Source organism: Prinia subflava, chromosome 13 (assembly GCF_021018805.1).
Source record: "Prinia subflava isolate CZ2003 ecotype Zambia chromosome 13, Cam_Psub_1.2, whole genome shotgun sequence".
NCBI lineage: Eukaryota > Metazoa > Chordata > Aves > Passeriformes > Cisticolidae > Prinia > Prinia subflava.
Genome location: NC_086259.1, coordinates 5,474,052 through 5,585,594, shown reverse-complemented (window position 1 = coordinate 5,585,594; position 111,543 = coordinate 5,474,052). Strand labels below are relative to the sequence as shown.

Genomic DNA, 111,543 nt, shown 5'->3' with positions numbered 1-111,543 from the left:
CTTCATGTGAATGTAGAGCTAGAAAAGGAGTTTATGTGAAAATGCTTAGTTTCACTAACAGTTCTATTTTGTACACCTCTGTGCATAAATCTAGGAACAACCTAATAAAGTTACCTGTAAATAGAGGAGGAAGAGAAGTCCAAGAGTAAACAAAAGGTAAAATCTTCAAATGCCTACAACACCAAGCAAGGAAACCTGTAATAGACTCCCTGCTTGGACAAAAGCACTCAAAGAAAACAGCATTTTCAAGAGTTCTTTTACTTAGTTTTTTCTTTCCATCATTTGGCACAAATCCAAGGCACATCAGAAAATCAGATGAACTCATAAATTATTAGAAAAATAAACACATTACCCTCAAATCCAAATGTCATTTGACATTTTACCTCTTAGATTAAAAAGTTATCTGAAAAACCCACCACTCTTCCAGCTTTGTATTTTGCCAGGTAGAATACTAATACCACAGTTAAAAGAAAGAGAATTATCTACACAAATAGTTTATGAAATAAAATGCAAGCTGGATGTGATGAGCCAAGAATAAAAAAATACTGCACTGCAAAACCTGGCTTGTGCTATTTACACCTTCTCCTCCCATAACCGAACAGTAGAAAATGAAGTTCAAATCGAAGCAGCCACCTGGCAGTTCCCTGGGAGCTCTCAGTTCTTCAGCGGTCACCCCTGGGAAGGGGGCAGCCAGTGCTGCAGCCAGTGCTCACTGAGGTGAGCAGGACCTTTCACAAGGGGAACTGCACCTTTGCAGGGCAGGCTCTGAAGCAGGTTTGTCTGTGGATGTTGCCCAGGCTCAGAATCATGAATACCTGTGCATTTTTGCATTACTCACTTTAGAGGAAGGGAAAAGCAACTTAATTTTGTGTGCCCTTGCACCTTGTGCTTGCTTCTGCTTTTTCATTAGGGTCCAAAGTTGAGGTTTGTCAGGGGCTCTCTGCTTTTCCCCAGTATCTTGGCTCCTCTGTAAGACCTGATCTTGCAGCCCCAGTACAGGGGAGCATTGCTGAGAGATCAGCAAGGATTACATCCCTTCACATTAATAATGCAGATGTTATGGACTACTGTTTGCCCAGCTACTGAAATATACAGAAATAGATGCTATCATGGTTTGTAACATTACAATAAAAATAGAGACATTTCAATTACCTCTGGCAATAAATACCTTGTTATCCAATATATCTTTTTATATATATAAATATATTTAATTCTGAATGTAGTGATAAAAACTGAAAATGCAAAAATTATTCAAAAACTTTTAAAACGAAGTGGGTGGCTGAAGAATACAATACAGGGTTTCATTTGGTTTACTGTTACATAGAACTTTTTAATAAGTGCTGGATAGAATAGGAAAGTAATTTTGCTGTCTTCATCTCGTTAGTGAGGTCAGGAATGCTCTGGCTGTGTGGTCACCTCCAGCATGGACAGAGGAGTCAGAACATTCCCGCTGTGCTGCAGAGCCCGTGCCTGCTCTGAGCGGGGTGTGAATGTCACCCCCACCTGACACAGAGGGGCTACTGAGATTCACCCCAGCCTCCTCAGCCCGGCTCAGCTCCCGTCCCTGTCAGTGAGGAGACCCTGGGCCGGGGCAGTGCCGTGCCTGGGGCAGCCCCGGGGCTGCGCCGCTGTCGCTGCCGTCCTCTGGCAGCGGCACAGTGACCGTGTGTCTGCGCTGCAGCAGTTTACTCCTGAGGGGAGCTGCCGTGCCAGCACCTTCCACAAACTCACCCCTGCACCCCGTGCCAGTCCCCTGAGCTGCGCTCTGGTCCAGCATTCCAACAGACTTTAATTGGCTTTTGTCAAAGCTTTTAATGGCCATCTGTGAGGAGAGAGAAAGGGGACGTGAAAAGCATCATCTACTTTCTTCAGTAAGAAGGAAAATTAATATATTGTTCCTTGAACATTATTATCACATGAATTTCGTGACACTGAGAACACAGCCAAGAGTTAAAACAGCATACTTTTTAAGAGAATAATTATATTCGGGCTACATATGAGAAAAGAAGAGGCCAACCTGCCCCAAGCTACACACACATCAGTACCAGACCTGAAAACAGACATTCCAAAACATATTTTCACCTCATTATTCCAACATCATCCCAAACAAACTCTTCTAAATACCTTTTGTAATGCAAGTCTCAATGCACTTGAAATTACCAGCCATTTCTTTTACTGTTCAGAAAAGAGGAAGCAGTAACAGACAGGGTCACCCAGGTACTGCTGAAGGCAAAGTTTTCCCTGCTCCAGAGATCACCTGGCAGGGAAGAGACACCCATCCTCCCACCCCCTCCGTGCCTCTTTTTGGTCCCTCCAGCTATTCAGATCTCCCATTTCCACACCTGCTCCTGTTTCTCCTGTGCAGAGTGGGTGGCTGTCCTGGATCACTGGCCACTCTGCAAATGTTAAAATAACCAGGAGAAACAAAGAAAATCCAAGCATGCTAATGACAGATCTTCAAAGACAAGAACTGAAGGAGAAAGTAGCTTCTTTACTGAAATAATGGCAACAATCTTGAAAAGGTTGCCAACAGAGATTATGTACATTTAAATCCACTAATAATTCAGAGCTGTGTGGACTCATGAATTTGTTCAGCCACAGCTGTATGAACTCAACCACAGAACAGGGCTGGAGTGCTCTGTATCAGGGTCACATATTAGTTTTCTGACCCCTGTGTACTGAAATGACATACTGCCTTCAGTGATCACAGTTATAAAATCTAAATCCCAAGTTAAGTAGAGGAGTATTATCATTTAAAAAGAATTAATAAAATATTACAGCTTTATAGAATTAATTTAGTGTTCTCAAGGCTTTTGGCAAATACTCAGTCTTCTAAGGGCTGTTGGAAAAGGAAGAATATCCCATTTTCCAGAAGGACATGAGCAGCAGAGTCTGCATTTCCAAGGCTGTGTGAGTCTAATGATGAGCAGCTGCTGGACTAACCTGGTAAAAACTGTTTTGTTTTGGACAGGTCAATTTTCTCTTGATGCAGTGTTCTGAAATGGCTCAGCAGAAGATGCAATGAGAGTCAAAGCCAGTGTAAAGGAGGCAGAAGGAGCACAAGCTCTGCAGCATCCAGCAGTTGGTGTGGGTGTCACTGCACCCCAAGCAGGGGTGAATCTATTGCACACATTTGTGTCACAGCTGGCAGTGCAACATGCACTTGCAAACAGTCTCCTCTTAGAAGCACACTTAAAGCAAACCCTGATTTCAATCTACTGAAAAACGTTTCTCTTGCCAAAGCAAGCTACAGCTCCAAGCAGCTGCAGAGTTTTTCAGTTCTAGGTTTTGCTGGACAGGACACAAAACAAGACAGAGATGAGGGCTGCAGTAAGAGGCTTTAAGAGGTTTAAAAGTCAGAATGAAGTGTTTAAGAGGTGTCATAGAAGCACCACTGAAGTTTGAACAATGATGAAATGAGCAATTTGGCAAGCAGGTCAGAACTTTTATGATTCAACGACCACCACTAGTAAACTTCCTTTACATGTACCCAGAGTAAACATATTTGCTGTAATATAATAATCTGAGCAAGTATTTCCACTTACCTGGTGCAGTAAGTGATAGTCAAAATTAGGGACACTTTTATCTCTTGTCATTGTTCTCCGTAAGTGTTTTTCTCTGAAGAAGATTTAAAGAAATCAAAGAAATTAAATGTGTTTACATAAGCCTTTCATAAAAGCCGCTCTCTCAGAAGCTCCACAAGGTGGAACTGTCTGACCAGAGACAGGCAGCTCCCTGACAACATCTTCCTAGAACTGCAGCCTACTGGTATTCCCTGTATTTTACTATGGAATCTACATTAAGGCTTAAAAAGATAATGAGTAAAACACAAGCAATGAGTGAGCACCACTGCAGTATTTTTAAGCAGTCTGGCTCTGAAATGCTTAACCAATGGCACACCAAGTGTTGGTGCAATCCCAGTTTTGGATACATTTTCAAGCCCTCCCTCACCACCCCAGTGAGCTTGTCATGCCCAGAACATTTGCCTGGGGATGTGCCCGTGCCAGCCCTGCAGGATTAGCATCCCCTGTCACACCACCATGTCATGTGTAACCCCCCCTGACCCACTTTGGGGCTTCACTGGCACCTGCACTTCTCCTTTGCTTATAAGAACCCACAAACACACTCTGAGCAAGCTCCTCTGCTTACTTGTTAAATCTGTTAATTGACTGGACCAGCTGAAGTTGTCTGCTTCTGGGATCATCAGCTTCCTCACAGGGCTTAGGATGCACTGAGGCTTTAGAAGAACAGGCAGCTAAAATTACAACTCAGTCACACTTAGAATTTAAAAAACACAGTTCTGATTTTAAATTTAACATAAAACTGTAACAGTGCTAACTTGAATTAGAGTGGTGATTTATCTTTGGAAATTTTAATAACTTTTAAACTGCAGAAGTAAACATTCTTCCTCAGATTAGTACAATTGGCCAAGCTTCTGAAGAGACTGTAATTCTGCACTTTGAGGCCCTGAATTCCAGTTTTTATCAACCTGAATTAACACACACATGCTAAACCACCTCTTCATTAGTATTACTTACTCATATCTTCTGTTGCTCTTTAAGAACTATTCATAATATTTGAAAGCACTATTCTCAATTTTAGGTGTCGGCATGCTGTGGTTAATTGTAGTTTTCTATTAACCAGACGTTCACAATCTTTTTGAGGGAAGAAGGCAAGAGTAACTTTGAAAACTCATGGATGCTGAAATGGGCACTCCTGCTCCTCATCTTCCCTGATTCCTGCTTTGCAGCCAACCTGTTTTCTTTCTACAGTCCAGGTCCTTTGCTGAGCTGTCCAGCTCAGGGGGCACAGCTTTTCTTACATCCCCAGGGTAGCAAACTTGAAAATTCACCTGAAAAACTTCTGAACCACCTGCTGCCACTTGCTCAAAGTCCCCTGGAAACTGTGCTGGAAGGTTCACAGTCACCTCTGTACCTCTCATTTCTGTCCCAAAACATGAGTAACCAATAAAGAGTCACTCCTTGACCTGTTTTAGGGCAATAGAGATTACACCAAACAGTCATTTAAATCTGTTTGCACTGAAATGCCCAGCTCTTACATGGTTAATTACATCATCTCAAATGTGGTGTGTTTTTACCTTTATATGTTTTTGTAGATAAAATTCACAAATATACCCCAAAGCAGATGAAAACTAAGTTTGAAGCAATGTCATGAGTACAATACAAAGTCTGCTGCATTTAGTTACAGAATTTTAGGTGTTTAGGTGTTACCTATCATAAATATGCAAAATTATTGACTGTTCTATTATTATATGTAAAGCAATTACATAAAATATTTGATATAGTCACCCATGAATTCCTAAATCCCTTTTTATTCACACCAGTGGAAATATCTCAGGTACCTTTTTTCCTTATCTTGACAGTAACGTGCTGCTCACTCTCCTTCTCTCCCTCTGCTGATGTGATGCTGCTTGGTGCTGCTTCCAGCAACTTCATGATGTTTGAATTCTTCATTTTAAGAGTTTTCATTTTCATCATTGTTAAAGAAAAACAGTACAATTTAGTATTTTAGTATGTGCAGAGTGTATTAATTAATGCTTTAATGAATCAATACAACACACATAAAATAACTCATTAAAAAACAAACTTGAAATTGTGTAATTCTGAGTAGGAACAAAATCAGTGTTGCACAAATTACACTGTAATGCAGTGATGATGGAGTCCTGACCTCTTATTGTAAGCTGTATTACTTATAGTTAAGCCAATTTCAGTTTAAATGGTAACATACATACTAAAATTGATTCAGTACAGAATTTTGTGGTCATTAAGCCACATCTCAGAGGCCATTTAAGCACATTAAGATAGGGGCCATGTATCAAATCCTTTAAAGACTGAAATAATTTGGTGTCATTTAATATTCCATACAATGCTATTAATAAAAAGGAAGGTCAGAGTTATCCACTGGAAGATAAAAGGAATCAAAGGGCTTGAAGGGCAGGAGACGGTGGGTGGGATAAGGAATGTTCCTGCCAGTGCAACGCGTTCGTTTGCCTACATCCAACATTGCTTCTGCTCTCTCTGCCATTACAGAGATTTTCATGTTAATTTTACTTAGGCCTGTGCTTTCACTCCTCCTAGACTCATCCTGTTTATCCTAGGATAACTTATTCTGGAAGCACAACCAGTTTGCAGGCCACCGGAATCATTTTAGGCTGCCCGAGGATCGGGCATCTCAGTGCTGCCATCCCCCCGTGTCACTGTGGCTGCAGCTCAGCCCTGCAGTGCCGGCAGCCCTGCAGTGCAGTGCCAGCAGCAGTGCAGCGCCGGCAGCCCTGCAGTGCCAGCAGCCCTGCAGTGCCAGCAGCAGTGCAGCGCCGGCAGCCCTGCAGTGCCAGCAGCCCTGCAGTGCCAGCAGCAGTGCAGCGCCGGCAGCCCTGCAGTGCCGGCAGCCCTGCAGTGCCGGCAGCCCTGCAGTGCAGTGCCAGCAGCAGTGCAGTGCCAGCAGCAGTGCAGTGCCGGCAGCCCTGCAGCGCCAGCAGCAGTGCAGTGCCGGCAGCCCTGCAGCCCGCCCCCCGCCCCTGCAGTGCCAGCAGCCGTGCAGCGCCGGCAGCCCTGCAGTGCCGGCAGCCCTGCAGCCCGCCCCCCGCCCCTGCAGCACTCACGGGCTGGGCGCAGTCGGCGGCGGTGCAGCCGCGCTCGTTGCGCAGGTGCCGCAGGGCCCCGTGCTGCAGCAGCAGTGCCACCAGCGCCTCGCTCCCGCCCGCCACGGCCTCGTGCAGGGCTGTGCTGCCCTGGGCATTGCAGAGGTTCACGGAGGCTCCGCGCTGCAGCCAAGGAAAGCAGAGTTAGAAGGGCTGGAGAGGTGCAGCAGCTGCACCACCACAGCAACCAGGACCCACCCGGCTCGTCAGGGCCCATCTCAGAGCCACAGTTTCAGGGATCAGCTCGTTTCAGTTTTGCATATATCTATGATTTATTCCAAGCTTAAGAGATACTTAAGAAACCCCCAACCCTGTGTGACAGAATCCCAGGCAAGAAAACCTGCCACACAGAAGTTCCATAAAAACAGCTACCTGCACAACAGCAAGGTAATCTTTATATGCTTAAAATCTGTGAAGGGATGGGACTGAAAGGAGAAAGTTAACAAAAACTCATTTCTTTCCCCAAATATATTTGATAGAGAAATGCTTAACTAAAAATACTGATCCTGAGTACTAGGTAAGCACAGATATCATGTGAGAAATACCAGCAGAACACCCTGTCTTCAGTGATCTTACCTGCAACAACAGGGCAGCAGTCTCATAGTGACCATTCATGCAGGCATAAATTAAGGGAGTATTTCCATATATATCCTTTTTATTTTGTTTAGCATTGTAATCCATCAGACAATTTACTACCTATTGAAAGAAGTAACAGCTTTACTCTTACTGAATAAGAATAGCGACTTACTAAATATGAGACTAATTTTCATGTTTTAACACACACTTCTAAAAAAGAAAATTTAAGCAACTATAAGAAAGGTTAAAAAACAAAACTCTAAGTGTGTGAAAAACAAATATAACCAGTAACTTAGAAAGACATCAAAAGCCAACCACCACAGCAGCAGCAACCTTTTCCAAACTCATCACAACACTTGGAAGGAGTTCTTTATACTGTAATTATCCCATGAACTGATCTAAAATTATCCCATGAATTAACCTACAGCTCTGAGTTGTAGTCTTGGTTTTTCTTGCTTCCCCAGTGCTTCGTCTTCCCATCATTTTCAAAATTCTCTTTTTTCCCCTCCTGCAGTCTTCAGCTCCTGATTTTTAAAACCCTAATTTTCTGCTTTTCTGCATCTTTCCATTTGCCTGTCTGCCCCTGCTTGTTCATGTTTGCTATTTTCCCATCTCATTTAGTCTCCCTCCTGTATTGACACCCTCCCCACATGGGCTCATGCTTCTCCTTCCCTGCTTTTGCTTCCCTGACTTGAAGAGAGAGAGGAGTTATCTGCTGCCTCAAAGCTCCACTTGGCTCATGATCTAATTAAATGAGCTGAAACTACAGGAACTATTTAATACTGTGGCTCCACAAGGTGCCAAGACACAAACATAACCTAGAGAAGAAGGTACAGAGCAATGCACACAGAAGATTGAGCTGCACAAGGGATGCTTAAAGCATTCGAAGTTTGACAGAAGGTTTTTGCACCATTTGCATTAAACCAGCATTTTAAGTAATTTATAAAGAAAAGGTGTCTACTGAAACGATTTCAGCTCGAAGTTCCCCTTTCATTCTGGACATTTGTCTTGAGCTATGTAACCAAAAAAAAAAAAGTGTATCCCATTTCATCTGTAGAAAGCAGTTGGGGGAGGGTTTCTTTTTTCTTTATCTCTTGTAACTCCAGGATGGAGGAGGGTGGATGCCTTCTGATAACAGCCCAGCTGTTAAAACCAGGTGGGGCAATGTTTCTTATCTCTTTCATCAACTGTCCACCCTCTGGGGGATATCTTCTGTTAATGGGCCATTAAGGCTCACCAGTGCCATGACACATTACACCATCCCATTGTGGGGAGGAGACAACCATTCCCTACCCAGATAAAAATGGGGACACAGGGACCCCAGATCATCCTCTTTTCCACTGGATTCCCAGAGGATGACTGGACTCATCTCACCACCACTGAACCTGTCTACAGGATTATCTCTACTCCAACAGAACCACATCTGTCACTCCAGGAGGATTTATTTGGACTGCCTCCAACACCCTGGCCAGCAGGGTGTCAGGTCATAGTCCTGACTCCATTAGGGTTTTCTAGGACTTCTGTTTGTTTGCTGGTTTTTTTGTATTATTGCATTTGTATTTTTTAATATTCCTAGTAAACAACTGTTATTCCTATTCCCATATTTTTGTCTGGAAGATCCTAATTGCAAAGTTGTAATAATTTGGAAGGAGGGGGGTTTACATTCTCCATTCCAAGAGAAACTCCAGTTTTCCCTGGCAGATACCCATCTTTCCAAACCAAGACAATATTTAGACACTGAAACCCAAAACCAGACCCGCCAGACCCGTTCTCTCTGTCCTGGTTTGTCCTGGTTGCTGATTTCCCAGGGCAGCGTCCCTGGCGGGCAGGGTTACCTGGCAGTGTCCCCTCTGGCAGGCCAGGTGCAGGGGAGCCGCCAGCTGCGCGTTCCTGGCGCTGGTGCCGGCGCCGTGCCGCAGCAGCAGCCGCGCCAGCGCGCCGTGCCCGTGCAGGGCAGCCATGTGCAGCGGCGTGAAACCGTCCTGGTTGCAAACGTTCACCCCCAGCCCGTTGGCGCAGATCCGGGAAAACTTCTGTGGAGGGAAACACACAACAAAACCATTTAAAAATAGGCATGCTTCGATTAATGACATTGCCAAATACCTGCTAACTTTATATAAAACAGGCAGATGGGCATTACACGAAATTCTGCTAGAGCTTAACTTGAGGCCATCAGAAAAAGTCAGTAAAGCAGAGCAGATTGGTAGTATATTTCAACAGAAAATAACTTTTATTGTTATATCTTTTCTTCCAACACAGTAACTTCATGAAGAGCAATTCCAGGCAAAGTATTCATGATATCCAGTTCAGCTGTAAAGCTACAGGAAAATGCCTTTGACCCATTTTCATTTTTAAAAAGAGGCTAAAGCAACACAGGTCGAGACATAAGTGAAACTGGAAGTTTTTATACAGTTGTTAGGATGCTCATCCTGGATATGAAGCAGTGTTAATTAGTTACTTTCATTTAAACAGATATTTATGCTCTTTGAGACAGACAATAAACACCTCAATGTTGCATGAAGCTTGGGGTAATAAGGATACAAACTAAAATTAATTCAATTCATCTGGAAGCAAGAGTGGCCCGGAGAACAGACTCCTCTGGGGAGCCAGGATAAGGAAAGCACCTGGAGGACAGTTTACCCAGCAGCACAGAACATCCTCTTTCGCTCCTCTTGCAAACTGTGGCTGCCTGACATTTACAGTGGTGCACAACCTTTCATTCTCTGCTTTCAACACGTGCCTGCCTAACACAGGGGTTAGGATTAATGAACAAGTTCCTTCTTCTCCTCATTCAGCAGATAAATAAACTCCACAGCAGATGCCATTCCCCTCCCTGTCAGCAATAAATTGAGCTTTATGGACTGGAGCTCTGGCATCTTTAGCACATGATCTCTGTCCTGAGGGCACAGGGCCACCACCCCTTAGCAGAAAACAAAGCGTGGTGTGCTTTGTTCACTGCCCCCTTTCCCAAGACTCTCACCTCCTGTGACAGCCCAATCTTAAATGCTGTGAAGCATTAAAGAACAGCACAAAATAAGCGTGTGGTGGCAGTGGGGAATTTAGAAGTTAAGCCATCTCACTGTGCTGCTAACCCCAAAGTAGCCAATAAACTGAAAATTTGCACTTAGGTTTATTTTGCAATGACTTATCCAGTTATGTACACCTTCAGGCACCTCCTAGAAGCAAAGTTATGGAATTTCTATTTCCAAAAAGCTGGGATCATTCCTTATTTAAAAAAAACAACAAAACCAAACCAAAAACACATACATAAAAAAAATCCCCAAATCAAACCAATACCACCACACCCATAAAAAGAGTGTATTGTAAAGCCTTGGTCTATTCTAAAGTGTGGTAAATCAGGGGGATGGAAATCTTTGCAAGTGAAAAGAAATTTTTGTAATTATATCTAATCTCTGAAGAGGCTTTAGATATGGCTTGTAGACAAGATGCCATGCAATTAAAAAAAAGACTTTATCAGCATTACATGGATTCTGGGATTAGCAGGTATTCCTTGCTGAACTGATTACTAACAGGTAAGCAGATATGCTGTGCCAGTGCAGTGTAAACTACACAGCACCAGAGGCTTAGAAAAGAATATTTATTCAAAGTTGCCCAAATGTTCCTCACAGTGCTCCACATATCCTTAAAAAACCTATGAAGCTTTCTTAATCCTTTAAACATTGAGCAAGTACATGACCATGGTTCCTGTATTCAAAATTTTCAACAGTTTAATTGAAAAAAGAACAAATTCACACCATCAGATGAAGTGTGAAAATCTGTATATAGTTAATTTCTTAGACAGAGACAGAGGTGCTGGGCAGTATAAATGCTATTTCCCTGGAGCTAAAACTTACATTACAAGAATATACATGATTCTTTTTACAGAATGGATATTCCAACCTTTTGTGCTGGCCCACATTTTGAGCACTGGCATAATGGATGGCAGAATTCTGGTTTTGATGTACTGGCTGTGTCATCCTCATCTTCCAAGTCTTCTTCCACCCATTCCAGGAGATAACGGACCTGGCATAAAAAGCAAGTCCTTCTTTATAGAGTCCAGAATTTCCATTTTCTAACAGATCTGCATGTAGACAAGTCAGATTTGACAAACATACACTTGTGAGTATCTCAGGGAGAGCACACAGCCACCTCCTGCCACCAGCTGCCCACAGGCCAAATTAAAAAATCAAGTGTTATTGTTGACAAAGCAGCTAGGAAGTTCTCCAAGTACAGCAGGGAAGGGAATTATAAATGACTTCCTGCTGCATAATCACAACTTCAGTGTTCACCCACTCTCAAACATTCCAAATCCTTTTAGCTCCGATGATTTGTGCCAGCTCGTATCAATGTGAATTTTGTTTCATCTTTTGCTTTAAAGAGCATAAAGAATGACAACAATGACAATATTTAACTGATACCCAAAACTTTGCACAGGGGCACTGACTTTCCTTAGGTCTGTCCCTTCTCAGGAGTTGGACAGTGTCACTTCTTCCTCAATGTACAATCCCTCATTTTTGAGACAGACCCTTCAGTGAAGTCCTAGGGCTCAGGACATTCATGTGCAACCTGCAGTGATACTTAGGGCATGTAAATTTTACATTACATTTCACTGAACAACAACAAAAGCTGTTCAAGCAGAACATTTTTATCTTGACATTCATTAATCTACATTTCACTAAAGCCATTTTAGAATTAGCAGTGACTGTATTAAGTCTCCATTACTACTGGAGCAAGCCAAGAGCTCTACAGCTGCTAGTCCAAGGGAATGGGACAGTGGGATTTCTGAGACATTCCTCCCACTCTGTTTACTCTCACACTTGTCACAGGTTCTGCTCCTCATCTCTGAGCTCTGGGAAAACAACACATCCATGTCCTATCCACTTAAACACATGCAGCTACAACAAATCCTGGCACAGCCAGGAAGGGCCCTATACCTCATTCTGAATGATAATGTATTTGAACCTGAAAAGGGATGTTTTTCACAGAATACTGCTTTCCCTGCAAATTCCACATTGTTCTCTGAGTAAAAGGAATCTTCTCTCAAGCCTGCCTGTTTCTGAAGGCCAGCTCAGCAAAGCTTTACTGCTTGTTACATTTGTACATGTCTAAGAGAAGCAGAACTGTCACTTCACGTCCCCCTTTCCCTCAGACTCACCAAGACTCTCACAATCAGCTTCCCCCTCCTCCTGTGGCAGCCCAACACTGCTGCTCTCACTATCCAGTGCACAGCTCCCAACACATGGATACCAGTGCCTCCCAAAACCCTGAACACACTGCTCCTGTGCCCATCTCTTATAATGTGCAGCAGCCATTCTTCTTGGTTAAAAAGTATTTTTTGTCAAAGTATAAACTGTACTTCCAAGCAGACACACGCTGAACCACCTCAGGAGACTGTCCAGTCTCATGAGCTAGGTAACTTGTCACCTGAAATGTTCTTTACACTGCTGGGTTACTCTGGAATACCCAGCCGAGCACTCTGGCTCTCTGTACCCTCACTCCAACCTTCAGCTGCTCCTCAACACTTATTTCAGACAAGAGATTTGGTTTTTTTCTGTGCCAGATGTGCACATATCCTTTTCACTGGACAGGCTGGGTACAAGGAGAGCACCAAATCCAGTAGCTGTGCTGAGACAACACCAATCACATCATAATGTTTATTTTTTTTAACCTTCCAGTTTCTTGCACTTTGTTAATGCCTCCTCTTGCAAAGCTCAGCTGGCTGTCACAGCAAAAATCTACAGCAGCCCCAATGACCTGGTTGCTGTGGCTGTTCCTATGGAGACAGACCTCAGGCTGTCAGAATAAGGTCAGAGTTTTTAAATACCCATGGTTTTTTAAGAGATATACAATCTATAACCTTTGTCATCCACTTGGATGATTCTCCTTCTATGAACAGCTGCAACATGAACTTCAGTAGTGAGGAAAGTAAAGCCACAAAAGATAAGGTGATTCTGTCATCTGAATGCACAGACTGAATTTCTATATGCTTGTCATTGCTGGTATCTATTGAGTGCTAGATACTGATTTTCCAGCAAGTTATAGCACTATATTTCATTTTCTTGATGAAGTTTAGATTTTCACAAAGTGGGTGAAAAGTTAACTGTAATCCATGCACATTTACCACTGGCCAGGAAGACAGCAAATATCACCACTGTACATGTTCCTGCTTCTTGAAATGACTTCAGGGCTGGCTTGGAAGTAATTACTTATATTAAGTCACATTGTAACCTAGGATAATGATATGTACTCAACAACTGAACACTTCCTTATCAGCTGATAAAATTATTTCTATCATCTCAGTGGAATAAAACATAAGAGAAACAGTATTAACATGGCACATATTTTGTAACAAGGGTTTTCTGTTTTCTGATGACTCTATGAAGCTTCACTGGCATTTGTAACTCCTGGTACAAACCAAACCTAAACAGGTTTTTCAGAACAAGAACCCAGCAGAACCTGCATTCTCACACAGCTTTATGGGTTTGTTCTGTGAACAACAAGAAAATAAAGAAATCTACAGCCTTATACACATTTCCAAAAGCAAAACTCCTAAAGATTCCTGTGTCATCTTCAATTTTTCAGTAGAATGACATTGGAAGCATTTTATTTTTTAAGGAATAAAGGCAATCATAAATAAAAAAAACCCAGTCAAGACAGGTGGTACCACAAATTACAGAACATCACCTCTGAAACTGGTATTAGTATAGCCAGCAGCTGTCCATTTGAGGTGAAATCCTAACTACACACTGTGTGCCCCACAAAGAGCATCCCTGTGCTGACCAGTGACCCCTAAATGTCCTCTTTACATGAGATTAATACCCAAAACATTCTCTACTTGATACTCTTTACAAGTAACTTCCTCAATTTGAATGAGACAAAATGGAATTCAATAATATTCAATAGCCACATTAACACTCACCATTTCCAGATCTCCATCAGCAACTGCTCTCAGGAGTTTTTCCACCTATGTATGAAGAAAATAATTTATTTGCTTTGTTAATATTGGTATTAAGCAGAACACAGAAAATCCTGTGTCCTTTGCTAACCTCCTAAGCTCATGCAGTAGGATTACTGCTGGCCCATTTCATATTTATTGATAAAGTTTTAAAAGAAAAACCTTCTTCCTTTATGAAACAGACAATCTGTACAAGGCCTGTGGCCATTTGATGATCTCTGACTTGCTTAGTTAAACAGTACTTACCTAAATTGAGCCTGTGTGGCCCACCCATAAACAAAGCCATGTAAGCTGATATATTTTATTGTGCTGCTCCAGTAGCAGCTGCCCTGTGCATTTCTGTGTGAACTCAATGTTAAAAATCCCTGCTCCAGGCAAATTCCCACCCCAATGTCCACTGATACTGTCTGGACTCCTGCTGAGCTCCTCTGTGCTCCAGGAACATCAAGGATGGCAGGTTTCATGGTGCTATGGAGGTACAACAGCTTAAGATGAAAAAGATGCTCTCCAACTGTTACCTTTACATCTGCAGATAACTGGTTTAATCCTGTGCTAAAACCCAAACATTCACAAATCTAACTTCACTTTAGGTATGGAATTTGTTTTCTTACTTAAAATCTGGAAAGATATAAATATCAAAAGTGTGCAATAGGACAAGCACAGCATGAGCCCATGCAAGTGGAAGGTCAAGCCTGCACTGCTGGCTGAAGGTGCTCGCCTGTCCATGAGCTCTGCAGGGGAAAAGAGACATGTGAGGGAAGAAGAAGAGCACTGCTGCCATTCCCCTGAGCCCTCAGGTTGCTGGAGCAAGCAGAAGGAGATTAACTTCTCTCTTCACTTCTCTAGCTCTCTGCTCTCACATGAATGAGTCGAGATCCAACCCGATAGGAATGGGAAAGGTGCCAGCAAAAGGGCAGGGACAGTCCATCAGTCCTCTCACATTTCCCCTGGCTCTGCAGAGTGCCAGAAACCATTTAAGCTGCTTTGTGAAAGTCTGTTTCAGCCTTATAGCAAATTATTCCAGCACTGTGCTGGAATCCCACGATGCTGCTGTGTAAGCACACTAGTTACAGTGGTAAGGAACCTTGCAAGCTGAAGATGCCATGGAGTGACAGCTTCAGTCACAGTTCAATCTTCACATGGAATTAGCACCTTGCTGAGGATGACCCGTGTTTGGCAAGGCAAACAAGGAAGAACGAGACTGAAGTTTGTGCTCTATTACTCTGATCTCTTTCTTCAGGGTTTTAGATGAAAAACAGGACACAAATAGCTGGAAGATCAGAGGCCAGATCAAATCTCTCAATTTTTATCTCTTCTTAGGAATATTGCTGAGTTTGGTTTTATTACTACCTTTCTAATACAGGATGAAGAGCCTTGAAGTCATGCACTGGTCACTCCAGACAGAATCCATGACTCTTTGATTTTTTTCCTTAACTTTGCATGTCTAAAAGTCAGCTGTCTAAATCTCAGGCAGGCATTTAAACTCCCTCTCTGGTAACTACAGAATGCAGTCAACAAATAGCAACTGAATGCAACTCAGGTCAAACTAAGCATGCCTGAGATTAACTCCTCTTTGGAGTTAGCTTCCCTCCACTAAGGAGGGGAAAGAGATGTCTGAAGTGAGGACAACTGTCTTCCAGAAGCTGGGTGAGCTGAATCCCAATCTCTCCACATACACAGCTAAAATGGACTGTACACACCAGGGAGGTCTGTGCCTCCCCTGAACTTCCCCTAATCATACAGAATAATGTCACTGGAGAACATGAAGGTGTTAAGGATTTTTCAGGAGTCATCTTGTGTCATACAAGATGCCTAACAATAACAGCAGTGACCCACAAGCTCTGATAATTTCTTTCCAAAAATAACAACTTTCTTAAAGTACTAAAAGCTGCCTCAGGCCCCAGCAGTGGTACAACATTTGTTATGCAGCTTATAGATAATTTATTAAGAGTACTCAGAGCAAAATGTCTGCTACATGCATTTCCCCATCTTTCCAGTTTGTTTTCTCACTCTTCCATAGAAGAGAACCTTCCTTTAAATGTAAAAATAGAAGGAACAACTCTACTACAATTCACCTGCATGGCCAGTTTTTCAGCTGCTGAAGAGAAACTGTGCATGGAGGTTTTAGCTCCAACAGAGCAAGTCCCAAATTTGCAACCTTGGCTCCTTCACTCTCTTTTTTCTACGTCATAATAAACAAGCCACTGTGACTGGGTCATTTAAGGGTTTAATTCAGTATTGATTAATAAAGGTCTGACAGGATCCCCTTAATCCAAGGTGCAAACCTTAAAATCCAGAAAACTGACCATATCATTTTCCAATTATTTCCAGTGGTATTCCCTTCATGGAGCTCTCTCAGCATCAGGCTCTTGCCTCTTTGAGCAGGGAGCCCAGGTGGAACTTGGCAAACAGAAATGAACTAAAGCTGGATTACAGGGAAGGTCATTCACCCCAAGGACCTCAGGTGTAAGCACTCTAATCTTTTTCCCTGGTCTGAACTACAGTCTTAGCACTTGGGTGTGATAAATTTGTTCCTTCAAAGAAAAATAAATCCTCAGTCTATGAGGAGAACTTACTTAGAGTGCTTGACTCTGTACAAACAGGGAGGTAGAGCCCTGCACTGAGTCCCTCCTAGAGCAACTCAAGTGTGAAATCACATTGTCCAGTCAAAATTTGCACCTTTGTGTTTCTTCAGTATTTTTAGAAAACTGAAACTTCTGGCATGAGAAGAACCTTTTAATAGCAGGAAAAGGAAGAATTTCAATGTAGAGGTGATACTGAGAGAAACAAACATACTTAGGTGGTCAATTTGGGAAAAAAATGAATAGGCAGACTAGGAAAAATAAAAAGAAGCATTAGAATGAGTGGTGGTATGACAGTCTTGGGAAGGGGTAACAAAGTGTGGATCTGAGATCCACAGGCAAAAATTCAGAGGATGCCATCTGGTGTGGACAGAGCAAAATCACCAAACACATAGATGCAAGATATTTAATAAATAGTCTGGACTTCTTCACTTGTTAAAAAATTGATTCCCAGGCCTACTTTAAAAGCATGTCCTAACATTCCAGTTTCCTGTTTGCCAGCATGCCTGTACCAGTCTCTTTTCCCTGACAGATTTTGTAAGCCAACAGTGGCACTCAATTCCTGGATGGGACAGCCCCAGATGGGGCACTGACTGCCTCTGTACTTTGGTAAACCTCAACAAATTCCCAAATTACGTAGTTAACTTCAATAAATATGAACAACTACTTCAGAGATGGTGTCAATTTTCCCCCAGAAATAACCAACAGAGCAGTTGACCCACACAAAAATAAGTGCTCAGGGGCAGAGATGACAGCAGTTAGCATTTTCCAAACCAGACTGAAGGCTACTCCTGAAGAAGCAGTTTGAAACACTGTGGCAAATTATCACTCTTAGCTTCTTTCACATTGCTTACTGTCAAACCACCAGTCTTACCTCTTTATAACTGTTCTTTGCTTCTTCTTGCCTTATATCAGTTGATGCTGATGACAGGCTTGAGACAGATGAGCCTCTGCTGAAAGTTTCTGTTGAGTGCTGAGGAGACCTAAGCGGTGACTTACAGTTGGGAAAAGACATATAAAAATTAATCAATCAAACAAACAAACAACCAGGAAAGGTTAAATATCAAACTAAGGAAGTTTAGCATAGGCAAGGAACAGTTTAGCAAAGGGCTGTTACCTCAGAAGCACTCTGTCCTCTTTCAAATGTTAGATAATTTAATTCCATCAACGACAAAATCTGCACAAAAATATTAAAGAGAACCAGTGTAACTCCACTTACAGAGGAATCTACTGACTGAAACACAAATTAACTGACAACCTAATAATTAGTAACAGATTATGACTGAGCAGATTAAAAGTACCCATTTACAAGTTCATGTTCTATCCCACAGAGTATTCCTGATGCTGGGGTATAAATGGGACCTTTCTTCCTTGGGGTGAAACAAAGCTCTTCTCTTTAACAGTGCAACCCTGTTAGCAGTGAACATCTGCACCTCTGTGGTGTTGCACCAGAAAGAACTCAGGCTGGAAGACAAACAGGAATACCTTGGAATTCAGTGCACACTGCAGGGAAGTCTCCTTCATGCGGTTCTGAATTTCTGGGTTTGCCCCATTTTGCAGGAGCACTTCGATGATGCCCTGATAGCCCCAGCGAGCAGCGATGTGGAGAGGAGTGTCTCCCTTCTCATTGCCAATATCCAGTCTGCAGGAATGCACATCATAGTACACTAAAGCCTTGACACACTGCGAAGAAAAGGAAAGCTATCAATAAATTATAGTGTTGTCTCTCAGCTCAGACAACAGGCACAATCCTAAAAGGTTTGTTTTTATTGCTGCTCGTGTAACCCATTACCTAAAGTGCAGGCTTTAGTGGTTCAGTGCTACTAAATAAAGAGTTAAATAACTACATTTGCAAAGCACTGCTATCTTTAATGTGTACTCACATTAAAAATTGCTACGAACTACCAAATAAAGTCCTCATTTAGAGCATTAAACAATTTAGCCAGCAAATATTTTTATTTACTTTTTAAAATACGTAAGTTTAGTGCTAATTTGCATCAGTTTAATTCCATTCCATTAGAATGCCCATTTGGTTTGTTACAAAACAATTACTTACATCCTCATGACCATAAGTGCAGGCTAAATGAAGTGGAGTATTTCCATTATTGTCCTGAACATCAGTACTTGCCTTGTAGTGCAATAAGAGCAGCTTAAAAGAAAAACAAAAGTAGACATTTAAGTAACTAAAAAATTAATGTACAAACAATTATTGCCCTGCAGATTCCTTTAGGGTTCTGGCATGATGAAGCACTTGAGGAGACACTAGCTCTGCCTCCTGTTTCAGACACCACCCTCTTGGCACTGCAGCACTGTTTGTGCCCTACTCTGAGAATCAAAAGTCTCTTCTTACAAATTCAGAATTTTAATTGAAAAAAATGAATTCTCTACTGCAGCAAACCCTGCAATATATTCACTACATCATCTACCTCGCATTTCAAGAGCCTATGCAAGTGAAGACAGCTTAATTTCAACAAAGCTAATTGAAGAATATCACATATATTAAATTCAAATAGACAATAATTCCTGCAGTTACACAGTCTATCCTAAACACAGTGTGAAGCATTTAACTCAGCCCAATGACTGCAATGGTTGTTCTGTCTCAAACATGAGCAGTGATGCTCTCCATTTGTATTATGTATTGGACATTTGTGGTAATAAAATGGATGAATTATCAGGTATGCAGAGCTGCCAGCTGGTTATTACCAATGGCTGACAGCCTTGCAGTAGAATTAAAAATAAAATATCTTGCAAGCTACGATGATGAAAGATCCTCCATTCTGACAGCTTGCACAGTTCTGGTAGAAGCTCCCCAGAAGATCTGAATGACAGTATCAGTAGAAGAGCTTAGTGAGAGTCCTGTATTTGTTATTTGGGTTAGGGGTTGTGCTTACTGTAACATTCTGATATCCCTTCTGGCAGGCGAGGTGCAGGGGAGTTGAACCGTGGTAATCTGTGGCATTGACAATGGCTCCTTTGGCTACCAGCAAATCCACTAATGAAGTCTGACCTTGGAAAATAAGCATTCAAAGAAAGGAGTTTGCATAGGGACACTGACACTTTTCAAATTCAAACAGTGACTGTAAACCAAGAAACCCTGAATTTCTGCAGACTCTGTTTCCATATACTGCATATTCACTGCCTTGGTATTTGGGGCTTTTTGTGGTAAATTATTCAAGGTCAAAGCCCCATAAATGAACCTGCAGCTAAAAGCAAGCTATGTTTGTACTCTACAAGTAACAAAAGGAAATATTTGGGTACAATATAATAACAAAAAAGGAAATTATAAATAAGAAACCACCCACTAAGAAGATAATACAATAATACAATACAATAAAAAGCTTCTAATAAAAAGAAGACCCATTACATAATGAACATTACAATACAGGTGTTACAGATCTACAATGCATAGCCTGCAGGAAAGAGAAAAGTTGTCTCTCAATCTGCCAGTCCTTTAAAACAAGACTGGTTTCTGAGGACACATTTTTACTTTTTTCAAAGCTGAACAAAGCTTTGTGGTGATCACTATGGCAAAAGTAACAAGCCAGCAAACAAAGAATAACTCAGACATAGGAAACGGAATTTAAAAGAATATACAACAACTGCAGTCTGTGTTCAGATAGAAACAGCAAAGTTTCAACAGTAAAGAACCAAAAAAGGGCACTCACCACAAATAGCAGCTATGTGGAGAGGAGTGTAGCCCCGGTCATCTCGGGAAAAGGGGGTGATAATGGAAGGGTCGTTCAGTTTCCTTGAAAACACAATGGTTTGAAAGCAGCTTAATTATCCTGGTGGTGGTAGGAGGGAGGAGAGAAAGGGAAAGGCTGCCAAGGATGACAAAAAACTGATTTTGGAACTCTTTATCTTTTTACATCAACAAATGATTCCATACAGAACTTTACATTTTGTTAAGAGAAGTGGGTTAGTCCCAGATCTGTAAATTTGATTCAAGAGAAGAAATACCATGTTCACCAAGGGACACACAGGCTCCACCACAGAATGGGTGGGCTCCAAAGGATTCTGTATGCTCCCAATATTTCTTCTGTTTTTTCAAACCACACACACACAGAGCTCTCTACTACATCCCAAAGTGCTACCAAATTCCTCTGTAACCAAAAGCAGCATGCTTCCTGAAGCAAAGCTAGCGAAAGGCTTCTGCACAGCTTTCCTGCATTAGTGGGGTGAAGGGTGCTCACCCAGAAACCAGCTTCTCGCACTTGTCACAGTAACACAGCGGGTGACACATTTTCTGTACAGTGTCCTTATCACTGTCACCTTGGCTCAGCAGCCGCTCCACTTCCTCCTGATCACCCGAAGCAATATGCTACAAAAAACCAAGAGAAGAGAGGATGAGAAACCAATATAAAAGGCCTCCTTTTAAGAAAAAAAGCCCAGAGTAATTTACTGAAGCACAAAATGAAAGGAACCGATTATGAAAGACGTATTCAAACATTAGAAAGCAGAAATGAACAATGTCACTGCACAAAGCCCCCTAATGGGTATTCAGTATTAAAAAGAAACTGTTCTTGGCTTACTTCACTTTCTATAAAAAAATTAAAACAATTCCTATTGTCCTCTTTAGACTCAATCATGAAATTGAGCTCCCTCTGTGCAAAAACATGTCTATAAAATTACTAAGTCTCCAGCCATAAGCTGTGAACACATATAATTAGAAGCTCTGCTTTGTGTCCTTGTATAGGCAAAATCCTTTTAGAATGACACTGTGAAATTAACAGATAATATGAAGTAGCTGTCAGGTGACTACATTTAAATTATTTCAGAAAACTCTTCCTATTTCAAGCACTAAAAGCTGTTAGACACAACCAATATCACATCTGTGCATTAAATGGGCCACACAATATCAACAGCAGTAGCATTTCATCCTCATTTGCTTCTGTATTTCATATAACATGTGCTGACATCTTTTAGATTGTATTATGTTAGGAAGGCTTTGGCACAGAAATGTACTCGATCCAAAAGACAATTCTAGCATCCACTAAAACAAGTTTCACAGTACTAATGTAATTAACCCTTCACTGCATTCCAGAAAATTACAGAAAGGGAGGGATATAAACATGGAACATGCAAATACATACATATTCTGCCACAAAAGTTATTAACCTTAAACAAGCAGTCTATTGGTGCAGCAGACATCTGGGACAACAAGTTCATCCTTTGTCTTAAGAGCAGCTTGTCACACAGACTCTCAGATTCCTGAAAATAAAATAGATCAAGTGATTATCTATACAAACATTTACAGGCTAAAGTGCAGAACCTTAACAGCGGAATTAACTTTTAAAAATATTAGCTGCTTATTCACTATATATGCATTATCAGACACATGTGAAATCTGAATCACTTTTAAGATTTTGAGACATAAAAGAGTGGCATCCATAGAAATACTAAGTAGATGTTTACCACAATATTCCTTTACTGAAATTCACTGTGAATCAATATTAATAAAATCATGGCTGCACCATCTAAAAAAGAACACAGCAAAACTAAAAAATACATATCAAAGACAACATGAACTGTAAGAGGTACAACACAGCTTTCTCAAGAGGAGAAATTAAGACAAATTCACAAAAAGCATGTCTACTGATAGCTACTAAAAAAAATGATACAACTGACTCAAAGAATTCTAAACTCTCTGCTGCTGGCTGAAAAATAAAAGATTGCACCAGGCAAAGCCTTGCTCTGCAGCAGATCCATCTGTGTTGTATTTCCTACTTGGTTTGAGCTACAGATACAGCTGCAACCCTTGCATCAGTACTTATTCTCTGAGACAGCTAAAGATACACTTCAGGATGCACTAAAGAATATAAAGGCCTCCAAAAGCAGGTGAAAAATATAGAGTGAAGTTGGATTTTGAGACAGCAGCACTGGCCCTGCCATGAAATAAAACAACAACCTAAGGAAAACCCTTTCCAAGAACGCAGATGGAAACTTTTGCACGTGGTTGGTTCTGATCCACAGCTGCTTGTGGTTGGCAGTGGTGCTGCTTAGGATAAGGGCTCTAGAAATGGAAAGACTTCAGCCTCCATAAACCAGAAAACCACTGCATTTAAGACACACACCCATGCATCAGGCAAACTTCAGCCATTTAGGACCTGGGTATGGCTTCTGCAATTTAAATCTGTTGAGACCAGATGTGAATGAATAAAACCAGTATGACTCCACTCTTACATTAGTAAGTCAGCATGAAATTTGAGCCTCATAAACTGCAAATAAACAAGATCAGTTGAGTTCAGACTTTCTAGAAATTAGACTATTCATATTTCAAAATCAACACAGATGCCTCTCATAAAGCTGTACAAAAAAAACCCTTTAGAGTTCTGCAAATAACATAATTAAAAACATGTTTGTGAGATTTGGAGATGAAAGTTTTTCTCTGTACTTCACAGGAAGTTGTTTGTATTCAGATACATGAAGGTGACAAATATTCACCAATCTTTTCAAATATCAGTACTTTGGCTAAGGATATCCAAGCATATCTTCTCAGAATTACAAGGCATAAACCACTAGCCTCCTTGGATAGATTCTTGACTACAAACAAGATAACTTCGCTAAGAAATATCTGATCAAACATTTAACTGCTGGTACAAGTTCCTAATGTCTAATCAGAATTTCTACTGTGGATGCTCCCAGACAGCTTTATACTTTCACTGTGGAGAATCTAAGTAACCATTGGCAAGAACTGCTGTAGTTTTAGTACTGCTTCTTCCACTGTGTGGTGTCTTCAAGAGAAGTGTTCCCCAAGAGGAATGATTAATTTAAGAGAGTCACATGAGCCAGCAACCATAATGTAGCAGTACTGTATATTTATTATATAAATTAGAATAAAAAGAGTCCAGGTGAAACCACCTATCTTCAATAGGGAAATATGGAATGACAAGAGAATCAGATATTCATTGAAGGATTAAGCAAATTTGGGCCTTCAAAGTCAGAACTCACTTGTACCAACTTTACTTACAACCAAGAATTTGTATTTCTTTTAAAAAGAGATTGCTTTGAGTGGGACTTTCAGATATTTTAAGTGTATGTTGTCTAGAAAATACACACCCAAACATTAATGACTTTTACTATCTAATACTGCAATGTGTAGAAAAAGGAAGTTATTGTACCTATGAGAGAGTGTTTTCAACTGATGACTTGGAGGAAATACACATGCCAGAAGCCAGGAGAGGAACTCTTGAACACAAACTAAGGCTAATAAAGTGTTTGGTGGGGAGGAGAAGTAGGGATCATTTCCCCACCTCAAGCTCTTCCCATACATGAAACAAAATGCTGCTTATTCCCTCATGGCTGGTTCTCACTCCGTTTTTTACACCTCACTTGAACCCTCTGAACTACAGCATCTTCTTACACAAGCTGTGCATGGGAAGGAGCTAATATCCAGTACTTATTAACAGGAATTCTAATTGACTAATGTTGACAATTCAGCAAATAAAACTGACTCTCATGCTTTACAGCCTCCTGTCCTCCACAACCAAAGTGTCTCACAAACACTTGCATGACCTTGGGTGAAGGGATTTGGCAAGAAGTCCTGAGTGCTGTTCACTTACTGACAGGAGGGTGAGAACGTGCCCATTATCCCTCAGGGTACATTAGTTCCCTGCTGAGTTTCTTTCTGGAGGAAGCTTCATTAGGGATTGGACAGCAGCAGTACCCAGCTGCCAGCAGCTCCATCTGAAGCCAGCTATAAAATTAAGCATAACCACATGAGGGGCTGTAATGAAGCCCCAGGGCACAGCAATGCTCCTGCTCACTTCAAGCCCACACCCCCTCCCAGCACAATCTGGAGAAGGAAATCATAGGGCAAGCAAGATGACAGCTGCTGCTGCTTCAAAGTTCACCTCCTTTACCAGAGATTAAAGGAAATATCTCAACTGGTAACTGTGAAGGGAGAGCAATGCTCCTCCACATCCTCACTATTCTTCTTCCATTTCTGCCTCAGTCTCTATTTATTGTGTGCCACCTTCTCCCACCCTGGAGAAAAGGGTGGTCTGGCTCTTTCCTTTCCAGCTCTGTGAAAGGCAATTTCATCCCCAGGGTTCTGCTGCCTTCCAGGCAGGCTGGCTCCAAGGAAAGGCAATGCAAGAGGACTTTGTGTTGCACATTCACCCTAAAGTGATAAAGTTCTCTGGGCAGAAACACTTATTGCTTGCTCTTCTCATGGTGCAGACACTGAGGTCCTCATTTAGACTTCTCTAATACACAGTTTAGCTTTCAAGAAAGGTGCCTCCCAAAGAAATGCAGCACCTTAATGGAAGTGGCACTTAAGTTACAACACTCGAATGCAATCCCAGTATAAAAGCTGCTATCCTTAGCTACACACCAAGAGGGACAGGATCAGGCATCTAATAGGAAACAGTTTTTATTCTAGAAATTTCAGAGCAGTATATTCTATCTTAGCTTGCTGGTGTTGTTGTGGAAGACAATTCTGCTTTGGTTTCACTCTTCTTTCAGAGCACCAGCTTTGCTCTTTGTACATTGATTGTGAATGACAGCCAAGTGACTGCAGGAAGCAAAATCATATAGCAGGTCGTTTCTTTTAAACTAACATTTTTATTTTTTTTGAATATAATTCAATTACAGACAAGAAAACCACTCTCTTTAACACAATACAAAAGTGTTGTTTTTTAGTTGTGGTTTCTTTTTGGGTTTTTTTTTTTGAGTGTACAAAACAAACTTGCACAAGTTCATGGAAAATCCCAGGAAAGAACAATACCAAAAATAGCAAGAGGCTGAAATGTTACATTAAGTGCTCTTAAGACTGTGCCCCGGGCTGTCCCATTCCAAGCCCTGCACACTGAACCATTACTCTGGCCCCTGCAGTTAAGATTCCAGTGCTTTGCAGTTGGGCAGGCTGAGACACATTGAATTCACTCTGGTTCCAAGTTCACTCCTTTTGATTTCCACATCAGCCCAGGAAAACCTAGTTTTACAACAGTAAAAAATTTTACAGGAGTGGTAAGACTGGATTCCTTGACTAAATAATCTACAAGTTCTTAAATGACAGAAGCTTCTAAAGTCCCATCAGCATCACCCTTGACTGGCCTGCAGGGATGTGCCCAGATTGGCAGCAGGTCTAGTTGCCCAGTAGGAAATCCCTCATGCATCCACAAATTTCCCTGCCAGGTTAGAGATGGCAAGAGGCAAATTTGACCTTCAAACAGCACCTTATCACAGCCCTGCACCCCCCAAGCCATAATCCCAGTGCAGCACTGTAACCTGCACTGCAAACATGGAATTCCTCCACTATGAAGATCTACTGAGTAATTCTCAATTACACTGCTATCCCCATTCTGCTAGCACAGCTAAGCTTTTTTAAATTACACAAAAAATTAAGCTGTGCCTGCTCCCAAGTACTGCACTGCTTTCACAATCATGGTAGAATACAAACAGGAGATAAACATACTGGAGACTCATTTGCAGAAAGCAGTGCTGTCATTTTTCCTCTAACTATATGAAGAGGCAGACTTGACATTTAAGTACCTCCTCAAGAAGTATACAATGAACAAATACTGGTACATAGTTACGACTTTGTTATAATCATTTAGGTAAATTTAGCATTTGCTTAGGGAGTCACCTCTACTCATTTTTTTAAGCCAAAAAGAGATTAATTATTTGTATCCTCTGGCTGGATTTACACCCACAACAGCACACAGAACTACAAGTTATTTGATATAAGCTATTTGGCATTTGGCATAAGGCATTTGACAGGCTTTAAAAGTAGCTTACTGTTGATCTGTCAGAGAGGTTGCCTTGTCGTATGTATTCTATGGCAGCCTCAATGGAGGTCAGGCAGTATCCCAGCTCATCCTTCACCGAACTGCAAAGCCTGAAGTTCTTGATGTAACTCAAGTTGGCCATCCTGAAAACAAAACAAAAGTTAAAGCTGTGAACCACAAACTATGACATTAACATGGCACATTGCAGCTTATCTTAGGCAATCCAGGCAGACAATAGGTGTGAGTTGGGAAAAAGCTTCTAAAAAGCTTGTTAGGCCAGCAGTATGGCTGTTCTGAGCTTGGAGAGTAATCAGAACTCTACCTATCTCTTAAATATTCAGTGAAAAGTTATTAACTGGATAGAAGGAATATTAAGGATGAGATAAGGGCAATAGTGGGAGATTAACATCTTTGAAGTGAGTGAAGCAATGTTTCGAGCATCATAAGCACCACAGTGACAGCTACAAGTTAAAGGTCAAATGCTGATCTCAGATCCAGGATGTAACAGCACTGAGAATCAGTTCAGGCACAGCTGGGAGGTTCAGACAGACCTTTACTGAAAATGAGGAGACATGGTGCAGGCTAGCAGGAAGAAATTAAACATTCACATCTAGCTTCTCTGGAAGAAATGCACCAAATCCTGAAAGGCATAAAGGTGTCACAGCTCCCAGCACAGAGCAGAGAGAACCACTCTGTGAAGGCTGTCCTGACACACAGATTTGGTCCAGAGATGGCCTCCCACTACAACTTCTTTCTAAGCTGAGAATCGAGACAAAGGCACATTCCTGACAGCTCCTTAGTTTACTTACAAGGATAACATCTTTACTATTTGTCCTCTAAAACATTTTCTGCATTTCAACAGGACCTCATTCAGTAAATTATTACTGTATGTTCAGAAACATTTGTTCCTACAGCAGCACTACACAAGATGGTAGGAAGGAGTTCTACATAGCCAAAAGAGTTACATACCAGTTTGGGATTTCTGTTTTAACAAGCAAATACAGCAAGACAGAGAGAAGATCATCTGCACACATGGTTTCCACGTTAACTAAAAAAAGAATTCACATCTGGTATTAGTCATGTCACAGTTCAAATCAAGAGCAGTAACTCTAGAGTTCTGCCTCTTAAGACTAAGGGCCAGCTCTACCAGTAGAGAATGCATGGAGAGCCAGGGCAGGCCTCCAAATGTTCTTAATCTCTCACTGAAATAGTCTGCCAGGAGCCACCACACAGATGCAGTTTGTGCAGCACACACTGCAATATTTGACTAGCATCCCTCCCACACCAACAGCCAGAGCAATAGCTCAAGATTTCTGAAATTCTTGAAGGCAAAGACTACGCTCAAAGTTGATACATTTCCCATAACCCAGCAGTCTTCCTAAAGAAGAGATGAAGTAGGGGAAGCACAAGTTCACTGTGCTACTCTGTTTGCTTTGCAGAAGTATCTTCTCTTTTCAAGCCAGATAAAGTAAATTCCAGGTTAAGAAGACTGTACTTCTGTATCACAGAATCATTTCTGTAATCCACAGCAGCACATTTGTTTGGCCCCAACAGCGCATTTTGCAAAAGATGCATCTCAAGAGCATCAGCTTCAAGATGTCAAGGGGAGCATGGACAAATACACAAGAATGATCTAGCAGCAATCCCCAGTGTTTAAAATGGATCACCCTCAGTCCTGGCAGATGTGAGCTTCCTGCATGTCCAAGCTAAACACAAGCTAGCCCAGTACCCCTCCTCAGCCCACAGGAACCAGTGCTGGCACATCTACCTCACTTCCCTTCCCTTTGGCTCTGCTCAGAGACCTTAGAGACTCCAACTCATCTGTGTTTGATCCCCAAGTGCTATCCAAACAGTTGTTTATATATTGAAGGGTTTTGTGTGTGCTGGTTAAGTTTAAAATTATGGAATTGACTAATTACTGACCTCTTTGGCTTGGAGACTGCATGATAATTTGTACAACTTTACGCAGACAAAGCAGCTTCTGTTGAGGGGAAGTGCATTTGTTCAACTGACCCAGTTCTCGCTTTGCACGGGGTATATTAAAACTACAAAATAATTAGAAAGGAATGATTAGCATACAGAGTTCCTCTGCAGGATGTCCAAAGCCCAAGTTTTAACTTATTCAGAGGTGAATTGAAGAATAGTCCCAAAAAATTCCCACTTCTACTCCAAGTGCACCTGCATTTCTGTATCCTGTAGATGTCTTAAAAACATAAAAGTAAAGGAGACAACCATCAATGCAAAGATTGTCCTCATATGACACTTGCAAAGCTTTGATTTTACATCTCACATGAAAATATAAAATAACTTGCTGTGTCTGAAGGAAGATACTTTTGGTTGGTATGATCCTATTTAAGGCAGGATCTCAGTGACTCTTGAAAGAATCCAGTGTTACCTCTCTCACCTGAACTCAGGCTTCACTCCAATGTCTTTTTGCTGCAGGTCTTGAAGGCTCCTCGTGATTTTATTAAAATCAGCATCCTAATCAATAGAAAGGCAACAGGTTTTTTAAATGCCTTAGATGAACATCACTAGTATGCAGCAATCAAAGAAACTTACCTCACTGGCCTCAATCGTCCCCACATATTTGAAGACTAGATCATAAATAGCATGATGGATATACATCTGTAGAAAAAAACCAGTATTTTAGGCACAAAAAGGAGAATTAAAAACAGCTTGCTAATTATTTTCCTTCATTTCAGATGCTTACTTCAACTGCTTGTTTGATCAGATTCATCTGCTCTTCTTGCTTTGCAAGCATCTTCTAGAAAAGCAAAGCCATAAACAGCAAGAGAAAGTCAGATAATTTATTGCTTAAGTAACACTGTACTATGTATTTAGGGGAGTAAGTCTTTACCAAGTGTGAGTCTCTCAAAAGATGCTGCAGACATTTGGTATAAAGTGCATTGACAGAATCCTAGGAGAGAGAAAAGATAAAAGCCATCAGATTCAGGTTAATGGGACTTGAAGGAGCAAAGCCTAAATAAGTAAAGTGAGTCTTCCCTGTCTCAGAAGTACAGTATGGTGAGAGCTTTAGCAGTAATAACTGCATTTACTAAACACATAGTGAAATCCTTAAATGTGAATTACCACTCCTCCCTCCTCCCCTTTCACAACACTAGGCTCCTCTGACACAGAAAAGCTCAATAAGGCAAAGAGGAGAGCAGCAGTGAAGTGAGTTATATTTAGCAAATTAGACATCAGGAAGGAAAATACTGACTATGTAGTGGCGAAGGCTTTTCCTTTCATGTTCTTTAAATGTTCTATAGAAAGATCCTATGTATTTATCAAATCTCTCACAGTGCCTTCCCAAGAACTCTCTAACATCTTCAATGTTTTTAAGAGAATAGGAGTTTGATGAAGCTGTAGATTCACCTAAAATAAAAGCCAAGAATTAACACATAGGCTTAATATACATGCATGATAAAATACATTTTGTCCCTACATCTACAGCCAGCTTGTGTGCACTGAAACATGAACTCAGTTCACTGCACCTTGAACTAGAGGTACTGCCTTTATTTAAAAGAATTTAATGTGTCACATTTGAGCAGGCTCCCCTGCTTTTTATGTCAAGTATTTATTTGGAATAGCTAAAATAGCTTTCACTTGTTTTTTACACTGGGATCATTTATTACCACATGCACTCAGCTTATGAGTTGTGTAAGTCAAGCTTGAAAGTAGAAGAAAAGCACATTACAGTGTTGACAGAGTGCCCATGCAGGAAGTCAGGGTGCTTTAAGTGAGCTGCAAAAATCCCATCTTGGACTTTTACATAAGCTATTCTTTATTTAGACATGCTTTATCTGAATGGAGAGCAAAGTTACATGAAGCAACATTAAAGCAAATCCACTTCTCTTCTGAGTAAGACATATGAATCCCTCACTTAGAATTCAAAATTTTTTTCTAGGCAAATCTTTCATCTGAGTCAAAGGCAGCCAGCTTGTAAGAGGCTTAAATCATTCTTTTCAAATTAGTTTTGAAATTAGAAACTCCTTCATCCTTTTGTCTAAAAGTGTGCAACACAACTATATTAAGTTATGGCTATAAAGCATATGACCAGAATAATTTTTGAGATATACATTAACACTTATAGAATTTAAGGCTACATGAATGGTAGCTGGGTTGTTTTGGTTTTTTTCAGAAAGCCTTCCATACTTCCCTCACAGTACTAGTCTCACACTACCCTAGTACTTCTCTCTGCATTCACTTGTTTCAAATATTCTTATTTATTTAGGGAGACTAATGTCTTTATTTCAGAAAAAGCTGAAGCTTCTAAGCTTCGTAAGGAGCTTCTGTTCTTAATTAGTAAACACAGATTATTATACAGGATCCCAAGGACATGCTCTGAACATTCCCAGTATTGACAGCAGTCTTGAAAATAGTGTTACAGCCTTAAGGAGTGCTTTCAGCGCAGGATAAAAAATGAGACATTCAACTTCAGAAGTTGGGTCACCACCAGGAGGTTGCTACCTGACTCTGCCACACAACCTCCATCCCCCTACAAAGCCAGCATGAAAGAATTCACCTCTCCAGTTTTTTGTGCACCCACCTTGCATCTCAAGATGCACATGGCCACATTTAGGATTAAATCTCTTTTTAAGCACTCAGCACTAAACTGAGAATGGCCAAGAAAAATCATGCTGTATTAAATATTCCACAGATGATTCTTAATTCTACAGAATTTATGCCCCAGTCTCAGCACTGGTTTTGCTGGAAGCAACTTGATGTTTCTCTGCAGCAGCACACCAACATCTGGCCCAGCAAGCCCATAAATGCCAGGGGCTTTTAACCAAGCCAACGCTTCCCAGAATTAACACATTTATTAAGCACATCAAACATTCATTTGCTCACTGTGCAAAGGCACCAATCAAATTGACACCAATACATACTTGAGGTTTCTGTTTTTTCCAGTGGATGAGCTATACACAATATACTAAAGCTTTCTTCTTTTTCATTGTAAAAGGTTTCCTCAAAGAGAACAGGTACTGAGAGAGTGTAATTAAAACCAGCTCCTAGAATGATGAGGTTTCCTTGTATGAAGATCTCCTGAAACAAAACAAGGAGCAGATCAAGTGTGAAACTCTGACAGAAAAAAGTTACTCTTTGGCTTCTGCCTTGCATAGCTACATTTCCAAGGGGGAGAAGAGAAACTTGCAAGGCGAAAAAGCTCCAAATTGGAAAAATTTCACATTTTCATGCTGTGTTGACACTGAAACAAAGGCTCCTTCATTATGCAATGGCTGGCTGAACCTTGCCTGCAGCCACTTCTTTTACAAGTCTACTGCTAGAGGAGGTTTCAGACAATCACCAAGGCCTTGTTTACAGATTTTATAGCACTTTCTGTAGAAAGGAAATTAAAAAACCCTAACAGTTTAAGATCTTAAGTTTAAGGACTTAAACCCAGCCTCAGAAAAACACTATACACCTTGTCGGTATTTCTCACACTTGGCTATCTCTTCCCAGCAACTCCAGTGAGGACATCTGGAATAAGAAGATCCAGATGGCAGCATGCAAACTGTCTCTAGTGCAAGCTGTATGTCCAAGTTCTCAGACTGTAGTGCAAAATTACAAATGAAAAACCTGGGGTGCTATGCAGTGCCAGCCCTGCTTGCCTCTTCTGTAACCATTAGTTCACACAGCCAGCCAGCAGCAGTGAATCACTTACTGCAGTGTCCCCAAGCTACATTCACATATAAAACAGAAATACCTTTCCATTTAAGGTTTGAAAGTTTTCTTCCAGGGGCTTTAGAACATAAGATTCAAACTGGCAGGCGGAGAGACTGTTGCTGGAAAGGCTTCCTTTGCATGGAACTAGCACCTAAAAAAAGTTAAATAGCTTAAGAGAGAAATGCCATGTATTGCCAGTTATATATCAATACCTTTGTCCTGAAGAGGCAAGCAATTAAATCAGGCTCATAAATATTTACAGCCAACATACAGGAACTATAGGTGCTTTTATTTAAATAAAAAGGAAAGGTTAACACTAGACACACAGTCTGATAATTAACCCAGAATTTTCACTTAGTAACTTAACTGAAAAATGCTGACAGATGCAACTGAAGCAAACAATATTAAGAGAAGTTAATTAAATCTTTAGTTACTTAGCACCAGTCACAAATTACTTAAAATGACAACAAATTACTTAAAATTAAGCAGCAAATAAAAAAGTGAAGTATATTTTCAAACTCAAATGAAAATCCATCAGAAAGAAAAAGATCTAAGATAAACATCTTGGGTTTAGACCAATAGATTGACAATTTGGGACAAATTCTTAATTAGAAAGAAACAAATTTTATCATCAGGTAACAGTAACCTCCATGTTTAATGGAGTCTCTACACAATTGTGAATGAAAATTAATTGCAAAATGCTCAAATTAGTAAATATTAGAGACTGGAGTTTTTATTCCAGGTCAGTTTAATAGCTTTATTTTGCTATGTAAAATGCTGTCAAATGAGTAACTGCTTGTACACCAGGCATTTCAAAAGGTCAGGCCCATTTCAGTTATAAACTTGTGAGAGAATATGTAACTTCAGTTCATAGAAAAGAAAGTAAGTTTCCTGCAGAGTGCAGAAACAACACCAACCTCAGCTTTTTACTACCCTGCAATATATCAAGAGGTCCATATTAGTAAATAATGTGCAACTTAAAATTGTTCTGCTTCATTTCCAGGTTCTGTAAGCTTGAACTAATTCTTACATGTTTCATACCAGACATATGGTTTGAAATTCAAATAGCTACTATTCAGTAAGCAGCTTTTAAATATACTCTTTCATACTCACAATACCATGGAGTTCTGCAACTTTGCTGCATAGATCAGGACGTCGCTTCTGAATGGCCAAATAAAAGGGATTTTTCAAGATATCTTCATCATACATAGCCATATGGACTTCAGATATTCCAAGGAGATGTTCTAAAATACATATGGAGAATGGTTGATATATCATACATGGTATCTGTTAAAACATAATATTTGGGAGTACCTAGGGGCAGTTTGATTCTCCTTTCCAAAAGGAAAAGCAGTTTCAGGTCTTGATGTAAGCAGCCAATGGCATTGCTTAACTACAAATTACAGTTACTTATGAGTTATTCAGACAGTATTTTTCATGGCTATACATGTCCAATCACACAGTTATCCTCAGTGTCTCCTTAGGCCTTCCAGGTGTTGGAGTCTAACTGTTAATATTGAGGAGAAGTAAAGATCAAAATTACAACCACTTTGATATACAAATGAACTTCTCCTAATGAGTTCTAAAGCCAAGAGACAAAGTTACAGCTTTTTCACAGCAGATTCTACTGCACCACAGGACATTGATGCTGTTGCACTGTGCTCATGTAAGTCTTAAAAGTCACTTGTATAAGGATTATTCACACACCAATGAGACACCCAGACAGTGTAACAAAAACCCTCGTGTAAGGCAAGCCTCAACTTTCCAGGGAAAGTTAGAGGCACACCAAGGAGATATCAATAACCATGTCATGATTAAAAAGCCACCGTGAAATTTATCATAATTTGTGGTCATCTCTACTCCCATGAAAAGGGTCTCAGTGATTAGAGGTCAGGCTGGTAAGTAACAATTTGGCTAAAAACAGAGCAAAAGAACAACTAGAGAGTGAAAATCCAACCTGTAAACATTGGAAATGCTGTCACCAGGTGTCACAGTGCCCTGGAGAAGATGATCCCTAAGGAATCAGACCTTCACCTGCTCGCTTCCTCAATTCCAATTCTCTGTAACACATCATACACAAGGGCAGGAAAAACGCTAACAGCTCCCTCCTGGAATAACTTCAGAATTCCTTTTTTTAAACAGGAATTGAGATTAACAGGCATATAAATGCTTAAATAACAGGCTTGCTCTATCTTTCCTCTCAGGCAGGTTCCCTTAATAATCAACAGAAGTTGCACGATTTCCTCAGGCAATTTCAGCTGTATATAGTAAGAAAGGGCGAGCACAGCTAGAGACTTTAATTTGAGCACACCACCCTTACACAATCAGTATCCCCTTGTTTCCTCCAATGCAGAATTACTCCTAGCACATTACCTGCTCAGTGTGAGCTCACTGTATGGCAGTTCTAGGGAGTGGAAAAACATACACCTAATTCCCATGGATTCCAGATAGCCTTTGAGTTTCAGCCATGCTATCAGCTGATCTGGTAACTGAGCTGGGCTCTGGTTCCTCCTTCTGATCAGCCACAAGCACAGTTCCCTTAGAGAGCTAAACACAAACACGACCAGTTAAAGCTACCAGATACTTCCACTCTGAAGGTGTCACCAGTTACTCACAGCTCGGCAAGCCCAGCCTAAACCACTCAAGTCTGGCAGTGGCAGGTAAGTGCCTCAAGCAGTTCTTCTGCACAATTCCAGACAAAATGGTCCATCCACTTTCAAAGCTTACAGTAATACCAAGGGTTTCTAGGAAAGACTGCTTATCCAGTGCTCCCAGCACAGCCGTGCAGTTTGCTAACACAATAGGGAAGGAAATGTTTGCTCATTGACACCTTCAGAACACCAACCAAGCCGAGTAATTAAAGACTGTGAACCTAGAAAAAATCCAGCTTAACATAGGCTCAACATGAGCCAGCAATCTGCATTTGAAGCCCCCAACCCCACCCTGTCCTGGGCTCACCCCCTGCATGGGCAGCAGGTCAAGGGAGGGGGACCTGTCCCTCTGCCCCGCTCAGGTGAGACCCCTCCTGCAGGGCTGCTCCAGGCCTGGGGCCCCAGCACAAGGACAGGGAGCTGCTGCAGCAAGTCCAGAGGAGGGGGACAAAGATGCTCCAAGGGCTGGAGCCCCTCTGCTCTGGAGACAGGCTGGGAGAGCTGGGGGGTTCAGCCTGGAGAAGAAAAGGCTCCAGGGTGACCTTATTGCACCCTTCCAGTACCTAAATGGGCCGGAGAGAGACTTCAGATGAAAGAAAGAGCTTCCCACTAAAAGACGGTGGATTTGTATTAAAAGTACAGAGGAAATTCCTCCCTGTGAGGGTGCTGAGGCCCTGGCACAGAAGCTGTGGCTGCCCCATCCCTAGAAGCGTCCAAGGCCAGGCTGGACAGCTCTGGTAGAAGGTGTCTGTGTCAACTGACTGTCCATGTTTGTAACCAAGAAACTGCATGAAGAGGTAAGGATTTTAGTTTTTTTCTACAGGTCAGATCAGGAACACCTTCCAGAAGGGAAGTTAAGCACATGGTTTAGATTGCTTGGTAAAGCTATCAAGGCTTATGTTGTAAATCTCCAAGGATGTGTCAGACTCGAGGTGATAGTGGACACAGCAAAGCTGGGAGGGTGGATTATGTGGTCTTTTGAGACACTTTCCAAACCAAGCTTTCATTAATGCAGTTGTCCCACTGAGCCAGTTTCATCTGCCTTTAGTTTGGTGAATTAATGTGTCTGTCCAAGCAGCAGAAGATGAGACTGCTGTGATCCTCCCCAAGACAGCAATGGAGAAGCTGTTAACACCACATTCGGAAAAAACATATTGACACAAGGAGGCAAGCAGCATCAGACTGCAGTGCTAAAATTGCAGTGCACAAATGTCTCCAACAGCTTTATTGCTGGTCTTTCAGCCAAACAAATCTTCAAGTCCAAAGACTTCTTCCCACAACAGGAGGGTAAGAGCACGTATCATAAATCCTCCTCATCTAAAAACCTCCACCTCACCATCAAAAAATCTGCAATTGATAAGCTTTGTCCAGAAAGAAATTTAAAGTAACACTTCATTTCCTGGCAAAAAAGGTGTAAAATTTATGTGAGGAGGAGAAGCTCACACAGAAAGCCTGAAGCTTGTTGTTTGTCTGACTGACCTCTTAAAACACTGCCTGCACCTGCACAAAAGAAAATGAGCAACTGGAGTACTTTAAGAATCATTACTGATAGACCATCATAGGAAGAGCTTGAAATTATCATCTTCAACTGCCAGTTCATGAGTTACACACCACAAATAACTAGAGCTAAACACTTGGTTACAGCCACAGATTCTTTTACTACGAAACTACTGACAGAGCAGAATCACACTTGGAGCTCCAGCAAGTGGGAAAAGAAACTGCACACAAACATTGAATTCTGGTATTTCAGTTACTGTAATGCACCTAAGGTGCCATTGATGTGCTCCACCCCAGGAAGGAAGGTGAAACTTTAGTTCACACCGGTGTTTGTCACCCTCCTTGAGCAGAGCAGATGGGAACCCTGCACTGCTCCCTGCACAGCAGGAAACAACCCCCACTGGCTGCATTAGTACTGTTTTGAGATCAGAACTCTCAATTTCCTTCCCTTTTCTCTCTCCCTTACCCCTGCAGCTGTTCACTGTCTCATTAGAGGATAGCTATATCTGATTAAAATGTGGGTATGAAAAACAATAGAGGGAATACTCATTACCTAAAACAGTTTAGTTACTGTATTCACTTGGCCCTCCATCACCTTCCCACAACATTCTTCAGAGAGACAGAGTGTGATGTAGAAACAATTTAAGTCATAAAAAAAAAAAAAAACAAAACCAAAAAAACCCCAAACAAACAAACAAACAAAACAAAACAAAAAAACCCACCAGACCAAAGGAATTTAGTCTACAGATTGAAGAGAGTCCACTGAAACTTCCCCAAAGCTCAGGCATTTTTGAAATTAAGTCAATTTCTTTCCACCCTGAAAGCTAAATGCATCTGAAAATACTGGCTAATGCATTGCTGTAATTCTAGGAACACATTAGAATTCTCCATTAAGAGTTTGTTGGCAGAACACAACATCCATCTTCAACCTAATTTAACTTGGGGGTGACACAGACTTACTCTTCTAGCTGCAACTTGGACAGCTTCAGCTTTACAGTGAAAACAGAAAATGCACAAAGCTTTATATACATTACCAGAACTGACTAATGCTTAACAGAAAGCTCATTAAAAACTACCATCAGCTCTATTCACCATGAAGTTTACCAAATTCTATCATGCTGAGCAGTAAAGCAATACTCCAGCACTAATGTTATATAAAAGGTTTAAATGGAATCACTTCAGTGTATGGCTTCATGCCTGTAAACACAGAAATAGCTCAAATTGCTGGAAGAACAGAAGCTAGCTGGATCAGACAATCTAATAAGCATTATGTTACAGTTTAAAAAAAAACCTATAATCATAATCTTACAACAGACTAATCCCTTCTAGATCAAAAGCAGAATGATAGTTCTAACAATATAAATATGGTACAAAGGACTGCTCAAGTGAAAAACATGGAATCTAAGCATGTCACTTTTCCCTAAAACACAGGAAATGAAGCCTAATTACCTTTGGTACTGAAAACAGTGAATAGGAATAAATTCTGACAGTTCCTTTTCTCATTGGTGTTTTCCTTTAGAGATGGACAAGTGAGGATCCTTTGCTAGAGCTTGCAGGTTTCGGTTCCTTTTAAGAAGTACTTTGAAATTTAGACAGCCACGAAAGTGGATGATGTCATTGTATTTGCATGGTTACTCAGCAGTTACCTCCTGTCCACATTCAACTGGTACAAGTTTCACATGACAGCATCACCTTAGCTCACAAAGCTACAAAAGGAAAAACCTACTAAGAGGCTTACTAATCCAGTAACTTGATATTTGCTGAAGTGCTCAAAATAATGAGTAAATGAGGAGCAACTCACTACTCAACTAAAAGATTTTTATCTCAGAGTAGCAGATAAATACACATACAAACTTTATCAGAAATGTATAATTCTAGCAAACTGCACAGCTCCACAAAAAAAAAGTAAAAGGAAGCAATTGTTCCCTAGTTCTAAGTTAGGGTTTTTTTAACAGAAGTGCTTCCCCCACACACCTCAAGAGCCACTTGTTAGAAGGAACAGCATAAGGTAAGCATATCTTAGAGCTCTTTACAAGCAAACAGGAACCTAACAGTGGGATTTAAATAGACACAGTCCAAAAACTCAAGCTACCACTCCAGTTCCTGTTTTACCATCACTGTTACTCCTCAGTTACTCTGGCTCTTGGCAAAAGTTACAATCTGAAGTTGAGCCCTACACCAGCATCCACCTCAAAATAAAAGCAGAAGATCATTTCTTCTTCTGAGCATTTAAAAATTCAAAAGGATGAGTGTTGAGCATCCTGTGAAAAACTCCTGACACATTCCAGTAGACTTTGCTCACCACAAGGGAATAAGTAAATCTATTCCTATCCCTTTTAGATTCAGGTTCAGCTTATACTGATTTCTGTGAAATGGAAGTATGCAAGAGTAGCACCTTTGAATTATCAGATTATAGAGTGGTGAATTCACATCAGTCAGCCAAGGCTTACTAGTACCAGTGAAAAACTAAGTTTTATCATCCCAGAACAGCCTGACAGCAATGGAACAGAGTCTGGAAAGGAGGGGTCATGAGCACTCCAGGAAGATGCTAATTTCTCTCAGCATCTCCCTTCCAGGCACACATTTTTCCACTGAAGGGTTAAACAGGATCTCATTAGCCAAGTATCAGGAACAAGCTGCATTCCCTTTTCAAAACAGGGTAGACACTAGATTCCAAATTCTCACACGTTTAGAAAGCACCACAGTGGCTGCAAAGAAGTTCCATTCTTTGGTTTGCCACTACTGAAGCTGCATTACATTCTCCAATGGGCAGCCCTGAGCCACTCAAAGCAAGCCCTAGAACAAAGTGCAAGTTCTGTTCTGTGAACCATCAACATGTACAAGGAACACTTGAGGGAGAACATTAACTAATACAAAGCTCCCACAACAGCTTCTCAAACAAGGATGCTTCCTTCAAACACTACTGAGCTGTATTTAAGGTCACCTCCTCAGTCTCTCTGAGGTTTCTGCACTTTGGTACTTCACTCCCCTTCTTTGGGGTGGGGGAGGGAGGGGGGGACAAATTCTTCTGGAGTTGAAATACACAGAGGTTTACTTAAGCCAAATATTTTCATTTATTTAGGTACCAGTGCAAGGGTAAGAAGGCTGGAAAGCAATTCAGCAGGTAAGCTCTAACTAGCAAAATAAATTACTTTAACCACTACCAGTGTTATAAATGCTGCACAATGCAACACATAACAGCCAAAGCTAATTAAGAGCTTCGTGAAAGTAAACATCATGATACAGAAGTATCAGTCTAACATTCCCCCACAAAATAAATTAAGATTCTTCCTCTGGATCAAATCCTCTCACCACTACAAGCAAAAAGCAAATCACAGAACTCAAGGAAGTACACAATTTATCAGTGATCAGGGAGAGGGAAGGGGTTGATGTCACATTTCATCTTCACTGCATTTCATCCTTATTTTCGTTCTTTATCACATAGTGGCTTCAAACTTTCCCAAGCCATAGCTGTCTACAGACCAAACTTAGTACATGAGCTTACTCTAAAAGCAAGTCCCTCAGACAAGGCTTACCAACCATTTAAGGAAAACAAACCTGCACTTAACTAAACTTCTACTTAAGAGTATTAAAATGAGGCTATAACATTTAATTAGCGATGTTCAAGATGCATCACAGAATATTCTGCAAACAGTTTTACAAGTACTGCACAGGAAGAACACGGTCATTAACATCTATTGCAAGAAAGCCTTGCCACAGAACCAGGAAACACATTTTTCTACTACTCATTATCCTGCTTCCTAAGTCAGTCAGTTCTAAGGATTTTTACCTCCATCCTAATAGTTTTCCCAGGACAGTATTTTGGCTAGTCAGCATCTTGTGTGGAAGCAGTATCAAGATCTGGATTTTCAGAACATCGTGCCTGACAGACAAACAACTGAATTTTAAGAGTTCCCACAATCTAAGCAAGTTGTATAACTACATGCAGCTGAACTTAAATTAGACCTGATCTAAATAACAGGCTCTTCCTACATGACACTAAAGATGGACTTAGGCATTACCTGATACAGACCATGACTGCTGCTACCTCCAGGTTTAAACAGTCCCATGTTTCTGAACCAATACTCCCTCCCTCCCCTTCTCAGGAACACTCACAGAAGTGGCTTCCAGAGTCTCACATAACTTCAGTGCTCTGTGGCAGACTTTATACATAGCTAAAACAGACACACAAATATGCACAATTTAATCAGCAATAAGCCTAACACTTATGTCACATAAGACTCCTGATTCAAACCCAGAGCTAATCCTTTTTCCACCTGACAATGATAAGGCAATTACAAGACTTCACTTACAATCAGGTCAAAATCATCCTGCTTTTCTTTACTCCTACAAAGAAACATGCATGACTGATTCACTTCTTCTAAGCTATCAACATGCAAATTGGCAGAGCTACTCAGTTTAGTTGGCAGTAATCTGATAATCTACACAAAGTTAAGAGACCATTTCTTCGGTAGTACACTTCTTACAGGTAGTAAGTAACCTGCAGCAGAAGCTACACAGGTTTTGGAACTAGGGCCAAAATTAAACCAAGATAAAACACAAACAAAAAACTCCAATCAGTGGAGTCCAAGCTAACAAAGTCCAGAAAGAGGAACATATGCTAGGCAAGACTTGAAGCGGGCCTCTGCGGCAGAAAGCCAATCTGCCTGGACTCTGTTCCTCATAGCAAATTATCTTGCTCATAACACCCTGCAAGGCTAGTGATAAAAGATAAGGGAATGGGTCATGCTCCCCTTCTTGGGGGACTCTTGTGGCTTCACAGCATTTTCAGGTTGCTGTAGCATCACAAAACCACTCGGGTACCCACAAACACTGGGGCATATGTGATAGCACATGTTGTGACAGGCAAGCTCTCCAGAAGGCCACTTCAACAAACACACCAGGCGCTAGAGACAACAGCGCTCAGTTCACCGGGAGGCACTGCACATCGCCTCCACCCCGCTGGATGCGCACCCCAGCACGGCCCAGTGCCCATCAGCGCTGACCGCGCTGTGCCAAGGGCCGCTGCGGAGCATCGCTTCTGACAGCGAGAACTGGCGTGTCTCCTGCACTTCCTCGTGTGCCATTGCTCGACTTGAGCTCGCTGCAGGTGCCCCGGATCACACGCCGGCCCTTCCTGTGGGTGACAACAGCAGCGAGCCCCTTCCCCAGCCGGGTCTGCGACACACGGGACTCCCGGAGAGCCGGACGGGACCGACCTCCAAGCACAGCGGGGCTCAGCACGGCGAGGGCCGACCCTGCCGCGGCGGTCACCGAGCAGGGCCGTGTGTCCACACGGCCCGACCCCGCCGCGCTCCGGCCCGGGCAAAGGCCGAGCGGCCACGGCCCCGCCGCCGCCCAGGCCGCGGCCGAGCGGCTCCCGGGGCACGGCACGGCCGGGAGCGCTCCCCGCTCCCACCCGGCGGGACGGTCCCGGCGGGAGCCGCAGGCTGCCCGGGCCGGGAGCGCTACTCACACCGACACCATCGCCTCCCCGCTCCCCGGCCGCAGCGCCGCCGCACCGCCTCCCCCGCCGCTCCGCGCCCCGGCCGAGCCCTACCGGGGTCCAGGGCGGGCCCGGCGCGGCCGCACGAAGCCAATGGCTGGGCAGAGGCGGGAGGGAGCGGGCTCGGGGCTGGGAGCACCGCGGGATCGCTGCCTGCGGAGGCGGAGCCTGCGAGGGCTTATAGGGCCGGCCCGGGCGCTCCCCGCCATGTGACCGCGCGGGCGCCCAGCTGGGGCGAGTTAAGTGGCGGCGGCGGGGTCCGCCGCCTGCCCGCCTGCCGCTCCCCAGAGCTTTAGCCTTGGCTTTTTTGATTTCCTATTTTTTCCTCCTCCATCCTCGGCGCTTGGCACTTTTCAAACAGCAGCGCCCCGCTGAGCGCGGCGCGGACCGAGCCGCCCCGGAGGCGCTGCAGGCGGCGGTGGCGCGGGGGGCGATGCTGCCTGCCCGCCGGGGCTCCCCGCTGCCCGCCCGGGCTCCTGGAGGCGCCGGCGCCGCCTGACCAGCGGCTGAGGCGGTGCTGGATGCAGGCGCGACCTGGGGGCAGCACTTGCCATGTGTGCTGGTAGCGCCCGGCTGCGGCAGCGCCCGGGGCCCGGCTCCGGGTAAGTCGGGGCGGCAGCGGGCGGGCACCGGGCACGGCCCCCGCCGCCACCATGGTGAAGGAGGAGTGCAAGGCGCTGCTGGACGCGCTCAACAAGGTGACCGCCTGCTACCGGCACATGGTGCTGACCATCGGCGGCACCTCGGACTCCCAGAACCTGCGGGAGGAGCTCAAGAAAACCCGGCAGAAAGCTCAGGAGCTGGCGGTGGCCAACAGGAACAAGCTCACCACGGTCCTGAAGGACAAAACCGTGAGTAAGGAAGATAAAGCCGAGTTCGAGAGGCTATGGGTGATTTTCTCCACGTGCCTAGAGATCCTGGAGATCGACATGAGGAGAGCCCTGGAGCTGGGCCACGAGTTCCCGCTGAACGTCCCCAAAAAACACCTGATCCAGACGGGCATGAGCGGGGGAACCTCCGGCGTGGCCGCCCGCGCCATGAGCGTCCAGAACATGAAATACGAGGCTGAGCACAACATAGACGTGGTGGATTTGAAAGACCTCGAGAACGAGATCAACCAGGTAGGAGAGATGATGTACGAGATGGAGATGAAGGTCAATGTCCCCCAGTGGACAGTAGAGGCTAAGCAAGACCCAGGGGCTGAACTGAAATCCACCATCAGCGTGGGCGCTTCCTCTATTGGCATGATCTCTATGGAGGAAAATAAATCCTTCTGCGATATCAGCAAGGTTCTAGCTGGGATTATTTTCACTGCTGTGCTCATTATCGCTATTGTCCTGGCCGTGTGTGTGGTAAAACTGTCTTAGGGTGGTGCAAGCTCTGACACAAGCGACCCCTCTCCAGCATCTCTGGAGTGTTTCATGCCTCACCTTTACTTCCGAAGCGTGTTACTTGGATGAGCTGAGAATTGGAAACGGGCACTTGAAAGAACAAAGCAGAACTTTTGCCTCTGGATATCCTAAAATGCACTATTTGTTTCTTCGCGCTTTTTGAAGAAAAGGGATGCAAATCAGCCTGCAGAACAGAACGTCTTCATTTACTGGACTGGGAACAGTTAAGCGAAGTATCAGGGTATTATCACTACTGGCTGTAACAGGGATTTGCCTGCTATTAATAGGTCACTATTCTCAGAAGCCTGTGGTTTTTGTTCTTCACTAGGCTCTGGTGTTTGCTGCTGGTCACTGTTTACAGTATTAGAGGGTAACATAAATTTGATGGCTAACACGGGTGTTTTGTCTGACCAAGTGAATAGAATACTTCTTTTTTTTTTTCCATCAAATACAAAAAGTATTTCTTGAGTGGAGGAAAGGGGTAAGGATGAAAACCTAATAAAAGAATGTAACCAACTTCTATTTTAAAGTAAGTTCATGCTTGGGGAAGGGAGAGAAAACGGAATGATGTTTGATACCAAGTACGGTTTGTTGATTTAGACTGGATTGTACTGAACCCAGTTGCATGAATTGGCACAGCATATGTGAATGACTAATCGCTTTCCAAATCCAGATAGAAAAAAGGGAGAATTGCATATTCAGAAAAATACTAGCAAGCCTCATGGTTTTCATTCACATTTATCACGATTTTGTCTTTCCCTGCAGAAAGACTGATTCTTGCTGCTGGTTCTAATTTTTCTTTCCGAAGCAGCAATTTGCACTCCACGATTAACTATGAAAACAGAAATAATGAATCTACCCATAGCAGATGAGTAACATGGGAAAATAGATTTTAGCAAACAAAAATGGTTTTAAGTTAAAGCCGACCTTCCCAGTGGGATTCCCTCTCCTGTTGACAGGCAGGGACTGACGCTTGGATGTGTACAGCCACTTTTCTGCAAGCTCCCAAATCGCAGAAATCCAGACAAAACTAAAAATGTGTCTCAGTTTCGTATCTCAGTCGTGTCTGATTAATCATCTGGGAAACAGGAAGCCTGTAGGATTGGTCCCATTTGATAACAATACAACTCTGGAAGGGCAATGCAACATCATAAAACTTTCCAGTGCTTCCCTGTGGAACTGTCAACATCTAAATGTAAAACTATGGGAACAGACACTTACTTAGCAGAGAAGCTTTACAGTATTTTGTATAAAGGATTTACGTGTCATGGTATTTATTACTTACTTCTGGAAATACCTTCTAGTGCTGTGAACACACACTGTCTGTTCAGGAATGCTTGGTTCATATGCTACAGTGCCATGGGTGTATGGGGCACTCCACAGCCAAATATAAAGACCCTAAAATACTGGAGGTTTAAGAAGTCATTTTTCTTCATTGATTATTATAGACATATTATTGAAAAGTAATAATCAGATATGTTTTGTGAACAGTCTTCATGTTTGTTAAATAAAATTGACAACACACATAAATACCTAATATTTTTAATATTTTTGAGCTAAGAACTAAACATACATCAAAAAAATTCAGTGAACAGTTTATTCTTTAAAATTTAAAAGAACTGGATTTACTGGGGGGGAAAGTGTATTTGACTCTGGTTACTTGTAGGTGATGAAAAAATAGTAAGCAGAGGCCTGAATTCAAAGCTATAACTATCCTTATGTTGAAGGCTAATGTGAGCTCTGCACATCAGTCCAATCTAACTCCATTCTCTCAGGAATTCTGAGTGTTACAACTCCACATTCCTTTCTGTTGTGTTTCACCCATTCCATAGAATGTGTTTTATAGGTAGTTAATCTATGTCTGTAGAGATCCCTGACAGCTTCCTAACAAAGCCAGGTCTGTATTTATCGGTGCTACAGTTCCAGCCTGCCTAGACAAGGTGTAATTGCTGAGTGTTCATTTAAATTGGATCGTCTCCTTCACAATCACAATAAGTAAACATATTTAAGGAAAATACACCAAAAGGTGCAGGAGAATGTACCTATTTGGATTGCCACCGCTTGGCATTAAGGACCTGTGGATGTTTTCACTTTTTGCACTCTCACTTTGTTCACAGGAAGGTAGAGAAGCCATTGGGCTCTATTCTTTGCTTCCTGAAAACTCCATATACCTTGTGAAATCAGACTGCTTAACCACATGTTCTCAAACCCCAAGTCATGAATGCAAGTCTGTTTTCTTGTGGATAAGTAAATGGTAACAATGACAACATTCATTATCTTTTATCTTGGTATCTTCCACACATCTAACCATAGATAAACAGTTTATCCATGCTTAGTTGTGTGGAAGAATTTTTAGGGATAGATCATCTTCAAAAGCAAGCCTCAGTGGGTTGGTAAACTGTAAGTTTTCTGTCCATTGCAGTTTTGTTTTTTTTATTTGGATTTTTTAATACAGGACTCGAATTAATATAAATAGCCTCTAAGTATGGATGAATATGCACACAATTACTATTTAAAGGATTGTACTTGGAAAAAGAATTTTCAAATCTTATGACAAAGCTGGCTGCAAATTAATGCATCATTAGTATGTTCCTAAAAATCTGTATCATCTTATATTTAGGCTATCCGAAATTAATAGATTAAGTAGAATTCTAACAGAGGATTGGCACTGTCTACATGGATAAAGTGCTGCCATTCATCTCCTACGTGTGTCTGTTCCACATGACAGAGTTTGGCACAACTGCACAAAACCAAAACTAAATGAAACCCCCATTGCCCAAAAGTACGGAGGCTTCTTTAAATTAAAAAAAGAGATATATAGATTTGCAGCCTGAATTTTTTTCCCCATACTGAAATACAGCTGGAAAGAGACTGGAAATGCTACTTTGTAAGTGAAAAGTGGGAATTTATACTTCAAAATACTCTATATTGGAACAGCATGATGAAAAAGCACATACTCTCATGTTGATGTGAGAATGTAATTATAGTACAAAAGAAGATGGTCATTGCTTAATTAATATCAGTGTTAATCTACTTCAGTTCTTTTGTCTTTATTCACAGAACACACACATTAAATTTGCTGGATACTAAAATCTTACTCCTGACTTGAATTACACTGGTTTTGCCTGTGCATGGGTGGTATTTTCTACACTTTGAATAATGCAAACCTGTTACTGTCACTATTTATTTAACTTAAAATAAAGTACTTCCTTGTAACTTACTGATTTGCTTGCATCAGTAATTCAAACCGAACAAAATCTGTCAGAGCAAGTCCAGAGGAGGACACAAAGTTGATCAGAGGAATAAAACACCTCTGCTGTGAGGAAAGGCTGGGAGAATTGGGATTGTTCAGCCTGCAGAAGAGAAACTTTGGGGTTACCTAATTGTGCCCTTTCAGTGCCTGAAGGGAGCCTGCAAGAAAGATGGAGAAAGCCTATTTACAAGGGATGGAGTCACAGGGGGGAATGGCTTCACACTGACAAGGGGTTCAGCTGAGACACCAGGGAGGAATTGCTCCCTGGGAGGGTGCTGAGGGTGCCCAGAGCAGCTATGGCTGCCCCATCCCTGGAAACGCTCAAGGCCAGGATGGACAGGGCTTGGCACAGTCTGGGCTGGAAGGTGTCCCTGCCCAGGGCAAGGGTTGAAACCAGATGATCTTTAAGGTCTCTTCCAACTCAAACCATTCTCTGACTCTTTGAAAAGCTGGTATGTTAATATACCTTATCTACAGTAGACTCTTCTAAACTAAAGTCCCTGTTTCAACCACAGTAATAAAAGTAACATGCTAAGCCCTGTCATTAGTTTTGTTAACATAACCACAGCTTTCTCAAGCTCCCTAAGCTGAACAGTGATGTAGCTTAACTTATGCTGCCAGGGAATCAGCAGGCTGAAAAGCCAGGAAATCCCTGCCTCAGGAAACAGCTACAAGAACATTCAGGCCAACAGATGATGCTGCCTTCAGCGCTGGTTGTCCAGTGGTAAGTACAGAACCATTGGCTTGGACAACCTGAAAACCAGACTAGACTGGACTAACAATTGGATTCTCCTTGTGTTGGGATCCAAATGCTGTCTCTCTCTCAGCCAGCAAAGCTGGCATTTACTTTAGCAAAAGATATACCTGAGCTAAGGAGTGTGAAACTTGGTCCTGTGCTATTGGTAGCAACAGTGATCAACAGTTGTATCAAACCATCAGAACTGATTCTGTTAATGGCAGTAATTTGTAAACTCATTCCAGGATATCCAGTCTATCACCATAAAAACCCATTACACTGTTTTCTAGTTTAGTAACAACACAGGACCATAATTAAAGTGATGTTCCTGATGTTGCAAACATTGTAACATCAAACTTCAGCATTATGAATATAAAATAAAATTAGTTTCAAACTTCTTCATGTAAATATGAAGATACTTTTTACAGTAATGCAATTATTTAAAACTGGACTAAATGACTGATGTAATTAGCTTTCAGATTAAAAATTAAACATGCTTATTGTTCATAGAGAGGATCGGTTACAGGTTTGCTTTTCCTTCTCTGGAAGGTTTGTGTTGTTTATGTTTGCTTTCCAGAAATACCTTCTATTTAAGTGCTAATGGAACTCCTGGTCAACATATTTACCCTTCACAGATTTTCATTATGTAAAAAGTCATTCAGTAAGACCAGTGGATTACAGATCTCTAAGTGCTTTCTCTCAATACGATTATGTAAGTCTTTTAATGCAGGAAGAGGTCTGGACAAAATAGTTCACACGTGAGCAGCATTTACTACAGTAAGTGTACAATAAAAGTGGGATTAGAAAAGAATGTCATATAAAATTATCCACATGTGTTTGGGGAAGAACAAAAAAAGGAAAGGAGATGGATGTATGTAGTAAATACCATAGTTTGCTTTTTGTTATATGCAACAGTATCCCAATGTTAAACTACAGCTTCTTTATACAAAAAGGAGTATCTTATGCCAAATGGGACAGAGGATATAAATTATCCCTGAATGGAACTGACTCCATTCTCTTATTAACTTGTACAGAATAAGAGTAAAATTATTTTGATTTGCTGCATGTTTTTATCTGTTTTGCAAAAGGCAATCCTTATCTCCTCGGTTTCACACTACAAATGCCTCTCTCCTGGCAGAAGGCAGCCCCCCATGGCTGGTTCCATCACCCATCCTTCCAGCCTGCTGCCGTGGTGCTGGCTGCAGGTGGGATGCAGCTCTGGCAGCTGCCCCTGTGGGAAGGTGAAAAGTCACATGGCATTAAACCAGTGTGAGGGCTCCGCTGGATCCTCTCAGCAGCCAAGCACGAGCGCTTCGTGCTGGAAGCAATGTGACTGCAAGCCCTGTAGGCAAACAAATCCAATCACAACCTCTGGATCTGTCACCCACAGAGGCCACTTACCAAATGCAATTATGTTTATTGCTCACTTCCAGTAATTTGTGAGAATATCTACTGTGATTTACCAGAGTGACAGAAACTGATTTCTCAACCCTCCACAGGCTCGGGTGGGATTTTGTTTTGTTCTTTTTCCTTGACTTGTTTTATTTACACTGCAATGCATGACATTATTTATCATCTACTTATATCTCCACCAAATTAAACAAACTCACAATTCCTCTCAAAGCTAGGTATAATTCAGCTGCACAGAAATGGAAGTCACAGTTGTGGTTTAAATCAGGTCTGTTCTTTTGATCATTTCCACTGTGCATGAAATCATCACTGGAGTCTCTGATCAGTCAAGTCTGTTTCACACACAAATGTCCAAGTAACACACACACTTGAACTCATTGATGTGTCTCAGCATTAAGAAACCACACAGCCAAAAAAGTGACTTTAAAAATCATGGGGCTTTTGAAAGAATAGTAAACTCATATCTTACAGTTATCTATAATTGTCTTGGGAAAAAAAATTCAAATGCAATTCCTTTTTGTGATCCAGAAAAATCTATACAAAAATAGCATAAACCTGGGAAAAAAAAAAAACCACAAAAACAAGAAAGGGGAAATAAGAAAAAAAAAGACAAAAGAAAATACTTAACTATTTATACCATATAAAATGACTGAGGGCTGCCAGAGACAGCAAACATGATACTCCTGTAGCAACTTAATCTGCTATGCTAATTGCAAGTGTAACTTAAGATACACAGATTTGAATTCTGGGTCCTGGAAGGTGTGCTCCAAATGATTCCTCAAACAAGCAACCAGTATTCAGTCTGGCAAGAAATTATATGTGTTAAAACTAGTCACATAACTAACAGCTGCAGAATTAGAACCATAATTTCCATTTCCATAAAATGAGTAATCCATTATGCATCTGTTGGAAGTAGAACAGTTCCAGTTGTTAGTACTATCTGTAACCTAGATTTTTCATCTGCCTAATTTGTTGGAATATCATTTTGTATGAAGTTAGCTGGTTTTCTATTTTTCTTTTTAGTCAATCTATATAATGATGTTATAATCATAAACTTGCATTTCCTAGGTGTGACATGTATTCACAATTTGGAAACAATACTTGAAAACCTATACAGTGAATAATCTATTTAAATTTTATATTAATTATTAAGTCTGCCTATTTGTTGATATTATGTGAGCTAAACAATCTAAAAGCTTTAGCATGTCATTTGGAAGTGGCCTGGAGGTATTTGAAATACCACTTGAAATAGCTGGAGGCAAAGTCTGTAAACTAAACTAAGTGATGAAATATTGGTGGACCTTGTTTTTCATCGGAAATTAATTATTACTCTGGTGAGATCTGAACTGACCTGTCTGGGCAAAATAATTTATGCAATGATGTAACAGAAGGAGTGAAGTAATTCTATTGCTAAGTAGCCTAATCACATAGAAAAAACGGCCCAGAAAATTAATTTGACCATAATTTCTATATACCCAGTGACCTAAACCCTTTCTCTTTTTTAACTTATGCTTTTTCTTGTAAGCAGTAACTAAATGTTAGAGAAAAATGTTGAAGTGATCTCTGCATTGCTGAAATATGATGCCACAAAGTATTATTATCAGTGCAATAATCTTAGAGATGTATTTTTTGCATCACTCAGGAGGGTTTATTTTTCAATACAACACAATCTGGTTTTGAAAACATCCTGAAATACAAAAGTATTTGGGGTCCATTAAGTAAACAATTGTATGTTCTGGCACACAAGAAGCATGAAAGCTGAATTCTTAACTTTCTAGCAAAACCACGGTTTTTTCTTTTTTTAATCATTTAATTTCGAGGGGACCTCTGACTCTTCAGCCTTCTGATACATCTGACTGAGTGTCACATGTGTATGTATCTAATTCTTGCTATGAGGAGACTTCTCTCCACACTGAAGTGCCCTGTATTCCCAGCCTACAACTGGCCCTTGAAGCATTATGTCCTTGTACTGGAATCCTTCCACACAGTAATGCAATAAACTGCTGTGCTGGTTTAGGATTACTGATAGATTTTCCCTTTTTTTCTGAAATCACTCATAAAGCTATAGAATATTTAAGTACAAGTGAGATAAGCTCTGCATTCTAGTAGAATATATTGAAGAAAAAAATCACCCAATTTGGAGATGAAGAAACATGCTCTATAGATAACCTTACATCTTATTTGTTTTTAACACTTGTTCTATATTCAAGTGAGCTACCTCCAGCAGGTCAGCTATAACTTTGAGGGGGCAGATACATCCTCAAAGAGATGATCTTTTGTCTTTCCTAGCAGGAAACTGGAAGGGGGCAAAACATCCCTTTGCATCCTTTATCTTTGCTCACAGAGTTTCTGAGTGTTCATTCTCAGAACCTCCTGCAACCTCCAGTCCTGATAACTGGGTCAGTTAAAGACTCACATGCTCCTGCAATTTCACATGAGATGACTTCACCTTTGCAGAGAATGGATATTGAACTACTCTTCCTAAGACAATTCTGAAAGGAAATAAAGATCTGCCAGTAACAGGGTGAATCTGCTGACCCTCAGGTAAGGAAAGGCACCTTCTTAACAGGTGACTTACATACTCCAGAACTGTGTGGAAAAATGCAGCAAATGGAGTAGGGTAGAAAGTTTACCTTAGCTTGCACTTGGCTGTCTTTGGGCCCAAAAACTACTGTGGATGCTGAGCTCAGTCCTGAACAGAGCTGTAACTCCAGCCCTGGCATTCTCTGGAGTCTGAGCACAGCACTGTGCCAGCCACATCCATTGCCACTCCTCTGGAAGAATGCCTACAGATCCAGACCCGTGAGGTTTAACACCAGTGGGTGCCAATAAACCAGAGGAGGCCACCAGGCTGATCAGGGGGATAAAGCACCTCTGCTATGAGGAAAGGCTGAGAGAATTGGGATTGTTCAGCCTGGAGAAGAGAAACTTCGGGGTGACCCAATTGTGCCCTTCCAGTGGCTGAAAGGAACCTGCAAAAAGATGAAGAGAAACAATTTACAATGGCCTGGAGTGACAAGGGGGAATGGCTTCACACTGACAGAGCACAGGTTTTGACGGGATATTGGGGAGAAATCGTTCCCTGTGAGGGTGATGAGGCCCTGGCACAGGTTGTCCAGAGAAGCTGTGGCTGCCCCTGGATCCCTGGAAGTGCTCCAGGCCAGGTTGGATGGGGCTTGGCACAATCTGGGTAGTGGAAGTGTCCCTGCCCATGGCAGAGTGGGAAGCCAGGTGATCTTCAAGGTCTCTTCCAACCCAGACCTTTCTATGATCCTATGCTTTGTTTGCCAGGGTATCCCTGTTTTACATGCTAGCACTTGTGAACCTTTAGACTGTCCAAGACTAAAAAACACAAACAAACATTCCAGTTAGAAACTTAAGATAACACTACAATCATTGCTATTCTCTGGTATCGGATTTCCCTAGGCATGTTCTGAAACTATGTTCCAGAGCTATCAGACATCACTTTTTTTTCCATAGTAAGACAAGTTTGTATATGTGTTGGTATTACATCTGATTTCAAAGTGATACCATTCGTTATTGGTATGCTGAAATGATCTGACATAATGGACCCTAAATCTTTTTCATCAGCCATCAAGCTCATTGGATGTCAAATCTTGAAAAACCTCAGTAGTTTATTAATATTTCACTAGTTTAGGAATGTGCTTTGCCTAAAAGCAGCTTTTAGGCAAAGCACATTCCTAACAAGATGTATGCTTAACGCAGTGCAATAGTTAACTACAAAACCAGTGCAAGAGGCAAACAAATATCAAGATGAATGTTGTGATTTTAGATTCAAAGTGCTTTCGTAGAAAACAACAAATTAATGAGCCTTGTGCTTCCACTGCCTAAGATAGTAATTACTGATGAGCAAAAAGGATTAAATTAGTGAGAAAAAGGGCTCAGGTAACAAGATATCACTGTTTTGGTTTGTGTATTCGGTGACAAGCAAGGGAAGGAGAGGAAGACAGGCGTGTCTGTTGTCTGGCCATTCATTTTAGCAGCATCAGCTGGCTTGGCTGACCTGCTCTGCCCACTGCAGCCAAACACCAGCGTGAGCTTACAACCCAGCTGTGTCTGGGCACACCTCAGGGTCACTTTTGGATTTCTCAATTGACACGATCCAGCATCCCACCGCTTCAGTCACTTCTAAAGTTGATTTCAGTTCCAGTGACACACATCTCATAGGCATCAAGTACAAGCTCAAATATAAAATCAAATTGAGAGGTTGTCAGAAGCATGGACAGGTACGTGGGTATTTGACAAATGCAATCTGGCAAGAGAAGGATTACGGATGGGAGAAGGATTTTCCCTGTTACATGCAAATACCATACTTGCAAAGCTTCTCAACCTGTGTCATCAGGTTTTTTCCTGCTTAAATTTCTTACAAATTAAAGAACACTGAGGAATAAAAATCAATTTACAAAATAAAATTTTTCCTCAACGTTCAAAGAACCTTTCAAGGTTTTGCTACCTTGCTGAATATTTTTTTTTCAGGTAACAAGGTACTTAAAAACTTCAAAACAGAAGAGCTGTGTAATAATTAACTAAAACTCTACATACTCTTCCAGTTTGTACCAGAAGAAATTCAAACAACTTGGCAAAATATCACGTTTAACTACAGACCTAAAATTACTTTTGCTGTCAGCATGGCTTGCAGTGGAATTGAGATAAGGAGATTTCCGTGAGGCCAGCTGGCGGGTCAGCAGCAGTATTACGAACACAAATCCGAGTGCTTGGCTCCTGACCCCGCGCTGACTCCCGGGCTGGAACTACAGACCCCTCACCTGTGCTCAGGGAGGTTCTGGGCTCGGAGGAAGCTCCTCCACACTTACACCTCGTAGTAAACACACTCCGAGCTGCGAACCCCCAGGCAGCGCGGGCTGCCCCAGCCCACAGCTTCCCAAGCCACTTGAAGCCATCGCCTCGTTCCTCCCGGCCCTCGCTGCCTTAAACCCTCTGCATTTCCTCAAGCTCTCGCCCCGGAGGACAGCCGCTACTTACCGGCTTAGGGCTGAGGGGGGCAGAGGCATGCCGGCGCCGTCCCGCCTCCTGCGGCCCTCCCCCGGCGCTGTCCCGCCCCGCGGCTGCAGTGGCTCCTCCGGGGGCGCAGGCGGCGGTGCCGCCCGGCCGTGCCCGGAGCGCGGCGGTGCCGGCGCCCTCCGCCTCGCCAAGATGAACCCGCGGCTGCGGCACTGGAGGGAGGCGGCCACGCTGCTGCTGGCGGCGGGCACGCCGGGCCGGCCGCCGCGCACGCCGCTCGGCCCCTTCGACTACGAGCTGCTGCTGCTGCGCCGGAGCTCCCGCAGCGGCTTCATGCCCGGCGCCCACGTGTTCCCGGGCGGGCTGGCGGAACCGGCGGATTTCTCCGCCGAGTGGCTGGGGCTGCTGCCCGCCTCGCCGCACTGCGGGCTGGGCGCCGTGAAGCCGCCGCCGCCCGGCGGCAGCCGCGCTCCGCTCTTCGCCACCGACCGTGAGCGCCTGGGCTCGCAGCTGCCGGGGGAAGTCGCCTTCCGCATCTGCGCTCTCAGGGAGACCTTCGAGGAGGCGGGGATCCTGCTGCTGGTGCCGGGGCGCGGGCCGGCCCCGCCGCTGCCCGCCGAGCGCCTGCCGCCCGCCGCCGAGCTCGGGGAGTGGCGGCGCCGGGTGCGGGAGGACGCGTCCTGCTTCCTGCGGCTGTGCCGCCACCTGGGCTGCGCGCCCAACATCTGGGCGCTGCACGAGTGGAGCAACTGGCTGACGCCCGTGGGCAGGGCCGGCCGCGGCGGCCGCCGCTACGACACGGCTTTCTACCTGTGCTGCCTGCAGGAGCGGCCGCCCCACGTCTCGCAGGACGACCAGGAGGTGACAGAAGTCCTGGTAAGAGGGGCTGGGGGTGCCCGGGATGCAGCACAGCCCGGCCGGGTGGGTGTTGAGGGTGGGTGAGAGGCCGCTCCTGCCCGAGCCCTTCTCCCGCGGCCCCTGGCTCCGCCGAGACTGTGCACTTACACATCCAACAGGCGTCGAATCATGGAACGGTAGGGGTTGGAATGGACCTTAAAGATCATCGTGTCCCACCCCCGCCAAGGGCAGGACACCTTCCACCAGACCAGGTTGTTCCAAGTCCCGTCCAACCTGGCCTTTCACACTTCCAGGGATCCAGGGGCATCCTCAGCTTCTCTGGGCAACCTGTGCCAGGGTCCCACCACCCTTACAGTAAAAATGTTGCCTTCTAATATCTAATCTAAAAGTCCCCTCTTTCGATTTGTACCCATTGTACGCCTTGTTCTGTCACTACAGTTCCTGACAAAGAGACCCTTTCCAGCTTCCCTGCAGTCCCTTCAGATACTGGAAGGGCTGAGGTCTCACACAAGTCTCTTCTCGAGGTGAATCAAAGCCCCCCTGATAAAGCTCCTTGAGACGTAAGGAGAGGGAAGGGAGTTTTTACCTGCACGGTGCCCCTCTCCCCTGGACACCTGGAGCTGCCACCGTCACCAGAGGTCACCTCTTCTGTCGGGAGAGAGTTTTCTGTGAGGTCGTTGTACATGATCCGTGTCACATCAGATCCCTTTCACTGTGAATTACTGTCTCTTTCAAAGGCGGTTGACAAATATCCATTTTTTTACATTCATTCCTGCAGTATAGTGCAGGGTTGTCACATCTCCTCAGCATGCTGGGAGAGATCCATGTAGTGTATCCAGGTATGTTCCAGGACTGCATGGGATGCTAGTAAATTTTGTCTTTTGGAGTTAATTTGGATATTTTAAGTAACATGCAAACTTGTTGAAATAGCCTAGTAAAAATTTTGAAGTTTTGAATGTTTACCTTTTTTTTTTTTTTTTTTAATTGAGGTGTAAAAGTAACAAACTTCACGAATCTCTAAGAGAGTTCAAAGTAGGTACATTAAGGTCCTTAAGTTTTTCTAGATTCTGAAAAGTTTGATTACAAGTTAGAAGTAGATGAGAACTTTGGTATTCTTTATGTTGCTATATTTATTTGTTTAAACAAATTTTGCTACAGAAATTTAAAAGTACCCGAAACCTTACTTACAAAAGTTTATATTGTAGTTTTAATAACAGCATAAATCTACTGCAAACGATTATGCACATATTACTAAATTCACCATGTGAGGTTAAATCAAGATTACCAATAGTTAAACATGCAGAATTAGCATGAATAGCGGGGTGTTCATGCTCTGAAAACAATGCTTCCAAGAAGCAGATGTTTACAGGTACTTCTAATTCTCAAAGCATCAATGGCAGCCTCTGGTAATAGTGAATTTAATGTTTTCTGTTGCTTTCAGTCTTTTAGTCATGCACCTAAAACAAATGTCACTTTTTAATCCTGGCATGTCTGTGTGTAAAACAAAAATTTATTGGGAAGAAAGGAGTAACATTTATAGATTCCTTATGTTTTTCAGTTTAAAGAATGTCTTTGCTGTTTCTTTAGTATAGTTTATACGTGGCTTTTATTGTGTTCAGAAGATATGGTCTGGTGCAAGCTCCTTTGCTGCACAGACTTCCTTGCTAAGTGACTTTTCAGTTTATTCAGACTTTCTGTCTGCTGCTGAAACAACTATTTCAAGACTTGTTTTCATCTTCCAGTGGTCATCGCCTCCAGAAGCTATCGAACGCTTTAAGTCCCAAGAGATCTGGTTTCCTCCACCCCAGTTTTATGAATTCTGCAGGCTGTGCAACTTCCCTTCCCTCGGGGAGCTGCAGAAGTTCGGCTCTGGCCGCGCTCTGGAGGGCTGTGAGCGCTGGATGCCGGTGATGCTGAGTGCTGCAGATGGATTCATCCAGCTGCTGCCGGGTAAGGACACGCTGCAGGGTTCTAAACATACTTCATCTCCTGAATGCCATGTGCTGAAGCCACATGGCATAAACCAGCCTAACTGTAAGGAAAATACTCTGCTAATTCAAGTTACTGCACGCTGTTCTGCCTTGTTTGCTACAGTCGTGACAGTGGCTGCAGTCAGAGACAAGCCAGGGGATCAGACAGCACAGTTACTTCTTAGTTATCCACAATCTTATTGTCTCACCATTGTAATCATGTGTATTTGTGAAGAAATTCCAGCATTTCAGCTCTGTGTAACCTGAAGGATGTATTACAACCCCTTCTGTTCAGTCCTTCTCAGTGGGAACTCTCTTTTACCTCAGTTACCATTTTGTAAGAAGGGAATCAAGCACAGCTGCAGTGCCACACCTCGCAGCTGCAGTGATAAGGCACTGGACTAAAACACAGTCAATTATCTTCCTCCTGCCCTTTCTCCTGCTTAAGTCACTCTCATTTCATAATCATGCAGTGTTAACAAAAGCTGCATTTATTATTTTCTGCTTTTCTTAATTTGTTTTTCATAATGCTTTCCTTTTTTTTTTTCTTTTTTGGCACAATTGACCTCTGGGATTTCTGTATTTGGGGTATATTATCAGTCTTGTACAAGAGTATAATGCCTTGGGATGGCAAAACATTTATTTCCTTTCCTTAGACACATGAAGAATTGCTTGTCCAGTTCTCCACCTGGTATATACACTCCTATCTGCCCAGGCTGTCGTTACAGCATATTAATAGTGTATTATCAGGAGCTCTGGAACATTCAGTGTTCCACTGCAGTGGAACAACAGCAACTCCAACTGCAGTGCCACTGACATGCTTCAGAAATTTATGGCTCTGTCTTTAAATCTGAAGATGTTTTTAGAGGCAATTTAGTTTTGCATTGCGAAATGCATTTCTACTGATCTACATGTCCTGATAAATCCTAAAAAATTGCCAGTGTCACTCAATGAAAAGGCTGAAAATAAAGGTTGGCAATCTATAACTAAATCTTTTTTTTCTGTCCCCAGGAGATGAGTTATATCCAGAAGATCCAGATTATACTGGGGAAAAGAAAATGATTATGTCAACAGATAAGAAGGTTGACGACCTCATGAAAGAGGGTGGGATATTTCACAGGATAGTAATAAAAAACATCAACAATCTTGCTGTTTATGTTAATATTCAAGCAAAATATAAGCATATAAATCCACTGATGATAAATTGTGAAAATTCAGATTACAATAGCAAATTATAATATGTTTTTAGTTGAAATCTAGAGTATTTTTAATATGCTCACCATGGTTTTGGTGCTTTTTAACTGTTGCCAAATAGTCATGAAAATATTCCTCTGTTCTGCCAAAGCATTATGTCTGTATTTGTGTGTGATGTCACATCTATGTGTATCTAATCTCTTGAGTCTTGAAAAAAACCAGAATGGTTGTGCCACTGCTGGGTCACAAAGGTCCTCTTCTCATTGAAAATTTAAGTATGTATTATGTTCAGAACAAGCAGACAAGAATTGAAGGATTCTTTTACTATGCTTCTAGGTAACTGCAGTGTGTGTCTAGAATGAATGAAGTCTCCCATTCCGTATTTGTTGACATTTCCAACTCTATTCTCTCTTTCATTTTGGGGAAAAGCAATGTATGTACAGATATACAGATACATATATAAAAATTAACTAAAATGCACTTTTAAAAATAATATTATAAAGTTAATTTTTATATTTGATATACTTAAATTCTTTCTACTAATGGTAATAATTCAAAACTACAGTTTTCAAAGATAGACCTAATTTAAATAAAGTCATCTATGGAATTGAGTGCATTATTTTTATCAATATATTTTTTTACCTTCAAGTAGTAAGCAATTTTAAAAAATTAAAAAGTGTGATTTTTTTTTGCTCCAAAAGATATCAACAACTTAAGGGAATAATATTCCTCCTTGAAATACCCACTTCCTTATTCTAACTTCCCTCTTTTTGCTTCTTAACTACTTTACTAATATAATTGAGATTTAAGAACCTCAGAGTGCAGATTGCTGCTTAATTTTTGGTTTGGATTTTTGTTTGGTTGGGTTTGTCTTTTGTGCAATAAGTGGAGTCAATGGAGCAGTTTTGTAAATTCTCTTTCTGGGAAGAGAATGAATGATGACTTCAGATTACTCAGTAAAGTTGTTCAGAAAGCATTTTTCCAGCTTTTGTTCTGTGTTTCAATTAAAACTTTCTGCAATAATTCCATTAAGTTGGTTTGTAGCATTCATTTGGATTAAAAAAATAGTGAAAAAACAGGTGTGTTTTTCTCTTCTCTCCCAGAACATGCCCAGGCTGTTGCTGGTTTTGCAGACCTTGTTGAGGTTTGTAAACCTGTGCTGAACAATGACCACGTGAAGCAGAACACTGTATTGTGCAGGACAACACCTTCTGAATATTCTGGCTGGGTGTGATATTCCCTTTTCTCCAGTCACTGGAGACTTTATTTGCTTGCCATGACTTTTGAAATGCAATGGAGAGTGCCCTAGGACCCCACTTGCTAGTTCCCTCAGAACCCTGGGCTGCATCTCATCAAGGACTTGTCTATGTTCAGATTTCTCAGATAGTCTTGACCTTGGTTCTCTGCTGCAAAGGAAAGTACTTTGTGTACTCACCTTGAAGTTCAGGGACATGGGAAATGGGGGAAGCATGACTGCAGCAAAAACTGAGCCAAAGAAAAAGTCAAATGTCAAAGAAACCCTGTCAGCCCTCCCCATGTGGATTATCACTGAAGTATGGGAGGGTGGGGGTGTACATTTTTTTAAGTTCTCCTTTTCTAATCAATATACCTCTGGGAGCTTTTTTTTTTTTCTTTCTCTCCAGATCTGTTGCCACATTCAGCTCCAGCTCTACCTTAGCTCTCCTGATCCCATTCCTATACCCCAAGCACTAAGCCTATATTCTCCCCTATGGATAAAGATTTTTGATTCCAGTGCCCATGCCTTTCTTTCTTGTACTTCAGTCAGACCAGAAGGGTCTTACCAGCTTCACTGGTCTCCTGGCCTGCCTCGTCTGATTTCTTACACGTGAGAATCAGGAGCTTTTGTGCTTCAAGGAAAAGATGCTTGAAGAGCTGCCAGCTCTCTTCTCTCCTGCTCCTTTATCCCTGAGGGCACTTTCCAGGAGTTCACATCCAGTAGTTCCTTAAACAAGTGAGAGTGTGCTCTCCTAGAACCTTCACTTCATTTGTCTGGACCATATCCCTCCAGATCATGAATTCAAATACAAAAAAGATTACTGTTCTATCCCTTATAGTTGTTCTACCAGTTTACTTTTCTGGTAGAACTCAGGTATTATGAGACAATATTTTTGATAAATTATTTAGCGCCCAGGGCACAGCAGGACTGTGGATATGGGAATGTGGGAAGGGGAAAGGTGCAGGGGTGATGCCAAGCGTGTGGAAAAAGACAGAGTTTTGCCACCTGTGTTAGGTGAGGGTTTTCTCCCTCTCTGGTTGGGGTTATATCCTCCTGCAGAGCTACTAAGGACTTACACTAAGTTATTTCACCACTTCCACAGGGGCGGATCCCTATGAACTCTTTCCACTTGTCCGTTTACTTCTTGCTGTTATAGATGACGGGAGATAATTCGTGGTTTTTTGTTATATGTTGTTGAGAATATAGGTGTAAGATACAGTTAACTTATAAGCAAGGGTTTTGCCCTGAACCGGGCAAGCCCGGGCTTGTAAAGTTACTTTTCAGAAAGGACAGAGGTGTAGATAGGTGGAGAGATGACGCTAATCACCGCCATTAAGGAAGCAGCCACCTCTTTGTCTGGCGACAAGGACTGCTGAGGGTTCACTCACTGGATGCTTACACTAACCTCAGACACCACATCGGAGGAAAACACGAACCTCAGACACCACATCGGAGGAAAACACATCGCCCAGACAACAGATCGAAGGAATATATAAGGGGACTTGAAGCGGGCGGGATTTGTGAACAGAGGGGGGTCACACTGAGACTGACAGGTGTTCACCCAATACTGATCCCGGCTCTATCAGCATTGTCCTTTTGATTGCTGGTATGTTTAAAATTTTATTCTATATTTCTTAAAATAATAAAAATTATTTTATTAATTTGAAAACTGGCTGAGCATTTATAACAGTGCTACAGCTGTTTTGGTGTTGTTTTTTTTTTCTTCTTTTCCGGCGGTTGTTGTGCCTGCATTCGTTAAGAACTACCAGTATTTCCAAAGAACTACCACTATTTCATTAGTGCCTCTCCTACAGAGACTTTAAGCCTGAAATAAATTCCAAACCCCAAAGACTTATTGCAATAATCTCCCTAAGTCCTGGGAGAATATTCTTGATTTCAAGTTGTTTGCAGTAACGAAGACTTTCATTCTTTCCCAATGAGTTTGGTTTGCATTTTAATACAAAAAGCAAGCCGATGGACCTCCCTGCCCTTTGTGAGATTTCCCGCAGCGTTCCAGGTGTTTTTTATGCCTAGGGATAGTTGGCGATCCCGTTGGCAACAGCAGGCCCCTGAGGGGCCGGGAACGGGCCAGCCTGGGCTGGGAGCCCGCCCCGGGGCGGCTCTGCGGCGGCAGCGCGCCAGGGCTCTGAGGGAGCGGCGGGAGCGCGCCAGGGCTCTGAGGGAGCGGCGGGAGCGCGCCGGGGCTCTGAGGGAGCGGCGGGAGCGCGCCAGGGCTCTGAGGGAGCGGCGGGAGCGCGCCGGGGCTCTGAGGGAGCGGCGGGAGCGCGCCAGGGCTCTGAGGGAGCGGCGGGAGCGCGCCAGGGCTCTGAGGGAGCGGCGGGAGCGCGCCAGGGCTCTGAGGGAGCGGCGGGAGGCGCCCTCTGCAAGGTTCAGTGGGAAGCGCCCTCTGCAAGGTTCAGTGGGAAGCGCTTTCTGCAAGGTTCAGTGGGAAGCGCCCTCTGGAAGGTTCAGTGGGAAGCGCCCTCTGGAAGGTTCAGTGGGAAGCGCCCTCTGGAAGGTTCAGTGGGAAGCGCCCTCGGGAAGGTTCAGTGGGAAGCGCCCTCGGGAAGGTTCAGTGGGAAGCGCCCTCTGGAAGGTTCCACGGGAGGCGCCTTCTGGAAGGTTCGGCGGGGGAGGCGGCAGCGCGGCGTGTGGAGCCCGCCAGCGCCGGCTAGCGAGGTCGGTGGGTTTGTTCCTAGGGGGAACAGCGTGGAGCTGTGGCAGGATAGGGGGAAGTGGGGATTGGGAGGAGGGGGTAAAGCGGAGAAAATGGCTGTTAAAGCCCCTGTGGTCGTGCCGCTGTTGCCTCGCTCTGCGCCTCCTGGGTGAACAGGGTTTAGATGGAGCACGGCTGGCCAGAGGGATAGCGAGCTGCAGAGGCTCCTATACTTTCTGTAGGTCTCTGCTAATGCAACAAATTGGGGTGAGGGTTTCAGTGACTTACCGCATTTTTACAGGTTAAATACTGTCTAGTAGTAGGTGTGGGATTTGAGCAAGCGTTTGTTTTCCTACTCCGTTCTTAACAAACCAGGAATGTTACTCGGAGTACATTGGGAAAGCTGGCCTTTTCTGTGGGTGTGCTTCATCCCTGCCACGTCGATGGGCCATTTAGTGGGTTTGCACTAATTAACCTGAGACTTCGGCTGAAGCTACTTGTGCTCCTCACGTGTTACTGCTGAAAGAAAAGTCTTTATTGTGTGAGGCAGCACTGCGTGTCTCTTGGGGTGTATTACAGGGCAGCGTTAGAAACAGGTACCTCGGGAGCTTTGCTTGTATTAAATGGTCTTGGGTAAAGCTGCTGCAGTCGATTCAGATGTTCCATTGTCATGTTAAACTGGGAATGATCAGTGCTGTCCTTTAAGGTATGTCGCTGTCTGTCACCTCAGGGTAGCTGTGTTGCTGCTTAATTCTGGCTTGTTCAGCAGTAGCTTTGGAAGTGGAAGGACAATGTCTTGATTTTCCTTTTCTGAAACATTTCATTAGGCACCTACTCTCAGTGTTAATTCTTTTAAGTTGTAAGCTAGACGCTGCGGTGATGACAGCACGATGTGATTTCCTTTTGGTTTGTGCCAAAATGGAATGCCAGTTACTTGCTGGAAGTTTCATTATTCTGTTGTAACTCCTAGATCTGGTATGTACCATTGCAGACAGATGTAGTTTGAAATACTAATAAAAGTCTGTGAGTTTAAACTTGTTTGCTAAGTTCGGGATTCCTTTTTTGTATCAGGCTGCGGGATTTTTTTCAAGTTGTAAGTATTTTCTAGTGTTTCCTTCCTTTGGTCATATAGATAGGTTGTAGTAGGCTTTGTGATCAGCCTTTTTCTGCTGGCCTTTGAATGGAAAAGATGCAGCATGGATGGCAAATACGAACTAGGTTTTAACCTAGTCCTTCATTAAGAAAGTTTGAACCCTTTGAAAGATATAAATCAGTTGCTTAGACTAGTCCTCCTGACATGAGTAGTAAAAATTGGTAGGCTTACTTCAGGTGTATGCTCTTCAAATATGCTTCGATAAAAATGGTTCATCAAATGTTTTTCTTTTACAGTAGTGATAAGGGAGACACAGGAGACAAACATGGAAGTTGTGGTATTAAAGGTATGCTGCTTTTTTTAAAAATCTGTAGGATTGGTGTCTTATTTCCATGTGACTTTCTGGAGGTAACATTTACAAGCAAGATACTGGCTGTGTATTTCCATTCACCAGAATTTCTTTGCACTTGTGGAGTTATATTTGGGTTATATATGTTTTGTCACTTGTTTTAGGTTTTTCTTGTCTTTGTTGTAAAATAGGTGAGTAGGTGTGTGAATTAACACAGGCAGGCAGCCAGAACAACCCCAAAACTACAGCTGAAATATAGGGAGTAAATTTATTGTGTTGCCTGGCTAACTGGAGGACCTGGGGCACACCCAGGTGCCCCTCTAGCAGGCTCAGCCCATCCCAGCAGGATTCATCAAGACCCCTGTGAGCTCCCCGTGCTTTTTGTGACCTCTGAGCTTTGATCTTGCTCCCAGCGTGGAGCTCAGCATGTCCATGAGAGTGCCTCCAAGCGTCTCCAAACGCCTGTATTATCTCAACACAGAAATTCTGCTTCCCAAAACAGAGGATCAACATTTGACATAATAGATGGGGTTTCCCACACTGATACTCTCCAGGCCTCATCATTCCCAGCTGAAAGGTCACTTGAGCTGTTGCACCACCTTCCTCACCATTTTTACCCTTGTAATAATCCCTTCCTCCTAGCAGTAGGGATGCAGCTAAAATCTAAAATGGAGGATGTGCAACAGCGTTAAATAATGTGTAGTATAGGAGTAGATTGTACTGAATTTCACAGGAGATTGTGGAAAATGCAGCATAGAGCCAGGACAGCTGGCTGAGGGGATATTCCCTACTATGTGATGCCATGCTGAGCAGTAAGAGCTGCAGGTATGTGTGTGCTTGTCAGATTGCCTGCCCAGGTCAGCAGCATTGTGTGATGAAGCTCTGTGTTCTGGAAATGGCTGAGCAATTGCCAGTGGGAGACAGTGACTGCACTCCTTGTGTTGCTGTGGTTGTGTGTGCACTCTTGCTTTGGCTGGTCAGCTGTTCTAGTAGCAGCCCGTGAGTTTCCTCACTCTGTCCTTGGATTGTGTGGCCACCCTGCAGGGATGTGAGGGAGGGGGCGGCTGCGTGGGGTGGAGTTGCCTCCTGGGACTAAGCCTCCACAGCTGGGCACCCGGATCAGCTGGAGCACTGGAATGTGACAGTGTACAAAAGTTCAACAGAAAGCTGTCACACTGTTCTGAGGAAACTGGCTGTCATGCAGACCCTCTGAGCACAAAGAAAAGCGCCTTGGGTGAGGTTAGTCATGTTTTCCGGGTTTATTTATGTGCTTATTGAGGACTTCATACGAAACTAAAAAGCTTTGTCTTTGCACTTTGCCCACTGTTTGGTTTCATCAACTTTTTAGATAATGCTGCTCCCTTGTAGAACCCACATGGTGTTTGTTGCAGTGCTAAAAAATCTTGGACCCTGAGACGCCATTTCATGAACTAACGCTGTGAAGGTGAAAGATGTTTCACTTGTTAACATTCTGTACGTCAGTGTCCGTCACCATAATTTTGAAGGTGCTCCATAAAAATCAAGTCTTATTTTTACATCTGCTGTTCAGATACTCTTAAAAGTCAGTAGTATTTGTTCTCTACTTCTTGCTCCAGGCTGAAGATCCAAGTTGCTTTTGGATTGCTGTGAAAGAATGTGTGCCTGGCCACATTGCACTGGCCACTGCCATAGTCAGTGAAACGGTGTATGAAAACCTGAATGCTGAAATGAAACAGTTTTACAACAGTCATAAAGATGCAGATAAAATAAAACAAGAGGAGATAGAAAAAGGCCAGGTAAGATCATTGCTCTACATAGAAACAATCTGTTTTTGAATTGGTTCAGGGCTGAAGTATCAAATATATGTATTTTTATTACTATTTTTACACAGAAAGATAGATAGCATCTCTGTGGGTTGTGTTTTCTCATCTGTAAGCTGTAAGGCCTGCACTTTGCAAAGAGGATGGAAGGCTGTCTAATAAGTACTGCATCCTTGCCTTTGAAAGACCTGTGAGTGTGACTGGGGTCATTTGAAGGAACCTGCTGTCGTGTTCTTTGTCTCTTCCTCAGGTTTACGTGGTTTTCAGTGAGGAGCTCCAGTGCTGGTGTAGGGCACTGGTGGAGTCAGTCTGGTGCCAGGCAGATGGTTTCCAGCTCGGATGTTTCCTTGTGGATTATGCCAAGTACTGCTCTGTTGCAGCAGAGAAGTAAGTGTTCAGAGGTTTTGTCACTGTGATGTATTGGTTAATAGATATAGATCCTATTAATATTTATTTAGTGGATGCTTTGATTTAATTGAGGTGTAGATTGTGCCCACAAGAAGCTGCTAACCAGATTATACCCTTGAAAGAGCCTAAGTACAAACCACTCCTTCTTTTGTGATACTTTACTTTCCATTTTAGGTTTTGTTTTTTTTAAAGATTTAGAATAGAAATAATGTCAGTCTGTTGTGATTGAAATATGTGATTGCCAGTTAAAACTTCTCTTTATGTTCTTTTCCTCTTTAATAATTAGGTATATACTAAAAAAAATAAAAATTATGGCAAATGAAGTTCAGGCACAAAAACTATCTATAGAGGCAAGGTTTCACTTGCTGCAACAGGTTTTGAGGTCTAAAAAGAAATATGTAGGGTTTTCCCACTCCAGTTGACCAACTTGTTTACTGAGAGCTGACAGTTTGTCTTGTCAAGGTGCCAAAAAAAGATGAGGTTTTGATTAAATGAGTGTAAAACCTTGTGTTTCTAAAATCTTGAAACATGTGTTCTTATGTTCTGGAGCAACCTAGTCCAGCTCTTAAAGTTTGTTTCTCTATTAAAATAAGCAACTTGGAGCACAAGAAACTTCACCAAGTTGGTTTTGGTAGTATTCCACAAAATTCGAACTTAAAAGTATTTTAAAATAAATAATATATTGAAGTTAACTGTTGCTTTGTTGGAAAACAACTCGACAGTGGATTAAATATAAATACCATGAAGATACTAAGAAGATGAATAGCAAGAAGATTTTAAGTTGCAGTGGCAAAGGATCAGAAATATTCCAAGTAACCAGGATGTGTATTGATCCTAAATAAATAGAAGAGCAGTTCTCTCCTGATGGCACCTCTTAGAGTAAGACAGGGGTTTCAGGGTGGGAGCCAGTGGGATCCAAACTCTTGGAAGAACTGTACTGTCACATTCAGGATAACAGAAAGTGGTTTGTGAGACCAGTGACTTCTGGAGAAGAAATTCTGCCCTATAAAATGAGGTAATTTCCACTTTGTTTTGCAGCATTCGAGTTTTAGCAGGAGCATTTGCAAAGATCCCACATAGAGCAAAGAAGTGTCGGCTGCACTGCACAAAGCCACTGACACTGCATATTGACTACTGTGAGAACACTGCCAAAATAGGGTAAGGAGAGTTTAGTAAATCTGTTCTATTCATGCATTTCTAAAGTGTGAGAGTTCAGGGCAGAATTTTTTAGAAAGGATTATAGTTCAAGAAGAAACTTGTAGTATTCTCACAGTAAACTCAGAACACGGAGCTGTACCTGTGAACTGTACGCAGCTACTAAGAGGAAAGGACTCTTCCAGCTGAGAGGACAAAGCTCCCCAGGGAGGTGGTGGAGTCACCATGCCTGGAGGGATTTTAAAAAATAGTGGATGTGGCACTAAGGGACATAGTTGAGTGGTGGCCTTGGCACTGCTGAATTAGGAGTTGGACTCAGTGATCTTGGGATTTTTATTCCAACATAAATGATTCTGTGATTTCTTCATATTTTATGTTGGGTGCAAGCCATGATACCTTGATAAAACAGTATCTTCTAATTTTAATCAGTTCATGATACTGGTGAGCTCAAACAATATTACCAAGACTGAAGTAATGTGCTGAATAATCAGATTCTGCCGATTTCTCCAGTTCTGTGCCTTGTAAGAATTTGCATGATTTAGAGCTTTGTGTTGTATAGAATGTTTTTTTTAATTACTGTTTTTGTGTTTCATGATGTGGGATAACTGGTTGTGTTTATTTTCCTAGACCAGCCAACAGATGGGATACTGCTGCTATCCAGCATTTTCGGAAACTTCTTGAAGGCAAATAGCTCTTCTGTTTTTCAGAAAAATCAACTGTTAGAGAAATGTAGTACTTGTGTACAGGTTCATTATACTTGTGTATAATTGATTAAATTTATGAATGCTGTTTGTTAAAATACAGAGAAAGGAGCTGCCTAAGTATGGAGTGACTAAGGCACAAATATTAGTGGAGCTGCATTTGGAGTACTTTGGGCTTCTATGCTACCTAAATTTTGGTGGTTATAAGTAGATTGTGTTTGGGCTAACTGAGGAAGCATTCATGTCACGTTTGTTTTGAACATTGGAAGTATTCTGTGTGTTCAGCATGAGACTGAATCAGTGTCACAGCTGTCCTGCATCAGCGTGTGCAGAGGTGCTTCAGGATTTGGGAACAGACTTACTGCCTGTGTTTGCTCAAATGAAAAGTGTAACAAAGCTGGACAAAACTTCTTTCAAGAAAAGGAAATGTCACACTTGCCCAGACTGTCAGAGTCTAAGAGATAAACCCAGACTTTTAGTGTACAACTGAAAGTGGTTTGTTTCAATAAGTCATTAATCTGTTTCAACTCTCAGTCTCCTTCAAAGGCTAGGGAAAAATTCCTTTTTGATACTTTCATATTTTTATTGTTAACTTCCATGTTTGACTTAGGTGAAATAACAAGCATTACACATTTTTAGTTGTGATTTCTGTTTGTCTGTCTCACAAAGGGCAAGTGAAGAATACTGGTATTGTGATAAGGATTTAATCTTTTTTCTTGTGTTTATTACTATGTTTAGAGGCTACCGAGGTTAAAGCCACAATACAGGCAGAAGAAGATAAAGTGTTAGAGGTGTTTCTTTTTGTGACTATAAGAGATGAAAAGGTAAGATACTTCTGTATTTCTATCTCTATTGATGTATTGTGCTATTAGTTTAAGACTGGAAAGCATGACTTGTGAGTTTTGTAATTTTGATGAGATACAGTAGAGGCTAAATCATTAACTTATTAGAGGTTTTTCTTGCAGTTGTGTTCATTGTAAACCTCTGGAGAGGTTTACAGGTCTGATAGACAGAACTGTGTTTTTCTCTATATGAACTTCTTTTGGAAATTATTACTCACAAGCAAGTGAAGTCCAGCCAGTATTTAAGTGGACAACTAATATGAATCATTTGGTGACTTCTTGTGGTAAACATTTGAAGATGTTTCAGTAAGGCAGCTGCATAATACTGGAGAAGTTAAGTTCACACTCTTGCATACAGCTGAGTCCTCAAGGAGCTGGAAAAATCATCCAGTCTGGTTCTGCTTGCCAAAACGTGTAACTTGTGTCACATCCCTGCTGTAGCTGCTGCCAGACTGAAGCAGATAACATGGTAGATAGCAGAAGTTTTAGGCCTAGTACCACTTTTTTTTCCCTGCCAGATAAGAAATAAACAGGCTTGACTGAATTAGAGGGTTCTTTTAGATGTGTAGGGCTCATAGAAACAGTTAATTCAGTACAGAAGTTTGGCCAGAAACATAATACCCACTAATTAACACCTGTTGAACATACAGGTAGATAGGACTTTCCTTTTTTTACAATTAGTATTTGACACAAAGCATTCACTGGTACTTCATATGTCTGGAAGTTTGTTTGGTTGGATTTTGTTTGGGGTTTTTTATCATTTATAAAACCACTGCTTTTGGTTAAGGCTTCACATAAATTTTAAAGAGGTGTTCTGGCGTAGCTTACTGCTTGTTGACACTGATCAAAAAAGATCTTGTTTGGGTTTTGTGTAGATCTGTGTTAATGATGATCTGGTTGCAAAGCACTTTGCACACTACAAGGAAGCTGAAGGGACTTCAGAGAATTCTTCAGATGATTCTGGTAGTGAAGTGTCGTTGAAGGCTGACTGTGTTCCAGTGGAGTTTGTTGGTCCTACGTTTCTTGCCAGGCCAAAACTGCCCTTTGGGGAGGAGATGTCACCACATCCTGGGCCAGGTGGGACCACAAGTGTGGGAGACAGTCCTGCATGCAGTACTGGGTGTGTGGAATGGGAACCTCCTGTCCCAGTTTGGATCCCAGTGACTGGGACACCAGTCCACCAGTGGTGTCCATCTCTGGCTTTTTGTGTGTTCAGATCATCAGAAATGGGTATCTCTGTTTTGTTTATGTTTTTAGGTCTTGCTTCTTGTAATTCTGTTCTTCAAAAGACATCCCAAACGTCAAGCACCAGTCTAAATGACAATACCGTGCCTGTAAGTATTACATTTTATATTAAACTGTGAAATACAAATTAAAGTAAACATACATAGGCCAGGTTAAGAGTGCTGTAGTCATCCAGCTTGTTATTCTTAGTTTTCTGAAGTTTATTTCATCAAAATTGTTAGTCAAAGGAACTTCAAGTTTGTAAAACAATACTGCAAAATATTTGGAGAATCCCACAGTTTGGTAAGAAAACCACTTTCAACTTTGTGTTTTAAAATTGCTTTTGATCATGATTTTAGTGCTTAAAATGTGGATTTTTTAGGTGGTCAGCATGGTGCCAGATTTGCCTTCCAAGGAAGATAAAGCAGTTCAAACAGAGAGGTATGGTGCAGCGTGTTAAATACTCAGAATGATTCTGTACTCAGACAACTGGGAGCTGTAGTTTGTTTGCAATTACTGTTCTTGGGCCTCTGAAGGGCAGAGGGAAATGAAGGTACAAACACATACTTTGGGGAATCTGCTCATAGTTACCCAGACTAGAAAAATACCAGTTCTTCCTAACCAGTAGCTTGACAATAGGGGTGTGGTGGGGAGATGTTTTTGTGCAAAGTAAATGTGTTAATTTGCTTTATTTTATTTTTAGTGTGATGTATAGTTTTTAGATTTAATGGAGTAAGACTGAGTCAATTTGTGCAATGCTTTCACTGTGCTGCAGGTCAGTTGATGCATATGTGATAAACCTCAGGAGTATTTGTTCCTTCTGTTTCTAGTTGATGCAAAGATGAGTTGTTTAATGTTTTGGAACTTCAAGAAGCCTTTTTTCCTACAGTCTAGTCTATTTTTCTCTAATGTCAGGGAACTTATCAATTAACTTTGAAAAAGATTTTGAAGGATTGTTTTCACTAAGTTTTACTTTCCAGATGGTGGGGTTTGATTTCTCCTTTTATACTGTGGGTTTTTCTTATGGGTATAGCTATGTTGGAAATACTTGGAGTGAATTACTTCATGACACCTGGGAAATACTGGTGATACTTATAAATGACATTTTTCTTTTGCATTTATGTTGGATTTAATGTCTTTCTCAGGCTTTCACAGTTCTTAAACTCCAATTCCCTCCAGACACACACAGGTGAAGATGACCAACAGGTATTTCAAGCATTAACTTTCATTTACCTTCTCTTGTGCAAACATTTTGGTTTTGGTAGCGTTGGGTCTCTGTGGAAGGCGATCAGGGGCTGACTGCACCTGCATTGGCCTCTGCAGGCTAAAGCTGAGCCAGCCAGCCAAGTTGGGGATGTGTCTCTGAATTTAAGAAAGGGCAAAAACACAGAGAAGGGGAAAAAATAGTGAGAAACAGGCAATGCCAGGGTTAGAGGAGTAGAAGGAGCCCCTTGCAGATGTTTCTGAAGGGGCTGCAGTCTGTAGAGGACCCACACTGGGGCAGAGAAGAGAGAAGGAGCCTTGGGGAGAAATTGCCATGTGCATTGTGACTGCAGTCCCTGCCTCCTGCTGCTCATTGTGGGACTGAGTGCCAGCTGTACACACAGCATCCACTGCATCTCCGGGGGGTTTGAGACAGGTAAGACCATCCTTGGAAATCTTCCTTCAAGAATAGCAATAACGAGTTTTTATCTCACCCTTGCTCTGTGTAACCTATCAGTAGGTGTGAATCATATTTAAAGTGAATTTAGAATTTGATTCATTTACATCAAAATGCCATTTTTAAATGCAGTGAGTGCTTCTGAGTTTTCTGTAAGCTAAACCCCTTTTGTTAAGTGTTGCCATTGTCATCTATTTGTCTCATGGTTTCAGAGTTTTCAAAATGTTGGGGAAGAAAAAAACTTTGTGTTCCTGAGCAAGAAAATTGAACCATCATCAGTTTTGGAAACAGCACCACTTTTTGATGGTCTGAAAAAGGTAGAGGTGATGATAGTACATTGATTATATTTTTAAGACAAGTTTCATACCTCAAATCACCATAGTAAATATTACAGTAATACCTGAGTTTGGTTGAGGAATATGTGCGAGATTGTTAAGGTTGTGGAATAAATTTTGCTTTGGAGAAACACTAAGAATTTTGCACATTTTTCTGGTATATTCACCACTGCTACAAGTGGATTTGAATTTTAATACAGTAAATTAACAGCTCAGCCCAGAAGATGGTTTTTCATATTACCTGTTAAGGACATTTGTTACCTAGTGGGTCAAAATCTTTTAAATCACTCGTTGATATGCTTTGGCTTGTTTTGTTGGTGCTCAAGTACACGGATTTAATGGGAAACTCTTAATTTTTCTTTTTGTAGGAGCTTGCTTGGAACAAGTTTTTTGTAGGAGCTTGCTTGGAACTTACCTTCACTGAGTCCTACTGTTGGCCACCAGTAGCCAGGGGATGTGATGTTGTTGCCATCTCCCATCAGGGAAATGATCCCTTATTATACATTCCACCAGTTCTTACACTTCTGCAGTTGAAAAGTGACTACCAAACCTTGCCAAACATGAGTGGAGTATGTATATATTAGACCAGAGAACCTGTTACTGCTCTGAATGTTTGGAATGTGTATTAATTAATGTGTATTAATGTCATCTTGGTGTATCTTCATAATGCCTGCCCGTTTCTGTAAGGCCTCTGCTTGGAGGACTTGGATGGGGGGAGTCCCACACTTTTAAAGCAATCCCTAAGTGGTGCATGGCCTGACACTTAGATACACGATGGAGCTTTGTTTCTGCATGAGTAGTGTGTACTCATTAAGTTATGGTATTAGCTGTTTTAAACACTATATTGCATTTTCTAGTTTGTATTAAATCACAGAAACAGAATTACTGAGGTTGTAAGGGACCTCTGAAAATGGCCCAGTACAACCCAAGTAAGACAGGATTCTTAAGGTTCTGTACTTCTGTCTAATACTGTGTTGTCATTTTTTGTATCTGTATATGTAGCCACTAGCACTGATTTTATGTCCTGGATGGAAGAAGGCACAACTTGTTTTTGACTTGCTGAAAACATACAGGAAAGGCTGCAGACACCTTCGTGCAATGCTCATAATCCTCGGGGAGAACAAGGGAGCGGCCAGCCAGGTGGACACCCGAGGCTGTAAGAATAATTCCTGTCATCTTAGCTATGCTTGGAGGCAGTGTGCGCTGCCTTAATTGCAGGAGCATGTGAAAGAGCAGTTTCTGCTTCTCAGGTTCTTGGTTTATAAAGTGAAGTTGGGGGTTTTCTTTGTTTAAATGGTGGTTTACAACGTGCTGTTGCAATAAATGCTCAGTACTTTGTGCATTTATCTCAGTAGCATGCAGAGGGTGCTCCACAGAGAAGCAGCATAGAAGTAATAAAAAAGCTGTTGGGAGACTTGCCCTGCTTATATGTATGTACTTAAAACATTAAGGTGTGTAGTGATTTGATACCTTTGTTAAGCCTTGGTTGATACCTGCATTTTCAGAAGTGGCTTTTGTTGTGCCAAGGGAATAAAAACTATGGAGATAAAACTATGAAAAATTGTGTAAAACCCCATTTCAGCATCATTCATCCGTTGTTCAAGTTTGAGGCTGGTGGATGAATCCAGACCTTCTAGCAGCAGAGCTGTTGGTGTATTTGCACCAGTGAAGATTGGTGTGGTTTTATTTCCTGTAGAAAGATACACATGTACACACGTGTATTTAAATTCCTAAGCTACAATGTGTGCTTTATTCTGCTGTTGAAACTGAACTCTCCTGAAATTGCTCTTGCATGTATTTATAAATATTTCTCTTCTATTTCAGAAGGGAATTTCAGAAGCTATTTGCTTCTGAAGTTCTTACCTCTGCTTCCAGAACCTTACTGGCAAATGAGATCACATCCTGCTTTGTAAACTTGTTAACCTTCAGATATTTCACTGGATTTCAAAATACCAGAGCCTCACCCATTCATGTCTTGGAAAACTTGCAGGAGTAGAAAAATAACAACCTCCTCAGCTTCAAGATAATGAATCTAAAATACAAATGTGACCCTTTTTAATAAAGCTGCCTTGTCCTTTGGTGTCACAGCAATATTCTTCCAAGTTGTAAGTTAATGGTAACAGTCTTTCCTTCCAACTTAGGTGAAGTAGTAGTGACTACACCACACAACCTCCTGAGGCTGCTGGAATGGAACACTGGGTTCTTGCGCAGGCTTTGCCACCTGGTTCTCGATGAGGTCCATGTGCTGCTCTCTGGCACTACTGAACAGGTAAAGGCTGTCACAGTCACTTGGCAGAGTGCTGCTCAAGTCCTGCATGTGGCTGAAACAGTGGCACACACTGAGGAAAAAAACACTGGAAGTGGATTTATGGTGAACTCCTTCTTTTTTTCTTTCTTTCATTTTTGTATTTACAAATTAGTATGTTGGCAGGTTGGGCTTATCTTCTAGTTACCACCTAGTTTTTGCTGAATGCCTACCCTCAGATCTGCTTTGTCTAGGCTTTTTCTATTGCAGATTTGAACAGATCCTTTTCCTGAGATACCTGTCTTCTCTGGACAGAATCCTGTATTACAGTTATGTGCACAGGCATATACTGTTGCTGCATGCTGTCACTTTCTTTTGCTTCAGAAGTCATTCAAAGAACAAGATAAAAATGTACATACCAAACAGTTCTTTTGAGGTGTGAAGCTTGCCGTTTGCTGTGCTAGTGGCTTTGTGACTAGAAAAACAGTGTTCTCAAACAGTGTATTTTTCTGGGCTGTCCTGTGCTTGCTGGAATATGATGAGAGAAAAAAACCTCTTTTCTTCCTAGGTGTTTACTATACTGGAGTGTTACAAGAAAGCCACTGCTCAGGCACAAGGGAAACTACCACATCAGATCATTGCTGTGGGAACTCAGTGGAATAAACACATGACACCCTTGATAAAAGAGTTCATGAATGATCCTTACATTGTGATAACAGTTATCGAAGAAGCTGCCATCTTTGGAAATGTGCAACAGGTAAAACTCTGGGAACTGTCACTGCTTGGATACGTGGCTGCTCATGGTTTATTGGAAGCAGGTGGTGCTGCAGTGCTGCCTCCCAGTGTGAGCTAAAGTAGCTGTTAGAAATCATGTGCTACTGATGTGCACTGAATGAGCTGGAAGTCTCTTGTTTTATAGGACTGAGATGAAGACAGTCCCTTGAATATTTCATGATTAGTGCCAGTGACTCTAAATTTGCTGAGATGTATTTGCAAACAGTACAGTTTTTGACCAGAATGTTTTTGCACTTTATACCTATGACTGGTGGGTAACTGCAAGGTAAGCAGTGCCAAGGCAGATCTAGTAAAGCACTTGGCTTGCTGCTTTCACACAATACCAAACTTTTGACCTCAAATTTCTAGGCCTGTTACATATTCTTAGGTATCTTTTCACTTAGTTTCCAGTCAGTGTGGTATAGCCCTTAAGAATAACACAAAATGGTCTGTTTGGTTGAATTACTCTGTGTCTCAGAATGGAGTAGTTTTGGATTTTAAATTTGGGAAATCTCCAAAAGTAGACATTCTGAGTATGTCAAGGAGCTGAAAACCACGAGTTTTTATGAGAAGTCTTAATGATTGAGTGTGGATGCATTAGGGCTAGGATTGGGAAGAACTACATAGTAAAATATGTATGTGTTATAAAAATTACCAACTGTCTGTTTTGTATTTGCTGTTAGGTAGTGCAGCCCTGCATGAACAGCAACAGAACTGCTGAGTTACTCAAAACCCTGGATTTTACCCAGAGGAATCTTCAGAAAGTGCTGGTATTCACTGACTCAGTAACTGATGTAGAGATGATTCATAAGGTAAGAAAGCATTTAAACTTGGGTAGATAAGCAGGGTTTTTTAAAGTCATGACAAACTAAAATATCTTGGCTTCCGAGAATAAAGGAGGACTGTGAATTTGCTAGTTAATCATTCCTGCTAAAGATAACCCCAAACTGACTGCCAGCAAATAGCTGGGATAGATCGTATGATACTTAAAGGTTTCTTTTCTGATATAAATGTTAGTCTATCTGGAATATTTATTCTTTAATGGTTGTTAACAGAAGCAAATCTGGTTTGGGACTGTGACTTTCTAACACGTTTCCCCTGAATATTTGAGTGTTCAAGCATATCAAAACCAAGCCTGCCACCACTTTAAAAAGTGTTTGTTGATGTTAAAGTAGGATTGAGCCTGTTCATAGTAATTCTTGTACACCAACTTCAAATATTTTACCTGACCTAAGAAAATACTTGAAGGGTTTGCATAATGAAGAGTGCTTGTTATGAGAGAATGAAACATGAATCTGCTTGTTAGATCATGGAGTCAGATTAGAGACAACACATTAATGAGGGGAAAAGCTTGACATTTTTACTTTCTTAAATGTCTGTCCAATGTATTAATACATGGGTACGTGAGCTTGTAGTTTTCTTTTTATACAGGAAATTAATGAACCTTATATCCATTCATACAGGGTTTTTTCATATAAGCAACCTAAATTTCTTTAGCTTTTTTCTTGTATCTCTACACTACGGTGTGCTAAATTCTAGTAAGAGATTCTGCTTATTAGAGTTGATTGGAGCAAGTACTGCAGCTTTGCAGGAATGTCTAACTTTTGACTTTGCCATGCAGGCACTGAAGAGCAACTCAGTAGTTTCCTTGAAAAAGCATAAGGAGAGCAAGTGTAATGCTGGGTGTGTCTTGGAGAAGTGGAGAAAAATGCACAGTTCTGGCACTCCTTCTGTGTTGGGTGAGGATTCTCTGTCTGGTTGGGGTTGTATCTTAATGCAGAGATAAGATCTGCACCAGGTACTTAACACTGGGTTACCTCACCACTTCCACAGGGGCAGATCCCTATGAACTCTTTCTGGTTCCCTGTTGCCCTGTTCACTTCTTCATGCTACAGCTCTTGGGTTTTTTGGGTTTTTTTTCCTTTTCTCCTGTTGTTATTTTCCCTGCTTAGTTAAAAGAACTACCAATATTTTCAAAGATTTTCCATGATTTCATAGTTGTCTCTGCTACAGAGGAGATAAGTCTGAAACAATTTTGAAACTCCAAAGATTTATTATAATCATTTTTTGTAAGTTCCATTGGGGTTTTTTTTCAATTTTTTGTAACAAAGGCCTTTATCCATTTTCAAACTCAATTTGTTTTTCATGGTATACTAAAACAAGAAGATGAATTTCCCCTCTGCTTTTGAGATTCATACAGAGCTATGAGAATTCCTGCACTATTTCAGCTGTCTTCCTGTCTTAATCCTGTGAATTACTGGCAGTGCTCAATTCTCTGTATTCTGTGATGCTGACAGGAAATAGAGAATTCTATGAGATTGGCATGAAATGCTGCGTCTGCCATATGCTGATGGGATTTATTGCCTGGAGAAATAAAAAACTATATAGGAAAGTATTGGGGAAAAATCAATCTTCCAGCCAGTGGGTGGGGAGAAGGAAACCAGCCATGGTGCATGTTACATGCTGCTTCCCATGTTTGAACTGTTGCAGTTAAATATCTGTGTGAAACGTGTGCTTAGTTTTAACAGATGACTGCCTGCAGTCCTTGGGAATCACAGATGCAACCTGTGTGATCCATTTCAGTTTCCCATCTCCAGCAGTCCTTGGGCAGCGCCTGCAAAGCCTGAGTGACAACTTCTGCACTGGGAGAAAGGTTTGGGTGAACCTTGACTGGGTAATGCCACTCTGGATTATTTCTGGTGGATACATAAACAAATATTTCCAAACTATTTCTGATTACTTGTAGGATTCTGCTGGAGATCAGGAACATGTGAAGGCCAAGTCAGTCATTCTGCTGACAGAGAGCAGTTCCTGTCATGCACCTGGGATTCTCCGCTATTTAAAGCATGCAGAAGCTGAAATTCCAGAAGAACTCTATGATTTGACTGCCAGGGTGCTGGAATCTGAGGAAGAGGAGAAATTTTCAAGGCCCCTCTGTGCTTCTCTTAAAACATTGGGGATTTGTAGGTAAGGAAATGTCAGGGTTTTGTGCCCTGACTGATGATTGCTGCTGATTCCTTGATGAATTTTCCTGTTGGATGCTTTTATCTAAAATGGGTTTTGCTCATGACTTTTTTTTTCTGTTGCAAGTCACTGAACAGCAGTTTATAACTGAAAGCAACAAGCTTTTTCTTAAACCTGTTTTGTTTTTCTTTAATGTAGGAACAGAACAGAGTGTCCAGATCGTCACCAAATTAATTTAGCAATAGACACGGCCCAGAATATGGCAGCTGAAATGATAGAAACACCTGAACGTGTGGCAGTAAGTTACAATTTTCCTTGGGCTTGGGTCCTACACAGCTGCTTAGCATGTTACTTCATTTTTTGTATTCCAGTAATCCTACTGCAATATGGATATCATTTGACATGGCTATTTGTTATTCTCTAGCTTTTTGCCCCTCTCCCTTGCATTAGTCAGTGTGCCAGATGTTCCTTGTGTCCTTAGCATGAACTGGAACTGTTTTGCAGGTCATTCTGAGGTTTTTTTCTGCTTTGAAGATACACATTTTGTGACTTGTGTCCTGTATATTCATTCCCTTTATAATTTGAGACCATATATCAAAATTAACAAAGATGGAGGTTTATAGAAACTTACATTTCTTGTAGGGGAAACAAAGTAATCTGTGGGAGTGAAGAGAAGTTGAAGGACTTTTTTTTAGCTGACATGTTTGTGCAAACTTGCTGAAAACTGAGCATTTTCTGGTCTTGGGGTTAGAGAATGTTTTTTCATTTAGAGTATGCCCAAGAAATAGGCAGCTCCTTTCTTGTAGGTAGAATATTTGAGTTATTTCCTTCAAAAATATCAGTGCCTTGCAAGACTCTTTTGCTACAGAGTGTTTTAGCTGTTTTAGTTAGACTTCTTTTTTACTAGTTCCACATTGATGAAACCTTCATGGCTATAAGGTTGACTTTGCTGTGGTGATTCTTCACATCCCAGTAAGAGTTTGTGTCTCCAGGTTCCTTTGAGACTTGGGCTTTATCTGAGGTGCACTCACAGCAGCATTTTACACATTGGTGTGCACAGCTGTATGTTGGTAGTCTTTTATTGAAGTAATTTTGGTGGCAAAAAAAGCATTCAGTTCTTGTAAAACTCCCTGTAAGGCTGGAGAGTGTTCAGAGTAGAGCTGGAGGGTGCAGGATGTGTGAGTGGTGAGCAGATAATTGGCAGAACTCACTGAGGTGGAATATCATCACCTGACACCCAACAGTTCTTGCTCCATACATTGCTGTCCACTGCTGACTGAACTATGAGCAGTGAGGATTGAGAATATTAACAACAACTCACTGTTTCCTGAAATGTGTGTGTACAGCAACGTCTGTCACCTTCTGGGGTTGGGAAGAGGTATGTGATCTATTATAACGACTTAAATTTCACTGGTTTGAGAATCATCCACCCCTCCTTTCTGCTGTGTATTTGATTCTTTCAGATCCTGCCTCTCCTCATTGTACATGCAACAAATTACTTTGGTCGAATAGTCAAGAAACAAAAGGACCAATACACAGTTCTTGCTAAAGAAATGACTGATTATTTCAAGGTCCCAGGACACAGGATTTCTGTTAACACTGTGGAGAAGTCAGTGTTTTATGGGTTATGTGAGGGAGCCGTTTGCCACAGGTAAAGTTTTGTTGTTTTTTTACTTTATTCATGTGCATGTATCTGTACAAAGCTTTTTAAAAACTTGACTGTTGGGTAAAGAAGAAAATCAGCCCATCCTCAAAAGCAGCAAAAATCACTGCTATGACAATAATGCTTTTAAAAGCTCTTGCCTACTCTGAGCTTCTGAAAGGCAAACAAGATGATTCCACACACATGCACTCGGTTACAGAGTGTGCTGTGAAAATAACACCTTGAAAATGAGAGCAGGTTTAAAAAATACTCTGCATAACTGGTTACATGAATAATAATTCTGTTTCTTTTCCTACTATATGAAGGGTTCAGGTGATAGAGACTCCAGCAAAAGATGAAGAAAATGTCTGTAAGGTCACAATTAAATATATAGATGAAGGCAGGACGAGTCAAGTGAAGAGTGATCAGCTGCTTCACTTACCTGCAAAGTTCCAGAATCTGCCACCTCAGGCTGTGGAAATTATAGTTTGTAGAGTAAAACCCATAGATAATGAAGTTGAATGGAATCCAAAGGTAATAAGCAGCTTTTTCATGGTATTTCCTTTGTGCCCTTTACTTTCTCTCTCTGTTTTCTACAAGAAAACAGTAACAAACTGTAAATTTGGGTACCAAATTGCATTGTTTAGTAGTATTGACACTAAGTAGCTGCTATTGGGGCAGATTCTAAGAAGGTCAATTTTCTTTTTTGGTTTTTCTAGAAAATAATACAGTGACGTTCATAGGATTTTTTTTTTTCTGATTTAAATGCCTTTCTTTTAGATCATGTTCTCACTGCTTTGGATTCTGAGGGATGAACAGGGGAAGCATAGCCTCTCTAAATTGACCTCTGTTTGAGTGATCTTTCATTAAGGAAACTCCTTCCTTGAAGGCTAATACTGTTCTAATTTAGAGTTAAGATAAAGTGTTCCGCTGGTTTACTCAAAACTGTATTTATTTATTGAATATCCTTTTTATTGTTAAGCTCAGAAGGTGTTGTTTCATTGTAGTTAAAGTGACTGTAAAGCTGTGGTGGTATCCTTACATTTCAAGTGCAGTGACAACTTGTTTTTCCTAGGTGACTGATTACATTAATCACAAAATTAAAGGAAAACTTCATCACGCAAAAGTGGTGCAGACCTTGGGAAAGACAGTTTGGGTAGACCCAATGGTAGGTATAGAATGGCAGCACTGGGAAGTCTCAGTTTATCTGCACATGGTCCAAGGCTGTTCCACAGTTAGTAATAAAAGTCTGTTTGGGAGGTACTAGTGTGCAGTAGTTTGTCTTACGAAATCAGTTCTGCAGTTTGTCATATTCCTGTGGAAGAATGCAACTTGGATCCTCCAAAGATGGTTTGCTGATATCCAGCAGCTCTTGAATAGATTTAATTTATTCTGTTTATAGTTCTAAGTCTTCTCTTACAGCTCTTACACTAGTTTGCAGTTGGTTTTAATGTAATTTTTTCTGCAAATTAAGAAACTGTGAAGCTTTTCTCTTTTATTTGGTTGATTAGAACAGGAAAAATGGGTGCTCTTGTTTTTACATTTTTCTTGTTCTACAGTTTCACATCTGTTAACATCCGGCAGACTTTTCAGTTGTGTGGAGTGAGTCAAGTGAAAAGTGGATTGGAAAGAGAAAATGATCTGGAAGTCATTCTTTTCAGTAGTTTCTTTTCCTATATGGTATAGCTCAACCTTTCACCAGTTTCTAGGCTTTGGGGTTTTTTAATTTGTCCCCCACCCCCTCAGCTGTTCTTGGGTTGTTTGGGACTCAGTTCTTCACTGCATGAGGTGTATTATGGCTGTCCCTTACATGATCAGGGCTGGCACTGTTGACTTAATTGCCATTCTGGTTCTGTTAGGGCAAACAGCCAGTTGGCCATTATCACAATGCAAATGATGGAGATACGTGGAAAACAATTAAACATGGGGAGGTTCCTGTCTGAAAATCAGGAATACCAAATTGCCTGCAGGCATAAGTCAGTAGGGCTATGTTTGAAGTTTGACTAAAAGAGCAGCTTTGAGTTGGAGAGGGAGCACTGAAGAGCTGTGCTTTCCCTTTATTGTGTTGTGTAATTGCAGGTTGGGGTTACCTATCTTCCCACGATGAAGATGTGGATCAACGAGTACAACATTCGATCTGAGATTCTGTCCATGGCTTTGGGAACCGACAATCCTGAACATGTAGGAGAAATTCAGAAGCTGTGCACACAGATACCAGTTTTGGATTGTGCAGAGAAGTTGGAGCATTTGTAAGTGTTTGCAAGGGTTTTTTTAGCATATGCTTTATTAAGAGAAAAATTCTATTTAACTGAGTATGGTTAATATTACTGACAGTGACTTTCCTTTAAATGCAGAAACAGTTGTGTTTGTAATGTGTCGATTCCCATTAGTTATTCTTTAGCCCCATAACCACAAGGAAAAGAAAATTTTAATTCTAGAAAATGTTGGCCTAGAATTTGATGCAGACAGGCAAGTCAGTAATAAAAGCATGGAGTCTGAATTCAGATTCTGTTAAAATTTACAATCCTTAGTAGCTGGTTTGGATGCTTACCAGTCAGTAATCATCTGGTATCTCAGGCACAACCTGTTTGCATTTATTCCTTTTTCCTGGGACAGGAAGGTTGAGAACCTCCATGTCATCACCAAAGCATGTAATGCTAGAGACCAGACAACTTTCTTGTGAGGCTGTGCTGAAATGTGTGTAATGCAACTGCTTGGATCATTTTTTTACAGACCTGCTAAGCCTGAGACTGCTGTTGAAAAATCTGGAACCTCAGTAAAGGCTTTGTTAGTAAGGTACAGGTTAAAGTAGAGGGAGGCAAAGCAGGGTGAACCTGACTGTCACTTGTGGGTTTTCTTTTAAAACTCCCTTGTCCTGTATTTAGAAGCACAGAAGAGGACACAGCTGGTCTAGAGGAGGCATCAAGTCCACAGGATACATCGATACAGGAAAATTCTGCTGAAAGCTGTAACAGTTCTGTGACTCCTCCAAGCAGTAAGCCTTCCATCATTTCCAGAGGTTTTCAAACTTGAATTCAAGTTGGATGCTTGATACCAACCTTAACAGTCATCCTGGCAGCTGCAGACTGCTCTGGGTGTACAGAGCAGCACCATGTGGGTGATGTTTGCAGTCAGCCAGAGCTGCCTTTCAGTGAGCACGCAGGAGATGTGTGAGTGACTTCTGCTGCTGTAACTGTGTGGCTGTTTGGGGAATGCTCTGTCCTTCAGACACCTGGAATTCCTCAGCTCTAAGTGGAACATATAAGCAGGAAGTCTCTGCTGTAGAGAGGACAAAGCTCTGCTCTCCAAGGCCACAGGGTTTAAGGGAGTTGAAATCTGTTGAAATACGAGCGTGAATAATCTGTTTTCTTGAGAGGTTAATATTTTTCCCAAGATTCAGGATGGCAGAAAATGGTGCCCCCCCCCCCCCACCCCTCATTTCTTTTTAATCTAAAGGATGTGCCTACTTCTGTCAGGAGAGGCTTAGAAGTGCTCAGGCATAGCAGGGGGGGACAGGATTACCTGTGAGCAGCTGACACATGAGTTCGGAGCAGTGGAAGATGAAGTGGTAGCAGATAAAAAGGCTGGAGTGTTTATTGTAGAAGGCTTTATTCCCTGGTAATAGTCACACTAATGCCATGTTTCAGGCTGTGATGTTGACACTGGTATTAGTCATTTCATCCCTGAAACTTTACACTAATTCCCAAAATGATGTTTCAGGTGTCACATAAATGATGTTTTGAAACTGGAGAAAGCCTTTACCTGACCTGGAAAACAGCATGTTTGGTTAGGTTTTTTTAATCTTCTTACACCAATTACAGTATTCTTGATAATTAAAAATTTTACCTGTATTATTAACTCTGTGAAATCTTTTGGGATAGGAAGTATGCAATATGAAGGACAAAGACAGTAATTTGATTGCTAGCGAGTTATTTTTATGATGGTATGGGGGAATTCTGGAAATACCTGGTTTCTGTAGTATAGGGAAATACAAGAGATGATTGTGGATGTCTTATTTTTAGATGATGCAGTTCAAACAAAAGAAGCAGAAGACTCTACTGTGCATCAGCAGAAAGGGTAAGAAAATAGTGATTTTTTTCCCATCTTGCTTTTATGTGAACTGCCAGACAGGATTGTTCTGTGTCTGTGGTCAGCTGGCAAGTTCCTTTTGTCTGTCAGAGGTTGGTTTTGCTGTTAGCTTTTCCTCTGGCATTTCCAGGGCATTGAAGTGGCATCCTGAAAGGAGGCAGTAAGTGTGATTCCTGTGGATATCAAAGTCAGTGGAGCATGTCTGCCCATGGAACTTGTTGATGTGCTCCTCCAAAGACTTGGAATGTGCTTTTGTAGGAAGCTTGACAGGTCACCCATCACCCTCCCTGGCACTGCTGCTGGTGTCAGGTCTGCACAGTCCAGGCTCCTTGGCTGAGTTGTGACTTCCTGGGCAAATTCTGGCTCTGTGTGAGACAACTTGGCTAAACTTCAGTGGTTTTCTGCTTTGGAAAATACCTATTAAGTGAACTTTCTTTCAGCTGTCATCCACCAATCAAGTGGTTTCAAGATAATATGACTGTGACACTGAAGGTACAAATACTGAATGCAACTGACAGTAAATGTGAGTTCTCAAGAGAGAAGGTGGCTTTCAGGTAGGTTTAAGAAACTTCAGTATAATCAGCAAAGTGTCTTTGTTTGGATTGAATGTTTTTAAACTTCTTGTGTATTGCAGTGCTTATTCAGAAGGCAAACTGTATGTGGCTGACCTGGAGCTGTGTCAGTCAGTAATTGCAGAGAAGTCCACATGTGTGATTAAGGATACAGAGGCTGTGATTTTACTGGTAAAAGAGAGAAAAGGAGCATGGTGCAAATTACTGAAGAACAAGGTGAAGTGAAAATTAATTGGAGAGTTATTGAATGTTCTGAACACATTTGCTGTGCATCACAGTAGGAATTTCAAACAATGTTTTTGTCAACAGAACATTCACGTGTCCTTAGATTTTGAACACTGGGAAGAGTCTGAAGATGAAAGGCCTTTTACAGTTGGTAAGGATAGAATGAGTCTGTGTTTATAATACATAAAAAGACAAGCATTCCTCTTTTTGCATTGGCTTTATCTGAAATACTCATTTATTCTAGCAGGTTGCTCAAGTTCTCTGAAAAGAGCTGAGAGGACTAGAGGAAATTAGAGGCAGCAGGGCACTTCCCTACCATCTTAGCACAGATTAAGGGCAGATAGAGGTGGTTCTGAGTGTTCTGGTCTAGTCTGTAGTCAAAAGCGTTGGAGCTTGCTGGGTTGGGTCATTTAATAGTACCATGTATTTGTTCTGAGGCTCATTTTTACCTGGTTTATAAATATTATACTTTGTTAATCACTTCCAGGTTCTGCAAAACGGAGCTACCCTCCTGCAGGATCTGAGGAGCGGTTTGAGTCCTCAGAAGACAGTGATACAGAAAGTGATTAATAAGTGGGAGGAGAAATTCTTTCCCCTCAGATAAGAATTGTGTTATTGTTACTTAAACAGTTAATAATTGTTGTAATTGTTGAGTTTGATATTTGATTGTTGTAATTGTTGAGTTTGATATTTGATGTAATTGTTGCTTGTTCATGTAATTGTTAATTTAAAACATTAGTGCCCTTAGAACCTGGCTGTAACTGCTTAATTATAACCTTCACCTGAGAACAGGTACTGGCAAAGCTGCACCTGGTGTAAGAACACTTAAGAGCTGATGCAATCTGTGTTTTGGTCTTGCTCTGCATCCTGATGACAACAGGAATTACCTGCTTGAAAAACCCAGCTGCAGAGCAGATATTTCCCTTTGCTTTCTCTGTTCTTCTTTGACTTGTTTAATACCTAAATATAATGTGGTTATCGTTGTTGGGGTTTTTTTCTGTGTTGTTTTGTTTTGGCTGGTAGATTAGTCTCTAGTGGGTTATTTATTTAAGAGGTGTAGGTTCCCTCTAGTTTTTGTTTAAAAACAAGGCCTCTTATATGAAGTAGAAGAAAAAGGGGGTTTAGCGATGAATTCTCAGCAGCAGAAAGCACCAGTTTAATAAAGAACAGTGTAAAAAATACCAGCACTATGTCCGAGAATATTCTTCTGGCCTCAATCAGGGTTTAATGAGGAAAAGCTTTCCTGGGCACTTGCATAAGTGCAGTTGCATTTTGGAACATATGAGAGCTTTTAACATTCTCTTGCACTAAGGAGTTCAGTGAAATCATTTTCCTGTGTTTGGAAGCCTTCTGTAATGAGGGCACCCCAATGTCAGTGGGAGGGAATGAGAGGATGGAGGAGCAGGTGAGAGGAGAGGAAGGGGTGTCAGGCAGAGTCTGTCAAAAAAGGGAGGTTGTATGCCTGACAGTTCAGAGGAAGGAGAGGCGTAAAAATACAAGTTTCTCATTTTTATATATAACAACTATATTTAAATTGATTTCAAAATAATCCCCCACAAACATTATTATATATGTGAGTTTAAAACAGTCAACGCTCTCAGGTGTGAAAATGCAGATACAACTTCCGTACATATATTCATTAACCACTAAACTGCTTGAAACTGCAATGACAGAAGGTCTCTCTATGATAATTAAATTAAGTTCGCTGCGGTTTTTGAGTTTTTTCGGAGTTTCCTATGGCCTAAGTGTCGATGTACCAGAGGCGCTGCTGCCGCCCTGTGGTGCTGTCCGGTGCTGCGGCCGGGCCGGGCCGGACGGAGCTGCGGGACCCCCGGGCGGGGCCCGCGCGGCTCCGGGCCTGGGGCACGGTCCGGTTCGGGGCTCCGGGCCTGGGGCACGGCACGCTTCGGGGCTCCGGGCCCTGAGGCATGGCACGCTTCGGGGCTCCGGGCCTGGGGCACGGCACGCTTCGGGGCTCCGGGCCCTGAGGCATGGCACGCTTCGGGGCTCCGGGCCCTGAGGCACGGCCCGGTTCGAGGCTGCCGGCCTTGGGGCACGGCACGCTTCGGGGCTCCGGGCCCCCTGCGCGGCTCCGGGCACCGCGCAGCCTCGGGCGGGGCGGGGACCTCAGTCATCCCCCGGGGCTGGTGCTCCCTCAGCTTCCCCTACTTCAGCCCCAGTCCTTAGCCGCCCCGGCCGTGTCGCGACAGCGGCATGACCGTCCTCGCGTTGCCCGGGCTCCGCAGGAGAACGCGGTGTCCCTTCTCCCGGCGGTGCCCTCATGGCCCCGCTCGGAGGGCTCCGCCTGGAGCTTGCGGGGGTCATCTCCGCCCAGCACAGCGCTGCCGAGTGCCTCCGCCTGTCCTCCACGTTCGACTCTGCACCCCCAGGACTGTTTATACAGCCTGACAAACCTGTGGCAGAGAGCAGCCACCAGCACCCCACTTGCACAGTTGCTCACACTTGCATGTCGCTGATAGCACACACCTTTCCTAATGTCTTTACACATAATTTGACAGGTGGAAGGTATGGGTGTTAACGTCTTTGAAATGGGTCTTAATGACTTTGGGCAGCAGGTGTGTTACCAGTTTGGCTCCTGATATAGACAAGGGGCCTGATGTTTTGAGCTTTGGGGTAAAACAGTAGGTTCAAGGGGGGATATGTGGTAGGTGGTTCAGAAAGGCTGTTCCTTCCTAGCACCTCGGCCAACGGGGAAAGGAAGGGGGCAACCTGCGACCGGGAGTTCGAGATAAAAGAAGGCGGTGCCCTCCGAAACAGAGAGAGTAAACATTGGAGAGTAAACGTGCCCCGATAGACTCCCTTATTCAAAAAAAGTTGGAAGGACTCCTCTGTCTCCTTTTTGGACATAAACCTGCAGCGTTTGTGGATTTTCCTGACATCACCAAGCCCCAAGCTTTTCAAGGTCCTTTCTCTAAGTGCTGTCCACATCCCCCACAGCTGTCTCTGTGCTTCGCACTAAGCCGAGACAGGCATGGCGATGGTCCCTTGTCAGCACAGCCAGGCCTCCTGTCCCCAACGGGGGCATTGTGTGCACACAGACGGGCAGTGACGATGTCACAGCAGCCACTGTGACACCGAGCCCCGAGGCAGTGTTAAAAGGGTGCTGGGTGGCCGTGTGGCCTGCAGAGGTGGCAGGGGCTGCCGAGAAAGGAGTTGCCCAGGGCTGCTGAGGGAGGAGGGCGCTGCAGAGGACGCGTGTCCTGCTGTCCCCTCTGGGCTGGCACGGGCTCGCCAAGCGCTCGCCACCACCCTGGCCCGCTCGGCAATGGTGCGGCAGGACCCTGCCCTCGGGGGCTCCCCCTGCACCCCGGCCATGCAGAGGCAGAGCCGCTCCCACTTCGGGCCCATCCGGACCCGGCACCTCCTGCGGCAGGAACGGCGGGAGAAGAAGCCCTACAGCCGGCCAGAAACCCGCCCCAGGACCAGCCGTGTGCCGGCCCCAAGGCTGGGCCCCTCTCACCCAGCGCAATAAAGTCCTCTGGTGTGCCCGCGGTGATCCCACTCTCGTTTGTCAGTCATCCTCCTCTGCCTTTCTCGAGGGCATGGGACCAGGGGCTTCTCCCCTGGGACTGACAGTGCCTTCCCTGTCCCGGCTGGGCTGGGATCCCGTGTGGAGGCCATGGCACAGCCCCGGCCCGCTGGGCAGTGCTGCTGGCTGTGGGCGCGTCCCGGCCTGGAGGAGGTGCCTGGTTCAGCGGTGTCTTCGGTGGTTCTCCCTGGACGTGCAGGACTGTTACTGGGTTTGAGATGTGTCCCTGGGCTTGGGGGTGTTTATGGGTTTGGGGATTGCCAGCGGGTTTTGGGGATGCACCTGGGTGTGGTGGTTGCTGCCAATTAGGGGAGAAGCTTCAGGGTTTGGAGGTGTTTCTGTGTGTGTCAGTGCATGCTGCTGGGTTTGGGGGCTGCTGCCAGGTGTGGGGTGCATCTGGTTTTGGGGTTTGTTCCTGGATCTGGGTGATTCAGCCAAGGCCTAAGGGTTATTTCTGGTTAGGGGTGCTGCTGGGTTGAAAGCTGTTAAAAGCAGGCTGTGCTGCAGTAGAAGCAAAGGCTGTCCCTGCAGGAGCACCAGCCAGTGCATCCCGTGAGGTGCTGGGCACGCTGTGCTCTCTGGATGGTTTCAGCAGCTCAGCTCCCCAGCCATCCCTGAGCAGACCTGGGCTGCTTCCCCCGGGGTTCTGAGGTGAAATTCTGTCTTTCAATCCTGGAGTACCTTGGGGAAGTGCCCACCTCCCTGTCTGCTCTGCCTTGGCAGATAATGGGGCCTTTCTGACCAGAGTTCCATGCCCTTAGACCCTCTTTGGAGTCACTGTTGATCTCTCAGAGCCACTGCCCTGACCCTCCATCCTGCTGCTGCTTTGCTTTTCCAAGTGCAGCTGAAGCTCAGGAGGTTTTCTGCTGTGGAGTTCCTGTAGCATCAGGCAAGGTCTCAGACATTTCCTGGCTTCACCTCAGTTCACCTTTCACTGTCAGCTAGCACTGAACTGGCACAGCCTGCATTCTTGGATCCTCTTGTAGCTTGTTTGTTATTTTTTTCAGCACTTTAGACACTTTGGAAATCCTCCTGGAGAAGGTATCTCATACATGGTAGAATTGGTATGAGCCTGTGGATCCTGAGGACTAGAAGCAGTCTGGCAGCACCCTGTCTCTGCCCTTTGTATTTCAATTCTTTAAGAAATCATTTTCCTCCATTTTGATTTTCAAAATCCCTTTTGCAGGTGCCCAGCCTACAATGCAGAATGCTTTGCTTTATGACACATTTCTCTTTGAAGATAGTAGTTTACACTACATATGAAAATACTCTGGGGAAAAAAACATACAACTTCATTTACAAACCCACCAAATAATAAGGAAATTACAACAGAGAAATGTCATAATATTTATTTCATATTGTCAGAATTTCTTCCTCTCAAAACCCCTAATTCACTAAGGGTTACCAATTAATACAACCAGACTTAAGACTTCTACAAATTTTCATGTAACCATTTAGAAGAGCTGTCAGCATTTATCTGAGACCATTTTCTGCTTGCCATCTGCTTTCAAGACTGCAGCTTGTATTTGGGCAGTAGTGTCACAGCAGCCTCAGCTGTGTGTTCAGAGTTTGGTTTTACTACCCACTGACAACACAAATTCCTGTCAAGTCCCAGGCTAGAGCAGTCTTGAGACAAAATCAGGTAACAGCATGGGATGTGCTTGTCAGCTCCATATCCTGGTGAATTGGCAGTATCCTGGTGAATTTTCTTTACTACTACAAAGAAAAACAGTATTTCTGATGAATTCTACAAAAATACTTTAGTGGAGTTTTTATTTTTCCACAGGCTGGCTGCTGAATTATGTCAAGGAAAACCAGACTTATTAAAGTCAGAGAAGTTAGTGCAGTATGGACTGCAGTAAACTTATTTTTAAATACTCTGGAAAATCTTGACCTGCTTCTGATTTTGCTATTAACAATTGACATAGTGACTTTTCACTTGTGAGGGATTTGAATCCAGCTTGCATTTTCAAATAATTTGAGTAATACATTTGCATAAAGAAGTACCATAGGTCATTTTGCACCTCCTCTTGTTTCCCTTTGGATCACTGTGCAGTGTTTATCCGTTGATCTTTCATTTCTTTCTGTCTCTGATGCTCTGTCATGCCAGTGAAGCACATCACATCTGGTTTGCAGTCATAACTTTGTTTCCTTGGTAAGACTGTGAGAATTCTTTCCCTATGCATGTGACATACAATTCATGGACTATTTTATGGACCTCCAGCTAATTCTTGTTCTGCCTGAAAATTAGTTTAAATTCAGTGAGAGGCTACCATTACATTCATTTACATTTCTGATATCTACTGATCCTGTAATTCAGTAACAAAAAAACACAGTCACAGCTGCCTAATCTACTAACTTAATTTTAAGATGATCTAATAAGACAAAAAAAGCATCTATGGAAGGGCAAATTAATGGCTGCATTGGATTTCATTTCAGCTGGTACACAATGACCTGGAAAACAGTGCACTGGCATGTCTCTATCAGGGAAAAAAATTTCCAATGGCTAGAATATCATATTGGCACTAAGCAGCTGGACTTTGAAAAGGGCTCAGTTACTGAGTGTTGAACACTGTTGGACCTGGGTCTTGGGTCTGAATGTACTCCTTAAAACCTGGTCATGAGTTCCCTTCAAAGTCTGGCTTTGACTGCACACAATGTTTGATTTGAGGTGTTGACCTTTCATTACTGAATGAGAATATTTATATATTCTGTGGGTTAGAAGAGGGACCAAAGGGAGAGTTACGTCCAAAAATAACCTGTGCTTGTGCAGCCTTTAAAAATGAAAAATACATCTTTTAAGAGTAATGCTTAACAATGTGCTCTCATTACTCATTTTTAAATTGCTTTTCTTGGCACAAACATTTCTGTGCTGAGCCCCCTATTCCATAGTTGGAGAGAATTCAGCATTTTAACTCTTTGATCCAACTCGTAAAACTCTTCACAATTATTCTGTCTTTGATGGTAACAAGAAACTCCCAAAGTATGTTAAAAAATATCTCTAAACACACACTTTTGTAGCCCTAAGCTACACACAATCCTCTTAGGGGGATCCTCTGCTACAAATATTCAGCAAGTAGTTGGAATACTCAAATGCAGCATGTAAGAGTGTTAAAAAGCAGATCTCAGCCCTCTCAGCTAAAGATCATATTCCTGAATGTTTTTCACATGATTCAATAGCTCCTAACATCAAGTGTCATCCCTTTGGGAGAAGGGCTTGGTAAGGTGCTGTTTAATTTTTCTTCAATAAAAGTCAGCTGTGTCTTGATCTTGCAGAAGAATGAGGACCCAGCCCTGTGTCCTGACACAAGAGGGGAGCAGAGATTCCTGTGGGGTGTAAATGCTCTGCCAGGCAGGGGGTGCCAAGAAGCACAGGTAAGAGAAGCAGGGGTTCTTAACTGCAGCCAAGTTTACTGTATCATGACAAAAAGAAGGTATTAAAATCATAATTTCATATTACCTGGTTGGCATGGAGGCTGAGGGAGACTTGTGATCGATTTTCTTTCCCTTTTTTTTTGGCTTGACCACAAAACCAGACAACCCATTCTTCACCCAGCTCTACTAATGAGCTTCTTTCTCCGAGGTTTTGTACCCTGCATAATGAAGAACATCTGTACCTCGAGTAAAGCTTGACATTTCCCTGCCTATTCACCAAAGGCCTTTTTCTCTTCTTTCAATGCAACACTGCAAATGCAATGCCTGGGAAAGGAAACTGGAGGAGTCTCCAGAACATTCTATTCTGATCACCTTCCCTCAGTATTTCAGTAGAATTACCCAATTCATATGGTAATCATTTCCTTCTAATCAGTGTTTCCTATGTAACCTTGTTTATTCACTCCTACTTATTCCCACTTGCCAAGAAAGCCAAATGAGACTATTGGGGCATTTGTCTTTCATGACACTAAGAACAGATTAATCATGCTGACAGCATGCTAACAAAAGGATGGTTTTTATTAATTAAGACTTATAAATAATTTGTTAAAGGTTACAGAGTGCTTAATGTATTCCTTAGTAAACAGTTATTACATGCACCAGCCAACCAATAAATTGCTTATAGCTAGAAAAAGCTTTTCTGTTGGGTTTAGAGTACTTCTCAACCTTTCTGAAAACCAAGGGCCACCTACTACTGTGAGCAAAATGCTGATTGCCTAGTCTTGTGGAAATGGGGTATTTTGTACTTTGCCATAATATGTTTCATATGAGTGTATTATATTTTTATTATTCATACTAACATATCTCATTGTATTTTGCCTTGATTATTTGGTCACGTGCATGGGATTGATTTTTTCAAAGGGGAACATTTTGCAGCATACTTGGTGTGGTGTCTGGCAAACCATCAGAGCTCAGGTTGAGGTACAGTGATTTCTGGGGTGCACTGCTCAGGTAGGGTGCTATTAGCAACTTCTTCATTAACTCTTCGTAGAAGTGCCCTCATGGACTTGGGCTGTAGTCATTAACATTTCTGAACAGCTGCCTGTACACACATGGGAGCAGGTACAATTTATATTTCTGAAGAAACCATCTGATTTTATTTTAACACTAGTAGAATTTCGAGTTTCATAGGGCATCTAATGAAGACTGAAAAATCCGTATTTAAAATTTTGAAAAAAAGCAGCAAATCTTGCCTCTGGTGGGCAAGGACTGCATCCTAATGCCCTTGGTATTTTAGTAAAATCCAATGGGTGCTTATTAATTACCATATATTGGGAAATATATTTAATATTTTTTTAATATATAAAATTCTAGTGCTGTGCAAGCAAAATTCTGGGAAGGTTTATATGCTTAGAAACTTTCTATGAGCCCATTGTCTTCCATTTATCACAGTGTTTCTACAGCAGAGGATAGAAAGGAAAGCTGGAGATGTTTTCTTCGTTACCTGTCTCTGTTCTCAAGAGCTCCATGTGCATTCCAGGATTCTGCAATGTAATCTGGGCTGATCCCAAGAACTCAGCTGGATTCTCCCCAAGAATCTCATCCATTGTCACAGGGTTGTTTTTATTGCTGGTCTCAAGATGATGAATGTTTCCTTACAGGATCACCCAGAAAGCATTTTTTTAAAAATGAGATGTTTATGTGATACATAAACAATATTACACCGTGTAGGCAAACTCCATGAAGTGGCTCACATTCTTTATAATGGGTACACCAGCAAAACAGCTGATGAAAATGTGGTCCTGTGCCAGTTAAAAAGGGTGGAATTTGTGGTGAATTTTCAGTTGGACTGTAGCTGTAGGGATGTGCTGAGATACTGACTTATTTCAGACAAATCAGAGATTAAGAAGCCATACAGACTTTTAATTATATACAAATATAGGTAACAAAGATTTTTACCCCAATCTTAGCAAATGCTGGTAGATTTTGAAAGAAAATTTGATATATTTGGGCCCTTTTTGCTGCTCTATTTTATCTCAGGAGTAAATGAGAGAATTCAGAATCAGGCTATTTTACAAATACATGAAGTGTTGGAAAATTAATTTAAATGCAACACATTACAGATGCCTTGAGTAATACAAATGCCTTATACAGCTTTTGGGCTGTATTATTAGCAGGGATTCAAATTTTATCTTGTGGTGTGTAAGTGCAACAGTAGAAAAATACCCTTTTTGAATCCTCAAGAAAAGTCCTAGGAAAGAATGTCCTTCACATGGGTGCATAAGCTGTCAAAAATACTACAACAGTTAAATACTGGTAATTGCAAATTTATTGCATAATTTAAGGAAATCTTGAATGTCTAATAGGTAAGGAATAAGAATTATCCTCCAAGCAGCAATACATTTAAATATTTAAACAAAACGAGAGAAACTGCTATTTATGACATGAAAGCAAATCTCTGCTATGAGGTCCAGAACAGCCAAAAGCAGCCAGCAGGTTTTACTCCATTTTCAAATGTCAGGTGTTAACTCGGAACAGTTGCATGTGGTCTGGCCCCGCTCTCCTGTTCCCCTGGGGCGTGCTGCCCTTCCCTGGGAGAGGTGGCTGAGTGGGGATGCTGTGCCAGGAAAGAGCTCCTGCCTCCCTCCCGGAGCTTTCGGGAGCTCTCTGTGAACGGCAGAGCCTGGCTGAGCCTGCAGGAGACCAGGCTTAGCAAGGCTTCACACAGCAGAGTGGGAGCTAGTCCCAGGCTGGTTTTTTCTGTGGGAATGTTCCAAATGACATCTAATATTTAACCATAATTGAGACATTTAGAGGCAAACATGTCTAGACTTAGTGATGTTTTAAAACAGCTACTCCCCTTTTTTCTAGTAGTGTATCGCTGTTAACTGCATGTAGTTAAATAATTAACATCAGATTTTTCTGTTTTATTCAGCATTCTTAACCTATAGGTAAAACTCTTGGCCACAGATTATTCCAGTTAAACTCTAGAGGATGATGGTTGTTTTTCACAGGAGCTCACATAATCCTGAAGTCACTCTTTAGAACAGAGAGGATTCTTGCTGCTCGTATTGGAAAGGGTTACCATGCAGCACTATTTTCTAATTAAAGTACAGAAATAGAAATAGAAATATAGAAATATAGAAATATAGAAATATAGAAATATAGAAATAGGAGGTGAATCCAGCAACCCAAACGTCAGGCTAAAGTATTATGCCAAAATATGATACAATGTAGGCCAAAACATAATATATCTCTCTGTACATAAAGAGTGCACTCACTAAACATTTTAGCATATGAATAGAAAATAAATTAACAGAGAAAGCTTGTGTTTCACTAAAGAGTGAGTTCGAGGCAGGAGAGGGATAGTTTTAACTCACCGCTCTCCAGTGGGAGGGGTTACTAAGCTAAAGTGTGTGTTGGTAAGCAGAAACGTGGCCGTGGTGGTTTGGTTTGTGTGCGTGATTACGGGATCAGGAATTCACACACGTATCTCTTGGCGGTGCGGCAGGCTGCATCCGCCCACCTGCCTTGGGAGGACTGGGACAGGGACACGCAGTTCTCCCGCTTGCCCCCGCTGGGCTGGCCGCGGTCCCAGTTGAAGTACTGCAGAGCCATGCCATTGACATCAACAAAGCTCCCTTCGTGGACCATGTCGGTGACCCCCAGCCAGAACTCGGGCACCGCGGGCACGCTCCTCTTGCCGTAGTCTCGCAGGATGTTTGTTTCCTCGTTGTTCCTCGGGATAGCCAGTGTCCCCCCCTTGGTTATGCAGTCTTCATTGGCTTCGTGGAAATGTTTGGTGCCCTCTGACATGAGGTAGCATTTCTTGTGGGCCTTGGTCCCACGAAGACACACTGTGAACAGACAGGAGTTTGCACCTTCAGTGCTAGTGTGGGCCTCAGCTTTCAGTAAGGGTTCTCCAAATGATAATTTTCCAAAAGCACATTGAAACTTGAGCAGGAAAATCCTTCAGCAAGTGAAAGGCTCTTGACTCCACAGAGTGGGCCTGAAATCTGGGGTAAGGTCAGACTTACCTGCTGATGCTCCAGTTCATGTAGGACCCTGTGTGCAGCCAGCACATCCACATGCCTTTGGGAACAGACTGCTGAAATATAACCCAGGCCTGTTCTCAGTGCCCCTTTTACTAAACAATCCTACTTTCACACATTTTCTACCTTATTCCATCTTGAAACTGATGGAATGGATGAGGTGTGGATGTCTGTTTTGTTGCCAGCTATAAGTTGGTTGTCAGAAAATCTGTATTTGTCTTTATAGCAGAGACAGATCTAAATGTCTTTTAATATTGGTGATATTTAAGTAAGGTAAATTTTTACATCTTATCTAAGCTCAGTTTCCATCAAGCAAAGGCAGCATGGAAATGTGCTGTATTAAATGTGTCCTGCTGACCAGGAAAATATTGACTTGAAATTCATAACACAAATCTCTGAGTGATTAATAAAAGTGTAATTCTACCTGTAGAAGATTGCATATTCACCTCCCTTAGCATTAATTTATTTTCTTTCCAGCAAAGTCTCCCTCTTCAAACTCTAAATCCAAATGAGGTATAGTGACTTAAATCTATGAGTATTTTTAAAAAGTGCACACTTATTACAGAGTTTACATGACAATCTGGACTCAATCTTCTAAATTTTGAATTTATAAATCTGTTTACTTTTACTTCTGCTGGGGAAGCCTTGATGTAAAGTCCAAATGGACCAGAGGGTTAATTTGGCAGCTTCTCTGTCACTGGAATTGCCTGCTGCTGGGGTTGTTCCAGCCTGAGGTCTCTGGGGGCAGGAACACAGGAGGGAATCCTTAAACTTTGCCTTCCAGCTCTCCTAATTCAGATTTGTGGAAAACTGATTCTCTCAAGAAAAATAATAATGGCAAGATGAACCCTTCTTGCTGGAGTGTTTCTTCTGAGCTGAGGAAGGACCAAAGGCCTGGAATAGACTCCTGTGACAATTATTTTCAGAATATTGCATGTTATTACTTGCAGATTATATCACTTTTTGCTTAAGCTCTTCTTGTATGTATGTATATCTTCTGTCCTGATGTTTTCTATAATCTAATTCCTGTCATCTGTTCTTGTAAAAAAATAATTATGTCTCTGATGAACAGGATATGGAAGTCGCTTTGGACCACATCCTATGTCTCAAGTTTTTAGTATTTCCAGTTGTATTCACTGCACTCCTTAGCTGCATTTTCAGAGTCATAATTTTCTATTAGGGTTTAACCTTCAAATTTTAACCCTTCCAATGGCCAAAATAATGAACCTAATTATTAAATGTGAAATGCTTTAGCAAATGTATATTTCTGTGAAAGATCAGAGAGACTTTACTTCAGCAATGCTGCAGCAATGATAAGGACTGGATGTCTTTAGGGAGAAAGTATGTGCTGCAAAATGCTGTGTGGCAGCATTTCACATTTCACTCTATGTAGAAAGGAGCTCCAGGAAGTTCAAGCAAAAGAAGAAATCAGATTTTTAAGGTGGGTCTTGGAAATGTCCATAAGCTGAAAATGGAGCTCCTTTTTTCAGTTTTTATAAGGACATGAACAAAGACAGTCAGAGCTAGGGGGGTGATAGGTGTCTTTTTGCCAGATTTGGATTCCAGTTGCACAGTGTGGGTTATAAATTTAGAATAAAGCTCAAAATAAGTTTTGAGGAGAGAAAGGCTCCCAGTTCTGGTTTCATTTCTAAGCCACTGCATGCTTCCTCCCAAGCTCCTTCTGGAAGCAACGCAAGAATTACTTTTAAACAAGCGTTATTTGTCTAGCACAGGCTCCCTCTTTTAAGAAACTTCTGAAGACTTCTTATAAGACATTTGAAATAAAAATATTTTGTAAAGCCCAAAAACCTCTATGTAACCCAAGACATAAAACTGAATGACCCAGATATTACCATCCCTAAGGAAAATATGTTCTGTTTCATGAGAATGATGTAATTTCCTCTGTAATGTCCTCTTGTACATGTTTAAATGCCAGGTTTTGTGTCAACAGCTGTGAAAAAGCACAACTGTCTAGTTGTGTATTTATCCTTCTTATTTCATTTGGAAATTTCCATCTGGTTATTTAAATACTTTAAGGACTCTGCACATTGGTCCAGAATATTTCTGAACTCACAGTGGATATAACCTTGAAGGTTTATGGCAATGTTCACATTTGAATATATGTTCATATCAAAGCTGGGCACTTAACTCGCTGAGCACCAAAACCCTCAGACCCAGGAATCCTCATTGTGCTGCCTTGGATGATACAAAACTCAGAGCCTGAAGTTGTGCATAGCAAAGACAAAAATCCCTCTTGCTCTCAGTGAAGAATCACCACTCATTCCCCATTAGTAGAGACCTGATTTCACTTGAATGCTTCCTTCAGCACTTTCTGTCTGGTAAAGTTTTGGCACACCATGCTTTGATGGAGCTGTACTCCTCAGTTGTAAAATCCCATTAAAGAGAGGGATGGGAGTGAAGAAGAGAGGCAGTGAGAACTTTTGGAGGCCACTGACCACAACAGCTGCTTTACCTGTCTGGAGTGCTTGTATTTCCTTCAGAGCATTTACTTCTCGCCACAATTTGTCAATCTGGGTCTTCAGGTCATCTTTTTCTTACGCAAAAAGAATATACAGAAATTAACAGTTATGCAAATAGTGAAAAAAATAAAAATAACATGTTAAAAGCTGTTTCAAAATATCATGGGTTGCTGCATTGCATTTTGATTCTTTTAAAAGATTTGTCCTTAATGAAAACATTCTTCTAGGATTCCTATAAAATCACAAGAAACCCACCTTCTCATATTTGATCATGGATGTTGCCCTAAAAACTATTTGAAAATCATGGATTGTTGCAGGTAATCATTATTTAGTGAGCTGGTATCTAATTTATAGAAAGTGTTCCTTTTTCTTTTGACCCTGTACACTCTGGTGTATGGACGTGACATACAAAAAATGGCAAGACACAAGTTGTCTTTCTTCAAAGAAATGTTATTTCTGTCAGCATGAAAGTTTTACACAACTCTTGTTTTAGCACAGAGAGGAACAACAAATAAAACCCAACCTTGACAGTCTGAATGTTGCAGATGTGCTTGCTGAGCTGCAATCTCTACTTCCCAGGATTAGCCTTCCTCTGTCCCTCAGTGCAGAGAGGGCCTGGGGACTTGAGTCACACAAAATCAGCATTTTGTAGCACTTTAAAAAGCACCAAGAATATCATGGGACAAGAAAAGAAGCCAACTTGCACATAGCTCCATTTTCATGTCCTCTTCTCCATCTTTTTTTAATCATTATAATGTCTTTCAGTGCTCCCTACTTCCCCAAGGCAGAATTCTCTGATCTCCAATCAGTGCTACTTTGTGCTGGCACAAAAAATGTCTGAGCAGCCTGTCCTTAGGACCCCTAAGCTTAAAACCCCAGAGATCCCAGAAGAGAAGGAAGTGTCTACAACTGTGTGGCTCCAGAGCAGCTCAATGTTCTTGTACAATGGCTTTATCAAAGCCACAGCTTTTTAATTAACTAGGAGTTCAAATATTTGCCATTAGTGAGGTGCCGTCATACCCGCTTTTATTAGAAATAAGTCTTTAAATTAAACACACAGACATTTCTAAACAACATCCTGTGGTTTTGTATTTACTCTGTAAGCTTTGCTGTGGGAACTGATGCTTTATCTTCTCTGGCTAATTCTTTGATGTTAACCTGCTAATTAGTTTGACTTGCCATTGTACTTTTCATTCAAGAGGAATAATATTCCACAAAGAGTAGATAGGCATTCTGTTAAAATTAGGAAATGGTAGAAAAATCTGAACAGTAATCCTTGGAGCCTGAATACTTCTGCTTGTTTCCCCTATATACATGAATTTGCATTTTTCTGATCTTGGTCAATGTAGCTACATAACTAAGAATGATCAGCAGAGTTCCCTCTCAGCTGTACCTGTGAGCTCTAAATAACATTGGCAGAGGTGAACAGCCAGAACAGAGCAATATATTTGCAGCTCTTGCACAGCTCTATTTCCCTAATTCATTCTGGCACCTTATTTGTGGCTTTGCTAACTCACATAAAAATATTTCAAAGACAGATATAATATAGACTCAAGTGTCCTTTACAAATAAATATTTGTGTAATGTTAGTTTCTGGTTCATGCAATGCTGTTTAAGTACACAGTAAATTTGCATAGTCCATAAGCTTCTCTCCCTCCTCCCCGTTCAGACCCAGTACCTTTCACTCTACGTTTGCTGTGCTTCCTGCCTTTGAATTTGGAAGCCTGGCTGACGGTCTGATCCAGCAGTAGTAGGCTTATGAGTAGAAAAATCATCAGTCCAGTTTGTGCCATGTCTCCTTGAAAGACCCCAAGCAGAGCTTGAAGAGATCCCTTTAGCAGTCTGAGAGGTGACCCAGACCCATCTCAGCGGGACTGCCCGAGGTCAGCTTTATAAGGTGTGCTGGCAGCCTTGGCTGGGCTCCTCTCTTACGAAATGTGTGCAGTGCCTGAGCTGGCTGCAGCATGAGGCACCCCCTTGTTCTCAATCCCATCTGGAAGTGCTGTTTCCATCCTGAGCTCAGCTGTACCAGCCCTGGACACTGCCCTGCCTGCCTCACCCGTCAGTGCCGCGTCTCCTGTTTGGGCTCCGGAGCCAAACCCTATGGAAATCCAGGCGGATGTTTGTGCCCTGCCAGCCTCCAGGAGGGGCAGCCAGAGGATTTCCACAAGTGCCAGAGGCTCCCCAGCATGGCTCTGCCCCAGGCTGCTTAAGTCATGAAAGTGGCCATCACCTCCCACTGAAGCAAACCAGGATGCTGCTCCCTCAATAAACGCAGACACTGCAACTACAGACCCATACAGAGAATAAATACATTAAAATCACATTATGGGAGGAGTGCATTCATTGGTTTGTGAAGAGTTAGTCAGTGCCTGAGAGATATCACTGCATTTCTGGTTGAGAACAGCAATCAGCAGAGTCCAGTCAGGGGAGCAAAAGGTAGCAATGCTCTCCCAAAGGTTCCCAAGTTCTGACTCTAGAGTAAAACACAAGGTGCTGGAAGCAGGACAGTGTCACCCTGGAGTCTGGAGAGCTCTCTGAGTTTGAATCTCTTTCATTTGCCCTTGGGCTCTATGGACTTCTGTGAGGCTGCCTTTAATTGTGATTGCTATAAGAAGTAGAACCTCTCTCTGATTTTAGTGAACAAAGGAAATTGTCACAAAAATATTCTCATCCATCATAATTCTCGTTTTCTTTTTTCCTTTCCTTTTCTTTCTCCCCCATTAAAAGAGGGTTTTATTAACATGTGGACACCAAAGCCATTGCTAGGTGCTGGCTGGTGCAGTTCATGTCCTTCAGAGCTTTCTTCCTGACATCCCTTGGCCACTTCTGCCTTGATTACATTCTGCTCACATTGCTGACTTTTTTTTTTTTTAATCAGGACTGTAAGATCAAGGGACTTCCTACTTTATTAAAAGAAAGCTGGGATTTAGGAACATGCTGGTGTACTGCATGAATTCTTGCTGGCTTTTTCCAACCCCCACAAAGGCACCTCAGTACTTCCAGTGCAAACCAGACCTGCCCTGTCTGTCCTGGACACCTTTAAACAACTCCCTGTATTCCCATAGCCTGTAAGGAGCAAACATGTCTTAACCACGAGCTAAGAAACTTTCCATAAATGCATCCTGATATGATCAAACTCAGTTCCAGTGGTCCTGCTCCAAAATATTGAAGTTTTAACATACATTGTGTAGGGAAACTTCTGGATCAACATTGCTCGGTCCTCAGAGCTGTTTTGGAGCACAGCACACCAGGGATGGCTGCTGTGGGTCCCACCCACCCAGAAGTGCCCAAAACATCTCACCCAGCTGCAAATTTCAGCCCATGGTAAATGTGGGAAGGGCTGGCATTCCAGCTAGCACACCAGAACTGAAATGTGAGCTGGCAGAGAGGAAAAGAAGGAGCTTTGCATGAGTCTAGTTCAAGATCTAATCTGTCCTTTAGAACAAGCCCAAAGTTCAGGCTTGATCTGTACTTTATCCCAGTGGTATTGGGGCATCAATATAAGTTAATTAAGGGCAGATGGCTGAATCAATAACTGCCTCCTGTTCGTTTTTCACTTGTGCCTTCTCAGATCTTGGGGAATTGATCATGAAGCTGATCCTGAACCACTGCTGCTTTCAACCTGACAAATTAAACTGTGCTCATTTTAGGTTGCCTTGAGAAGGGAGCTGCAGACCCCTGGAGCTGTTTCATGTGGAGCTTAACTGTCCTGCAGGCTTTGGGAGAGGCTGGAGCAGTAGCTGGGTCAACAGGCCCTTAGTGTGTGTTTGTGTCTCTGTACCAGAATGGATTTGTTCCTGCCCCAAGGAACTTGAGCCTGCTAACACAGGCTCCTTTTCTTCCTGTGAAATGAGTCTGACAGAGAAAGATCTGTACTCTACTGGGCCAGCACACAAGTCACTAGAAACAGAGGGATAAAGAAAACATGGGTTTGGTATTCTGACAGCTCTTGGCCAAGAGCCTGAGTGAAAAACTGCTTTTTGGAGTATGCTGTGTAATGTCCTTTCAAGAACAGAGTTGAAATTCTGTTCTGAAAGCTTAATCTCCCTCATTCAGTGGTTAGTCTGACCAATTTGCCAGTCTGCATGTAGCTCAGCTGGACTTGACTCCTAAAAAGTGAATCACACAGCCACCCTTGCAGCTGCTGGGACAGACCAGAAGGACATAGGGGCTAGAGTTCCTCTGGAGTACCCAAGAAACAGCTTCCACATTTATGACTAACCTATAGGAACTGGGGAAGCAGGCTGAACTTCTTGGGTATGGTGTGTGGGCAGGAGAGCCAGAGAACAGTCAAAATATGTGCTGGGAAGATGTAACCTGGCAGTGCTACTGTGAGGAAGCAGGAAATGGAGCCACACAGGAGAATCCCTGAAGTGACTACCTGGGCTGTGCATGGGCTTGAAATCAACATTATAATGTCATTTAGAGGTGGAATTTTTCTTTTACTGGCATAGTTACAGTAATATAATATAGCCCAGGGAGTGAACACAATTATACACAGATAGAAGTCATTTTTCCTGAAACAAATGATTCCCCTTTCCTTATCAGAATATACTATATAGATATAAATATTCTCATTGCTTTACAGCTGCATCCAGACTAGGATGGGATTGTGGATTTTTTCTTGAAGTGCTCTGTCTGATAAGAAACATCTTGCAAAAGCCAGAGTTGCTGTGCTGCAGTGGCACCTGGGGTTTTGGCTCCCATCTCCCCACCTCATTCCATTTGCTTTCAGACAACCAGACCATTCAGAGCATAAACATCCTTTGGTAAAAAGGCTTTTTTTCAGTTTCTCCACAGAGACTCTTCAAGGTAAAAACCCTGTTTCCTTCAGAGACAGTTCTACCTTTATATGCTCCTGTAAATTGGCTCAGGAAAAGTCTTCATACAGCAGTTTTTTCCTCTCCATTCTCAGCCATCCCTAGGTTTATGGAAAGAACATGCAATGGGGCACAGAATATGAGAAGCCAGTGTGAGATGAGGACTGGACACTGAGCTCCTGAAATAGGTCTGGCTGCAGATGTACAACAGCACTTGTAAAAATAGCTCTAAAAAGATTTAGTGCTTCAGTCTGTTGGATTGTCTGTGTTTTACTGAGACCTACAATCCCCTTGTGCTCCAGAGCTAACTGTGCTGTGGGATGTTTGACCAAATGGGAGATGTGTGGGCTGTATCTGCTCCTGGAATCAAAGCAAACTCTATTCTTCTTGCAGTGTTTCAGTTCTAAAAAATTCAGCTCAGCTTTAGGAAAATGAAGCCATTTCTTTGGTGAGTAGGTGAGTCATTATTTGCCCATTCTACGGGAGTATAAAGATAAAATAAAAACTGATCAGAGCTGTTGCCAGGCTGAGGAATTGCAAGTGAGGCAATCTGAAGAGCCAGGATGGTCAATAAAAGTAGATAACAGAAAGGTTAATAAAAGGTTTCCCACAAAGGTCAGTAAAAAGCTTATCACCTCCAATCCATCAGTTTTTATGTCTGTCTTGGGTAAATGGGATCCACTGGTTGATTTTTATTTGTCTCAATTTAATGTAGTAAATTTTGTAAACTCTCCTAGTCAAAGATTGTTGTGCTTGGAAAATTACTGTGTGCTTGGTTTCTTTGGCCTTGGAAAGTCTTGCAAAGCCTTTCTTCAGGATTTGATCTCAGTCCTAAGAGGCACGAGGTAGGATTGTGGTTGACATCCCAAGACCAAAGTTATTTTGGGGAAATTTGTACAAACAAACTGTGTTTAGAAAAGAGAAGAGCTAGCCATTATGGTATGTGAGGTTTTGTGAAAGTTATTAATGATATTTTGGGGTTTTGCCATTGGGTCCAGTTTTTTCCTGTCATGCTAATTTGGTGTTTTGAAAGGAGATTTGCTGGGTACAAGTGATCTGCTCTGTCTAACAGAATTAAAGGTGATTCCAGGTTTATGGCAGAACCAGGCTGCCCACCAGTGATCTGCACTGAGTGTCAGTGAGTTTTGAAATGAGGACATTCATGTCTTTAGATGTGTGATTCTGCTCTCCCAAGCACATGCCTCACCTTGGCACTGGGGACTGTTACTGACTGATCAATAAATATGCTTCTCAACGTGGTATTTTCCAGCTCCAAACTGAGCTATTATTACCTACAGGTCCAGTGCTTTTCAATTCCCATGCTGTAAAAAAAAAAAAAAATTAAAAAAAGAGATATAATAGTGTATATGAACTGAAAAGATGAACCAGGGCAGTATTTAGAGCTTCTGGAATAAGTGCTTTTTGTAGCTCTTATTTTGGGGGTCTTTGTCACAAAGCATCTCACAGCTGGGTCTCAGCAAGCAGAGAGGAGGGGAAATGATTTGCAAAATGCAACAGAAAGGCTTGTCTTACATCTATCACACATCTTTAAGACAAATGGCATCATCTTGTCTGTGTGACTGAATCATCTCACTGTATTCCTGCCATTCTCTTGCCATGGCACTGGATATGGATTACAGGTGGTAAAACAGAGAGAACACAGCTGATGCAGGCCAGAGAGACTCAGAATACAGCAGAGATTCACCAAATCTACAAAAGCAAGGTGAGAAAAGCCACTGAGCTCTTCTTTGGGTTTCCAGCCCAATGCACTCTGCACTGACACAGGTCCCTCCTTATGGTGTTCAGGTATCTCAGAGGAATGACAGAGTTGCCAAATTGTTATTACTCCAGGCCTTTAGCTGCAAAGAGAAGAAGGTGCTGTGTTTTTCTGTCAGTCATTGCCTGTTTTTCCAGACAGGAAATACCCCAAAGAAATGGGTGCTTATTTAGAGATCAGTGTTTTGCTGGATATGAGAAATATGCAGAGAGCAAACCAAAACCCCTCTCAGAAAAAGGGACCTTTTACAGATCAGCTGATTCTGGCATCTCTAAAGATAAGGGAGCCTAGGAGAAAATTTAAATAAATTTCTTTGCAGTCCAGGTGCAAATAGAAGAGTTGAGTGGAATCTTTTAAAATGCTGCTCCTGTGGACTTGGCAAAGTTTCCATGTTGGAAACTCCTGGCAGCAGCTCAGCTCTTTTAGCCCTCGGGATGTGTGTGAGAATGTATCTCTTTCTCTTTTGTAAACACAAATTACCTGTTGTGCTATTTTTTCTCCTGTAATGTGTGCTGCCTTTTTACCTTCCTGGAAATGACCTAAAGACATCCTGAGCATTTAATTTCTCCCTTTAAATATTTTGGGTTTGATCATCACAGCCACCCTAATATGAGGTTTTCCAGCCTCACATTAACATGATCTCACCAGGTTCTGCTCATCCTTATGTGTGCCAGACAAACTGAACTGGATAAAGCCTTGGTTTAGGCACTGTGAAATTCTCCAGACAGCCTGAGTTGCACATCCATAGGCTGCCAGCAGCTTCCACCAGTGCTGCCCTGCACTGCCAGGAGGGCCAGGCAGAGCAGGGATTGTATTTTGGGGTGTGTAGATGTTTGCTGGATTTTCCTCATCAGGATGGAAATTCAGACTTGTCAGGAGTGTGTGATTGTGTCTGCCTTTGGTGGCTGCACTTCACCAAGGGCTTGGAGGTTCTGCTCAAAGGCTGAGGCTTTCTGCCTTGCCAGCCCAAAACTTGAGTCACAGGATCTGCAGGCAGCTGACCCTGCTTCAGTGCTTTGGGAGCAGCACTGTCCCCTGCACAGGCATAATCAGCTCCCATGCCAGGCCCCAGGCTTGGAAAACTTGGGATGTAGCCCAGATAAACCACCATTCTTTAAAATGCAAACAGAGATTTTAGCTGCCTAGTCAGGAAGGAGAAATAATACCTAAATGGAACTGCTTAGGAGAGATCTGCTTGTCTCTGTAGGAAAACTCAAGCACTGGGAATTAGCCCTGGCTTGCTGGAGGCTGGGAAAAAGGCAGGGCAAATTCTGCACCAAGCCCTGCCTTCCTGCTCTGTGCATGGCCCTGCCCATGTGCTGGGATGGAAGTGAAAGCCACACATCAGCAACGGGACTGTGCTCACACAAGGATGCTGAGAGTGGAAAAGAAAACCTGACCTGTATAAGTGGAATTTTCACTAATGGCCCAGAGTGTCCAGGCAGAAATAGCATTGTCTCTGGGAGGGATGTCCACTGGAAAGGCCCTGGGTTTCACTTCCCCTCCCATCCAGCTCTCCTATCCTCCAGGCTCTGTTTGAGCACACACAGATATGCTGTTACTGTTGGATGTCTTTGCAAAAGCTGCTCCCAGCATTTTACTGAGCACAACTCAGAAATCTGTGAGGACTTTTTAAAGTCTCAGTTGCCTTTTCCTGCAGAATTCTAGTGTGGGCAGAAAGAACCATGACAAGTCAGCACAGCCCTGTGAGCTGCTGTCCTTAGGGACCTGGAACCCAGCAGGGGTGGGTGCTGCAGCCAGAAGAGAGAGGCCACCGGTGCAGATGAGCAAAACAGAAATTTATGTGTCTTCTGTGCTGTGTTCCTTAGCTTGTTTGCTGATAGCACTCAAGCCATCCAGCACAAAGCCAGCTTGTTCATGTCTGTATAAAATGCAGTCACTGCACAGTCTGAGGTGCAGCCAGACCCTGGCAGAGGCACTGGCAGTATTTAAGGAGTAGGATTAGTCCACTCCAGAAATTGCAGGATGTTCCAAGCCCTGCCCTACATGTTTGGGAGAACCCTGGAGTGTTGAAATGAAAAGCTGAAGGAATCAGCAAGAAGGTGCTGCAGTTACACCTGGGAGGGTGCACACATCTGCATTTTAGGGAGATTTCATAAGCAGGGATTATGAGTCTGGACATAGCATCCTTCAGAACTGAGGGAATTCATGCTGTAACATTACCTGAAAGTGCCTGTTGGGCATGAAAACCAGGATACAAATCCCCACTTCTCCTTGCCTTCTTTTCTTCCTGAAAAATGAGATTCCTCTGGTAGAGTTGGGGGATGCCAAAGACTCTTTCACTCTGTGTGTGCTGGGCTGTGTGTGAGCCTCCTGCCATGCTCCTACATCCCTGCCCCTCTCCCAGCTGCTCCCAGCCCGTGCAGCCTCCCCTCCCTGTGCCACAGTGCCTGGGGAGTGCAGGCAGAGCTGGGGCTTTGTGCTTGGGATGGAGCTGCTGGGCACGGCCAAGGGGCAGGGCCACACTCCCTGGGAGACTGTGTCGTTTTCTGGGAAGCTCTTTCCAGAGCACCTGGAGTCACAACAGGATTTGGAGGAAATTGGTTTGTAAAGATGGAAAGAGATCTGTGTGCCCAGCTGCAAACAGCTTACATCCATTTAAAGCTGGACACCTGACCTCGGCCTCAGTGCCAGCACACGATGCCACGGATTGTCCATGTATGTCTGTGGCATGACCTTACACAGCAGGGATGAGGGAATTCAGACTGCATTCAGACCTGCAGCTCTGAGAAACTGAAGTGTTGCTCCTCAGTGGCAACAAGAACAGCAGGAATGAACAGGCTATTTATTCAAATACATTCAAATAATACTTTCAAATGGAAAACGTTGTAGCATTTGCTGAGCAATTTAGGCACTGTGTAAACATGAACTTCTCAGAAATGTTCCTCATGCACATTCTTACTGCAGTTTATTCCCACTTCCAGCAGATGTCTTCAGTGCCCTAGGAATGATCAGGACAGATCTGATTTTATATTGCTTATCCAACAAGCTCAAAGAAAAGAGCAGGCTCTCCTCTGCCTGTTTGGTGCTGGGGTAGATCCCTTTGTACAGCCTCATACCAGAGTTACCCAGGAAATCGTCGGCCTCAGGCTGATTGTACCTTTTCTAGATGCTTCTACTCTTGGAAGAGCAGCTGCAGACAGACACCCATCAGGCCAATCTTGTCTGAAAGCTGGGCTTTCAGTGTTGTAAAAATGTACTAAGGAACTGGGGATAGTTTGTCTTGCTTTTGTCAATAGTGTTTCCTAAAATAATGTTATGGGCTCTGCATGGAATAAATGTAACATATAACAAAGTGACAAGTTACATCCCCAGCTGCTCCATCCCACATCACAAATTCACAGTTCAGGTCCTCTGACAGCAAGGATTTTCCATTTTAGATCATTTACTTGCACTAGTGGCTCAAAAGAAACCCCAGTATAAACCAATACTGCATCCTCAGGAAAGATAATTTGGTTTAGCAATGAGTATTTTAACATAGAGAGTCGAGCAAGAATTTAAAAAAGAATCCTGGGGGTTTTTTTCCCCACCAAATAAGCTACAACAGGGACATAAATATTACTTGCATAAATATACTTGCTGAATTTTTAATAGTGTAGCAATGACTGGATTCATTTAGAGGACTAATCAGCTTGATGCTGTCCCTATCAAAGCCAGTGGGACAAGACCTGTGAGATTCCAGTCTGAGCTGAGCTTGCCGTCCTAATGAAAATAAGGAAGGAAGCTTGCAACAATTACCCTTGTATTTTCCTGTTTTGCTGGTTGATTAGTGAACAGAACACTGTAATGACTTTATCCACGGCTGACATGTTGAACAAAACACAGATCAAAGATCTCATCTGAATCATGTTATGTATGCTCTATTAAGTTAAACCACACCCTCAGGGAATGTGCTGCAAGGAGTACAGCATTGAAATGGAGACATTGGATGTGTGGATGGTGAGAACTGGCAAGAGCCAGAATGGTGCAGGACAGCCAGAGGCACCCAGCACGTTTGGTGAGGGGTTCCAGATCGATGATTCCAGTGAGACCTTAAAGACAATTCCTCTGTAAATCTCCCCTCAGTGCCTGTGCTGAGCCTGTGCCCTCTCCAGTGCCCACAGCCACTGCCCTGCGGGTTCAGCATCCCTTGGCAGTCAGGCTGCACGGTGGCTCTTGTCCTACAGCCCTCCCTCAATGCCATTCCCAGCTGATCCTCAGGTGGAGCAAGCTCAGCTCTACTCACCCGGGGAGGATGAGCCAGGAGGATGAGCCAGACTCTGCAGCCTCCTCTGAACCCACACATCTGCTGGGCCTGGGGGTCACCCTTTCCCTGGGATGCCCTCACCAGATGTGATTATTCAGATGAGCATGGAGAGAATGATCAAGAAAATAGCAGAAAATTCTTTTAATGGTCTCATTCAGTGTTGGTTCATGTTCTGAGTTATCTGATGGGAAAGCAAGGAAAATTTAGATTATTGTCTCTCAAACCCCTATGTTTTTATGGAGCTTTCCTGCCTGGGCACTAGCAGAGGGCATTCAGAACATGATTCTGTGCATCTCCATTGCTGTGGAGCAGGTAGGATTTGAGACACAGCTGTGAGCCATGCAGGCAAAGCTTCCAGCTCAGCTGCTGTTATTAGGATTCCTTTGGTAAATGGAGAATTAAATGCCAAAGAACCATAAGTCCTTAAACCAAATGGCAGTATTATGGCATTGGACAAATAATTTAATTTTTCCTTTTTACAGCAGAAATGGTTCAGGAACTCAGAGAGATGCTTCTGTACAAAGAGATACATGGTGAGAAGAAGAGAGTTGATTTTTTTTTTTCTTTTTACAGTGGGAAAATATTTCTAATATGAAATGCAGACACTAGAAGGAAAAAAAACCCAGCAGCTGAGAAACAGAAAAATAATCTGCCAAATCAAACTGACTTAGAAAACCACTTCACTTATCATCATCATCTCTCTTCTGTGTTAGCAACAAAAGAAATGTTTTCTCCTAGAAGCCTCTGGAAAACATCACTGATCTCACAGGGCTCCAGGCCAGAGAATGCCTGTCACAACAGAAGACACACCAGTCACTGCTCAGCAAGCTTGGCACACCAGCCTTTACAAGGGTTTGGTTATCAGCTTATCACCTGGCTGGCCCAAGGAGAGAAATCCTTATCCCAGAAAATGCACCCAGCATCTCTGCCATCCCAGAAAATGCACCCAGCATCTCTGCAATCCCAGAAAAGGCACCCAGCATCTCTGCAATCCCAGAAAATGCACCCAGCATCACTACAATCCCAGAAAAGGCACCCAGCATCTCTGCAATCCCACTGTGTCCTTCCAGGGCAGGAAGATGCTGCATCATGTCCTGCTGCATGAGCCCCAGCTCTCCACAGAGGAAACACATTTACACACACTACCCAGCAGACAGGCACAACAGGGTTTGTACTGCAACCTGCAGCTTGTCAGGAGATGATGTTTGGCAGGGACACAGCTGATGTCTGACAGAACACAGCCCATTCCCAGCTCTGGCAGAGGCAGAGGTGCTTCCAGCAGGGAGCTGGAGGCTGCTGGAGCAGGACTGGCAGAGCACCTGGGCTGGGCAGGAGGGGCAGGTTGCAGGAGCTGTGGGCATGGGAGGCCCAGGTGGTTCACCCCTGTGGTTCTAAGAGCAAACCTGCCCCAAAGAAATACTCACCTTCTACTTCCCAACCTCTCAGCACTCACAGTAAAATAGATTTTCCTTCAGTACTTTTCCCACATCTTTTGGGCTAATTGTAACATCTCAGCCTGGTCACTGTGCAAGGAAAAAAAAGCTCCTCCAGACAGATCAAAGCCCTCCTAATCTCTGCAGGAAAAGAAGAAAGTCCTCACCCCTGCAGCCCTCCCTCAGTCACAGACTCCATCCCCTTTTCAGTACCTGGGAGCTGCTGGTCCTACACTAACGAGTGCCAGTGGCATCTCTTAATTGAATCCCATTTAATCCCTGGCTGCCCAGTCTGAATGGTGGTGCCTGTATCAAGCATTAAACATCATGAGGCTCCAGCAGCTGAAAGAGTCTTCCTTTGATTTTTTAGATTACGTTTCGTTTGAGACAGTTTTAAAGCTTTTACCAACTGTGCAGGCTGTTCCTTCCTGAATGAAAGCTGACCTTACATGAAGGCAGGTGTGGGAGTTTTTAAGAGACAGGACAGTCACTATGAAGACTGTCAATGCTTAATCCTTCCCTTTTTTTTCCTCATCTTGCCCAAAATGCCTGCAGCTCCTGTAAGTGGGAAGAAAGATTTCCACGTGGGAAGGCTTAATCCACGCGTGTTAAGTCCACCTGGAGTTTCTCTGTCACTCTCTGTGGGGGATGAAATTGGACATGACCCATACTCTTCAGAAGGTAAAAAAGTAATTTTTCTGAACTTTAACCAGAGGACCATGATGATTGTGTGTTGGAGGGACAGTGGAACCCCTTCAGAGAAAGGCTGGGACACATGAATCAACAGAAAACACCGGGGGAACACCGGGATGTTGGCCTGCCTGTCACAGATCCCTTGGGACAAAGGTGCTTGGATGCACACAGTAAGAGTGTGGGCATTGTTCTGGCTCTTTCTGCAGTGGAACAAAGCAGTGGCTCACACCAAGGGACCCTCTGGGCCTGAGATTGCTCTGAATTTAGGCTTCAGGCTCTGCCACTGTCTGTGTGAAAGGCAGGCGAGCAACTTTCTCATATTGACCTGAGAAATCTTAAGGAGAAATTCAAACAAACCTTGGGAAGTGAGAAACCATCCGTAGGTGGTGTTTTTCCAACATATTTACTGGAAAGAAATGTTTACTAAAGGGTGTAGACACTGAATAACCAATTATGTTCTTTGTACCAAACTACTCTATAAAAGTAGAATATAGAAGAATAAAGTTTGCTCTCATCTTTACCATCATGGAGAGTCATGTTGTAATTTCTGTGCCATCCGAAAATCCATAACAACAGGCCCCCAGTGCTGCCAGGGTGAGAAGCTCCTGCGCAGCTCTCCCAGAGCTGGGGGCTGTGCTGGCAGTGGTGGCCACACAGGAGAATCTTTCCTGACAAATTCAATCAGGAGGAAGAACCAAGCTCCCAGAAAATGAGAGGGGAAGCACAAAATGGAGGATGAGGTGAGAAGCAGGGGTACTGAGGATCCACGGTGAATTTCTGCATTTCATGCAGATGCTGCACAAAGGCAATCTGCCACATCCTGCTCTGTGGCAGGGTGTGTGACACTGCAGATGGCCCGGGGGGAAAGGTGGGAAAGGCAGAGCTTTAGTGGTAATCACAGAGAATTTGCAAAAGGCTGCGGCTGTTTGCTTTCAGCCTCATCCTGACCCTCTGATTATGGATGCACTGATCATTACTTGCTTATTAAAGCTTAAAAACAGAGGGCAGAAATTTACTCTTCACACTCAGCACTGTTCCTATGAGCTTTGAGATTATAGCGCAGATTTGGTAACTACTGAAGTGAGATTTTCCAGGAACATCACAGGCTTTGGAATGTGTCCTGTGTGACTAAAATGGAGCAAAGCCAACACTCCCTCCTTGTTTAGATACAAAACTGAAGTTCATTCACTTCTTTCCCTCGTGTAGGGAGACCTTTAAAGCTACATCCTCACGTACAGGCTGGGGATGATTGCAGGGCTTGGGGACCATCACCAGTTCTTCCAAAGACACGGAGTCCTGGGTTAAAACCAAGGCCCAGGAGAGTGGGATTCAAAACTCGGTCATCTCCTCCTGCTTTCTGTAAGCTCATCTTGTGATCTGCTTTAGGATTCTACTTTAAGATTATTCCATTAGGGAATTCAAATTTCTGAAAGAAGAGATCTCTCTAAGGATAACCTGTGTGGCAGTCTGAGTCCTGGTTTCTCTTTGTATCAAAATATACTTCC

At 42.5% G+C, this 111,543-nt stretch overlaps 5 protein-coding genes across 12 annotated transcripts; 3 read left to right on the top strand and 2 right to left on the bottom strand.

Moving 5' to 3' along the window:
• Positions 1 to 242: 242 nt before the first annotated feature.
• On the bottom strand, positions 243 to 53,758 carry ANKRD27 (ankyrin repeat domain 27). 8 transcript variants are annotated; one of them, XM_063410922.1, is made up of 29 exons: positions 53,621 to 53,758; positions 33,286 to 33,416; positions 32,213 to 32,323; positions 31,395 to 31,551; positions 29,726 to 29,880; positions 29,363 to 29,422; positions 29,216 to 29,269; positions 29,065 to 29,130; positions 28,910 to 28,986; positions 28,429 to 28,550; positions 27,475 to 27,553; positions 26,516 to 26,648; positions 21,893 to 21,985; positions 20,968 to 21,095; positions 20,440 to 20,522; positions 19,666 to 19,781; positions 18,831 to 18,923; positions 18,260 to 18,457; positions 17,892 to 17,951; positions 17,649 to 17,768; positions 14,157 to 14,201; positions 11,138 to 11,260; positions 9,073 to 9,270; positions 7,238 to 7,357; positions 6,623 to 6,784; positions 5,363 to 5,468; positions 4,150 to 4,255; positions 3,546 to 3,618; positions 243 to 1,822 (listed from the first exon to the last, which is right to left on the bottom strand). In XM_063410922.1, exons 2-29 carry the CDS (start codon positions 33,385 to 33,387, stop codon positions 1,568 to 1,570), a joined length of 3,195 nt encoding a protein of 1,064 aa, XP_063266992.1. In that variant the 5' UTR covers positions 33,388 to 33,416; positions 53,621 to 53,758; the 3' UTR covers positions 243 to 1,567. The 8 variants fall into 8 exon arrangements, with proteins under 8 accessions (XP_063266992.1, XP_063266994.1, XP_063266993.1 ...); XM_063410924.1 differs by lacking the exon at positions 53,621 to 53,758 and adding an exon at positions 41,881 to 41,953; XM_063410923.1 differs by lacking the exon at positions 53,621 to 53,758 and adding an exon at positions 41,797 to 41,891.
• RGS9BP (regulator of G protein signaling 9 binding protein) lies at positions 42,477 to 43,658 on the top strand. Its single transcript, XM_063410929.1, has one exon. It carries the CDS (start codon positions 42,480 to 42,482, stop codon positions 43,191 to 43,193), a length of 714 nt encoding a protein of 237 aa, XP_063266999.1. The 5' UTR covers positions 42,477 to 42,479; the 3' UTR covers positions 43,194 to 43,658.
• On the top strand, positions 53,624 to 58,649 carry NUDT19 (nudix hydrolase 19). Its single transcript, XM_063410928.1, has 3 exons — positions 53,624 to 54,475; positions 56,200 to 56,407; positions 57,439 to 58,649. Exons 1-3 carry the CDS (start codon positions 53,648 to 53,650, stop codon positions 57,663 to 57,665), a joined length of 1,263 nt encoding a protein of 420 aa, XP_063266998.1. The 5' UTR covers positions 53,624 to 53,647; the 3' UTR covers positions 57,666 to 58,649.
• Positions 58,650 to 60,335: 1,686 nt separating this feature from the next.
• On the top strand, positions 60,336 to 84,584 carry TDRD12 (tudor domain containing 12). The gene is made up of 32 exons (XM_063410931.1): positions 60,336 to 60,464; positions 62,904 to 62,953; positions 64,552 to 64,731; positions 65,006 to 65,142; positions 66,202 to 66,321; positions 66,946 to 67,001; positions 67,758 to 67,843; positions 68,737 to 68,938; positions 69,119 to 69,195; positions 69,468 to 69,526; positions 70,231 to 70,291; positions 70,958 to 71,062; positions 71,449 to 71,649; positions 72,083 to 72,236; positions 73,222 to 73,349; positions 73,894 to 74,082; positions 74,783 to 74,911; positions 75,721 to 75,838; positions 76,619 to 76,752; positions 76,846 to 77,066; positions 77,262 to 77,361; positions 78,527 to 78,714; positions 79,032 to 79,239; positions 79,781 to 79,873; positions 80,785 to 80,954; positions 81,439 to 81,501; positions 81,591 to 81,700; positions 82,728 to 82,782; positions 83,235 to 83,348; positions 83,429 to 83,582; positions 83,676 to 83,742; positions 84,079 to 84,584. The coding sequence occupies exons 2-32, from the start codon at positions 62,933 to 62,935 to the stop codon at positions 84,159 to 84,161; spliced, it is 3,783 nt and encodes a 1,260-aa protein (XP_063267001.1). The 5' UTR covers positions 60,336 to 60,464; positions 62,904 to 62,932; the 3' UTR covers positions 84,162 to 84,584.
• A 9,359-nt stretch (positions 84,585 to 93,943) lies between these two features.
• On the bottom strand, positions 93,944 to 98,838 carry CLEC3A (C-type lectin domain family 3 member A). The gene is made up of 3 exons (XM_063410382.1): positions 98,724 to 98,838; positions 97,039 to 97,119; positions 93,944 to 94,370 (listed from the first exon to the last, which is right to left on the bottom strand). The coding sequence occupies exons 1-3, from the start codon at positions 98,836 to 98,838 to the stop codon at positions 93,979 to 93,981; spliced, it is 588 nt and encodes a 195-aa protein (XP_063266452.1). The 3' UTR covers positions 93,944 to 93,978.
• Positions 98,839 to 111,543: the final 12,705 nt, after the last annotated feature.

Excerpts from the sequence above, each read along its gene's own strand:
- ANKRD27 (XM_063410920.1), bottom strand. Across the intron at positions 20,523-20,967 it reads TGCGAGAAGCTGGTTTCTGG|GAAACTGAACGACCCTTCCA; the intron begins GTGAGCACCCTT and ends TGTGTTTTCAAG. Across the intron at positions 19,782-20,439 it reads CCACATAGCTGCTATTTGTG|GTCAGACTTCATTAGTGGAT; the intron begins GTGAGTGCCCTT and ends TTATTTTCCAAG.
- RGS9BP (XM_063410929.1), top strand. The coding sequence starts at position 42,480 with ATGGTGAAGGAGGAGTGCAAGGCGCTGCTGGACGCGCTCAACAAGGTG.
- NUDT19 (XM_063410928.1), top strand. The coding sequence starts at position 53,648 with ATGCCGGCGCCGTCCCGCCTCCTGCGGCCCTCCCCCGGCGCTGTCCCG. Across the intron at positions 54,476-56,199 it reads AGGAGGTGACAGAAGTCCTG|TGGTCATCGCCTCCAGAAGC; the intron begins GTAAGAGGGGCT and ends TTCATCTTCCAG. Across the intron at positions 56,408-57,438 it reads ATTCATCCAGCTGCTGCCGG|GAGATGAGTTATATCCAGAA; the intron begins GTAAGGACACGC and ends TTCTGTCCCCAG.
- TDRD12 (XM_063410931.1), top strand. The coding sequence starts at position 62,933 with ATGGAAGTTGTGGTATTAAAG. Across the intron at positions 65,143-66,201 it reads TGCTCTGTTGCAGCAGAGAA|CATTCGAGTTTTAGCAGGAG; the intron begins GTAAGTGTTCAG and ends TTTGTTTTGCAG. Across the intron at positions 83,349-83,428 it reads AGAGAGAAGGTGGCTTTCAG|TGCTTATTCAGAAGGCAAAC; the intron begins GTAGGTTTAAGA and ends TGTGTATTGCAG.
- CLEC3A (XM_063410382.1), bottom strand. The coding sequence starts at position 98,838 with ATGGCACAAACTGGACTGATGATTTTTCTACTCATAAGCCTACTACTG. Across the intron at positions 97,120-98,723 it reads CAGCAAACGTAGAGTGAAAG|AAAAAGATGACCTGAAGACC; the intron begins GTACTGGGTCTG and ends TTTTTGCGTAAG. Across the intron at positions 94,371-97,038 it reads AATACAAGCACTCCAGACAG|TGTGTCTTCGTGGGACCAAG; the intron begins GTAAAGCAGCTG and ends GTCTGTTCACAG.